This window comes from Glandiceps talaboti, chromosome 5, assembly GCF_964340395.1.
Source record: "Glandiceps talaboti chromosome 5, keGlaTala1.1, whole genome shotgun sequence".
Classification (NCBI taxonomy): Eukaryota; Metazoa; Hemichordata; class Enteropneusta; family Spengelidae; genus Glandiceps; species Glandiceps talaboti.
The window spans coordinates 4,020,789-4,161,858 of record NC_135553.1 but is presented as its reverse complement, the minus strand read 5'-3'; the positions used below and the strand labels follow the sequence as shown (position 1 = coordinate 4,161,858).

Genomic DNA, 141,070 nt, shown 5'->3' with positions numbered 1-141,070 from the left:
TAGCCGTTATTCATTTCCAGAAGTAAACATGTTTTCAGCAAAACTTGAAAACGAGAAATAGTCAACGGAATTTAAAAGACGGTGCAAGTAATACAGCGTGATTTTTATTTCTAAGTAATATATTAATAATGTTTTTATAACGATGAACACGTCCGTTGTCCAGGAGATCAAGGGATGTATTTTTAACACTATATTATATCTACAAGCGGATCTGCAAAGTTAATACTGAGAAAAATTGATTATTTTCTAATCTAGATAGCAAAATATCTTAAGTGCATAGAATTCAAACAAATAACATTGGTAGTTACAATTCATAGCGTTATATTTAAATCATTCCAGTGAGTGTTCACTAGCAAGTGGGAATGGAATTACTATATTTATTCAGTTAATACGTAGATAAGTCCTCTCATATTTTGATATCTACTATTTTTATGAGATAATTATTAAGAAAAGTAATGAGTTCCTATTGATTGTTCTTTTTGAATTTCCAGTATATAAACATTGGTGATATATGTCACTATTGTATAATGTCCGTATTATAGTTGAACGATTGTTGATGTGCAACGTAGGTGTTATCATCATGTTAATGTATATAGACATTCATGAACAAGAAATGTAATAAATCACAACTTTATGAAATGTTTGTGTTAATTATCCTCGGTATACATATTGGTTGAGAAAAGTAATGAATTCACAACTCATTTTTTGACTTTTCCCAAACTAAAAGAACGTAATATTGAAATCGACGTGGCAATAAATTCGAAAGTTATTTTTTTATGTGTTTTGTAAGTAAAAACAGGAGGATTCTTTCTTGCTTCTTTTTTCCGTCTTTGCTTCTCTCAGATGTGTGTATGTATGTATGTATGTATGTATGTATGTATGTATGTATGTATGTATGTATGTATGTATGTATGTATGTATGTATGTATGTATGTTTGTATATATGTATGTATGTATGTATGTATGTATGTATGTATGTATGTATGTATATATGTATGTATGTATGTATGTATGTATGTGTGTGTGTATGTATGTATGTATGTATGTGTGTGTGTGTATATGTGTGTATGTATGTATGTATGTATGTATGTATGTATGTATGTATGTATGTATGTATGGTGGTATCATGTCATTAGACTATCAATTTTGAGTCCGTCTCGGACGATAACACTATGACAAGTATCAAATATTTTATCTGAAAATGTTATTCCTCATAAAAGTAGGACAATCATATGAAAAGCGAAAGTTTTTATTATTTCGATGAGGTCGTCATATAACCAATATACACTATTAGTATTTTCCAGGTTGTAAACTAACGAAGCGAGATATTACTTTGGGTATATTTTGAATATCTTTTATGAGATAATCATATACAAACCATTCAGAATATAATACGTGTCTCCAATAAACTCGATACCAGTTGTGTATCTGATAATTATATATCATGGTCTAATTGAATTAGGGTACATTAATTCACAGATTGAACTCGATAGTAATGTCAAGGCCGACTGATGGAACTGAAAAGCAAGCACACTTGATAAAACTTGGCCGGAAAATTTCAGCCTGTCTGTCTGTCTGTCTGTCTGTCTGTCTGTCTGTCTGTCTGTCTGTCTGTCTGTCTGTCTGTCTGTCTGTCTGTATACCCACTTCTAGGTGTACACCATACATACACATACACAAATACAGGCGTCAACACAGATGTTTTATGTTTATTGTAAGTAAAATATGTTATTACAGTGGTTTGTTTTGTCATTATTGTTATCACATAATTCAATTCATAGACCCTCCACCAATTGAGGGTCTATGTTCAATTCTACGTCAAACATTAAAATACATAAAACAAACAAAACAACAAGTGCAAAGATGACCTTTCATACCAACATTTTAGACAAGTAAACAACAGCACTTGGCATGTAAGTCAGATTCTTGTACTAGAAAATCGGTTTTATGTATCAGGGATTTTCTATTATCATGTACTATGAGTATTTGACTAGATTGATCAGGAAAAGATGATTTTTTATACAGACTGCGAAATGAAGAGGAAATCACTGTCGGTCATAAGGACAGATAGCCCATCTGAGCTGCCGGTCCTTCCCGCAAACTGTTGGCTATATATATATATATGTTGTACAGTAGTACATTCAAGTATAAAGTATATAACGAAGTATTGTTATTGAATATCGATACAGATATACCTTCTTTAGGGAAAATCACAGGAACGAGTTGCAACATACATGGCTGCTAGCATTTTGTCCGATGATAAGCCGACTTTGAGTAAATAGGAATTCCTCATTATATGGACATCCTCATTACTTTTGTTATCGTTTGTTCCATTTCCTTTTCTTTAAAACAAGTTTCTTGTTTCTTTTACAGTAAAAATAAAGATATCAGAAATGTACGAATTGGATTATCAAAATTTTGATAAATTAATAACGAATATTATGAATTATAGATGTGACTGTTGTATTACACAAATACACTTTTGGATACCCATTTCTTGTAATACCTGAAAAGACGTTTGATAAATTACACTTCCACATAATGGTTATTCAGCTAATGAATTCAATTAGGGGAAAGCTGGATATCATGCATAGATACCAAAACCTGAATCATTTGTGTGATAACACTCATAATTCACAATATATATTCTTTACGGTTGTACATTCTGTATCAGTCACTTTTCAATGAAGGTGTTTTCTTTGGCGATTTAAGTCAAGAATTTTCATATCGAAAATTTTTTACATTACAGTTTCGTTATCTATCGCTATTTTATTAAATACACATTTGATAAGTCAATTTTATACATCTACTGCTGTCACGTGGTACAAAGCTTTCATAGAGATAGAAATGGTGTCGTTAGATAACTTTGAATATGATGTACTATTCTACATTATCAAACAGGCTACGCGATTACGGTGAGAGGTTCTATCTATAGTTTTATGTTGTGTGTGTGTGAGTGTGCGCGCGCACGCGTGTGTTTGTTTGTGTGCGTGCGCGCGCGCGCGTGTGTGTGTGTACGTGTGTGTATGTATGTAATTTTTAGTTATTCCAAGTAAAGTTTTCATAGTCCTTTAACAATGAAATATTTGAACATACCAAAACTAAAAACTTCCAACGACCACTTAGTACGTTAGTTAACGCTGTTATTAACAGTGTTAAAAATGTTATCTAAAATGAGTTATTCTATTATTATCATGAAATAAATGACAGCTCACATATGATTTCCATAGTATTTCAAAAGAGCAACGAGTATTCAGAGATTCAAAGGTTCAAACTAGGTTCAAAGTAAGGTCATTGAAAGAAGACACAGTGACATTGTACCTGATTTTGGTTTAATTATTTTCTACAATATATAAAACTATTGATTCAAGTACCAGAGGATTTTGTATAAAATGATGGTATATAGAGTTGACTCGCATTAGTCTACTTAATGTTTTAACTTACAACAAATAATTTAGTCTTGAAACTAATTGAAGCGATATTATGCAAATTAGCCTTTTGTTGACATCATCACTTAAAAGTGTTCCTCTAGTAGACATATCACTGTTATCGTTAGGAATAGATGAAATACGAACATATCCATGATATCTATATACTCTGTGATTAAAACATATAAATTACATAAATGTATACAAGATAATATTAATTAAAGGGTGACAAGCTATATCTTGTTGGGGCGTAATTTTGCTGCATATTTAAAAGATATTTGTCGTATTAATTGTAATTAATGAAGCATACTTAATTAACCATCACTCACATCTGGTTTTAAGCTTAAACTTATAAACTATCAGATGACGTAATTTGTTGTACGTATAAAAATGTAGAGGAAACCCCTACTATATAATCAGCTGTCCTAATAGTGCCGAAATACAATTGTAATGTCATAGAAGACATGCATTGACATTACTATTACACTAGAATAGTACTAGTATCAAGGTTGTATGTAAGTATTTCACTTCAAAAAGAAGAGGTTGTATAAACTAATCTGGTGACACTTTAAGAAAAAAGAAATAACAGTTCCAACATCACCCCCACGACCTTGTCAAGAAGCGGTACTTAAATGTATAGCATTGACCTAATATTAAAGCCGACTCAGAAAGGAGGGTCATCCCGAACTTTTATGTACATATGTAATTATGAAGGGGGATTTGAAAAAAATTCACAGGGTATTACCAGTTTGACAATATTAGGTACTAGGGTGGTTATTGTCTTTGGAGGTATCATATTGTTAGTGAATTGTGTAATATCATTGGAAGTGCTGGAATACATACTTTTACCACCATCAACCTTTATATTAATTATCTACTAATTCGATAACGACATGTATACCAGTACTTATCATTGATGTCATAACATATCTATGCCCTTGCTATTTCATTATAAATATGGAATATATCAACAGAATGGGAATGGCAGTAAACAGATTATGTACAAGTAGTCGTACTGCAGCTTCTCCTTGACAACGTAATAATTACCATGGTAACCGTCTACTTGTTTTATTCACCGGCCCCTTCTTTGTTACAATCAAGGCTTTCTGTAGATTTAAAGAATTCCTTCGGAATAATTTGGGCTTTAGTCACTGTTACCAAGTTGAACGTTAGAGTGTTTGTGAGTCAAAAGTCAAATTATGCATTTAGCCAACTTGCTTTACGAAGTCTTCTTTTCAGGTAACAATAAGAATAAATTATTGAGATGATAAAGTGTGTCTGTAAAAAATTTGATATTGAAGCGCAATCCTTGAAAATCAAATATTTTTTAATTATTGAAAAAAGTGAAAAACTGCCCGTGATACAGCGTTAGCCTATTACGCGTGTTAATCGGTTGGATTGGCAAACCTACGTAATAGAGAGAGGTTGATAAGGAATTGCCGAACTCGATTCTAAATTGTTTGCTGTGATATTCAATTTGCCTTTTGTACTGGCTTAAGCTATTGGAAGCTTAGATGAGTTCACTTGTTAGAGGGGGGGATTTAGAAACAGTTAACTTCAAAATACATACACAGATGATTAACATCCAAAACGACGCTACTACTGTGCCTAGCTGGAAAATTACGTGAAACATATAGACTTCAATCGAATAGTCTATAGTTTAGATGATAATAGGGCTTTGCATCGCATACGTCATAATACCACGTGACGAGGAGACATAAAAACCCTGTTTACGTTCGTACTGAAGGAAATTGGTCAAATCATTCCAATCCGTGATATCGTCAGCAGGTATTTGGAGGTTAGCAGACAGCTACTTGCAACTTTTTGGTGGCTTGCGGAGTTTTCATTTTTTTTTTTTAAATCCCGAGCACTGCAAAGATGTTGTTGCCAACCAGCTTTCAGTACATCCTTACTATATGTATCATGCTCATGGTGAGTTCGAATTCTACATGTACAAGTTCAAGTTCAAGCCAAAACCAGTGGACTATCTTAGATTCTGATTACGAGGAGGGGTTTTCACATTATTTACAAAACCACGTCATATACGAGACTTTTGTGAGCTCTGTCTTGGAATGCGCAGAAACTTGCAATCAAATCCCTGCCGTCTGCCAATCGTTCAATTTTTGGCGGCGTGCGAGTCTCTGTCAGATCAACAGCGCCACGAAAGCTGACCAGGGAGTCAGTGGAGACTACAAAACAGACAGGAATGCTGTTTATATACAAAGAAACAGCTACAAGCTGGTATCGATAGAGGTACGTAGAATGTGTGGGGGAGGCGGGGTAGTCGCTATCATCTGCCGATTGGAATGTTGTATGCTACTTGACCAAACAAGTGGGCACACATATATATACATGGCAACAAGGCAACCAACTAACAAATAGCAAGCAATAGAGAATATGTACACCTTAAATAACAAACAAACAAACAAACAAACAAACAAACAAACACACAAACACACACAGACAAGCAAACAAACAAACAAACACACACACAAACAAACAAACAAACAAACAAACAAACAAATAGCACGCAATAGAGAATAGGTACACTTTAAATTTCAAGCCTGAGTGTACACATATTTATATTTAGCAAACATGAACCGGTTGCATTTAACGGGAAATTTCTTCAACTGCACAGTGTAGAGGTACCACAATGCAATGCCCCTGACCTGACAACCGATCACTGTGATTCAGTTTGATTGTGATTACGAGTTTATATAGGAAAATAAGAGATGAGGATACATTCGTATACATCATTAAGTCATCATCACAAAAGGAGGCGTGGTATTAGTACTAAATACAACTCGCCAATAATGTATCTTGATTTATTTCCTTAACTGGTATTTTTTTTGATTGGCGATATGGAAAAGATGCTACACGATACAACGCACCGACATAATAATTCACTATATATCTAATGGGTGAAAACACACTCCTGAATATGATAAAGTCTAAACTTCAATTTCCTTGATTTGATTTCAATTGAATTAATTTTAGTTTGATTTTGTTTCATTGGGAATAGTAAAATCAAATAAATAATTACTTGTCGGTACCTAACTAGGTTGGTCCTTGTCCAGATTATTAGATAGCACCCACACTACAGCATAATGTAATGTATATGTTACATCATCCACCTCAGTCTTTGTATCAATGTGTAGTGCTCAGGTGCATTCAACGAGTCAGTTTCTGAATTCATTTGAAAAAAAGTGAAAATAATAGTTAACGAACTATGACGACATGACGACACAGGTTTTAGTAAAAGGCGAAAGTGAAATCTGTTAGTATGTGCCCTACCAGTGCTATATTTTTATTACAGGCTCCCACATGCCCACAGGTGACACTTTGCTAAGAAATATCTCTGTGATTGTCTCACTTTTCATTTCTCCTCATATTGACATACTCGTCCTCTCCCCTCCCTTTCTATCACTCTGTTTCATCTTCTCTTCCCACAAGGTATTTACATTCACCACTAGAGTCATAAAAACACTAACAAATTACTCTGGATGTTACATGTTTTGAAATTAAATTGCACTCTTCTAAATTTAATAATGCACAAATGCCTCAGCAATACCGACCAACTGAAAAAAAAATCGCGTACGAACAGCTTTTTACACGAACAACTTCGTTGGCTGCACGTGAGTGTTTTCCTTTGATTTAAATTGTAATATCGTAACGACATACACGGGTGGTAAATTGATTCTTTTTGTAATGAAATAGTAAATTCAGACTACACATCTATCGGAAATCAGTCTGATTGGAATCGTTTTTTTTTGTTTCACTGTAGTCTCATCCGTTACATCAATCCGTCACAAAGTCTACAAAGTGTCTCCTACGGCTGTATTGCCATCGATGTCAACAAAATGATTTGGAATCCATTTGTGTAAAGTGTTGAAAGCATGATGTTTTTAAGATAGGCAAAAGTCTGTTAATAGCTGTACACTTACACAAGCCGTTGATCAGTAAATGAGACAACTTTATTCATCCTATGGCACACATGTACTCTAGTCAGAGGGCACCGGTGACACTCAGATAGATAATGACAAATCACTAAAGCTAAGAGATTAGTAACACGACGCAACCCTAAAGTCAGTTGTTCTTGTAAAGAAATGTGACGAACACCTTAGTTTTAGAAGTAATTCAACTACCCCATTAGAAAAGACTTACTGCCTACCTCTATTAAGGCCTAATAAAAAATTGTGTGGTTCCGATTACGCTTACTTTTAGAATAGGTGGGGTAGGTAGATGTTTATTGTATTTTTATGATATATTTTTTCTTGTGTGAGTATCTAGTTCAGGTTTTCCATTGTTTTCCAAATGGTCTCTGTGTTGTTTATTTCTTTCTATCAGATGCACAGCCATTGCAGATTCGAAGAATAGTTTTATTTTGTCTTTTTAAGTTGATGTCAGTTTTCGCATCCACTATTCTCGTGAGACTTGCGATTTTATTTTTTTCTCGAGTACGTAAACAAAGTTTAGGATAGGCAGTGAAAAGCTAGGTGGGGTCGGGTAACCGGAACCAAACAATCATTTTTTTACTCCTAATCAGAGAGTACAAAAAATTCGAAGAAGGTAACTTTGTTTAATTATTTATTTTTCACATTTCACACCATGTTTATTATTATACTGAATATAACAGGTAATCATTTATATATAAATAAGCTAACAGCAAATAAATATCAAAATCATAAAAAATGGATGTTCTCAAAAAATCTCAGTTAAAATGTCCAGCACAATTTTTCCTAATTATGTTTTAAATATATTAACAACAGTCTCAAAATTCACACCAGTATTTTGAAAAAAAGAAAGGGTACTTCTATAACCCCGTTATTTTTTTTTTATTTGTGAACTATTTACTTTTGAATTGCTGTACCTTAGTTTACACAGTCAATCATCAGTCTATCTACCATTTAAATCTGCCATACTATGCCGTTGAATCACAGGTTGGTTTATTTGCAACACGTTCGGAATTGTGACTAACATACTAAAAGGTAGTCACAACATAGTAAACGGTTTGATACATCTCATGATAGATATTGTGCATAACTTACCATCATCTCTGTTAGCTTCTGCTGTTCTCGTCAATATTGTTAACTTCTAGTGAGCTGAGCACACATTAAAACGATTGACATGTGATGTTGTATTCACGGATTGCCTGTGGTCTCCAGGCTTTTCTTCGTATGGGGTACGTTGACAAGAACGTTTGCAAGGAAATAACGAATGTAATTGTAATGCAGTACGTTCTACGTTCCCTTATCTGTTGTCGATCTCGTTAATTTTGTCTGAAACTTTCAACTTATTTGGCATAATTAATTCTTGTTTTAAAAGTTGATTATATACCTTGGTTGTCCTACGTCACGACAATCCGTGTGTACGTCACTGGTTCTGCGGTGTTCGAAATATGAGTAAAAGCTATCCAAATCACCATTATTTTCCCAGATTTTTCATGACTTATGCTTGAGGAGGTATAATTATATTATTCTGCAATATTTTTCTTCATTCTGCAGACTCGTGACCTAAGGGTCCTTGTCACTACCCGTCTAGCTACTCGTAGTGGCAAGGCCCTTTTAGCCGCTCGTATTTTCCTTGGCTGTACGGAAAAAAAAACTATTGGGGAATCATTTCTAATTGTTACATCACTTACATTCTAATTTATGACGATTCCGATTTAATCGGAAAACTCAATTTTGTCAATTTGAACAACTTTATCATACACCACATGTACATGTAGTATGTAGTATGTACATGACGATTGATTAAGCATGGCGAAATAAAAGAGAATTTACATCAAATGCTGAATGTCAGCCTCCCCATGAATTTTGAAACACGACAAAATGAACGATTCTGATTAATTCGAGTTAGGGATTTTAGAATATAGACCCATGGCATTGGTTACTGTTGTTATGCTGGCTTATTCTGATACAAATATTAATACCACTGACTCGAGATGGCGGGGCTCAATGTCATCCACGTCCTCCTTCATTTGCGTCAAACTTGTCAACTATCTCCGCTGCATTTGAATTCTGATGATAACCGAACATCTTAGTAAAATCTCACAACGAACGTCTCATTTTAAACTGAAATTATCTTCTGTTTCTGTCATACTCTGCATACACATTAGTCTTAATCCATACTCTTGGTACGCTGCAATACATCACTGTAAGCTTGGTAAGCTTACTGGTTTGAACTTTAAGTCAACATCTGAGTTCCGAACCCATTTATTCTTACATATAGAGCTGAGAGGGAGCTAAAACCTCACTCCGATAAAGAGAGCATGGATGAACACAGATTGGTTTAATATCCCGGCAGTCTGCAAGCTATGAATGTTATTATGTTGATTCATGTTACTTTGTGATTTACAATAATCACATCGGCTCAACTCACTAGCATTTCTTAGTATGTTTCTGTAGTGTCCTGTGCAGTTGGACTTGGGAAACACATCACCTCGTGTAAATGTCTAGATTTTTTTGCAGTAGATTATAACCCATCGGACAATGCTATCAAAATGCAATGTTTGATTGAATGCGGATACTCAATACCAAACAGGACTGTTTCAATTATACTTGCAATGTATACAGAGCGACAAACATGTCCAAATAATCTGACAGTTTACCACGTATTTCCATGGGAACAGAAATTTGATGTTGTGAATCATCCATGTTTTCAAGAGGTTACCGTATTATGTTCTCACACGATTGACCATTGTTTCCCTCTCCTTCTCTCTGTATTTGTCTGTCTGTCTGTCTGTCTGTCTGTCTGTCACTCCCTCTATTCCCTCCCCCTCTCCCTCCCTCCCTCCCCCCCTCTCTCTCTCTCTTTCTCTCTCTCTCTCTCTCTCTCTCTCTCTCTCTCTCTCTCTCTCTCTCTCTCTCTCTGTCTCTCTCTGTCTCTCTCTCTCTCTCTCTCTCTCTCTCTCTCTCTCTCTCTCTCTCTCTCTCTCTCTCTCTCTCTCTCTCTCTCTCTCTCTCTCTCTCTCTCTCTCTCTCTCTCTCTCTCTCTCTCTCCCCCCAGTAATTATGATTACGTTGCACTGCATCACACAAAGCAAGAACCTCGTTAACGTTGTTTATTGATTACAGTACATGTACTTCTCGCCTCGTGCTCGATAAGATGGTATAATCATATTCATTACACGGGCAAAATTGAACTTCATCTATTTCATTCATTTTCGCCACGGCGACAAAAGCCATGCTGTGAGAGAGAAAGAACTCATCACATGTAAGAGTCTAGGGATTAGGACTCTCTTCTATTGGAAAAAAAGAGAGTCTATTTTATATATACTTCAAACAAGTAATTGTCTATTTTAAGTTGAGCCTGGTGTCACGTGATTGAAGATGTAACGCTTTTCATTTCCAACGTCAATTGTCAAGCACAATGAAACCCCAAATTAATCATATCAGATAGGTAAAGATATTAAATGAATTTTAAATTTTGTTTATGAGCCATACGCATTTTTCATGTTAGAAGTAATATACATTTATTAGTTAATTGTTACCGCTCAAAATACTCGGAAACTCGCTGATATTTTAACCATTCTGTGTATATCTGTTCCCCTCAAACAGACCCACTTACAGGATCGATTCTCCTATTAGATCTTTGCGGTACAGATTTGACTTTTAAAATATTATTTTTATCTGAATAATGACTTAAACAAAAGGTGCATAGGAAATCACGTTGGAGCAATATTCAAAATCATGATCGAGACTTCAAACTCAGCGAACAGTAGTGTTAGTGGTATCAAGTGTGGCGAATCTTCGCTATTGAGGGTAAATATTGATAAATTGGTCGGAGCATAATTATAAAGAAATGTACTATGAGCGCCGTATTTATGATTTGATACATCTGTTGATTGTACGCACCACTGAACTGGACTGGATAAACTATTGTCAGTGGGAATTGCGACAGCAATACATTCATAGGAACCGTCATGCGCACTCTTTGTTTATTTGATATTGTAAAGACCTCGTGATGACCTATATGATAACCAGGAGTTACTCTTGTTACCAACACTCTCGTTTTTACAAGGTGTGATGTAATTAGAGTGATGACGTCATGACGGGACAAAACTAAATTTGTTGGTCATCTTCAAGTTGCTATAGATAATTAATTATATTGATTTCACTCATGTGAGAACAGGGTTTCCATAATAGTAATTCTACATCATTACATAATTTATGTACATGGGAAATTTTGAAATGAACAAATAACTGTTAAAATCGCCGAGTGAACGTTTACAATGTGTTACACGTATTTCTGATCCAACCTTCATCTTACGTTACTGTAGAGTAGTGTGGGGATTTATGTGAAAGGCGAGGGCCAAAACTCGTCTAATGACTGGATTCTAGGCTAACGTTACTGGGGCTTCGCCAATGTGTGTTGAATTTTGAAATAGTTTGTCAGACTCAAGGCGATCAGAAATACTTTCTATTAAGTACAGTGGACTAGACCGTGAAATCATTTAATAAAAAAATCGGTAATTACAATATCTAAATATATGTACTTGCGAGGCACAATAGATTTTGTATTTAAAATGTAAATCGTGACTATTGTATAAACATATAGACATTTTACACTTCAATAACCTGCTCAAAGATATTTACATTTTTGAACTAAAAGTACAAATTAGATAAGGGGAAACTCCAACAGTGAAAATGTGGGTATATATAATGAAATCACAAGTAATCCTGAGTGGATATACATATAAATACACAAAGAGCCGTTCAAATTTAAACTTTCATCGTTGGAAATTTCCTGAGTATACGATATAGACTCTCTTGAAGTCCACTGATGCGTGGCTTCGCTGAATTGTTATTTTACCAATTAGTATCTGTATAGTATAACTATGTATTCATAAAATTATTTCATTCCATGTTGATTCGACCAACTACTCATTGTAACGGGCCACGATTCCACGATCTTGTAATAAGTGGTCCGAGATTGTGGAATTCCATTCCAGAAGGCTGAAATGTTTAGACGAAGTGGAGCAATTTAAAAGAGGCTTGAAGACATACTTTTAAAACTTGTAACAGTTTATTTTTCCTTCGTATGTGTTTTTAAAACCTCTTTATAGAAATTGTTTAAATTCACTAATTTTACCTGATGTTTTTTGTATGGTGTGTTTCTTTTAACTTACTGTGCAGCGCTTTTAAATATATTTAAAATAGAGGAAGCTCTTCAGAAATGAAATAAATGTTAAATGTTTAATGTGTCATGGTCTAGATGGCCTCATTACATTAGTGTGCAAATATCAGTTACATATTGTGTATATTATTATACAGTGGACCGATGTTCTGTAACATCTAAATAAACAACATTGAAATAAAGATATCAACATCATATCGATTCTTAGTTAACCAACCAACCAACCAACCAACCAACCAACCAACCAACCGACAATCATTTCATTCTTTGTTTCTAATTCATCAGAAATGTGTAATTTTAGGCATTATACAATATTTTCATTAAAGCTCATCTTGTCACTTCCTCTAGGTTTTACCTACCCACTGTTCATCACAACCTTGTCAGAACGGAGGTACTTGCCAGGAAGATTGTAATGCGGAAGGATATGTTTGTCTTTGTGCACAAGGTTACACTGGTATCAACTGTCAAGATACTTCAGGTTTGTTACATTACATACATACATACATACATACATACATACATACATACATACATACATACATACATACATACATACATACATACGTACGTACGTACATACATACGTACGTACGTACGTACGTACGTACGTACGTACATACATACATACATACATACATACATACATACATACATAATATTTTGTAGGTTGAATAAGTTACTCTTAATATTGTACATCGTTATTAACAGTATGGCAATCTTTTGGGTCCACTTAATGTTTGTAGCTGTATACACGATAAATCAAAATAAATCAAATCAAATTGATTTTTTGGTCCGCACTCAAAAAATAGCTGTTTCTGCACCACTGCTTATGGATAATACCGACCAATGGTCAACATGTACAACATTTGTCTAATTATTGGTATTTTAACAATTTCCAGTGAATATATTGTGGTTGTCTGAGCCATCGAAAAATGATACTACAGTTACAAACTAGTACAGTTTTAACATGGTGACAGATTCAAAACCAAGCTTTCACTTAAGATTTAAACTTACCACTACACCATCTACAGATAATATTGACCACTAAATAACAGATACAAAGTCTTTTTATAAGTAATTGACCCATTTTTAGTGACTGTATCTTTGGTTATTTGATGGAAACAACTTAGGACCCAGTTGCAGCTAGTGCAGGACTGGTTTAAACAATGCCAAGACACACAGTCTATAGTGAATAAAAATACATCTAATTCACTCACGTTGAGTGGTTGGTTAAATGACTAAAATCACGTTCGCAATACGAGGATGTTAACAGCTAGATTCATTTATGCCTACTGTATTGTAGTAGTTGTTCGTGCCAATGTCTGAATATGTATACTAATGATAAAGTATTATTTAAATAGACTGATTGGTGTGATACGAATAGATATCAGAATTGAAACTGGAAAGTGTAATCGTGTCATTATGCTCTAAATAACACGTACATAAACTCTGACATTTACGTACATCATATACAGGTGTTATTGAAAGTTGTGATGTGTTTCTCATTAATCACGTTTGAACATTTCTCGTTATGACAAAATAATCATATTATCATATTACCACGTACATAGCATACATTCAAGTGTATTCTAATACCATTATCGTAATCAATATTGAAATGTTCTAAACAGATTATAATGAACATTACTATTCTGTTTTAATATGTCAAACTAACAATCGGACACGAGAGAGAGAGAGAGAGAGAGAGAGAGAGAGAGAGAGAGAGAGAGAGAGAGAGAGAGAGAGAGAGAGAGAGAGAGGGGGGGGAGAGGGGGGAGGGAGAGAGAGAGGGGGGAGACAGACAGAGAGACAGACAGACAGAGAGAGAGGGAGAGAGACAGACAGAGACAGACAGACAGACAGACAGACAGACAGACATATATATATATATATATATATATATATATATATATATATATATATATATATATATCAGGGTCAACGAGTTAACAGTGTGAGGCAGATATACAGACTGAGGGACAAAGTCAAGGACAGAGACAGAGACAGAGACTGAAAGATAGGGATATAGAGAAAAACAGATAAAGGGACGAAAGAAAGAAGGCTTAGCTGAGTCCTGGAGGAGAATGGTGAAAGAGATGGCAGAATAATTGAAAATCAAAGAGTATGGAAGAGATAACGGAATCCGTAAACGGAACAGGACAATTTACTGTACTCACGATGAGTTATGTTCGTTCTTTATTCTGGATTACAACGAAATTTGTAGTTATTATGTGGCTATATTTTCATTAAAGAAACAACTGAATTCATTAAAATTTAAAATCTCGCGAATACTTTCGGTAAAACCATTATTATGGGTTTCCATAAACCAGCAAGAAGTCCCTAATATGCATTATCAGCACGTCACTCTAAATACATGTCTTTCTATTCGTGTAAAAGGGAATTGCACTGGAACTGAATTTACCTGTACCGACGGTACCTGCTCTCAGCGGTGTGATTACTTCGAAGACTGCAGTGACGGTAGCGATGAAGATGGTTGTATCTGTGACGTCACTGATTTCACATGCAATGATGGCAGATGTGTTCCTTTAAATCGTAATTGTGACGGGATTAGAGACTGTGCTGCGAACGAGGATGAAGTGGGTTGTCCCGCTGTACCAGGTTGGTCACTGATGTCGTCATGTTATTTTTGTATTTTGTGAACCCTGAGTAGTTTCTCGATTTTAGTAGTTTCTTGAGCAAAGTAACAGCAAAAGTTTCAGATTTGTAGATCATGCTTCCCCAACGATTTATATATCATCTTATTACTCCTCCGTCTTTTTTCTCGCCAGTAAATTGTGCTGATCCGGGTACTCCGCCCAATGGCATTCGAGTTGGTAGCTTAGACCATGGAGAATCGTCATATTTCTTTTGTGATGTTGGCTACACTATGGTTGGGATGAACACCCTAAGTTGTTCTGATGCTGTATGGGACAATGCAGTGCCTTCGTGTTATTGTGAGTAACGCAGACGTAATGAAATTCACATCATTAATGTGTGTGTGTGTGTGTGTGTGTGTGTGTGTGTGTGTGTGTGTGTGTGTGTGTGTATGTATGTATGTATGTATGTATGTGTGTGTATGTATGTATGTATGTATGTATGTATGTATGTATGTATGTATGTATGTGTGTGTGTACGTGTGAATGCCTGTGTGTGTGTGTGTGTGCGTATGCGTGTGAATGTATGTGGGTGAGTGAGTGAGTGAGTGAGTGAGTGAGTGAGTGAGTGAGTGAGTGAGTGAGTGAGTGAGTGAGTGAGTGAGTAATTGATTGGTTGATTGATTGATTGATTGATTAAGTGAGTGAGTGAGTGAGTGAGTGAGTGAGTGAGTGAGTGAGTGAGTAATTGAGTGTGTGTGTGTGTGTGTGTGTGTGTGTGTGTGTGTGTGTGTGTGTGTTTGCTCTGATAACATTAAGGCTTTGAGTTCCCCGTGAGAAAGACAAAATGACAATATTATATTGATACAGGTCTTCCTGTAACATTTATCAAAGTAACTGAACGGTGCAATATAATAATTTTGATTTACTTCTTGGTTTTAATCGATTTTCCCTTAGTTACAACTTGTTTACTTTATCCTGTGTCTATCATATTTTTTTAGCTGATTGTCCAGCATTAGGAATCCCAGACAACGGCGGAAGGTCTGGTACTTTCCACCATCTTGACTCAGTGACGTATACATGTGACGTGAACTACGTCATGTCAGGTGATGCCACTATGACGTGTGTGGATGGCATATGGAGCGGTACAGAGCCATTATGCTTTGGTAAGAAAATATTAAACCGTGACACTTAGACATTTCAATGTCTCGTTTCTGTGTTTGCATGATTGACAATTTGATTTTGCATTCTATGTGATATTTTTAATTATTCGTCAGACTCGACACAATGAGCTCGTAGTGATCTTGTATCGATAACAACTTACTTTTAAAGTTTAACTGCATTTCAGATTTGACACCTGATTTTCACTGGGACATGACTGGCAAATGTTCAGTCGGTGATGCTGATCCTGGAGTTAGTTGTTCTGGGAATGCTTGTGGCTCTACCATTTACGGTAACATTGGTGGAATCTCCGGGACAATCACCGGTACCTTAGATCTTGTTCCCGCGCCAACACCCCGCCAAGCAGCCCACTCATGCGTTGCACATATACCAAAGGCTGACTGGATAAACTTTGGGGATTTCGATGGAACGTGCGTAGCGGATATCAATTTGTGTTCAAACGGCTTCACCACATCTTTATGGCTATACATAGATATCAACCTTGCAAATAATGATGGCACCAACGTCTTTGTCCTGTCATCAGGAGGGCAAAGCACCAATGGTAGAGGGTTTTCCCTCTATGCTAACAGAGCTGCCAACGCACTCTACTTTATGCTCAAGTTCATCAAATCTAAATCAACATTGCATAATTACAAGTACAAGATAAGTGGCTTCCCAAACGCAAATTGGTTTCATTTGATTATATCATTCCATCCAAACACTGCAGAGTTCGCATGTTATATCAATGGGGTTGTCCTCGCCAATGAACTGACTTATAATGAAAGACCTGAGGGAGATCATACTTATACAGGTGAGGTGATCTTATGGTACCTAAATATTACAAGAAAGCTGTTTCATGGTCTAATAATCTAGATATTTCATGATGATATCAACTGGGACCCGAATGTATAACACGTTTAGTCAATTAACTTTGTGACCATTGTAATGCATGATGCATTAACCAAAAGACCCATTTATCCATCGATTTACTATAATTGTCTTCAACTTCAACTTGTGCCTAGTCTCAGTTACCAGACTCTTACCGCTGGGGCTCTTCGACGAGACCACCCAGACGAGAGTCTGGGGAAACGAGATTCCAACTACCCCCACTGGAAGAAACACAGAACATTTCCTCTGAGTCATGAAAAACGAGTTTACGAGGCCTTTGCGTTGTAGTTAAGATGTCCCAGTGCCTTGAGAAGTGATAACTTGTCGCAATGGTACCTAATCATTCGGTCTGCAATGTTGGGCGCCCAGTTGGACATAACTGAGTATTGCCTAGCATGCACGGTTCTAGGAGATAGTTCCGGAGTGGGCGAGTTGGGATTCGGTTTCCCCAGAGCCCCCAGGGGTGAGAGTCTGGGTAACCGTGACTAACTTGTGCCAGTACAACAACACAAACGTCATCTCTGGTGAAATGTGAGATTATTAATATTTTGGATACTGATTGACCTAAACATCAAAAATAAAACTGTCAAACAAATAAGCATACGGTGAGTATGACCTGTGCCAATATCCACTCCTGAAGACATGTGTGAAGGGTCACATCCTTTTCAAGTTGCTACAATATGACTTTGGTATTATCATAGTTGCAGAAGGATTGGACGCAATTAGTCACGGATTGGCTTCTACAGAATTATGTCATTGTATAATTATGACTGAATAAGTAAAATACGTGTAAATGAGATTATGCGAAATTCAATATTTAGTCGCTACATGTTTCTGTGTATCACCATGGTAACAGATTAAAGGATTAATCGCACACACGTGTTCACACCGCATATCACCTGGACTTACCTCTGTGTCTTTATCACCTTTGTACACTATATCGATTTCACACATTTTAATATAAATTTCACCCGTTTTAGATGCTTTAGGGAGTTTTAAGATATCACGTATTTAAAATACCATAAAACAGCATAGAAGTGCCAATTAGTACCATTATGATATCATATGCATAATTATGGTAATTAGCCATCCTGCATTCGTGTTCATCCGTTGCGGGCGCTGATATAACTCGTGGCACATTTTGTCTTTCAGATTTGGTATTAGGGGCAGACAGCGTAACTCCAACTAGTAGCTACGCAAGTGATGTCAGTGTCAGCGATTTGAAGATTTTCTACCGTTCTTTTTCAGCAGACGAAGTTGCTACTCTATATGAACAAGAAATACAAGGTGCATAGTCTGAACATTACACAAACAGATTTGTGTACTATTAGTCTGGGGGGAAGGGGGGATTTCACAAATTATACACAGATGTCAAAAATAAATACTTTTAACAATTAATCTACGTACATGATGACATGTATATGGGTATGAAAGTATGTTTTTGTAATAACATTCCTATAACGTGATCTACAAGCAGGAAGTCGTCAAAACATACATATAATATCGCATGTTCATAAATTCGATAATGAAAGGGGCGAGGAAGTAAGACAATATAGTAAAATGCATTGTTAAAGAATTAACTGCCCTCGTATACGAAGAAAAACGTGAACGGGTTTACATTGCGTATCATTATAGTACATGATGTATACATTGCAGTGAGTGGTGGAAAGCGATTGCTGTCGTTAGTGGCGCTGTTAATGATTAGCATTACTAAATGCTGGCTGTTATCGGAAAAGTGATTTTGTACCACCGTGGCACTCTTTAAAAAGAAAACTATTTTCTCTGTCTCTTCCAGGGAATTAATACTCCAACTAAGTTTAAACATCTTGAGAAGACCTGCAGGAAAATATTAATGAAGAGACATGCGGAGACTCCTAAAGCATACGAGTCGGCTGTTGGAATACTGAATTCAGATTTGTTTACGGTTTTAAGTATTCAGTCCTAAACCTCGCCTCGTAGTTTGCTTATACCGTAATGTGCCAATGAAATTTATTTAAATTTGAGACAAATTTGGTCAAAATCGAAATTGTGTACCGTATCAAGTGACAAAACTGTAATATAAAGTCCTGGCTCTAGTTCAATGCGAGATGTGGACTGGACACAAATTTACATGGGCACCACAACAACCATCGATGTGGAGCACAGATAGGGGACAACCAACAAACTATCTAACACGTGACAAGAAACACTTACACGTAATCACTGCTGTGATGTATTATGGTCATCGCGTATTGCTATAGGAAAGGAAACCATTAATTCCGATAATGCTCAGTTAGTACTTACTAGTGTTAATGAATAAAGAGAAACAGGTTTAGTACACGTACATTTTTTATATTATAAATACCACATTATATAAATACAATACAATACAATACAATACAATACAATACAATACAATACAATACAATACAATACCGTGCAGTGCAGTACAATACCTTACAATACAATGCAATACAATACAAAACAATGCAATACAATGCAACCCAACCCAACACAATACAATACAATACAATACAATACAATACAATACAATACAATACAATACAATACAATACAATACAATACCACACAATACAATCTACACGAGTATATTTGGCCCCTTCTGAAACCGTCCACCTTATAATTATGAATAGTGTATCATTAGATCACTCTAAATATTATATTTGTTTTCCTTTCCGGTCCGTTATGCATGCAACTTGGCAAAGATAAAAAATGTTAACTTTGAGGGAATGCTTTAAAAATCCTACGGACACAGTTAGAATAGGGCACAGGGCAACTTGAAAGTTTACCATGACAACGATGAAAATGAAAAAGATTTTGGCTTCAATTAGCTCAGAGGCTTGTTGGTTATTTGGCACGACAATTACCATGACAACCAAATAGCCAAGTCTCTGTACATGTGCTACTAACTCAAAAGTCACTACTACGAATTGATTACCAAACTGTAAACCTGACACTGGGGAATCACCATAAACATCGTCACACGATCAGAAGTACAACGGTTAAGAGTTGACATAATGAATTTTGTCAGTTTGCATTTGAGAAGATATGTTGTAAATAGATGTCATACGCATGTAGTTCTAGCATTCTCACTTTCTATTTGTGTGTACGATTTTTTGCTATTCTGTTTATCACCAAAGTGTACTTTCCAGTGTGAAATGGCTCTTCTATTAATACGACTACACCTCTTTTTTTCTTTTTTTTGGGTGGGATTGTTTAGTCTTTAATATAAAATCTATTATATATTATATATAATACATTGCATTTATTTCAATTGTTCAGTGAAGTATGCTTGTATAATTATAATAGAACTCCGTACGGATGTAACCATGACGACATTCATGATGACAAATAAATATTCTCTCATGAAAGGAAATCAGTTTGTTTTTCTGTTTCCATTTCAATTGATTTTATTTTCTATTCACGATTACATATATTGGACACAAATTCTCAATTTCAGTTGTTTTCTTATTTACACGTCACAGTCCTTGTTCCTACTCGTATGTGCTACTAATATAATGCCTTTCCCTCCTATATTCAACTGCTAAATCGTTTAAAGTTTTGAATATGAAAAAACACCGATCTCAATGATCAGCAATCGTTTTCAATAAATCGTAAATAACGCCATTATTTTGCATGGTGACAATCCTTGAATAGAATATTAGAAATATTAGCTCACAAGTGACTATTGTTAAAAGTTGACTTTTCAGTGACATTGCGGCGACAGATGAACGTGATATGAAAGTGAATCATCACATATAGAGAGGACTCGATACAGGATGAAAACGACAAAAGTTATCATATTTTAATGGTTGCATAGTTTTGTGTACACACGGCACGCAATCGTATATATACTGTAATATCTCCCGGTGTGGGAGATGTTATTTCTTTGTTCTAGTTGACCGAGAATGGTTTGCAAAGTCAATTAAAATAGTATAGAAAATTATAGTTTAATTCGTTTATTTAGGGTGGGTTTGGGGAAAGGGCGATTAGACCACACCCACAACGACTGATCTGTCAGACTAATTATAGTACCTACAGTCAAGGCCCAAGGTCAATGCTCCTTTTGGGGATGTACGTGGTGAGGGTTGGATCCTGTAACATACACCCCTCCCCCGCATATCGTTTGCCCCCTGAAGTAAACACTTTCGTGCTATCTCACTTATCCTACCAATGGCGTGGCTTTGTTTTGTATTACGATATTCATTACGTATCGCTAATGGTAAACTGGAGTTGTGACGTCGACAGATCATTTTGTCTATTTTCAGCGTCGTTCAAACAATGTTACACTTTACACAAGTATGTGACATGATAATGATATATAGTTGCCTGAAGCATGACGGGACAACAATTTCATCCAGTACCAGCTGAACGAGTGCAGTGCAGTGCAGTGCAGTGCCGCTTGTCTGACCCAAAATATCAAAGCACTACTCGGCGTACATACACCGTGAATACACCTAGATCTACCACATGGCGTACTTGAATTCTTTCAAACGTTCGTGTTTTGTCTTGGTTGGTGTTTTTATTGGCGTCGTATTCAGTTATTTCTTCGTCGGGAGGATCTCGACTACCAATTCTAATAGACGAAATTATACATCACACCGACATGCGACAGACGTGGTAGATAAAGATATATCGAATATAGGTGTTCCTGTAGGGATTACTGAGTCGCACAACGGTGACACTATTTCGGGCTTGGCATTTAATCTGTTTCATAATATAGACAAATGGCGCGACTCCACTATAGCAGAAACTCCTTGTGATAACAATCAGACTATGGCCAATACGTGTTCGAAAATGTTCGACGCGTTACGAAAATGCAGACAGGAGAAAGGGATGTACGGACATGAATCTCCTCCTCTCCCCAATTTTTTTCAAGCGATGGCGATGCCTTGGATTAACGACACAACTGGACAAAACGATCGATTAAGTGCAGATATTACCACAGTGATCGAAATATACTCGAAGGCACATATTGGATTTGTCCATCTACCAAAGAGCGGCGGAACATCTGTTGAAAACCTCCTGAAAGGAATCGGGCGTGTGGAACAGACTGCACATTGTGGTGACTTTTTTAAAGCGGTGAAAATGTTACAAGCAAATGCACACAATAAGACTCTGAGATACGTGTTTGGGTCCAAAAGAAGCTACGGCCTCCATAAATTCAACAGCGGGTCTCGTCCCTTCTTATATCTCACTTGGCTTCGCGATCCCGTGGATAAATTTGTCTCAGCGTACTACTATGTGAAGAAAACGGCACCATATTACCATAGCCTGTTTAAGAAATATGTCGAACCGGCTAAAGATCTGACAGCATTTTTGAAAATGACGAAAAATGTACGTATTCAGACATTTGACAACCATTTCACACGTCTCTTGTTATTCGACGATTTTCCAAACATTGAGGCGAGCTTCGAAGACTGTTGTGGCTCAACTTCTTCAAACGTTCCTGAACTTACAGAAAAGCATTACCTGGTTGCAAAGCGAAATTTAGAATCCAACATGACGTTTGTTGGTTTGACCGAAGAGTTCAAAACTTCCCAGGACATGGTGTGTTATATGCTAGGATTACCTATTCGTGAATCGGATGTCCATGTCAATGCGAATCCACATCGTGTGAATATAACAGCATGGGAAAGACAAGAAATCGAGAGAAGGAACATATGGGACGTTAAATTGTATGAAGATGCTCGTCTAATGTTTGAGGAGCAGAGAGAAATATACTTAAAGCTCAAAGATGTATAGATAAATGTAAATGTTAAATGTGTACATGTGAACAATTTAGCTGTCATACATCACAATCTAAATCTACATCTAAATGTAGGCAAAGTGTGAGGGAGGTAGAAATTAAAGATGTCTCGACCAGTCACTATAATCTTCTGATGATCTTTATTAAAACCGACGTTTCGGCAACGCAACGCAACAGTTGCCGAACAGGGTAAAACTCGAACGTATTCCTGGATGGTAAACTGAATATATTCATGTGTGCGCAATATTAGTCTCGCTGCCAGACTCCTGACTATCGTCCGTAAGCTCTGCATGCCAAGCGGCCCGCGAACCCGCCAGAACTGAGGGACTTTTTATAGTGAAGGACTTCAGTCCATCACTTCTCGTGGCTTCGCCGCTCTGCTTATATGTATAAAGCTTACGGACGGTAGTCCCGAGTCTGGCAGCAAGACTAGTGTGCAATGTGCACATTATCATAGACGGCTTTAGTCTAGCTGCTAGACCTCGGATGTTCTTCCGATACAAAACAACACACGAACGAACATCGCTATCGAGGATGGAACATTTAAAAGGTTTCAATTACCGGGGTAAGAAGTGAAAGTCAGTCTGACCCTTAGACAGAATTCTCTAAAGTGGTCTGAGACTGACAGAATGAGTTAGCGTGTGTGAGTGCATGTGCGTGTATTGTTTCAAAAGCATCCTCCCCAAAATACTCCCACCCTATCCTTACACCCACAATCCAAAACAAAGACACGCATGTACCTTATGAGATATTTAAATGGTATAACAGCACGCCATTCATTATGGAATACACGTAACTTGTCTTAAACAATTGTCTTAAATACAGACTCGTGGATAAAAGACATTAAAGTCAGTTGGTAGATACATGTACTCTGTTCACTGCTTTGGCATCTGTTAAAGTTTTTATTTGTACAAAATTTGTCACAATAAATCTTGCGTATGCCGTATGTATAGTTCAGTATACGTGAATATATAGAAATGGTAGAATTACCATCAAAAACTAACTTTGTATTTAAGACATGTTTGTGATTAGTAGAAAGAGAGGTGAGGTGAGGGGGGTCAAATAACAATGAAGTGTAATTCATACAAGCCAACTACCAAATTAAAAGTCGTTTGATTTGGACTATAAGTTACAGTGTCACCCTAGCATCCTTTCATTATTTCTCTCAGTTGTACATAAAGGTCATCCTATTGCATATACATTACACATTTCGTACTAAATATGCATAGTCGTAAACCACAACCTCTTTTACGGCACCGTCCCAAAACGCGCCGTCAATAGGTCGTTATTTCGCCTTGTCGCGGTAGAAATAAAAGCTCTGGTTTGCGAGAATGTAAATATGTAGTCGGATACACCGGTGGGCATATGAAATACCATTTTTGAAAGTCCTTACTTTGGAACAAATATTTAACCTCGCGTCAGTTAGAATTGGAAATTTACAATTATTATTATAATTTGATATAGAATCTGAAATCGTTCAACACTTCACAGTTTTGTAAATTACCTAGTTTGCACTGAGAAGCTGATTGGTTTTGCTACCATCGATATGTGACCGCCAGCAGGCCTGCATGTTAACTATCATTTCGCACGTACTAGTCTAGGGTGGGGTCAGAATTTAAGGTATAGGGGGACTGGGGAGAAATTATTTCGGACAATTTTTTTCCACATGCCCCCTCCCCTTCACACTCTCAAATAATTTCATGCCCCCCATATGAACCCAAGAATTTCCATTTCAAGTAAAAACTATTTTTTTCCTTCACTTTTCATGCAACTAAGTAAGACAGATTACAACATAAAATACCTGTGAAATTTTAAAATATGTTTATTACCGTTTTCAACGGTAATTCTAGTTAAAATAAAATATTCTACACTATTTTCTGCTAGAAATCATTCCACGAGACAAGATATTGAAGCCGGTGACTGGTTTCAGCATGTATGTGATACAAGTCAATCTTTGCATGGAAATCGCGTATATCATGTATATGGCCCATATGCACATTTTGCGCGTGTATGGCAATGTATATGTATTATGTATTATGTAAAAGTATTTTGTATTATTAACCAAAGTAAAAACCGTCTAAACCCAGCCTAAGCTGTACCCCTTTTTTCTTCCGTAAGGAAGAGATGTATTAGTGGGTGAAGGTTTCTGTGTGTGTGTGTGTGTGTGTGTGTGTGTGTGTCGGGCCCCCAGGGTCTTCTGTCTGTCTGTCTGTGTCATCGTTTTCTCCAAAACGGCTGGCCCTATTCACACGAAATTTAACACAACTGTTCCGTTGAGTAATGGGAAGAACTGATTAAGTTTTCGTAAAAATACCATGAATATTTATGAGCAATTTGCGTAATTAATCGATCGATCGTCTGGTCGCACACCTGCTTCGTTTCGAAAGTGCACCACCAACCATAGAGTATGTCTGAGCTGTAAAATGTGACCCTCCCCCTACTCCTTTTTCTAAAATGTGACCCTCTCCCCATTCCCAACAATAAGATTCACCAAAATTGGTAAAAAAAAAACCTTGAAAAGCTTCTAGGGGAGACCCCCTAGGACCCCCCCCCCCCCATAAGAGGTAGACATGTCCAAGCCTCAAATCAAAGTTCTCCCCTCCACCTCTTACTGTCAAGATGCTATGAAACTTTATTTCAAAAATGTTTCAACCATGTGTAGTTGCTTTTTACAATTGTTAGAGCTGTCTTGTAAAGCTTGCAAATTATTGTCTGAAAGTGTCTGTTAATAGCCTGAATATTGCCTTTAAGAGTAAAAATCCTCCAGGGCTTCTAGGGGGACACCCCCTAGAACCCACTTCCCCATAAGAGGTAGACGTGTTCCAGTTTAAAATCAAAGTCACGAGTCTTTCCTCCACCTCTTACTGTGAAGATGCTATGGAACTTTATTTCAAACATGTTTCAACCTTATGTAGTTGCTTTTTACATGTTAGAGCTGTCTTATAGAGCTTGCAAATTATTGTCTGAAAGTGTCTGAATAGCCTAAACATTGCCTTTAGAAGTAAAAATCCTCCAGGGCTTCTAGGGGGAACCCCCCCCCCCCCCATTCACACACACTTACACAAGAGGTGGACATATCCCAGTCTCACAGCTCTTCCCTCTACAGCTTACTGTCAAGATGCTATGAAACCTTATTCACGGGGGTCAGTGACTTTTTGTCGGCCCAATGGAAAAAAACACTGACACCCCCCCCCCCCCCCATGCTTGAGAAACTGACCGGTCTATCTGAATGTTTGAGCTCATCAATCAAGTTTCCGATTTGTATTTTCAGTGTGTCACCATACCATGGCATAAAAACTGTCAACGATGTTTATTTAATTGAAAATCAAACATGTATGAAATATGTAGTTTTCTAAATATAATCTGTGTGTGATAGAACAGCATCTTTTTACTCGCTGTATTACCAATGTAATACCATGTGCGAAAACCAAACAGAAAGTTGTGGCAACAAAAGTAGGTGTTCAACATTGACGTAAAAAAAATTCGGATATCTCAAAGAAGCAAAAAAAAAAAGTTGCCAGCATAGGCGAAGGAGAAAAAAAATAATTCTCAGGCAAGCAGGTGGGAAAAAAAATAATGACTCTCCTCCAATCTTCCAAGCCCTCCCCAGGATATCGAATGGTCTACCCCTTACTACTCAGACAACTAAAAATAGGTTACTACTTATCTGAGCATACACAGAACCAAACACAAGCCGTCTATGATTATGTGCACATTGCACACTAGTCTTGCTGCCAAACTCGGAACTACCGTCCGTAAGCTTTATACATGTTATAAGCCGAGTGGCGAAGCCGCGAGAAATGGGGGACTAAAGTTCCTCACTATAAAGTCGATCACTGAGTTCTAGCGGCTTCGCCGCTTGGCATGCAGAGCTTACGGACGATAGTCAAGAGTCTGGCAGCGAGACTTATATTGCACACACATGCTAAATCAAAATTAATGAAGTGTATTGTGTGTGTCCCTTTATTTTAAAGCACTGTTGCTATGGTAAACAATAGTATTCAAACATTGCCTTATATATTGTTATATGTCACTTATTTGTGTAAAGTGTAACATATTGTTCGATTGTTTGAACAAAGATTGGGATCGGTCGAAGTCACAGTTCCAGTTAGGGAGCCTTCAGTATTTACAAGGGGAAAAGGGAGGACCAGAGGAATCGGGAGGTGCGTGGGTCACATTTTACAAACCCGTTCTTAGGGGAGGGTCATATTTTGCATTACAATATTTGGGGGAGGGTCACATTTTACAATCCGTAGTTTTGTGACCAAATTGAATATTCAATTATTATCAATTTTTTTGTGTGTTTTGAGATGTAAACGTGAGATGAGCACTCAACGAGTACTCTACATCCAAAATATAAAAAATAAAAATACACATATTGTAAGAAATTGTTTAATAAAACGATGCATTTTGTTGATTGTACATCTCACCTTATCACTCACAGTGTCCATGAATTTTGTTGTTAAAATATGATGGTTACAAGTGACCAGAGTATGCACAACATTGAAAGCACGTGCACGTTTTAGATACTAACTAGATTGTGTATGATTACACAGGGGCATGTATTATTGCTTAGATTGCCGTTTTCTTTCTTGGAAAATATCGTACGAATCCTGCTGCTACAAATGTATCAATCTCTATACTACGAAGAAATATAAACTTCCCCTTTATACAGGTAGGAATATATAGTCAAAAGATTGTTATATTTAGTCTGTAGACCTGGAAAACAACGATTTATGAAATGTTACACGCCCCTATGTATGATTATAAGAGAAAGGTCACGAGCCATTTTTTTTAAATGTTAGTTACTTTACAACCATTGCAGGAGTTATATAGAAACGTCTGTGTGATCAGAACGTCGTTTTATCAGTGGTGTACAATGCCAAAATGTCTTTGAGGGTGCCGAAAAAAGTCTATTTCTTATCACTACCAAACTGACAAACACTGATACAGAAATCAACACCGGGTCCCCTAGGTTCACACGAATCTCTTATCAGTTTGTTTATGTCTGTGAAAATAGACCATCCATCAATGGTCTCAATTCACCAATTTCACAAATTGTTGTCCACACACTCTTTTCTGTAGTGGCATGGACATTTTCTACGCTACCCTTGAAAAACAACCAACACACTCCTGACCAGTTGTTTTGTCACATGCACAGACTTTCAATTCTAGACTGCCACCGCTGGGATTTGGCATGTGGAAAACAATAAATTATAACTACATGCAATTTAGTATAATATGAGCCTTACTTTGAAGGGATGTGTGTTGTTTCTCTCAGAATTGTAGATTTTGTTTGAAATAGTGCAGAGTGCATTTTAAAGAATTTTATCTCTCACTGTATGGTAACAAGTACAATCCAGGTAGGTCATAAAATGAGTCAACGTAAAATGTGACCCCCCCCCCCGCCCCGACAGGTTTCTAAAACATGACCCTCCCCTCGTAATTACTGAAGGTTCCCTTAAAAAATCATTGAGTTGCTGACTGAATGAGGATGTCCATAGTTACTGTACTCTGCATGGTACTTAGGTCACTTGGTAAATATTTAAACGCGATATTTCACTGAGATACTGTATGCTCGAGTTCACAACAAAAGATAGTATGGCATTATATAATTGGGCGTAGTCCGAGTTTCGAATTTTTCCTAGTACGCTCTGCCCACTCATGAAGTGTTTCCGAGAAACTAAGTTTACAACTGGCGTTACGAAAACGCTTATAACGAAGCTAAAACAAACCAAGCAACTTGGTTCTTTTCCATAGTGTCGCCAAGAAACTGTGCCATGGTTTGAAATACACGTATTGAATGATTGTGATGTATGAAAGCTAAATTGTTCCCATGTACACATTTAACATTTACATTTATCTATACATCTTTGAGCTTTAAGTATATTTCTCTCTGCTCCTCAAATATTAGACGAGCATCTTCATACAATTTAATGTCCCATATGTTCCTTCTCTCGATTTCTTGTCTCTCCCATGCTGTTATATTCACACGATGTGGATTCGCATTGACATGGACATCCGATTCACGAATAGGTAATCCTAGCATATAACACACCATGTCCTGGGAAGTTTTGAACTCTTCAGTCAAACCAACAAACGCCATGTTGGATTCTAAATTTCGCTTTGCAACTAGGTAATGCTTTTCTGTAAGTTCAGGAACGTTTGAAGAAGTTGAGCCACAACAGTCTTCGAAGCTCGCCTCAATGTTTGGAAAATCGTCGAATAACAAGAGACGTGTGAAATGGTTGTCAAATGTCTGAATACGTACATTTTTCGTCATCTTCAAAAATGCTGTCAGATCTTTTGCCGGTTTGACATATTTCTTAAACAGGCTATGGAAATATGGTGCCGTTTTCTTCACATAGTAGTACGCTGAGACAAATTTATCCACGGGATCGCGAAGCCAAGTGAGATATAAGAAGGGACGAGACCCGCTGTTGAATTTATGGAGGCCGTAGCTTCTTTTGGACCCAAACACGTATCTCAGAGTCTTATTGTGTGCATTTGCTTGTAACATTTTCACCCCTTTGAAAAAGTTACCACAGTGTGAAGTCTGTTCCACACGCCCGATTCCTTTCAGGAGGTTTTCAACAGATGTTCCGCCGCTCTTTGGTAGATGGACAAATCCAATATGTGCCTTCGAGTATATTTCGATCACTGTGGTAATATCTGCACTTAATCGATCGTTTTGTCCAGTTGTGTCGTTAATCCAAGGCATCGCCATCGCTTGAAAAAAATTGGGGAGAGGAGGAGATTCATGTCCGTACATCCCTTTCTCCTGTCTGCATTTTCGTAACGCGTCGAACATTTTCGAACACGTCTTGGCCATAGTCTGATTGTTATCACAAGGAGTTTCTGCTATAGTGGAGTCGCGCCATTTGTCTATATTATGAAAAAGATTAAATGCCAAGCCCGAAATAGTGTCATGGTTGTGCGACTCAGTAATCCCTACAGGAACACCTAAATTCGATATATCTTTATCTACCACGTCTGTCGCATGTCGGTGTGATGTATAATTCCGTCCATTAGAATTGGTAGTCGAGATCCTCCCGACGAAGAAATAACTGAATGCGACGCCAATAGTAACACCAACCAAGACAAAACGCGAACGTTTGAAAGAATTCAAGTACGCCATGAGATAGATCTAGCTAGGTGTATTCACAGTATATACATGTACAGGGAGGTACGCCGAGTAGTGCTACTTGTATTGAAAATATTTCCTGGTAACGGTGCCCAATACAAGCGGCCCGGCACTACACTCGTATATACATTCAGCTGGTACAGGATGAAATTATTGTCCCGTCATGTCAGTCGGTGATATGTGGATTACCGTAGCCCTTCAACGCTTCAGACAACTAGTGGGTGATTTGCCAGGCTTCAACTGATTTCCCTTATATAGTGTTATGTCACTTATTTGTGTAAAGTGTAACATATTGTTTGAACAACGATTAGGATCGGTCGACGTCACAGTTCCAGTTTTAACCATGAGTGATTTGGCTTACGTAATGAATATCGTAATATCAAACAAAGTCACGCCATTAGTTAGTCTTGCTGCTAGACGTTCGGGCTTTCTTCCGATACAATAAGCGAACGAAGTTCGCAGTGAGGGCTTGCCCGAACGTCTAGCAAATGTCATTTTCAGACTTCACATTCCATCGAGATGACATATGGCCGTGGGTTGGACCATGTATGCATATATACATGTTAATATATTCAATAACCCATGACCTCTTACTGCTAATGCTCTTTAATACTAATGTCCAATATCACGTGATGATAAAAAATTACTAACTATTATGTGTTATCAGTTTATGGTAATTGTGAGTTTGATGAGTGTGTTGATGTTGTCATTCATATAAAAAAATCAGCTATTGTCCTCTGTTTGTGCTTGTCGCTAATGCGGTTCTCTGATTGGCAGTTATTTATATCCCTGAACTGCAAGATGACATTTGCTAGACCTCGCCAATGTTCCATTCTCGATAGCGATGTTCGGTCGTGTGTCGTAAATTGTATCAGAAGAACATCTGAGGTCTAGCAGATAGACTAGCCATTAGTAGGCCTACGATGAGTGAGATAGCACGAACCTCAGACCACTCAGACCACTAGTGGTCTAACCACGAACGCATGTGCTTCAGGGGCAAAAGATCCGTGGGGAGGGGTGTATGTTACAGGACCCAACCCCCTTATATGAGTATACGTATATGTGCCGCCCTTTAGGGTGCATTTTCTAGCCCTTTTGGTCTAAAATGGGGTCTGTTTTTTCGAGTTGAAGAGTCTAAAATGGGATCCACTTTCCATTATTTTTTGTTTTGCTTGGTATAAAATGTGGTCCATTGTCCTTTTCCATTGGCGTCGTTTTCATCCTATATATGATGATTAATGACGCTGGGGGCGCTATCAAGTTCTTCTGTCGCAATACCACTGAAAAGTTAACTTTTAACCACAATCACTCGTGAGCTAATATTCTATTCAAAGATTGTCACGATGCAAAATAATGGCGTTATTAGGTATTTACGATTTATAGAAAACGATTGTTGATCATTGATGTGTTTGTTTTTTTTCAAATTCAAGTCTTTAGACGATTTAGCAGTTGAATGTACTGAGGAAAGGCATTATATTAGCACATATGAACAAGGACTATGACGTGTAAATACGAAAACAACTGAAATTGAGAATTTGTGTCAAATATGTAATCGTGAATACAAAATAAAATCAATTGAAATGGACACAGAAAAACAAACTGATTTACTTTCATGAGAGAATATTTATTAGTCATCATGAATGTCGTCATGGTTACATCCGTAGGTATTATAATTATACAAGCATACTTCACTGAACAATTAGAATAAATGCAATGTGTTATATATAATATATAATAGATTTTATATTAAAGACTAAACAATCCCACCCCCCAAAAAAGCAAAAAAAGAGGTGTAGTCGTATTAATAAAACAGCCATTTCATATTGGAAAGTACACTTTGGTGATAAACAGATATCAAAAAATCGTACACACAAATAGAAAGTGAGAATGCTAGAACTACATGCGTATGACATCTATTTACGACATATCTTCTCAAATGCAAACTGACAAAATTCATTATGTCAACTCTTAGCCGTTGCACTTATAATCGTGTGACGATCATATTTATTGTGATTCCCCAGTGTCAGGTTTACAGTTTGGTAATCAATTCGTAGTAGTGACTTTGGAGTTAATAGCACAGAGACGCTGTCATGGTAAATGTCGTGCCAAATAGCAAACAAACCTCTGAGCCAACCGAAGCAATTAAACATGTTTGAACTGTTCCAAAATCTTTTTCATTTTATAGCTGTCATGGTAAACTTTCAAGTCGCCCTTCGCCGTATTCTAACTGTGTTCGTAGGATTTTTAAATCATTCCTTCAAAGTTAGCATTTTTTATCGTTGCCAAGTTGCATGCATGACGGACCGGAGAGGAAAACAAATGTAATATTGAGAGTTGATCTAACGATACACTATTCATAATTATAACTATATGGTGGACGGTTTCAGAAGGGGCCAAATATACTCGTGTAGATTGTATTGTATTGTATTGTATTGTATTGTATTGTATTGTATTGTATTGTATTGTATTGTATTGTATTGTATTGTATTGTATTGTATTGTATTGTATTGTATTGTATTGTATTGTATTGTATTGTATTGTATTGTATTGCATTGCATTGCATTGCATTGTATTGTATTGCATTGTATTACATGGCATGGCATTGTATTGTATTGTATTGCACTGGGGGTCATCTTATTTTCAACAACTGAACGAAATTATGAACCACCCTGCTGTATTTAAATTTCCATACAACAAATGTATGTGCATACAATAAACCATAAACAATGGCTACAAATATACGTTCAAATATAGCAACTCTTTGTTTCTTAATACATCCCAAGCCTATGACATCGAGTCATAACATTGCACCTTTTAAGCACTTCTCAATATTGCAGGCCATGAGTTGCATTGTGTCATCATGTGATTTAAAACTTGCATGTGCAGCTAGCTATACACGTAACACATAAGAAATGAAATACCTTGAAATTTACTGGATGGACTGACTCTAAAATCTGTGCCTCCATTGACCTGAACATGTTGAATTGCACACAAACATAGCCAATAGAGACACACTTTCAAATAATTTAATGAATTTGTATCTCTAAATGGTAACTGACCTCCACTGTGCATGTTTTCCCCAAATTATCTAACTTTCTACTTGATCTTTTTTATTATTATTTGTGTCAATATGACTAGAAATGATTTAAACTTTTGAAACCCTAAAATTAGTGATACTTTTATGATATAACTAAGTTGCGTTTTACTTCTGAATGGTGCTCTAAAAGGCCTCCAAATGGTGTTCATTTTTCAAAAAGCCCCCCCCCCCCCGATTGTATATCAGGTGCGCACGCACCTAGCGTGCACTTCTCCCCATACTTTTTCCAGTTCTCTCCCTACTTTGAAACTTACTGAAACCCCTAGGTTTACAATTATATTAACTCCATTTCTAATATTGTACTTTATAATTAGCTGAATTAATCTATAATGGTAATAGTTCACTCAATCTAAGAGATATCCTAGAACTTTTGGTTACTAAACTATGAATATTTTGTATGTCCATGAACAGACAATCATACTTCTCATAGGGTTCCTGTCTAAAGAGCTTTATACATGTGAAGCAATGGATTTGGGATAGCAATTTACCAGATACACTTAAATTACTGTAAATGTAAGAAGTAAAATTAACTATGCAGTGTGCTGTATTGTGCTTTGAGAATCTAGAGTGCCTTTTGCAAGCACAAGAAGAATATTTCTTGTCAACAGATGTCGAGGGAGGGGGTCAGTGTTTTTTTTATTTGTCAGATTTTTTATTTGGATTGTTTTGTGGATGAATCACAGGGGGGGGGGGTTCACTATTTTTAAGTGCAACTGATCGCTCCCTTAGGGCTAGATTGACTTTGAACTTTTTATTACTTTTTATTACGTGTTTTATTTGCACATGTCAAAGTGTTTGTCAACACAGCCAACCTGCAGTGCACAGTCAGCGTAGAGAAACAGATATTCCGATGTTCCTGACCCTTTACCAAAATATACACAAGAATTGTGATTCCCGACAAATAAAAACTTATTTACTGCACAGATTTTTTGAAATTCCCGCGATGATAGGAGTGAAAAGCTATAAAATTTACGTCCTACGCTGTCGCCACGATCTGCTATACAGAGAGCTACTTCCAGTCCTAAAAGCATATGGCGCCATACTTGACCTTCATGAATATTTATTAATATACGTCATCTTCGGCTTCACTCGGAGATATTTTTCCACGTTCGGACTAATCCTTTGACACGAAAACACGTCTTAGCGGGAAGTACCCGGATGGCAATGTAGTTGTATAGTAATTGTGGGTGTGTACGCCCAAATACATTTACAAGCAACGCTCGGCGAAATTTTCCCCGATTTATTTCCAAAAATTTGACTAAATTTGACGTTTTTGTCCTGAATTTTGCTTCCACCAACCAATGATTGTTTCATACATCGATTTACAAGGTATTTTAAGTCTGTATTCGAAGTTTCATGAAAATTGAACTTTGAAGTCAACAGTGTACGCTACAGATCTACGGGCCTCGCCGGGCCAGCGATTCTTCTCCGTCTACCTTTAAACATGAAAGTACATCTCTACATTTGCGCCCTACTGCTCACTACACAAGTTAAGCAATCGGAAGGTAAGTATTGTTAAGTTAATCACCTTCTGTTGTTTAAAATCGCTGATCGTGTACATGCGCGCGCGCGAGAGAGAGAGAGAGAGAGAGAGAGAGAGAGAGAGAGAGAGAGAGAGAGAGAGAGAGAGGAGAGAGAGAGAGAGAGAGAGAGAGAGAGAGAGAGAGAGAGAGAGAGAGAGAGAGGGGGGGGGATAGGGAGGGAGAGAGAGTTTTAGCGTATTATTATATGTATAATGTCTCAAGTAAGGCTGCGACCTCTTATTTTTCAAATACCCCACTGCACACTCAACAATTTCGAATTACCCCATGCACTCTCATAACAGCTCTACTCCTGCTACGTAATCGTTGCCGGATTTGATATGGATTAAGTTCAATCTATAAAACTGCAAGATACGTCGTGTGACTTGTGTCCGGAACACCGGCCTCCTGTGAGATTGACCTTCACAGCGCCCTCACACATCGGTCAAAAGCAGCTGAGTAATTCAATATATTTTCAAGTAACCCCCTTTTTAGTCACCGCATATTTCAGGTACCCCCCCCCCCCACCCATCCCCCGACATATACATCAAAGTTTCACACACACGCTCAAATCACACTGATATTTTCAGTGTAAGATGCCTAAGGAATCGTGACAAATAGATTTGCAATAATCATTTTCATATATTATTGGTTACCTATTAACATTTGTCTCCTGTTTAAAGCGGTGAGTGTGTGTGCTTTTACCACTTGTTTAAATGGTGGAACCTGCCTGAGTATGTATGACTCGCACTACTGTGCCTGCATTGATTGTTATATGGGAACATACTGCGAAACATGTAAGTCGCGGTTGCTATCAATCTTATAAAGTTTACTTAAAGACTAATACACACTCACTTTTTATTGAAGTTACTTGATTAAATGAGGCCTTAGCTTTATCAAACATGTTTGATCATAAAACCTGAACGGTATTTTGCGAACGGCTGTACCATGTCTGTGGAATTATCAATAGGTGTGGAGATTGACATTGGTATCATCAAACGTAAAGTACACAATTAAAAAACTGCTTTGTCTATCGAATAGTGATAGTGTCATTGCAATGCGGTAAAATTTATTTATTTATTTATTTATTTATTTAAGATTTATTTATTTTTGTCATTGTGATATCTCATACTAATGCTGGACATGTTCAATGCCCAACGATGAAAATACACACATAGGTTTGTTGCGACGGTTTTTCCTTTTCCACGTTATCTGTAAGTCTTACGAGTCATACTAAATATTCGAAAAATGTCACGACATATGTAGAAATGTAAAAGTAATTTGAGCCCCCTTCCCATATAATCAATCCTAGATGAATCTAAATTCTGAGATGACGTCAGTACTATTAAATTTGAAGAGAAACAACTATATTTCATGAATGTGTTTGTTTGTTTGTTTGTTTGTTTGTTTGTTTAACCTTTGACCCATCTCTTCGCAATACAGTTTATGACCCTTGTCTACTTCGCCCATGTCAAAATGGAGGAACGTGTAACCCAGTGGAGGGCTCTTGCAAGGAATATAGTTGTACTTGTCCTGAATGTTATTCAGGTTACAACTGTGAGAGATGTAAGTATGTTCTAATTTTTCATCCAGTTGAAGAAATGTATCCTGAACATTTTGTGAGATTTTGAGATTTTCTTTTTTGTTCTCATAACTGACGTCATCACTGTGTGGCCATTGTTTCAAGACACTAACATTGTTTATTTTCATAACCCTGTTCTAGAGAGGTCGTGCGATGCAGGATCCATGAAAGATTTTGTTCCCCTTTCAAATCTCGCAGTTGATGACGAGGATGTGTATTTCGTATTTAGTGTAGCTGCCTTATCCTTTTAGTCCTATATCCATGTCAACAAAAATAGAGTGACGTCAAGGACAAAGTTTGAGGAGTGTTAAGGTTGTTATGTTAGACGAGCCTTTTTGTGTCATCATTTTGCATCGTTCACCATGACCACCACTTATGAAATGACTATAAAATTACATGGTGTCACCCGTACCCACCATCCATTTGACTTATAAGTCAATCCTGTGTGTGGTATCACGAACTTAATACAGGCTTAATCCAATTCCCACTGATAATAGGGGATTTTTTTTTATCTCAACAAAGAGATTTTTCGCTAGTTTCACGTTGATTGCTGAGATTAGTATACCCATGCTCCTGTTCGTTTTGTTTGGTGTTTCAGATCTGAACGAAAACAGTGGTATTTGTACAATGCCCGATGCGAGATGTGTTTCATATTTTCCGTAAGTCCCAGAATGCACCGAAAAAAGTGATGGCCATGACCTTGAAGAAAGAAGTTTACATTCCTAGAATCTGTATTTTTTACATAACTTATGCATACTGAATGTAATTCAATATGCTCCTCTTTTGTTTGAAGTAAATGTTCGCCTTATACACTGTGTTCAACATTCAGACCCGATATAACATTTCTGTCGTATATTACGATGTAATGTGTAAGATGTACAAATGGAAGTTGTCTGAGAAATGAGAAATGGCGTATTACGGACACACAGACAGACGCACGCACGCACGCATTTGCAAGGGTCTGTTGACCTAGTGAGCACATGTATAACTCCTAACTTATCGTTTTTTTCGAATATGGTCGTTGACGGATATCAACAATAATAGAAAAAATATATAATCGAGGGAGCGCTATTTTGTCCACAGGATACCTGACTCATAAATACTGATGTAATGAATGTCATTGAGACAACCAGTTAAATTGTTCACCTTGTTTTAAAAATCTTTATTAGTTTACAAATTCATTCAAATAATATTACATCATAATATATATATCGTAATTTTAAAAAATTGACTAGCAATCTCTCTTTATATTGACACCAAATTAACCATGTTTCTACATTATACAGTAAAAGTACAAGTACACCACATATACAAAATCGAACTTTTTTATTTAGTACTATTCCTGGATAATAATTATATTAATTTTAATCGAAGTTTCAAGGTGATTCCATATTTTAAAGCAAATCGGAAAAATAAATGAACGGTATAGTAAAAAAAAATATTTGTTTCATCAAAAGATGTTAAATGTATATTGATAATAACTGAACCGGAGTACATAGATACTGGCATAAAGGAAAATCATACATGATGACAACAGAGATGATTTGTTATGAACAAAAAGAACACTGATATTGAGGATATAGGTATACTGAAACACACATTGATACCAAAGCATCCCATGGAAGCACTAAAAAAGAACATTACTACAAAGCTGAGAAAAAAATATGCATATTTTCCGACAATGGTTTTGTTATACAGGAGTATTGGGCGAGACAGGTTGACCAATGAGTGAGGCGCCCCCCCCCTCCCCCATCACGATGTACCTTACAGACTAATGAAAATAAGAGGGTTGTGAAGACTTATGATGAACTGGTAAACAGTTGATGTCGTTTTACCATGGAATTATTCCCTAGAGAATTATTGAACCTGTGTAGTCACACATTGTGACAATCAAAACATCAATTGAAGATATAAATCATAAACGTACGGATGGTTGAGTCGGGTATTCAATCAAAAGTACTGACGGAAACATATGTCTACAAATCATATATGTAGATATTTGTATCGGTTACCATATTTTGAACAATCTCTATAAATCAAAGACAGCCTTTATGGACAGAAAAAATAACTTTGTCTAACCCTGAAGTCGTACACTACACCGTATCTGCTTTTCCAGAAAACAAATACAACATGTACTGTCAGAATTATTCTTTGCATAGTTAAAGGTTTCAAACTATAGAAAGATTCCTAGCGAATTGTAAAGTCTATTTCTGTCTTCGTCTCGATGTATACATACATATCAAAATTATACCAAACACGAGTATCAAAACTGCCAGAACAACAATAATGATGATCCAGACAGGCTCTAGTAGCACGTTAGATGGTACATCTTCTTGCACTGAAAATTAAACAAACAGTAATGTCATTTCAAGGAATAATGACGAAAGAACTTTGCACATCTAAACCATTACAGCGACCCCCCTCTCTCCCCCAACACATAAATTCGCTTAGATATGGGTACCTCACATAGATCGAACTCGAGTACAAATGAAAGCCTCTGCTTTCATTAACGTTCATAATTAATCGAATTGAAGAAATACAAATTAGCTATATATAGTCTACTGAGGGTCGCACAAAAACATTTGACCGTCACACTTACCTGCACTACAGTCGTCACCTGACGCGCCTTCAGGGCATGTACAAGTGAATTGGTTGACTAGATTATTGCATGTTCCTCCATTCCGACATGGATTAGAATTACATTCATTGATCTCTGACAAAAAGAGAAGAAAATGTATCGGAAAACATTAAAGTGTCATATGTCATTTAAAACTGTTGATGGTGGTTACATGCGTATTAGAATGGAATATATCAAAGGAATGTGACAGAGAACCAGTAACAATGATACCATGATGATGACGTCATACTTCATACCTAAAGCTCTGATCAGGAAACATAACCAAACTATATTGTACACAAACCTAAAAAAGACACAAGGGATGACGGCCTCTGATGCTACAATTGAAAAATGTACAAAAAATACAGACAAATACAACTAACCTGATTCACAGTTGGCTCCTGTATAGCCTGGTATACAATCACATCGATAACTATCTTCGAAATCTTTACAAATCCCATGTCCACAGGGGTTCTCAGTCTTTGACTCACAGTTATTAAGATCTGTTGATAGACAATCAGATTTTTAAGAATAATTATGTCCCAAACTTGAAATAACTGATATGATAGGATATCACTTCTCAAAGTGAATTTTTTGGCAAACTCCTATCCTTTTTACACCCAGCATAGTCTCCGAAACAAATACACAACTGTAAGAACGGTCTCGTCTAGAGCCTATGACATTATTGATACCATAAGTGTTAATTAACTTTCATGCTGTGCTTGAGAGAACTATTCGGATAGCGCTCGTTCAATTTGTGATTGTCATACTGAGTTGTCTCAGAGTCCGCACGCGCGCAAGCACTCGGTGTTTTTGCTAAACCAATCTTTTATATGATTAGCATTGTCAAAATTGAAACAAATGGTTGGAAAAGACCAAGGAATACCCTTTTATTAAACCTTTCCAGTACTGTAACATGTAAAGTTACAAGAACGAACTATATTCCAGTTAGCATAAATTGCAAGTGGGCAACACTTAGTTATGTAAATTGAACTTCACATACTTTATACAATAAATGCCAATGACATTATCAAACATTTTGGGAAACTAAAACCTGAATCAAAATATATCTTACATACTTAACTAAGTAAGATTACATGAGATATTTCTCAATGAGCAGTCCACGTATGGACATGTGGACTACTAACAAACACTCACCCGTTTCACAATTGTCACCAGTAAAGCCAGGCAAACAGACACATAAAGATCTGACTTGACCGTACTTATCTGTCAATCTTATACAGGAGGCACCATTGCGGCATGAATTTAATTGAGGTGGACAGTTTTCTGGAATCTCTGTAGGGAGAAAATATTACGGCAAAACATCGGGTTATACTTCCTGAAATATGCTTCTATATGAAATATGACACAAACTGACTTCAAGCACTGACAGTGAAGCAAGGTATAAGTATGTGACACATTTTAATTTAGTGAAACGTCACATATGTATAACTATTGACCTTAATTCTTTGAAAACTTGATGTTTAAACATATTACGAATACGGCTTTTTCACAATAACACATGTCAGCGAGGAAAGTTATTTTTGATGATGCCAGCCAAAGCCGGTCTTTAAAGGTCATGTGATTCTATTCTGACCAGTAGGAGCTTTTGTAAGAACGTTGAGGTGTAACAACAAATCATAATTGGCCATTCACAAATGTAGGAAACCACTGCAACATTATAGTTCTGTTGTTCTAGTAGTTGATTGGCGTATGTATATTTTCGAGTACCCATTTCTGGTAAGTCAATCATTGTTATATAGGTGACTCACAGAATACTGCTAACAAATAGAAAAAACTTCAAATATGCATTACAATGATAACAAAAACAACATATTTATGTGAGTAATAAGACTGCTTACCTTTCTCACATCTATCACCCGTATAGGCAGCAAGACAATTACACATGGCTCTGCCTTGAGTATTTAGAACACACACACCATCATTCAGACAGTTAATAGCATCGCAACCAGCTGTAAGATAATTGAAAAGGTTATATAAAAACGGATCCGGATGCCTTGACAACTACATCAATGTATTAGTATGATTGATTGTTATGTAACTTCAGAATGTTTCGGTTGCTTAGGATTATATGATGTATACATGTATTTGAATCTACATATGAGCTGACATATCACCACAAGCCAACAGTGGTGTCGCTCTTACTTCCGGGTGCGTTATAACACAATTCAGTAGTGGTGGCGCTCTTACTTCCTGTCCAGATATTCGTACAGCGCCACCACTATCTGAGTGTGGTGTACCAAAGATCAACACAAGCTTACATACTAATTGTGTGACATAAACACTTATACAGCTCTAATAAGTTTTGTTCCCAGTTAATCTCCCGATGTGTGAAAATGCACTATTTCATTTTAATACTACATGTATATAGCATTACATTTTTCACAGTTGACACCACCAATGTCTTCACCACATATGCACATATATTTGTTGGGCATATCTCGACAAAATCCGCCATTTCGGCAGGGGTTGGATGCGCATTCATTTATATCTGCAGAGGAAACAGAAAAAAAAACGTGACGAAGGGTCAGTTAAAACACGACACTGCGTTAAAATAGTACAACTGAGATTTCCTACAAAATCATGTACAGAATTGATAGGAAGGTATGACCACAACAATACTGTAAAACTAGACTACATGGGCACAAATGGGTTATTATTGGTGTACGACTCCATGATCACATCCTGTCCACGCCTCTTGATTGCAATGTTAAACTCTTCTAAAAATGCCTGTAACATTACGTCAACGTACCATTGTCACATAATGTTCCCATGTAACCAGAAGGGCATGTACACGTAAATTCACTACCACCTTGGTTTTCGCACGCTGCATTGTGGTAACAAGGATTCGAATTGCAGCCAAGTGGACCAGTGTCTTGAAAAAAAATAGAACAGGTTTTTGTTGGTATAACACAAGTCAGAAAATTGTGGACATCAAATTTTATACAGCCGTGGGACAGTCATTCCATCTTTACATATGCTATATGTCCAATATCAGGGTAAATAGGAATGAATGTGATCAAAGTAGTATGGTATCTCGTGTACAAAACAAAATAAATGCCACTGTTTCATGAAGTAGTGAACATGTTTTCAGGAAATAGTTTTGATGAAATGAATGTAATTTTGTCATAGGAATGAGGGTAAAAACACAGAAAATACATTTTATAAACTTACATGCTTCACAGTTGTCACCAAAGAAATGATCACGGCAATGACACGTGTAACGGTTTTTACCATCCACACACGTCCCGCCATTCAGACATGGACTACTGTCACATTCTCTCACATCTGTAAAAAGAAAGATTCATTAACGGGGACATTCAGTAAGTAGGCAATTTCAAACAAGTGATATTCACAATTTATATTGTACTATCATGTTTGACCAAAATCACACACAGTTACAAAGGTCATGAGTAGAATATCACAAGAGTCGTTCTATGAGTCACGGTGGTTGTATAATTCACGGAACTTGAACTTCAACTTGAACGTATCTTTATTTCTGTAACTCTTGAAAGTATACGAGCTGAAGCTATTCACTCATGTAGCCGTATTGGCCACGTCTGCACTTTTGACTAACTAGCTTGTTGCGCATACTTATATAATAAGGAAAAGATCGTGTTATGAAAGATATGCAGAAAGAGGGAGATGATTGAAAGATATTAAGAAGATGAGTCCAGGTGACTTGATAATGGAATGTGCATAGAAATCGAATCGAATATTCATGAAGCACAGCAAAGGAATAATGTACGGTAAATCACAAAACAAAAGACATGGACATATTACAAAGGAGACAGACATAAGAATAATTTGTCATGATCAAACGTTAGCAAACATTACAACTATGACATATGTACAATGTTATTTATATATCATTTTGGATCTTCTTTTCCCTTCTAACATATTAATTGGGCAAATTCAATATACTGTAAAGGTGGTCTGAATTATATTCTAAATGTAACATCACTGTCTGCCCTTTCAGCACAATGTTTTCTGATATGTGGTGGACAAATAGCATCTGAAATTATTTCATTTCATCTAGAAACCTTGTTGGAACTCCTCTTTTTTTCTCAAACTCCTCTTTTTTTCTCAAACAGATTCTGACAGGGACGAAGATGAAAGGGAATAACGTACCATAAAAACAGTTAGGTCCGGTTACACCCGGTTGGCAAGTGCAGGTATACGAGGTACCGTCCTCAGAGTCGACACATGTTCCTCCATTACCACATGGATCCAAATCACATGGTTTTGTGCCTATAACAAAGATGAACAAAAAATAAACCAAGGAAGCTAGGCAGGCCTATACAGGAAACGGATTCTTATACAACAGAACAATAAATATAGTTGTTTTCTGTGCATGGAGATATGGAGTCCGATGAATTCATTTTTTGTGGTTTGTACAAGATAGGTCTGCTATGTATGGAGGACTGCACATTACCTCAAAATGTACTGACTTAATAATCAGGTGGTATTGTTTTTATTGAAGGGCAATATAAATTCTACTAACCACGCATGCAGTAAGGCTCCTCTACACCAGGTAGACAGATGCAAGCATAGTTGTGATGAAGATCGACGCACAATGTATCAAATGGACATGGATGGCTGGCACAGTCGTTAATTTCTGCAATAAAAATGATACAAAGTATTATAGTGTTTCCCTCATCCACTTCTCTCCCTCCCTCCCCCCCCTCTCTCTCTCTCTCTCTCTCTCTCTCTCTCTCTCTCTCTCTCTCTCTCTCTCTCTCTCTCTCTCTCTCTCTCTCTCTCTCTCTCTCTCTCTCTCTCTCTCTCTCTCTCTCTCTCTCTCTCTCTCTCTCTCTCTCTCTCTCTCTCTCTCTCTCACTCCACCACTGCAGCATTAACTTTTCTTTAGAGACACAGCCCTGATTTTGGGGCCATTCCCAGAAGATCCCACATGGTCATCCCTCTATCCTTATTGCGACTGATGACAAACAATGCCGTGATACCAGACTCTCCAGATGACGTTTATATTGGACCACAATTAGATAAAATCTTACCAATTACTGTTTCACAGTTTCTTCCAGTATATTCTTCAGTACATGCACAGGCATATTGCCCTATTCCATTGATACAAGTACCACCATTGGTACAAGGATACGAAGCACACTCATCTTGGTCTATCAAATGCAAATATCAAAAACAAGTCTAAAACAGGAATTGATTTTATTACAAGTGAAATCATGAATTGGAATACCGAATTTGAGAAATGTACATCTGTGGGCGACTTTTTCTGTAGTTAAAATTGCATAAATGATTGTATTTAACATTGAAAAAATCTTCTAGATTTACTGTTAAACAAGTATATATCAAAATATGTACATGTAATCTAAAACGCTAAAAGCATTTCCTTGATTGAATATTGGACATTTTTTAAAGTTTGAGCTTTTAATATGCTACGTTGTAACATATGTAGACTTAAATTACCTTTTACAATGTTTGATATCATCGAAAGTTCTCATAACAGTATGTAAACTGTGTTAGGTAGCACTAAATGTAAAATCACTTAATATCCTACAACCATACCACTCACCATCATATATTGCATTTGACTCCAGGGCAACTGAGAAACCCTTCTCTGTCTTTTCATGATCTGAAGCGAACGTCAACCAGGCAATATTTCCAGCAGTTTTGAAGTTAATTGGCATATCCATACCGGAATATGTAAGAATTTGTGAGCCGTATCTATCAACATCATTTCCGTTGCCAACCTTCACCAGGTCGTAGCGGAATTCTGTAGCGAACTCTTCAAAACGGATATGTAGCACATATGCAGGGTCTGTTTCAATAATCCATTGGCAGTATTCGTTGTCTTGGTAATTTGAGGGAAAGTTTGGTGTGTGCAATTCTATCGTGTCTCCTGCAGACACTGTGAAGTTGGCAATACAACCGATTTCTGAAAAAGTGGTAAAAGTAGTCTTAGTGCTCAGACCATCGTTACATCTCGGATCGTCTGTCAACACACCTCAAACTATACTGATTTCAAATTTGGGATCATGTGATACTGGTTGGCAACTAACTACTTATCATGTGATACTGGTTGGCAACTAACTACTTATCATGTGATACTGGTTGGCAACTAACTACTTATCATGTGATACTGGTTGGCCACTAACTACTGATCATGTGATACTGGTTGGCCACTAACTACTGATCATGTGATACTGGTTGGCCACTAACTACTTATCATGTGATACTGGTTGGCCACTAACTACTGATCATGTGATACTGGTTGGCCACTAACTACTGATCATGTGATACTGGTTGGCAGTTAACTACTGATCATGTGATACTGGTTGGCAACTAACTACTTATCATGTGATACTGGTTGGCAGTTAACTACTGATCATGTGATACTGGTTGGCCACTAACTACTGATCATGTGATACTGGTTGGCCACTAACTACTGATCATGTGATACTGGTTGGCAGTTAACTACTTATCATGTGATACTGGTTGGCCACTAACTACTTATCATGTGATACTGGTTGGCCACTAACTACTGATCATGTGATACTGGTTGGCCACTAACTACTGATCATGTGATACTGGTTGGCAACTAACTACTTATCATGTGATACTGGTTGGCCACTAACTACTTATCATGTGATACTGGTTGGCCACTAACTACTTATCATGTGATACTGGTTGGCCACTAACTACTTATCATGTGATACTGGTTGGCCACTAACTACTTATCATGTGATACTGGTTGGCAACTAACTACTGATCATGTGATACTGGTTGGCCACTAACTACTGATCATGTGATACTGGTTGGCCACTAACTACTGATCATGTGATACTGGTTGGCAGTTAACTACTTATCATGTGATACTGGTTGGCAACTAACTACTGATCATGTGATACTGGTTGGCAGTTAACTACTTATCATGTGATACTGGTTGGCAACTAACTACTTATCATGTGATACTGGTTGGCCACTAACTACTTATCATGTGATACTGGTTGGCAACTAACTACTTATCATGTGATACTGGTTGGCAACTAACTACTTATCATGTGATACTGGTTGGCCACTAACTACTGATCATGTGATACTGGTTGGCCACTAACTACTTATCATGTGATACTGGTTGGCCACTAACTACTTATCATGTGATACTGGTTGGCCACTAACTACTGATCATGTGATACTGGTTGGCCACTAACTACTGATCATGTGATACTGGTTGGCCACTAACTACTTATCATGTGATACTGGTTGGCAACTAACTACTGATCATGTGATACTGGTTGGCCACTAACTACTGATCATGTGATACTGGTTGGCAACTAACTACTTATCATGTGATACTGGTTGGCAGTTAACTACTTATCATGTGATACTGGTTGGCAACTAACTACTTATCATGTGATACTGGTTGGCAGTTAACTACTTATCATGTGATACTGGTTGGCAACTAACTACTGATCATGTGATACTGGTTGGCCACTAACTACTGATCATGTGATACTGGTTGGCCACTAACTACTGATCATGTGATACTGGTTGGCAGTTAACTACTTATCATGTGATACTGGTTGGCAACTAACTACTTATCATGTGATACTGGTTGGCAGTTAACTACTGATCATGTGATACTGGTTGGCAACTAACTACTGATCATGTGATACTGGTTGGCAGTTAACTACTGATCATGTGATACTGGTTGGCAACTAACTACTTATCATGTGATACTGGTTGGCCACTAACTACTTATCATGTGATACTGGTTGGCAACTAACTACTGATCATGTTATACTGGTTGGCCACTAACTACTGATCATGTGATACTGGTTGGCAACTAACTACTGATCATGTGATACTGGTTGGCAGTTAACTACTGATCATGTGATACTGGTTGGCAACTAACTACTGATCATGTGATACTGGTTGGCAACTAACTACTGATCATGTGATACTGGTTGGCAACTAACTACTGATCATGTGATACTGGTTGGCAACTAACTACTTATCATGTGATACTGGTTGGCCACTAACTACTGATCATGTGATACTGGTTGGCCACTAACTACTTATCATGTGATACTGGTTGGCCACTAACTACTTATCATGTGATACTGGTTGGCCACTAACTACTTATCATGTGATACTGGTTGGCCACTAACTACTGATCATGTGATACTGGTTGGCCACTAACTACTGATCATGTGATACTGGTTGGCCACTAACTACTTATCATGTGATACTGGTTGGCAACTAACTACTTATCATGTGATACTGGTTGGCCACTAACTACTGATCATGTGATACTGGTTGGCCACTAACTACTTATCATGTGATACTGGTTGGCAACTAACTACTTATCATGTGATACTGGTTGGCAACTAACTACTTATCATGTGATACTGGTTGGCAGTTAACTACTTATCATGTGATACTGGTTGGCAGTTAACTACTTATCATGTGATACTGGTTGGCAACTAACTACTTATCATGTGATACTGGTTGGCAGTTAACTACTTATCATGTGATACTGGTTGGCAACTAACTACTTATCATGTGATACTGGTTGGCAGTTAACTACTTATCATGTGATACTGGTTGGCAACTAACTACTTATCATGTGATACTGGTTGGCAGTTAACTACTTATCATGTGATACTGGTTGGCAGTTAACTACTGATCATGTGATACTGGTTGGCAACTAACTACTGATCATGTGATACTGGTTGGCAACTAACTACTGATCATGTGATACTGGTTGGCCACTAACTACTGATCATGTGATACTGGTTGGCCACTAACTACTGATCATGTGATACTGGTTGGCCACTAACTACTGATCATGTGATACTGGTTGGCAACTAACTACTTATCATGTGATACTGGTTGGCAACTAACTACTGATCATGTGATACTGGTTGGCAACTAACTACTGATCATGTGATACTGGTTGGCAACTAACTACTGATCATGTGATACTGGTTGGCAACTAACTAGTGATCATGTGATACTGGTTGGCCACTAACTACTGATCATGTGATACTGGTTGGCCACTAACTACTGATCATGTGATACTGGTTGGCAACTAACTACTTATCATGTGATACTGGTTGGCAGTTAACTACTTATCATGTGATACTGGTTGGCAACTAACTACTTATCATGTGATACTGGTTGGCAACTAACTACTTATCATGTGATACTAATTGGCCACTAACTACTTAGTAATCGGTTTAATCATTTGTTTTCAAATATATATTCAACTCGGATTACTGGTACTCAACTGCAACTCCATCACACAGTAATGAAGACTATAAAGTTATATTAAATTGGATTGAACTGAATTGAATTGAAACATGCGTATTGGCTGTATAAATGTAAAACACTAATGTACAGAAATCATGAGTAGTAACTGTATTGAAACTTTTAAGTGACGTCTTTTACACACATCGCCAATTCCCATATCAATTAACTGATTGTTTATACTTCATGAACTTTCTTTCAAAGCTTAAATCATTTTTCTTTAAAGTATTTTTAAGCCGTACACACTATGGTTATAAAAATACGTTTTAATATTGTTATCAAAAAGGATAATTTACTACATTAAAGCAAGAAAACCAAACTTACTAATTTCGCAGTTATCTCCTCTGAAATCTGTAGGACAGTTACAGATATACCTATTCACCATATCGACACAATCACCACCATTTCTACATGGGTTTGTAGCACACTCGTTGATATCTGAAGGTAAGTGAAAGCAAGAGGAATTAACAAATATTTACAGTAATACACAATACTATACTGTGCTTTCAAAATGTAGTTTTGCAGAGATATTGCCAGAATGCAGATTTTGGTTTGTGTAAAGATGCTTGTTGAGTTTTATTAATGTATTAATTTCATTCTAACAATCACAACCGTATTCTATCTAGCAAGTTGTTCACTGCGAAGATCGCAGCCCAGAATACACACCACCATACTACTCAATGTGTCCAAAATACGGTCATATACTCGGATACAAAATTCTTACCTAGACCCCAAAACACAACACTTGGCAAAGAATGTCAAATGAAAGGAAATGTCCTACGAGACATTACCACCTTAGTACACTTGTATTGATTATTGCTATCAACTTGCATATGGTATTGGGTGATAATCACTGATGAAATCCCAAGACACCACGTCACATTTACCATTGACTGAACCTTTTCTTGTATTTTATTTACAAATCTCACCTGTTTCGCATTCTGTTCCGGTGTAACCAGGAGCACATCGGCATATATAAAACGATAAATTGTTTGTACATTCGCCACCATTTTTGCACGGGTCACTTTCACATGGATTGATAGCTGGAAGAACATACAATTGACAGTTAGTTTGATGATGGTAAATGTGACATTGTAACTATATGTTGTAGAATTTCTAATGAGTGTTTGAGGTACAAACTGAATTGCAATGGACCATAAAACACATGGATCATACAAACAAGAGTTAACGATTTGCCATTGAGTCATGTCTAACAATATAACATGTGTGCAAACATATACAATACTATGCATACAATTATCATGATTGGCAAAAATATAATTATTTTTAATTTTTATATTTGGGTGATGAAAACCGTTCGGACTTACGATTCAGACGTTCGACGATCTCCCTTCTATTGGCTATAAATATAACGGCATAAAAGAACACCTACCTGTTTGACAGTTAACGCCAGTCCATTGTTGTTGACAGGTACACACATACTGGTTTATGAGATTACGGCATTGACCGCCGTTCAAGCAAGGTGCACTAGCACACTCATCCACATCTGAAGGGTTATATAGATACATAGACACATGAATAATAGGTAGATAAGTTCAAATTCACATAATAACTAAGCAAACAGTTTATACACATACTAGGTAAATTTGGTTCGATTTTCAAAAAATTATAGCTATCACAGAAATGTCATTATCATTTTAAAGGGGGAACATTAGTTCTACCAGTGCACCACCTTAAATGTTTCTCCAAAATCAGAAAAAAGAAAGTTTTGAAAATTACACACTTTATAAATATGTCAACGTTTCGCAAAGTACTGCAAGTATTGCAATTCATTTTGAAACTATTAGAAAATCAACTATCATATGTGATTTATAACACACGTCGTCATATTTTGATGATTTTATAACGATTTTTAACTTCATTTTGACTTTAGAATTTAGAAAATAACTGGTAACATTTATATTCAGCTGCCACTTCTTCTGTAAATAATATATTTGGTAATAGTAGTTATAATCTATTTGGTAATAGTAATAATACATTCTTATCAGCGCATTATGCAACAGCCTAACTAAAAAAAAGAATAAGCATCATGAAGGGTTAACAGTAAAAATGTCCGACCTTAAAACCCGTTAAAACCTAATATCCAAGGTAAAACAAAGAAGGACTTTAACAAATTTTAAAAACTATCACAATGCCAAGTAAAATGTATGGCACAAGAATTAATTTGCAAAAACACTTTAAATTCACTAAAAATCGAATCTTATTCATTAATGTTAAATTAAACAGTAAAGCAATCATTAATCTTAAAACAAAATAAGACACACACACACACACATACATATATACATACATACACACACGCACACACACACACACATACATACATACACACACACATACACACACACACACACACACACACACACACACACACACACACACACACACACACACACACACATATATATATCAATGTAGCATTTTTTTCTAAAACGTAATGTTAGATTAAGAATAGTTGACACCCGCATAATTCTGTGTCATGTACAAACCATCTTGACGTATCGCAAGTGTTACGTTATATTTAATCATTTGGTTGGTTACAATCGTAGGTATTGCTTACCTATATTGCATGTAGTTCCTGTCCATCCAGGAGGGCAGTCGCACCTGAAGTATGTATATTCATTTACACAAAGACCACCGTTTGTACACGGGTCACTAATACATGGATTGCGTTCTGAACGGAGGTAAAGAAAATAGTATTAGTGTACCAGGCTAGTTAAATCTATGTAGAGCTAAAGACAACATGTGCCCTCTTATTTTGCTATAACGCATGTCTATGGTATATTTAAGTGGTCATATAAATGACAAGGGGGCATTTATTTTGGAATTTATATTCATAAAACAACTTTCATACTCAAAAAAGGAACGTGAAACAACATATACAAAGTCTTTGTTTGCAATTCAATAAATTGCCAAAAATAAAAGAAACAATTCGTACGTACAATAACCAAAATAAATACCCATTTGTCATCCATATGACAACTTTAACTTTTAAGCCTAGCAGGGATTTAAATTCCAAACATTTGACGATAGATGTTGCTGCTATATGACTGTATTTCATGATTAAGTTTTATCATCTTATTTTGATCTTCAATCTATAAGCTTATTAGTCGACTTGTAATAACTGTTTCATTTAAGTTCAGTAGAAACATTACCTGTGACACATTCATGAAACCACAGGGAACAGGGAGCATGAGATCGATAATTGTTTGTGATGAAATAAAAATGTTTTTTTCTGTTCTCCACTTTCTTTCCCTGGTTTATGGAATATGACAAGAATAATGTAATGGTTTTTTTTTCTGACTGAATATTCACTTTCTTTATAGACTGAATAAAGACACCTTGTCCATTCTTGTCCTTCTTCCAAATCGTCTATCTAGATGAAAAACATCTTTAACAATAGACAGTGGAGGGAGATCTCTCCAATGTCTATGTTTTGCTTCTTATACATGTAATTATCAAGGTATCAGTTATACTGATATTGTATCTTGTATCTTAACTGAGGGATTATCATATGAAATAAACATTCAATCGTATGCTGTTTAGGAATAAAGTGACCTTATCAAAATAAATGACATGCTTGTCGCTCCCTGTGATGAAACATTACAAGAAGTAGCACGTCAACGTAAAAATACTTACCTATTTGGCAGGTGGGGCCAGTCCATTTCATTGGACACGAACACAAAAACCCGTTAGTCAAGTCTGAACACGTTCCTCCATTTTGACAAGGGTAACTACTACATTCGTCACTGTTAAACTCACAATTTGGACCAGTAAATCCAAGTGTACAGCGACAATCATACCGTGTCTGATAATTGGTACAGGTGCCACCATTTTGACAAGGGTTACTGACACAAGTGTCTTGAACTGGAAATTAATAGACAATGTTTTTTTTCAGATTAATGCTGTAATTAATACAGTTGGGGTCTCAGACCATTTGCAACCAGAAAGAAACAACTTCCGATGTATACAATAACAGTCACTGTGTAAAACTTGTGAATGTATTGAATTGTTTTAAAAATACTTACTAACGTCACAGTACATGCCTCTCCATCCAGGTGGGCACTCGCATTCAAAATATGTGTATTTGTTCAAACACGTTCCACCATTCATGCATTGGTTTGGTATACAGGCATTCAATCCTTTAAAACAAGAACAGACGGTGTTATCGATTTCAAATAGTCAATTGCATTGTTTGTCTCGTTAAATACGAAAGACTACGGATCTGATGAATCAGTTGCAAGTGATTCATTTTAATAAACTGTGCCTTAACCTAACACGATGTTTGCTAGATGGTAGGTTTACTCCTCGAAAACGATGACAGAAGGATAAAAATAATTACACGTGCACATTTCTAAATGCAAAGACCTGCTGTGCTGTAGATTGATCAATTTTTGAAAAATATGTTATTTACCTATCTCACAGTTTTTGCCTGCAAAGGCAGGTGGGCATGTACATTGATAGTCATACAGGAAGTCTTGGCATGTACCCCCATTGATACATGGATTACTGTTACATGGCGTTATAGCTGTGGAGAGAGAGAAAGATATAGAAAGAGAGAGAGAGCGAGACAGACAGACAGACAGACAGACAGACAGACAGACAGACAGACAGACAGACAGACAGACAGAGGATAAATATTGGTTAATATACTTCAGCAACATATAAATGCTTTAAGGTAACATTGTACGTAGGTATCAGAATTACACGGCAATTTTATATCAATTCAAGATTCTATTATTTCCATGAATACTTTTTTCACGTGTCGAGATGTTGGACAGGGTGTTGTAAGAATTAGAATTGTAGAAAACACCATTCGCAAAACTTCGCATCATTCAAGGTCATTAAAAGGTCATATTATAGCTTTTCTCACTATACCAGTATAATAGAATTACTTACGTAGTTCACATGTAGAGCCTGTCCACTGGGGTCCACATGTACACGAAAAGTAGGTTTGATGATTTTCACAATTTCCTCCATTCTGACATGGTTGATTGACACATGAATTTATTGCTATAATAATGAAAATAATACAACTCATATTACATATTGCAGAATGTCGCATGTTGCAAATTCCATAAATGGGCGATAATAGTGCTAATCATCCCATGGTCGCAATTCATGGATTACGAATGGTAAATATATCCGATATTCTGATTTCGATAGTTTTCTAAAAGTACTTACCAATATTACAGTTAGTTCCTGTCCATCCGGGTGCACACTCACATCTATAATACGTGAATAAGTTTATACATGCGGCTGAATTCTCACAGGGGTTGGAGGTACATGGGTTGAGAGCTAAATCCATAACAAATAGAAAACAAATAATCAGCAAATTGGAAAAATGATGAGTACTCCCTTCAAGTACAGGAAAAAATCCCAATATTCCCTGCGAAAACAAACGTATTAACTTTGCCTTTAAATTTGTATTCAGTATAGCCATATACGTCATCCTTCATGTGTATGTATGTATGTATGTATGTATGTATGTATGTATGTATGTATGTATGTATGTATGTATTCAATATATATATATATATATATATATATATATATATATATATATATATATATATATATATATATATATGACTGTGTGTGTGTGTGTGTGTGTGTGTATGTGTGTGGTACCAGAAAAGATACACTTTGATATATCTATTACACCCTGAACCCTTTGTGATTATTTTGATGGATCATAGAGTGAACTTCTAATTAATGTTTTTTGATGAAAATAATAAACAAATGTTTCCAGGGAGAGTTCATCTCCCGTCATAGGTGGTTAATCTAGTAGAATTTGAATAAAGGTTAATCATGTACTACCTCTTTAAGAATGGGTCAATCAAATTACGAGTTGGAAGGTTTCAGTAGACTGTTCTTATAAACGGTTTCAGGAAAATGCATCACCGGGATAGGCAGTATAAACCCTCTGTAAATGTTTACATCAGACATCCAAGATAGAAGGATTGGATATGAACTGCTTTTACAAAGGAATGCTCAAATGCATTTACCAAACTCTATCAATCATATATGGCATCAGATGTAAACGTATTTCCCTTATTTCACAGTAACACGTTCAGAGTTGCTCTTGTCTCTTCTATATCGCTATCGCCATGACAGTGGCGCCATGCAATATAAATGACGTGATAAACGATTATACCTGTTTCACAGTTTATTCCTGTCCAGTCATTCGGACACTGGCACACATACGAAGTCTGGTAGTTATGACAGACACCATTGTTTAGACAGGGTAGACTGGCACATGTGTTAACCTCTGGAAATGAAATACAAGGGGTGTGTCAAGCTCTTTTGTTTTGCAACTGTCATATAATTTGAGCTATACTTCACAAAATGTGCTGTAATCTTGAACTTCGAGCTTATTTTATTTCAAAAAATGCATGATGATATACTGAGTGTACACATCTAAACACAATGGCATTTGGTTTATCGAATATTGGATAGGTTGATCACATCGCAACGTAGAAACTATTTGAACTAACGGACGTTTGTTTGTATGTATGTAATTTCTTTATAACACGTGTATATGAATAAGAATTTTCAAGAGTAAATACAGATATCGGATATATTCCTTTAAAGTACTCCATAATATAGCGCAAATGAGCGGATGTTGTTTACAATTTATCAAAAGCAACTTTTAATACAACCACACCAACATTTGAATAAAGATATATCTCGCGTCAAGGCGTCAAGAACTGTGTGGGTTTACTCACCTGTTTCGCAATTTGTGCCGGTCCATCCCGCAGTGCAGGAACACACGTATGATGACGATACAAATATATTTGTACATATTCCACCGTAGAAACATGGATTTGGCTGGCACAAATTAACGGCTGGTAGAAAGAGAAATGAATGTTACAGAATATCGTGAACACAGTTGCAGAGCAAATATATACACACCTTAAACATTTGCATATTATACCCTAAACCATTTTTCCATGTATTGGTGTATTTTATTTTTACAAGTAAACGAAGAATTTAGTATAAGTCCAACTACAATATTAAAGAATAACCAGCGGTTGTACTCGGAAATAGGACTTAAGGGTATTTTAGTAGGTATGAAATTAAACAAGCACAAGTTTCCGAAAATGAACCATACATGCTCTGACAAGTGCACGTCCTGTACTTTTAACAGTGCGCTGTTTTTTTTATTTATAGTCCATCCATGAAGGTCTCTTGTGTGAGACCGAAAAGTCGGTAATGTTTTAACAGACGAAAGATTTTTCGGAAACTCGTACTTGTTAATTTCATACCTAATATAGTTCAAAATAAAATTTGATTCATGGAAAATGATATTGGTAGGTTTAAATGCACGTATAACGACTCATAAATCACGACTTGAACTAATGCATTACCTACACGTTGCATTTATGCATTGTGTGTGTGTGTGTGTGTGTGTGTGTGTGTGTGTGTGTGTGTGTGTGTATGTGTGTGTGTGAACATCGATTTAATATGAGAACCACTTAACTTACCTATATCACAGTCGTATCCTGTCCATCCAGGTGCACATGAACAAGTGTAGTATGTGTATGAATTTAAACACGTCGCTCCATTCAAACATGGACGAGGAGCACAGGCATTCAATTCTGCAAAAAAAATGATAATACCATGTAGAAACAAAAAAGTTCAAATTCCTAATAATGTTGACGTATTTAAAGAAACAATACCACGGATACTGCCTTTTCATTTATTAGTTCATACTCACATAACCCCATGCCTTCCTTAAACTCAGTACATCGATGAAATTTCTCGTTTCACAACATATTTTACAAGACCTTTACTTAGGTTGTTAGGTTGCTGAAGAGGTTTGTGGAACATTATTTCAACTAATTGATTATTGTGATACTAAATACATACTTACCATCTTCGCAGTTGAATCCCGTCCAACCAGGAGGACAATAACAGAAATAAGTACTTCCGAGGTTTTGGCAGATACCATCATTTTGACAAGGATTTGGATCGCATATGTTGTCAACTTGGTAGAGGAAACAAATTTAAAGTACTTATTATTCAAGATGTATCCGGGGCTGCCTACGATGTGGTAATTTTATTAGTTCATTTTGATTTCAAATGATACTATAAAATTTGAACATCATATATTGTATTTTCATTAAACATTTGTAATTTTATTGCATTTGTAGCGATATTACTAGAGAACCAATAATATGAAAACACTTCACAGGAATTGTGATACTAATAATTTTGTACATAACTAGTTCAACTGTGAAAAGGCGAACTATCTTTCACATGAAGATTTATTGATTTTAGATTGTTGGGTTCACATACATAAATGCATGTTTCATGCTTCTAATGTTTTGCCATAAGTTTAAAATGCTAACACAGACGTCTGAAGGATGGATATATTAGGTCAGATGATCGTTCTTTCTTTCCAACGTATTTCGATAATGACTTTATGGATACCGATTTTCACAAAACTGCTATTATACTTACCAATTTGACAATTTTTTCCAGTAAAACCGTCTCGACAGACACAAGTGTAACCGTTTACTCCATCCACACACGTACCATCATTTTGACACGGTAGACTGTAGCACTCGTTAAAGTCTAATGCGAGAAAGGAAATTAGATTCTAAGTATTTAAGTTATGATTCATCCCAATTATATTGTACTACCACGTTTGTTTGTTTGTTTGTTTGTTTGTGTGTGTGTGTGTGTGTGTGTGTGTGTGTGTGTGTGTGTGTGTGTGTTTGTTTGTTTAGTATGTACATAAAAATGTCATGGTCCGGGCATGATAAAGCAAACTGTCAAAAAAATAAGTATGTTGACGCCTTAAAGTAAAGAGATTTTTAAAACAGTACTTTTGTCCTTCCCAATATTTTCTTCCAAATGTCATGTAATGGTAATTCCCTTGACTTGTTATACAATTTAATGTACAGAAATAAGACAAACAATGTATAGAAAGAAGACTCGAAAGGACACTTACTGATATCACATCGGTCGCCAGACCATCCACTGTCACAAATACACGTGAATGAAGTGAACTGATTGGAGCAGTAACCGTTGATACACGGATCAGGATCACACGCGTTGAGAGCTACAAAAGAAGCAGGATTGATAAATAAAAAAGTGAAACACTGTACGAAGTAAAGTGGAAAAGAAATAGGTGTAATGAAATGACCAATCGGACGATATGTGTAACGTCATCGATCTGAATAATTTGAATATTGTGATCCTGCATTATAATATACATGATATAAAATCGATTGTATGTTATAAACAAATCTCTAATATGTGAAAATAGAACTCAATGAATACACAAACAACGAATATATGTCAAGGTAATACATCGTTATATCATGCAAAACGAGAAATGTAACACATACAGTGTATAAAGGAACAGATGGAACATTTTATCAATAAACGTGTTGCTCTTTTTTTCAAACTCCAGACAGATGTACCAAGTCCGAAACTGATTGTTACACTTTTCCGTTGTTTATAAAAACAACAACACATTATTTCCAGAAATAATGCCATATACTTACGAATTTCACAGTTTTGACCTACGAATCCTTCAGGACAATTACAGGTGTAGTAAGTACGATAGTTGATACATGTGGCTCCATTCATACACGGATTATCAGGTTGACATAGATTAACACCTAAATTAGATAACAATAAAAACATTATTGGTTTCACATAGGCAGCAAACATCATCCCTGTTCAACTTAATATGAACTATTAAATCTCTCTTATTTACAAGTAGGAGAGTCGTAAGGAAAAACAGACAGACAGACAAACAGACAGACAGACAGACAGACAGACAGACAGACAGACAGACAGACAGACAGACAGACAGACAGACAGACAGACAGACAGACAAACAAACAGATAGACAGGCAGGCACACACCGACAGTTAAGGGCGTGGTGAAAGGATGGTCGATAAATGGACTCATAGATTGCAAGGTGGAGACGGAGAGAGAGAAGGCGGGTTGGTGGAGTGGAGGACATGGATGAACATGACACACTGGGGCAGACACAAAGAGAGAGAGAGAGAGAGAGAGAGAGAGAGAGAGAGAGAGAGAGAGAGAGAGAGAGAGAGAGAGAGAGAGAGAGAGAGAGAGAGAGAGAGAGGGGGGGCACAAAGAGACATAAGAAGAGAAGACAGAATACAAAGATTACAAAAGTGAGTGACAGACCTGTCCTCAAAAATGTACTATCTATTTGAGGATTAACAGTCAGAGCATGTACGTTAATCAGTTACAGATAAATAAGTATTCTCTATGAATGTTTTCAGTCATACGACTGGGGTATGAACGTATTGAGAAATGCCGTTCATACATTGGAGAATTTTTACTTGTACTCCAACATAAGACATGCTGGTAATCCTTACCTGCTTCACAATTCCTACCGGTCCACCCAGCTACACAGGTACATTCATAGCTGGTAATCAGATTCTGACAAGTGGCACCATTTTGACAGTAATTCGGAAAGCACGCATCCTTTACTGTGTGGCAAATAAACAACATGTGAAATTCACAACACTATTCGTTTGTATTCCCTTAAACCACTATTATAAATGTGTATGTTTAGTACGACGCACACACACACACACACACACACACACACACACACACACACACACACACATACATACATACATACATACATACATACATACATACACACACACATGTACACATACATACATACATACATACATACATACATACATACATACATACATACATACATACATACCTGACATCAGAAAAGAATCCGTCATTGACTGTCGATGTATCGTAATTAACAAATGAATGTAAAATATGCTTACATGATTCACATCTCTGTCCAACGTGAGTCGCTGGGCACATGCATCTGAAGCCAGACACTTGTTTTAAACACGTTCCTCCATTTTCACAAGGGCTTGGATCACAGCTATCTATTTCTGTGTAAATCCGAAACAAATACCATCAGTAAAATAGGGATTACACATTTTATCATGTTCATTCTTTCAGGTCAATACAAACTAACATTCCCGATAAGCAGCACTTTTCTTGGCAAGCAGGTAAAACTAGTTTGATATCATGCATTCTCTTTGTTTTCAAATTTCACAAAAATGAATCCGATCTGAAAATACCACTGATGCAAACTGCTTCCAATTGACGAGTACGATGAATGTGCACTTCTACAGACAGCAAAAGAGGCATGGACGTTACATCGAGCCAGTTGAATCGAAGAGGATCAAAGTGTAAAGTTAAAAATCTTTACAACTGTATAATAGAAGTTTAGAATACCCATTTAAAATAATATAAAGTAATGGAAGAAAGACAGGTTTTAAAAATGTCAACGTCCAGAGCAGACAATTGCGGTGCATGCAGTGCATGCCATTAAAGTGTACTACTAAGTTCGACATCGGAACTGCCGATGGCCATTCCAGAAGCGAGCAAATCAGGTTTTCATCGTCCAGTTGGACAGGGCATTGCCTACAGAATATGGTAGCATATCAGCTGAAACATAAATAATTTGGAATGTGCGAGCTAATATATGGATATTTCATGCAGGAAATTGAAATGATAGTAAATAACTGAGATATTTAGGTGTTTAAACCTTGCTCGCAATTTGTTCCTGCCCAGCCAAGGGAACATTCACAATAGTAGTAAAGTCGAAAGTTCCTGCAGTTTCCTCCATTTTGACAGGGGCTACTTATACAGGGATCGGTTTCTACATGAATATGAATGGAGATAAGATAAGAATAAGATATACATAATTATTGTTAGTAGAGAAGCTTTATATTGTTACCTCTATATTACAACAGATAGATAAGTGTGATGACATATTATCTTACAAAGCAAAAGAACTAATTGCTCTTAAATGCCACACGATGGTTAGTCGCGACAGATGTTTGCTTGTGATGAGTTCGCAAAATGAAGATTAGAATTGCAACATGACGTGTTCCAACCGGTGACTACAAAGTAAAAATGTGAATTTAAGCCAAGTAGATGTGTAGCCTCAATGAGAGAGAATGGTCATAAATAGTTGTGTTACATGAGGAATACATGGTATTATGTCATTAATATGTATCAAAGAAAGTGTCATAGCTACATAACAGTAATAGGATTGTACTGGTGCCTATATGGTTATCTGGAACAGGATTCATGGATACATGATTAAAGAGGTTAATGGATTACATGGTGTTCTTTGGTTATCTCACCTGTTAGACATATACATGTTAAATGTGGCAAAAGATGTATGATTGTCAGTACTGTGAAGAAAAAATGTCGATTCCTCTTGATGATCCAAAAGGTCAAAACTGTGACGTGGAGTTGGTCTGTGAACGAAGTTTTGAATCAGCAAAACTTTAACCTACCTATATCACAGTTAGTTCCCTGCCATCCATCAGGACAGGTACATTGGTACGAATTGAAATTATTTATACAAGTGGCGCCATTCTGACAAGGGTTTGGTATGCAAGCATTTACTTCTGTACACGAAAGACAAACATGACAACCAGTCAGTACACCACCATTAAAATTACAACAGGGCTTAGGCAGACCTGGTACAGCCATGACCGACAGAACCTACGCTGATATGTGGATTCAGGCCTTTGGTAGGTCTACTAGATCTGGAGGGTGAGACCGGTGGTAGGCATGATGCCTGTCGGAAGGCCTGTTGGGATGTACCTGTGACAAGCATGTGCCAGGACTGAAGGCTTGGGCTTAGGCATGCCCTGATCTGAGAGGACTGTGGTAGGTCATTCTTGTCACATGCATGTGCATTTTTAGCGGTGTAGTAAGTATCTTTCGTACTGTGTTTGCGCGAGAACACATGCGCATAAGTATGTGTTACAATAGTATTATGTACACTGTGTGTGTGTGGGGGGGGGGAGTGTGTGTGTGTGTGTGTGTGCGTGTGTGTGTGTGTGTGTGTGTGTGTGTGTGTGTGTGTGTGTGTGATAAAAATTGAATTTTTACCTATGGAGCATTGAGTTCCAATCCATCCAAGGGGACATTCACAAGTGAAGTAGGTTTGGTAATTTGTACAGGTACCTCCATTAAAGCATGGTTGCCCTAAGCACAGGTTTACCGCTGGAAAATAGACCAAATGATGACAGTGAAAATTCACAGAAATACAAGTTGCAATGCCTCTCTCTCTAGCTTTCATATCTGTCTGTCTCTCTCTCTCTCTAGCTCATTTTTGTTGGTAAAACGCTCTCACTCTCTCTCCCCCCTCCCTCCTCTGTCCCTCCCTCTGTCCCCCTTCCCCCTCTCTCTCTCTCTCTCTCTCTCTCTCTCTCTCTCTCTCTCTCTCTCTCTCTCTCTCTCTCTCTCTCTCTCTCTCTCTCTCTCTCTCTCTCTCTCTCTAGCTTTCATGTCTGTCTGTCTGTCTGTCTGTCTGTCTGTCTATCTGTCTGTATGTCTGTCTGTCTGTCTGTCTGTTTGTTTGTCTGTCTGTCTCTCTCTCTCTCAGTCACTGACATATACTGTTACTTCATTATTTTGTTACTTTGTATAATGAATTTCGAGTAAAAAACAAAATACATATTTACGGATTTCACAATGTTGTCCTGTCCAGCCCAGGGCACATGTACACGAGTAGGTCGTAAACAAATTGTTACAGGTTCCGCCATTAACGCAGGGATCCGGCGAGCAGGCATTCAGAACTGTAAAAAGAAGAAAATGTTGCATGATAATACATCTTGTTCAAGGACAAAAACAAATGAGGTATGTACTTGTATTAATTTGTGGAATGTTCCACCTGAATTCATATAAATTATTTGAGAATACTGTACTTTAACTTTAGAAGGATGTACTTCCGACATGAGGAAATAGTTCAGATATTTCGGAATTTTTTTATACCTAAGTTTAAAGGCCTAGTTCGGATTAGGATTAAACGTGAGGTATTATGGAAAACAGTAGAAAGTTGGTTAAGAACAAAATAATGATATGATTCAATCCTTATGGCACCATTCATAAGATAATACTGAGTGTTTTGTTCCACTAATCATGTATTGGAAACGCATACCAAAATTTAAAGTATTTGCTAAAAAAGCAATGTCTATGTCATATTTATGAGCTTTCAGTCGCCTGATATCAATTCATTAGTACATATTATCCATGCAAAATAGTAAAATAACCTTAAGTTGTCAGTTTTGATGAAAAACACAAAATCTGAATTTCTTCTCTTATAACTACTTTAAGATGGTCAGGAATATATGACTAATATTGGAATAAAAAGATAACGTCGGTTAAAAAAACAGTAAAGAAAAAATATGTATATTTATAGTTTGGCTCGGTAACTTTGGCAATGAAGTGAGGCTTTACTATTATAAGAATTACTGACAATATAATTATCTCTAACTTCAGATGCTAAAATGTGGAGGGGGTATTAAGTTTGCGTTACCTGTCTCGCAATTTGTACCGGTCCATCCAAGCTGACATTCGCATCGATAAGTTGTTATCTCATTGTAGCACAAGGCGCCATTTAAGCAAGGAATGCTGTTACATGGGTTGATTGCTGAAAAATAGACCACAATGGATCAATGTAACGTAAAAGCTGACAATGAAATACTAGTATCAAAGTATTTTACAGAGACGTGTTCTTGTTGCTTACAAGGATCAATAATATATATTGTAATAATTGATCAGTTGTGGTTTATCTCAGATATCTGGTTTACATGATTTTCAGAACAATAATTGCAAAATGGTCTCAATCATTTTAAAATATCGAGTAATATTTCATTTTCATACTTCGGTCCCTTACCCATACTTCGTTACTCAAAAGTTACTGTAACAGATAATGTTGAGTTTTACTAACCTATTTCACAGTTAGCACCAGTGAAACCAAATGCGCAAGCACAGGTATATCCGTTGATTTGGTCAGTACAAGTGGCACCGTTAAGACATGGGGTACTTTGACATTCGTTAACCTCTGTAAAAGTATAAACAACATAACACTCAGCTGGTAAAACTGTATGTAGGACTACATGACGGTATAGAGTCTCGCCACTGTTTATGATATAAGTAGCACATCAACGAAACCAATGTAATATCAAGTTGACCCTAGATCTAGGGTCCATGGAGCTCTCAAAATCTGTTATAATCTGACTGTCGTAATATCTGGGTAGAGCAACACATTTGCTGTAAAGTTCGATGTCTGTGAGCAGCAGAGAAAGTCAACCTACCGACATTACACATCAGGCCCGTCCACCCAGGCGCACATGTACATGTGTAAAACACATTGAAGTTGTTGCAGATAGCCCCATTCTGACATGGATTACTCAAACATGGGTCGGCAGCTACGGATATATGGAACTAAGTTAGTATCAAAGTTTATCAATGACTAACACTTCACTTGGAATGTTAGTCTGACATAGGACGGTGCTGCAAAGACGAATTCTCCATGAAGAACTTTCGAAAGTTTCGTTAAGTTTTCAAACAGACGCAATGCTTGGCAAGTTAATTGCCATGAACAGCAGAAAGGCAATACTTTCATCAAATAAATAGTTCCGTAGCAATTTACAAATAATCAGACAACTGCTTCACTAAAAAGTTTGGTGAAAATAATAAATGAAATTTTGTTATACAAAATACTGTTAATCAATGTAAATAGTATAAAGAGCTCTGAGTAGGAAGAATGCAACATTGGGTTAGTACACTGCGGCAAACAAGCTCGTGCTAAAACGCAAAGACAATCACAAGTGTGGTTAGTACAATGTTGACAAGCAAAATAATCCGAGTGGAAGATTAGTTGAAAATCTTCAGTGCACAGTGCAATTTTCAAACCGATGCTCTGTCTTCCATGTGCCAAAAGTTGAGACACCTAAGCACGGAACGCGAAGAAAAAAAAGACGGAGAACAGCTTACAGCTTATGCCTTCAGTTTTCTCTTAAATACCTCTTCGTATCAACTTTGTATTGAGGGTGACTTACAAAAGCTTGTTTAGCGTCTCAAAAATGTTAATTTCTTGAAATGGTAGTTGTTTTGATGGTTTGTGTACTTAGTGCAAATCTCATTTCATATATTAAACTTTAGGAAGCCATATCTGGATGTGCTTGTAGGATTTATCTCAACTTGTTGGCACTGGGACAAACATATTTGATTCAAACCTGTGCCACAATTGGGTCCTGTATGGGTAGGAGGGCATTGACACACATAACCACCAGCTTGGTTGGTACATATACCGCCATTAAGACAGGGATTGTTAGCACAAAAGTCGATCTCTGTGAAACATGCAGAATAAAGTAATACTTACAACACTTTGTACAACTACATGCATACGTATGCACAGAAATCAATATCAAAGTGAAGCTCACGAGGTTACATGCAATTAATCACGTTTCATAATAATTAGTATGTTTATCTTTAGATGCAAAATGCGTCTACTTCGTGAGTGGCCATTAGGTGCAATGTAAGCAATAATTGTTATGTTTTTGTGTATAAAATGGATGTGCGTCACATCATAATCTTTGATCCATGCATGCAAATAAAAGCAAATATACATTCTTACTGCTTACTAGAACAAAGTGAAATGTAAACATACAGAAAAAAATATATAAAAATATATAAATTTAAACATGAGTGAATGGATAGAAATCACTTGTGCGCGCCACCTCAGTAGAATATCATCCAAACATACTATTCACGGCAAACAATTTGAGCAAATATTAATGTATGTCGTATTTCCAAATGCTAAATTTGCTTTAATCACTATAAATATCGAAAATGAGTGTCTTACTAAGGTCGAAATGATATCATTATTTCCTTGTTGCATTTTTCCAACTTATGTCTATAATTCTGCATGTGTGGAAAGGGATTGTATATGTGCATTCCAACTATGAATACCTATAGATACGTGTACAGCGGCACATAAATTAAATATTGGTAGGGTAAAGGAAATAAGTGTATCAGCTTAAGAAGAAATCATTTATCACTTTAAATTCTGTTAAACAAGCATCAACTATATGACTTGCAATTAGAAAGCTGTAAATGAATAATGGTTATAAAAGCAACATATGTGAAGTTTGTTGTTAGTACTGTTAACTTGAGTCTGTGGAGAAAAGCTGTTATCGGATAAGGAAATAAGAATTACACATGTAAAGTTATTATTCTGCAAAACAGGTATGCGACATAGGTTTCTAAACGCAACTGAAGCAGAGGTATATATGAAAACACGTAAATAGCTAACATGAGTGGGTTTACGATGACGAACGAAAGAGTCGACATCCATGATGTTTTCACTTAACAAAGATACCTGTGTTTTTACTGTCCGTAAGTGTAACAGTGACCCCAGACTTTTATGATTTGAATTGACCAATACTTTTGGTATTTCCCTTAGATCATAATTAACTTTTTTGCGTGTCTTATAACGTGATTAATAGTAGTTGTTAACACTATATAAGTCATATTATATGTGATAATAAGGACATATTGAGTACAATTTGAACGATAATAAACCTGATTCGCAATTGGTTCCAGTGTATGAACTTGTACACTGACAGATGTAACCACCACCGGGTTGGTTGAAACAAATTCCACCATTCTGACAGGGACTACCGGCACAAAAGTCAATCGCTGTGGAACGTATGAAATGATACTCGTATTCAGTGTTAGTGCTGATAACGTAAAATATTCAACTACCAGAGAAGATAGACTGAAGTAGCATTCGTATTTAAGGCTGTTATATTCTTGCAGACATAAACGTTTTTCAAAACTTTTACGTCAATAACACTTAAGTAATTTATTAAAAGTCATGTACGGAGAGCTCCGATAATATTATGTTTTCTTAGCTATGTCACTGCATCAAATCTGAAAGTGTTAGAAATCAATCACCAATATCACGAAGAACAGTTTGTATAAATTAATGATTTGACTTGTTAATTTATTCATCTTAGGTTACTTTTACAAACATTAGTACAAACGGGTTAGTTTCATTAATAAAATATCACTTTGGCTATGAAAATAACTCATTGATAGTAAATAACCTGTTTGGCAATTGACTCCTGTGTATTGAAATGGACACTGGCAGACGTAGCCTCCAAACGGATTGTTGAAGCATATTCCACCATTTACACATGGTTGGCTTGCGCAGAAGTCGATTTCTATCATAGAACATGGAGAACAATTTCTCTTAAAACAACGACACGTAGCGATATGTAGCAAACAAAATACGTACATGAATGTGTACATGTATGCAACAATGCATAAAAGTGACAGAGATACAATGTCACATGTAAATGAGCAATACCTAACTTTATTACAGTATGTTGTGAATATTATCATGATGAAATCTGGCAATCATTATGTACGATATGTATTAAATTGTTCGTCGACATTAATGTTTAACAAAATTCTAACGCTTATTTCATTATTATAACTTAATATGGATACACAAAGCTCCGCTGAATGTTGATTATACTCTTTCGAGAATATAAACACGAATTCTATATATCAAAATATAAAAGTCTGTAGTTGGTTATAATAAACATAAATGACAATAAACCTGATTCACAGTTAAATCCTGTGTACGCAACTGTACACTGACAGACGTGACCTATGCCGGGTTGGTTTATACACAGTCCACCATTCATACACGGGTTGCTGGCGCAATAGTCAATCTCTGTGTAACATGCAAAACAATTTAAATATTAATAATGACACTTGTTACGTAAGCAGGTGAAATCTTTAACTAGACGAAGCTGCACAGTGTTGCTGTTTGAAGTGAACAGTCCGAATTATTCTTGGTTATCATAGGCATAAGTCACCACTTTCCAATTTATACTGCCTCCATGAGGTGTGACTTATCAATGACAGAAGAAAGGGTGTGGTTCATTGAAAAGCAGTAGATACACATCATTAAATATCTTGACTATTGCGTTATCCTGGGGTAGGATTAAATATATTAGTTAGCAATGTCACGGGCATGTAATTATGCAGGGGTGTTTAAAGCTAAGCGACATATATCCTGCAACAACAGTTACGCAATGTTAGAGTGGTAGACGTCTCCAAGATGTGTTGCTGTATAAAGCTTCAAAAGTAAAATAAGTTAATAGTTAGTATTCTTTAAAAGTGTTTCACAATCTTCTCTTAAAACTTAAGATCATTATCAATATGTTAAAATAATTATATATTACTCTAATAACTGTATATCGTACGTATAACTACTGCGAAAGAACTTCAGAGTGAAGGAAATTAGTTACTGACTAAATTATTACATAAGCAAACAAATCTTAAATAATAACCTGTTTCACAATGAAGGCCCGTGTATTGCGATGGACATTCGCAAATATAACCACCGGGGTGATTATTAAAGCATATTCCACCATTCAAACATGGTCCACTGTCACAGAAGTTGATCTCTGTTAATAAAATAAGATCAGTAATATCTTAAACAAATAGGCCTATAACACAACGCAACCTTATGCGATAAGAAGTAATGGCATCGCTGCATGGGATTAGTTTGATATTAAAACAAATGTGATTATGACATAAGATGCTTGACAAGTTTCTTTGGTTGCAATCATTAGTATCTCCTGTAGAAAAATATATGTGGATTAGAAATGATTAATTGGATTCGTGGAATTGCTCTTAGTTGTTAGGTAGAATGACGTGTTCATCTTTTAGTGTTCCTCGGTAGTTAGTATAATTTAGTTTAAATGTCAATAAATCTTAAGGCGAAACTATGTGGTTAACATTATGGTATCTGCTGAGCATATGTAGCAAACATATGTTAGATGGTATTGCTCATCCTGAAGTGACGCGAAAATAGATTGTATTGTAATATATACTATTGGACAAATTGTCTCCTTGTATTAGTAATAGTAGCTAAGGGATTTTAATTATGCTATTCCGTGATATGTAAAGATGGCTAGTACTTCTGAAATGTCCCCAACAATGAAAACACAAACTTTTAAATGTTTGTCACTTTGACGTGTGCAATTTAAGGCTTGACTTCTTTTATATCAAAAATGTGGACCATGATAACATCTTCAGAGGTTGTCTCTACGTAGCTATTATGTAAAGTTAGTAATGACTTCGACATGTCAATTTACACTGTACACATTGACATGGCTCACATGAACAACGAGCTACCACCAATGACTCATCTATTTATTCATTGACGCAATATAAATGACTATACTAATTTGCCAACCTATATCACAGTTTGCTCCTGTCCACCCAGGTGCACAATAACAGGTGTAACCATTGAAAACGCCATTACAGGTGGCGCCATTCCGACATGGATTGTTTCCACAGTAGTCATACACTGTTCAGGATATAGATATTGAAAATGGAAATAAGAAAATAGAGTTAAAGCTATGCTGCCTTCACAATCAAAAAACAATGAAGTCCTGCTTTGGTTGATATATATGTGTACGTGACAAGGTTCTCGGACTTCTGACTGTTGCCACTAGCAACATATAATTAAATTGAGTAATAAATGTATTTTAATCTGGGCTGCTTGTTTTTTTCTTTACTCGAAGAAAATACTTGTGTTGTCTTCAACTTGAAGATATCAATGATGCAATGTTCGAACATCACAAACAAACGATCTCTTGTAATATTCATCACTTGTTTCGTAATTTGGCGTACAATTGCCACTTGCCTTTAGATATGTTAACACTTTCATTGTAATTGATTCATTGCATCAAATATGTTTCGGCCTATTTACTGACATAATTATCATACGCTTTTACTAATTCTGACCTATTTCACAATTTGTTCCTGTCCATCCAGTCGAACACTGACATACGTAGCCACTTCCACTGTTTATACAGGTTGCGCCATTTAGGCAGGGAGCATTCGCACAAAAGTTCATCTCTGAGGACCAAGACAGAACAAAAAAAACAAAACAAAACAAAAAATGTTGTAATTTAAAGAAGTGTTCTGTAGTAAACACGTCAAAACTGTCCATAATCTAAATGGAAACGGTGTAACTGAAGAAGATAATTTTTTTTAACTTTTAGCATTATGGTCGCTGTAAAGAAACATGTCTGAAAACATTTGACAAACATACGAAATAACCACAATCATTACATTACATTAAAACGATAAAATTGTGATCTCATTACAACGAATGATTCTATAATGTGTAGGGGTTTTCCCAAAGATTGTATTAATGACCGTACATGTTACATGCTGACCGATAAACAGTTTCGACTGTTATCGATTTTTTAAGAACACCAACGAACCATTTCGTTCCGAGTACATGAAATTTTCATCTGCACTTTAACGGGTTGTGGGTTAATGTATAACGTGTGTAAAAAAGTGAACATTGCGTGTACACAGTAAATGACTATATGATTACAGTACACTCCAGACACTGTCGAGGTAAGTACTAACTAATATTTTAGTGTTACAATTAAGAAGTCCCCGCTGTTTCAGTGCAAATTCAATTTCATATACATGATGAAGTCTTGCCAAATTCATCACATAATATTACTTTCCCCCTCAAGTGATACTCCTCCCTATTTCCATGAATATGGTTTACCTCTTGATATGATCATTTCCAAAATATCCGTATGTCAATGGCACTTTCCAATGTGGTTTAGCATGGAAAATAGGTGATAACCAATGAAAACAGTTCCCACTTTTCCCAAACATTAGAGGAAAGAAGCAACGTACGACAACCAACATAGTAAAGATAGGAACAGGAACAGGAATCGGACAGCTCCCTCAAAGTAAGCAACCAAACACAGAGATGTGCGTTTTTTAAAACTTTTGCATGCTGATTTCATGCAAAGAAGTTATTTAGTTAAGCATATCAAGGCAATTTAAAAGCAAACCTAGCAGGGCGCAGTTTCTCCCTGTCCAGCCTGCAGCACATAGGCAAAAGTAATTGTTTCCTGTACTAATACATGTAGCTCCATTCTGGCAGGGTGTGTACACACATGGATCTATTGCTGTGGTCAGATCAAGCGTTGCGTAAAGGAGAAAATATTAAGCAAAAAGGAAAGACAGACATATAAAGCAAAGTTATAAAAACTTTTTCAAAAAATGAAAAAAGCTGAACTATTTCAATCTAGCTCTGTAGGTATTGTCGAGCAATACTCAAGCAAAGTGTATTCTTTGGTGAAATAGTTGTATACCCTTACTCAGATCTGAATGAATAAAAAACTACATGTAAGTGTTTTGAATGGTTTAACTTAACACGTGACTTTAGTTTAATGACGTCACACTGTTTTTTATGACATGACTTATGACGGGTGACCAATGAAAACTAACCACATCTGTAATGCATTAGTATATATGATTACCCTGGTCCCACTTCATGATATGTTATTACAGTTAGAGTGAGTGATAGTGTTTGATACAGTGATTTATTCGTCCAGCTATAACAAGCAGTTCATATGTTATATTTTCAAGACCAAGACCTCTCTACATACATTGAGGTGTGTTCAATACTTTTAATACTCAGGCTTGCGTGATACTTTGGAGTTTTTCAGGCGACTGCTGTCCCAATGTCATGAAGATAGTGTGAACTATGTGGAAATGCAAAATATGTCTGATAATACCATGAAATTAAGATACGAATGCCTTGCACCAATACCCCAGATGAATCATGGGATTAATGTTATAGCAATGCAAAGGGTGTCTATCTGAGACCTAAAGAGTGCCACCAACGACGATGAATCCATAAGCTTATCTTAATATATAGTCCTCGTGCAGTGCTTCTGCTTTGCCATTTTAATATCCGCCCAATGACGACACAAGATACCCTACACCCTTCCGTTCTCAATCATCGCATTAATTCAGAAAGCCCTTTTGCATTTAGCCCATTTGAAATTGTTGTCAATTTTAATTTTCGATTTGGCACATTATTTTAGCCAGGGTATTAACGTTAAACTGTATATGAACCACTCTGCTTATTTTTATCATTTGAATCACGGACATCAAAATGTACGTGTATCAAAAGCTGAAAATAAAGACCACATTGGAGCAGCAGTAGAAAAACGTTGTAATGTTTTTAAATAAATAATGTTATAATTGAGGTACTATGTATCGTAGAGTGGGTTGACTTTCAGATTTTTATGTAAGCAAATGCATTTCGCTTCTTGGGTTTATGCGATTACCTGAAACGGACATTCCAAATAACACGCGCCCTCTAGCGATAATATGGCGTCATATATCGATTGTGTTCAAACGGCACACGGTATGTTAATTGTAACATAGTGTATAATGGAAAAGAAAGTAAAGATCTCACGATGTCACGAAATTAAATTGATTTGACGCCGATAGTTTACCACTGGAGGGCGTCGTACTATTCTGAGCCAACTCCCGATAGTGGTAGGTGATGCATTGCACTCTGAGACAGTTTGTAGGGCAAACCTATTTCGCAATTTATTCCAGTCCAGTCATTGGAACAGCTGCAGTAGTAGCCATTTGTGAAACTAACACAGGTAGCACCATTTAAGCATGGCGAACTTGCACAAGGTACTGGCATTGCTGCTTAGTGAAACAGTAGAATAGAAATAAGCAGTTTATCAGAAACACTATTAAAGCATTAATTACTCATTTGCAGAATTAAAAAATAATAAAATAGCGTTTTGTACGAAAACTTTATCCCCCTACCAATCTCTACAAGTTAGGCATGTGCATCGATAAGGCAACTTTAGAAACAGTTTGACAATTGTCATAAATTTGATATTGACAAACAAGTCACGAATGGTACTGTGTCGTAAGGGGCTTAAGATAATATTCCACCAATTATGAAGGTTTCATGCCTATATAGTACATACTATGAATGTGAAATGTATACTTCCTGAAATTACAATCACATTTTTCACAATTTTCAGCCTGAGAAATGTAATATTCTATACAATGCAACGACAACAAGAGAAATTGTGTTTTGCAAAAGAACATACGATGTATCCCAACAATACCAGCTTCCACAAATAATTCATAATCTGTGAACTCTGACCTATATGACAGTTTAATCCCATCCATCCAGTCAAACACAGACAAACGTATCCATTGGTGTGACTTATACAAGTGGCGCCATTTAAACATGGACTACTTTCACAGTAGTTCCTTACTGTCAAAGAGAAAGTAGGGAAACATAAACTGTTTGCAACTGAACAATTAAATCATAGACAATTTCGAGTAGGGAAATCCTCTTAAAATGAGCGAAATACCAGAAACCGAAACATTTTGTACTGAAACTATACGACAATGACAACCCCAGTATAAACATGTAAAACAACATGAAAATGAAATGACAGCTGAAATGAAAGTATTGAGGACTGTACCTGACATGCATTAGGACATAAAATGAAATGACAGCTGAAATGAAAGTATTGAGGACTGTACCTGACATGCATTAGGACATAAATTGAAATGACAGCTGAAATGAAAGTATCGAGGACTGTGTCTGACATGCATTAGGACATAAAATGAACGACAATGACAACCCCAGTATAAACATGTAAAACAACATGAAAATGAAATGGCAGCTGAAATGAAAATATCGAGGAAAGTGCCTGACATGCATTGGGATATAAAATGAAATGACAGCTGAAATGAAAGTATCGAGGAAAGTGTCTGACATGCATTAGGACATACAATGAAATGACAGCTGAAATGAAAGTATCGAGGACTGTGCCTGACATGCATTAGGACATAAAATGAAATGACAGCTGAAATGAAAGTATCGAGGACTGTACCTGACATGCATTAGGACATAAAATGAAATGACAGCTGAAATGAAAGTTTCGAGGACTGTACCTGACATGCATTAGGACATAAAATGAAATGACAGCTGAAATGAAAGTATCGAGGACTGTGCCTGACATGCATTAGGACATACAATGAAATGACAGCTGAAATGAAAGTATCGAGGACTGTGCCTGACATGCATTGGGACATAAAATGAAATGGCAGCTGAAATGAAAGTATCGAGGACTGTGCCTGACATACATTGGGACATAAAATGAAATGAAAGCTGAAATGAAAGTATCGAGGACTGTGCCTGACATGCATTAGGACATAAAATGAAATGACAGCTGAAATGAAAGTATCGAGGACTGTGCCTGACATGCATTAGCACATAACATGATGGCCGTATGCTTAAAAACATACATCTATTTTAACTTTTAGTTTGGTGACAAGATTTAAAGACAATGATATACCTTACTGATGACACAATCGTACTGCATGTAGTGGTCTTAGGTGGTATGAAGGTTGTGTGTTCACACCGTTGAGTTTCAATGGACTTTAATGGACACCATGTACCAACGTTAATCTTTGCATTTTGCAAAGGTGATGCAAGCAACTTTGTAAATATCAGAGTATTAAGACAAAGTTTTCAAACCTAGAACTTGGCAGTTTGTCCCCGTCCATCCTGCAGGGCAAATGCAACTGTAGTCTTGGCCAGAGTTGACACAAGTAGCGCCATTCTTACACGGACTGCTAGTGCACGGATTTATCTCTGTTATCGGTGTATCAATGGATAGAAAGTGATCGTAATTGATACGTAACCGGGTAAACAATAAATAGTTAGGTAGTTATTAGAAGGTTGCCATGCATGTTACTTTCAGTAATTCGTCTTGGGTAGTTTACTTGAGACACACTGCGTCACACGTGTGAGAAGGTTATTACCATGCCAACAAATTGATATTCGTTCAAGGTAATGTATTGAAAATAAAATATTAATGTCGTTTCTAATAAAACAGACAGGGATAGTTTGTATAAGTTCGATTGAAAGGGATATTCTGTGACAGTGCAAAAAGACCTTACATCCTGACCAATACATGTATGCTAGAATACAATCAACCAATCTACACCATAGATTCCCAAAATGCAAAGGGGTGGCAATGCACTCTAAAAACATCGCCGTTATACATACACTAGCCAAACAAAATGCCCAACCTATTTCACAGTTCACTCCGGTCCATCCAGCTACACAAAGGCAGAAATAACCACTCGGAAAGCTATAGCAAGTACCGCTGTTTCGGCAAGGAGAACTGGCACATACTAAATTCGCAGCTACAAATAAAGAACGCACGAATATATGATGAAAATGTTCACCGGGAAAAGATTTCACAAGATTTACCAGAACATTCCATACAATTCATATCACACCTTTTAAGTCCATCACTCACGCCATGGTGATCTCATTATATAATATACTAGGCACACGACTATAAGTTTGATCCCTTATATAGCCTTAGGAGTCGGTGAATTGGTTATTATTGCTAAAGTGTTGTTTAGAACTAACATTCTCTCTATAAAATAGACGAGTCGTACACGCTCAATCGGCGTCATCGACTCTACCTGGCCACTTTTATACTCTGACATGCACAGTATAAAGAGTATAGCGCCTCCGGTGTTGGACATTAAATTTACTTCAATATAGAAATGTAGCGTATCACTTTCATGACTTTACTAGATTTGGTCAGCGGTAAAACCCTTCATCAAGTTAGAAATACGTGTACATATCGAAACAGCACATTCTTTGGAGAATATATTGTTCATGGTTCCAAGAATGAATAGGACAGTATAATATAGTTACTTTGGAATGGTAAATTGGAAACTAATGCGACGTTTCGATCCGTCTACTACAAACCTTGATCATGCAATGATTTAGTTAACGTTATTCGGCGTTGTAATCTTTTGCCTATTTCATGTGAATTAATATTAAGTCTCATGGATGTAGTTGACATACTATACATTTCATCTAGTCATCAAATCTCATGTACGCTTTGCTGATATGTGTGTATGTTACGAGTCACAGATCTAAAATATATTCATTCAGGACATTTTGGTAAATTTTCATTATGAACTCTAAATTGAAGTCAAATAGCATTTAAACTTTGTACAAACAGTGACATTCCGTTGCGTAACAACATAGGTCTTTGACATCTCTACATGGGGTGTTTCTGAATTGTTTGTACCAGGTACGATTGAACTGTCAACAAGTTTTATTATGACATGACTATTTTATGGTCTTTGAGATATGAACTTGTATAACTAATCTAGGGAAGGTGATTGGATATTAGATCTCAGATGATGTCTTTCATCATAGACTTAAGAATACGTCATACTCTAAGAATAGAGATTTTGTGTAAACTTTGAAATGTATTTAAGTTGGGTTTTTAGCCCATCTCGAGAGGGGAGGCGGAGACGGAGATTGGTCATGTAATAAAATCAACCAAGTGGTTAGCTTGGCGTTCGTTGAACCAGATACGTATGTTTCGTTGTGAGTTCTACTCAACACAATCCAAGTCGGTACGGTACCTCGTAGAAGAGATGGTTTGAGAAGAAACTAGTTGGTCGGCTAATTCAACGTTATAGTCTTTAATGAAATAGACTGACGATTTGGAACAGCAGTGCGAGTGAGTACTTCCCCGTTTGAACATTCAATATCGATAAACTGCAAAGTAAGCCGATCAACAGCGTTTCAATGGTGGAGTAAATCCGGGGCTTGGCCATGTATCTGGTTCTAGAACTGACATTGTATTCTCCGACACTAATGAACTCCGTAATGGACGATTGACACTTAAGTAATACACTGTAACAGTTGTATGATTGAACTTGATGGACGGCACCCAGTATGTTCATTTGCCGTAACTATATGAACACTGATGTATTAATGATTAACGCTTTTTCAACTTACAACACATAATGGGACTTGACCTGTTGCCGCCCAAATTTACAGGCGATGAAATAGTGAAGAAATGGCTTTGTAAATTCGATGCATTTATTAGTTTGAAAGGATACAACGATGACCAAAGTTTGCATACCTTCACTCTATTGCTAACTGGAGAGGCCGAACGATGGTTTGTATCATTACCAGAAAACGTTGCAGTCAACTGGGCTTACGTGCGACAGGCTTTCATAGGGCGTTTTCAAGATGGGGGTCCAAGATGGAAGGTGGACCAAGACTTGCAGAGAATCAAACAAAGTGACGATGAGAATATTGAAGAATATGCGTCTCGTGTAAGGGACATATTGTGTCGTTATGGTAGAGATGTTAATGGCGAGGAAATATTGAGTATTTTTTTGCAGGGGATGAGACGTTCGTTATTTGGACCTGTTGTTCTGAAAGAGCCAACGAGCTTCAGAGAAGCAGTGCATTTTGCACGTTTAGCAGAAATGGTACAGGATTTGGATGGTCAAGGGAAAATGGGAGTGGAAAAGTCAACATCGGATCCAGGGGCCTGCGACCGTGACATCCTTCAGCAAACATGTGACTCTCTTACTGACGCACTCAACTTGAATACCCGTCTACATGAACAGCTTATTTCGAAGATGACATCACAAGACGAGCCAAACAGGGACGATCACCATTTCACAAGTCATGCGGTAAGACAGAACACTTTCAAATCTGATCCATACTCTCGAGAACTTAAGAATAATAGAAATGGACCAACTTATGGAGGTCAACAGATCAGATCAGGTGAACCAGTATGTCGATTATGTAACAAGCCAGGACACACTAGCCCTTCATGTGTAATGCACAGTGATCGTCAGTTAAATAGTAATACATGTAATGCTAACTTGTCTATTAATTCACCTACGCTTAGCAGTATTAGTACAGATAAGATGCATAATAGCAATTTGATCAATGTTAGGATTTATGGTAAGAATGTTAATGCTTTGGTCGATACAGGTTCTTCAGTTACAGTAGTTACGAGTAAATTATTGAAGGAAATACCAGAACTTAGACGTGTACAAATAGTAAAGTCTTCTCATGATTATATAACAGTAGCTTCAGGTGGTAGGTTACCAGTTCGAGGTTTAATTAATATTCCAGCTATTATAAATAATCGTAGTGTCCTTATGCCAGCTCACCTTGTAGACAATCTTAATAAGCCACTAATCATAGGTGTCGATTTCATGAAAATGCATAGAGCGATTATAGATATGGCCAAGAATAAACTGCGTCTTCGTTCGAAGCTATTTATGCGATCAGCTGACAAATATTTAATTCCCGCGAAATCAGAATGTATTATATCTGCGCGGCTTCCATCTCACGTTGGTGATGGGATACTTGGCACCACGCCTAATATCAAATCTTTGTGTCACCTCGGCTTAGTAACAGCGCGTGTACTGGCTAAAACTGAGAATGATTTAGTTCCAATTAGAATTGCTAATGCAAGCGACAATGATGTTACTTTGAGGAGGAATACAAGGCTAGGTGTTTTTAAACCACTATCTGATGGTGATCAATTGTATAATATTGACTTGGGCGCTAATCAGACGTATCCCCCTATTGCTAATCCTTTGACACGAGAACAGAGAGAATTCTTTTCTGACTTTGACTGGACTGACCATGACTTATCTGACCAACAACTTGAACAATTACAGTCAGTTCTATGGCAGAATAGGGATGCATTCGTTGATAAATCAGGGACGTTGGGTTATTGTGATGTCATTAAGCATAGAATTGAATTAAATGAGAATGCAAAACCAGTCTCTCGGCCACCATATCGTGTCTCCCCAGACAAACGCAAAGAAATAAGGTCTCAGTTAGATAATTTACTTGACCAAGGTGTTATTACACCTTCAACTTCACAGTACAGTAGTCCACTGTTATTGGTCAAGAAACCGTCAGGTGCGTATAGACTAGTTATTGATTATAGGGAATTAAATAAACAAACAGTGCCAATCGTATTTCCCTTGCCTGGTTTGCAGGATTGTCTCGACATGATAGGAGATAAGTCTCCTAAATATTTCACTACCCTTGATATGACGTCTGGGTTTTGGCAGTTGGCAATAGATGAGAGGGATTCTCACAAAACGGCATTTGTTAGTTTAGATGGGAAATATGAATGGAATACTTTACCTCAGGGTTTACGTAATTCTAGTGCTTCGTTTCAACAGACAATGCAGCATTTATTTCGAGAATTAATTTGGAGCCACCTCGTCGTCTATCTCGATGATCTTGTTGTGTATAGTAATACTTTTGATAATCATCTGCTTCATATAAATAATGTTTTGACACGATTGCGAGAAGCAGGTTTGAAACTAGGTCCAAAGAAGTGCCACTTTGGTAGGAAGAAAATTAAGTTCTTGGGTCATATTCTGACTAAGGATGGTATCTCTGCGGATCCAGCTAAGATTTCAGCTGTTGAGGGTTTTCCAGTCCCTACAAATGTTTCTAAGGTCAAGAGCTTTCTAGGTCTGGCAGGTTTCTATCGCCGTTTTATCAGAGATTTTTCTGAGATTGCCCATCCACTTCATAATTTATTGCATAAGAATAAAGTGTTCAAATGGACGGATGAATGTCAACAGGCATTTGATACCTTGAAACAAAAACTAGTGACAGCTCCATTGTTAGGATTTCCTCAATACAATGATCCGTTCATACTGTATACAGACGCATCTGCATTTAGTGTAGGGTACGTTCTAGCACAAAAACAGGACAAACTAGAACGACCGATTGCTTATGGTGGTCGATCTCTGAGTTCGCGCGAACGGAAATATTCGACGACAGAACGAGAAGCTATTGCTTTACTACATGGGTTATCGCAGTGCGACCCTTATCTAAGAGGTAATCGTTTTACGGTGATTACTGATCATGCTAATTTACCATATTTGTTCAAAATGAAATCACCTAGTGGTAGAATAGCACGTTGGATTATGCGAGTTCAAGAGTATGATTTCGATATTCAACACAGACCGGGCAAAAATATTCCCCATGCGGATGGGTTATCGCGTAGAGAATATGAACAGGTAGGGAGCCAAAATTCTGACTTCAGTAACCCAGATACACCTGCATTTGAGCCTACAATGAGCAATGACATAAAGGTCGACGACGATGACACTAGAAGGTCAAGTACACATATGGCCAATGTTAATATGGTGGATTTGGATAAGTCACACAAATCGGATGACTCTGATATTGACATCAGTGAATTATATAACACCTTAGCAACGGTTGCCAGTACAAATAGTGTTGAGACTAGTACTGATAGTCAATCCCAGGGGTCAGTCACAGTAAATGATGATTGCGTACTCAATGATGACTTACATTCCAATACGACAGCTGATAGAATTTCGCGCTTACAGCATAGTGACAGTCATTTAGTTCCGATGATTAAGTTCTTAACAAGTGGGGATTTACCAAATGATAAAAAGTTGGCTAAACGTATCGCAAACACGCAGGCAAATTATTTGTTGCTCAATGGAATTTTGTATCATTTATGGTCACCGTCGGGAAAGTCTGCTCTAGCTAAGGATTGTGTTAAACAATTAGTTATTCCACGGTCACTTCAATTGTATGTAATAAAGCGGATTCACGATGACGTAACAGGAGGTCATCTCGGGACGTCGCGATGTTTATATGCAATTCGATCACGATATTATTGGGATGGGATGAATAAAGATATCACAGATTATGTAGCATCGTGTGCACGTTGTCATACTAGAAAGAGAGGTCGTCGGTTCAAAGGTCACTTAATTCCACTGAAAGTCACGGGAGTTATGCATAGACTTGGCATGGATTTTTTAGGGCCACTGAAAAAGACAAAAGGTGGGAATGTGCATATTTTAGTTGTGACGGAATATTTGACTAAGTTTGCGTGGGCATTCGCAGTACCTAATACGAAAGCAGAAACTGTTGCTAAAGTATTATTTCGAGAGATATTTTGCACTTTTGGCTTTCCAAATTCTATTCTCTCAGATCAAGGTTCGTCATTTATGTCACATGTTATGAAAGAAGTTTGTCGCTATTTCGATATTACAAAGAAGCGTTCATCTCCGTATATGCCATCGGTAAATGGGCTGACAGAACGTTTTAACAGAACTCTGATAGATATGATTTCTATTTACACGAATCGACTAGGTGATGATTGGGACATTTTTCTACCGTCAGTTTTATTCGCATACAGGTCTACGCCACATGACACGACGAAAATGTCACCATTCAGGGCATTGTTTGGGGTCGAGCCAAGACTACCGGTTGATACTGAATTAATACCACAACTTGGTGCGTCACACAACGCGAATTTATTCTTAGAGGAAATGGCTCGGTGCCGCAATTTGGCTGTATCATTAGCGAAAGAGAATATCGAAAAGGCACAAGCAAAGATGAAAAAGAGATATGATAAATCTGCACAAGCTGAGAATACATTTAAAGTAGGTGACATAGTATATCTTCATCATCCGGCTGTGAAGCCCGGTTACGCCAAGAAGTTTCACAAATTCTTCCGCGGACCATATCGCATTAAGGAGCAAATTTCACCGGTAAATTTCAAACTGCAACATGTTGAAGGCACAAGACCTTATGGGAAAGTTATTCATGCTAACCGACTCAAGCATGCAAAGTTGAGACCACGACGTCTATTAAGTAATGATGATCAGGAATCAATTGATGAATCTGACAGTGCAACTCAGATACAGAGCGACAATCACTTATCACACCCAGTGAATGATGATAACGGTCGTGACTATCATATGTATTCGGATACAGAAATTTATGATTTCTCAGACACGTCCAGTGAAAGTGTGTCTGAATCAACTGATCACTCTGCACAGCCAAGAAAAATAGATAAGAAAGTAGCTGTTAGAAAGAGAGCAGAAAGACGTATCGCTCGTAAAATAGCACATAGCACACGTGAAACTCGTAGTAGTTCAGGGAATCGCGACGAAGTCTCAACCCATGAAAGTGCTGATACTTCCGATTCAAACGATACAGTACGTTCAAATCGGTCCCCTGCGCGACATCCCATTGATTATGATAGTGACAGTTTGGCTGGAGAAAATGAATATGTTGGTGATGACACATATTATCGTATAGAAAAGATTTTACGCGGACGATACAAAAATGGCATTTTAGAATATCTGATAAAATGGGAGGGATACCCTAATTCAGACAATTCATGGATTCCAAGGGATTACTTGAATGAAGTTGCCCTTCAATCTTTACGCGACAATCCAGTTGTCATTACGGGTAAGTCACGCCCAACTTAATAGCAAACCAAAGGTTGTTGCTAGGAACCGCCGAGTTTAAAGATAGGGCTCATAATGTCTTAACATTGTACTGTTACGATATTTATTGTTTCAATATTGCAGCCCAAGTTGTATCTGTACTTTATGGCAATGCTTCAGGTGTGCACTGTTTACATAACATTACATTTGTCTTCATATATTAAACTAAGTGTGTTCACCGATTGTTATGCACAAAATTGTTGTCATAACTCATAATTGTAAACCTTGTATCCGACCGCATCATGTACTTACTTTTACCTTTTCCTTTCATTCTTGGAGTTGCTTTGACGAATATTCTGTTTGATAGAGTTTACTTAGTATATTTTTGTTAGGGTTCTTTACTATAGTATGTTTAGAGTGCATAGTATGATTGAGTGAGTGTTTGTACAGTCAGGCCTGACGCTGAATAATTGTGATGTTGTGATCGGGAAATATTCGTCTATTGGCAACTCACCAGACATAAAACTCTTTAAAAGTAATTTATTTATTTTCATCTGCGTGTGTATTATTTCATAATATTTCAATACATTAGTTCCAACGTCTTAATGATCAGAGGCACATGTGTTCCTTTTCATGTTTCTAGCTTCCATTTCATTTATGTGTTTGGTCATTTCATGCTTTCATGTGTCTGTTGAACTTCAAGTGAAATAGAGTTGTTCATTTGTTTTTCATTTGTGGCACTGTTAATAGTTGTGGCAATACTGTTTATTTGTTGAGCTCAATATTTTGAGTATGTTTACCCCCTCTATATGAAGAAGGTTCCCTTTGTTTGATAGTTCAATTTGGATTATTTGGTTATCTCTGTCGATAACATTCCAAGTTCGAATTACAGTTGCAAGTTGTTAGATAGCGGACTTGTTTCAATTAGGTGCTGACAGGTATATATAGTTTTGAGTTACGTTAAAGTTGGCATTTTCGACTGTTTTAGAGTACTACCGACTTACATGAACAGTCAGAAGGTTCCTTGGCAAACCATTTCAGTCCTGGACGCAGGACAATGTTATATTGTTTACCTAGGGACAAGCATGCATTCTTTCTGTAGATTGGTTAGTTTACGTTTGTTTACTCTTCTCAAGAATAATACGTATATGTGACACACAGTGAAGTGGGTTATATAATATTACGAAATACATATTGCGATAGGGCCCTCTGACACTCCATAGGTTATTTACAGAGTGTTTATGGGTTGACACAGTCCATTGACATTTGCACATTACTTAGTGTGATATAGATATGTATTTAATGACGTAGCTATTGACGTTGACTGACTATTTTCATGATAAGAATCCTCTATGGTTCATTTTACGTATTTGACGATAATAGGGTGCGTTTGATGTCGTCCTTGAACATATATACAATAACACGGCATCATCTCCCCGCTACTTGCGACATTACGTAACCTTTATGGCTTGCGAATATTACAAATTTATACTATGCTTTGATGCGATAAGAATTAGTGATAATGCGTGAGATATATTGTCTTAGACTGGCATACTGACTACCGATTATCATTAAGATACTTTTATTCTCTTTGTTACTATTTAAAATATCGATATGATAGCTCATTAGGTATGACATGTTTACATTTTATTCTTTTATTCGAATCCTTTTACATATATTATTCCATATACCGGAGCAACAATAACTCATTTTGAATTTGATCTGAGATTTATTCAAATCATTAATTTTGGCTGTTTTTCATTAGTTTAACGTAATTATTAGAATATTTTGTCAAAGTTGGAATTATTTTTGATTATGATACTTTTTACTTATCTGGTGATTTGAAGTTAGGCACTTTACTGCTTTTTGATTGTTTTGTTGTTACATGGTACTACAAGCAATTTATTTAACTTTATTTAGTTAAGTCACATGATAACTGATTCAATTTTGATTTACAACAATGTTGCATTACTACTCGTATTTTATTTCAAGTATTGCATATCAATTTTAGATTCATTTTTTCAACATTTCACTTTCTTTATATTTCTTAGTTAGGCAAGATGGTACGATATTTTTCGCGAGGAGAGATGTCAATCATTTATGTTGAAGCGAGGGCGCTTCACAGTGAAGGTGGGCGCTGTGTTACGAGTCACAGATCTAAAATATATTCATTCAGGACATTTTGGTAAATTTTCATTATGAACTCTAAATTGAAGTCAAATAGCATTTAAACTTTGTACAAACAGTGACATTCCGTTGCGTAACAACATAGGTCTTTGACATCTCTACATGGGGTGTTTCTGAATTGTTTGTACCAGGTACGATTGAACTGTCAACAAGTTTTATTATGACATGACTATTTTATGGTCTTTGAGATATGAACTTGTATAACTAATCTAGGGAAGGTGATTGGATATTAGATCTCAGATGATGTCTTTCATCATAGACTTAAGAATACGTCATACTCTAAGAATAGAGATTTTGTGTAAACTTTGAAATGTATTTAAGTTGGGTTTTTAGCCCATCTCGAGAGGGGAGGCGGAGACGGAGATTGGTCATGTAATAAAATCAACCAAGTGGTTAGCTTGGCGTTCGTTGAACCAGATACGTATGTTTCGTTGTGAGTTCTACTCAACACAATCCAAGTCGGTACGGTACCTCGTAGAAGAGATGGTTTGAGAAGAAACTAGTTGGTCGGCTAATTCAACGTTATAGTCTTTAATGAAATAGACTGACGATTTGGAACAGCAGTGCGAGTGAGTACTTCCCCGTTTGAACATTCAATATCGATAAACTGCAAAGTAAGCCGATCAACAGCGTTTCATGTATACTTTTAGCAGACACCTAAACTAAATAATTGAAAAAAAGGTTAAAACATTAATTCTGAATGTCAAATTCAAGCAACGTTAACATCAACAGAAAATGAAATATGTATGAACTTAATTCTGTACTAAACACACATGTTCCTCCGAGTACCCTTGGTTAAGTCTGCTGTACGTATCTGTGCAACGTAATGCATTTAGATACATGTCACTTTAAACTGGGTCCGACCAATGCTGAAACAATGAAAGATATGGGATCTGTACGCTGAAAGAATGCGCTGCAAAAAACAAAACCATATATGTGGAATACATGTAATGAAAAGGATAAGAGAAACGATAAATAGACTAATAAACTCTGAGAATCATAGTAAACAAGTAGATTTATAGTACTCACGTTCTTCACAGTTTAAGCCAACTCTTGAAGGTAGACAGACACACTCGTAAGCGTTAATGCGATCATAACACGTACCACCAAACTGACAAGGATTACTCAAACATTCGTTGATTTCTAGAAACAAAACAAAGACACGTAGTTCAAATTCATGGCTCTATAAACCTGCTGATGAAAATGCCATGTTGGCTAGTCAAGGAATGCGTGGTTCGTCAGTGTCAAAGCCTACCATTCGAAATAGGAGTTAGACATTGCTCTATATCTGACAAAGCCCGTCGTTATGTGGTCGGAAGATGTGAAAGTACATACCTTGGACTTTCAATTGAAAAATCATTTTTCAAGAGCTACGATTATAATAATCTTACCTTCACATTCATACCTCTGTACAAAATCCACACAACTGTAACCCACGGGGCAAGGGTTGCTGGCACATTCATTGCCATCTGAAAGTTTGAAAGAGATCGAAGAGATTAGGTGTTTTTGACACTTCTCTCAGCTATTGCAAGTAATAAACTATATAGTGGTCTGACGAATAACACTATTTGTCTAGCTACAACCTTCACAATCTTATTTGGAATTATGATATCCCTGATGTTCCTTTCTAACCGTACTGATTTTCTGAAAAAATATTGATCCCTTACCTGTACTGTACGACAATCTGAATCCAGACATTTCAATATTCCTATCCGTTGTCCATAGTACAAAGGCTTGATTCTGGTTAAGGAACTGAATATCAGCTGGTATCTCATATCCGTCAAGGGCCACTACTTCCGGTAGGCTGAAATCAGCCAAGGGACCTGGTCCTATTTCACAAGTATCCTTCCTTTCCTCCACTTCAAAGTTTGTGAATTTCAGAAATATTGAATGTGCCGTAGGAACTTTAATAACATATTGACAGACGTCCCTTGCATTGTATAAATTGGGAAAATTTGGAGTAGTAATAATACCAGATGAGGCGTAATAATTCTGTCCACAATTTGCTCCTGTAAGGAAATGAAGGAAAACAATCACGAAGACGGTAGATACCCAATTGAAAGAATCGCAATACTTCAATCATCACCACCACCACCACCACCACCACCACCACCACCACCACCACCACCTACAGACAGACAGACAGACAGACAGACAGACAGACAGACAGGCTTCCATCCATCCATCCTTACATACATACATACATACATACATACATACATACATACATACATACATACATACATACATACATACATACATACATACATACATACATGCATACATGCATACATGCATGCATACATGCATACATGCATACATGCATACATGCATAGAGAACTATAGTGGTCTGGCATTGCTTGTGTTTTCACTGTCGTGTGTTCAGAAACTGTTATTCATTCTATTTGACAAATAACAAACCTACATGTACGGTTTTCATAAAGGAGTACATTGCTGACTATTCATATACAGAAAATAATCGGCTTAGTACGCATTCAATATGTGTTATGAATTTCAATGTAAGTGCAAGCATAGACTCTACACGAAAATATGTAGGGTCTATGGTGTAACATACGAATGCAGTACGAAGGTAAATACAATCGCAGACATTATAAACAACATACAAATTCACCGATAATTGATACCTCGTTATTTAAAAAAAAAACATCTAGACATGATTCGACATAATCGTTAACGGACTAAGTGTGTCCACTTGTCTGTGGTTTGTCCTAGTCATTTGTATTCCTGTGTACAGTTTGTTGGTTTCAAGGAAAACACACTTTAAGTAAAACTGTTGGAAATAAGGAAACTATTAGGAATAAAATAATTTTAATAATTGCAAATTATCATTATGTACTAAATTCTAATGCTTATGGCTCCACAGTAGGCAAACTACTGATGCAAGAACCTGGGATTGACTACGAATCCCTGGCCTTTTAAGTCCAACACTTACCGTCTGTTCTCTCACAATTTTGGCCGTGGAAGTTTGATGTACACTGGCAAATATAGAATGGTTCAATAACAGATTCGACACACGTAGCACCATTCTGGCATAAATTTGCCGAACAGTCTGAAACAATAAAAAAAACAATAAAAATGTTTGTATGTCTGTTGTGTTCGAAATTTAGAAATATGTCGCTTTGTTGTGAATCTACATTTGTGAGCAACTTATTTATATCAAGCCGTTGACAATGACGATGTTGCATCGCAATACCAATATAAACTATACAAATGTAATGCATGCGTTCTTAAATACATCTGTTGATACAGATTCCACAGAATAAATTAAAACTTTCAGATGTGTATTCATCTTGGCATGAACATACACTTTTCTGTCTGCACAAAATAAGAAAAAATACAACGAAAAAAGGTCAAAAACTAAACTATATTGGGAATCTAGCTGAAGAGGATTTGAAAATCTTGATTATTAGGTATAAGCCAACAAATGTACATGTTATCCAATTTGCTGTTTAAGGACCCCTGTCGATAAGGTAAACACTTATTTAAGTCGCTCAAGAAAGGTGAATAGCAATGCGGTGGTAAAATACTAAAGGTAACTCAGCGACCTTCAAGCTTCATTGATCTGTCAATGTGCACTCATTGTGCCAGGACGTTTGTTATTGTCGTGGTGAATACCTGTAGATGATTTTCGTTTTATCTCAAGGGCAATGATAACATTGAATTCACTGGTGGTATTTTATAGTAATCAATGCCTTTAACTTTAAGTGAATATGGCACTCTTTGTTTGTCCTTGTCCTAATAATCCTAGTAAATTATAGCCGTTGATGTATCTTAACATTCAGACAGGCCATCAGTACGCAACAATATCATATAGCAGCTGTAGAACGGTCTGTCACTGTACGATCTTTATACAATTAGTGCATGATGTGTGACAGGTGGTTTAAGTTCTCATCAACGATCTACTTGAATGACAAAATTCGCAATGTTTTATAATGGTATTAAATATCAGTTCGTGTGTATTCAAGTTTTCACAGGCTTATGCATTAACATCGTGTAAGAGACATGCACGTGTATCAATGTTTGTTTGTTTGTTTGTGTGTATGTTTGGGAGTATGTGTGTATGCATTGTTGGTTGGTTGGTTGGTTGGTTGGTCGGTCGGTCGGTCGGTTGGTTGGTTGGTTGGTCGAGCGATCAATCGATCGATCGATTGATTGATTGATTGATTGATTGATTGATTGATTGATTGATTGATTGATTGATTGATTTGGTTTTAATTCATGAGTAAATTTCTACTATTACCACCCTTTTTAACCGATCGTTCAAATACAAAAGTTCATATCAATGTACCACGTGTAATCATTTATGTAGATCGGGGAAATGCTTTATGAACAAACGAATTTAGTTTCCTGGCTATAGTGACAATTTGAGACATCCCTTAAAAGTCCTGGCGTCAGACCGTATTCACTCATGGTACATTTGTATATTGTATACAAAGATAACCCACAAGTTTTCTGGTTTATCCCATTCTAAATACTTAAGTACCAACAACAGCGACTTTCGTAAGTAAACGAGATTAATCCAGACACTGATTTTAATACACAACCACTTCACAGGCCTCGTCCAGGCAATGACAAAATAATCTAGAAATTCGTTAGAATTCTATCTGGACACATTAAGGTTTTGACGGGAGATACATTGAGTTAGTACGACTTAATAACATAGGAGACATGCTTATTAAGTGATAAACATCGTCAAGCACTCTGTTTGTATGTAATGTGTAAAGGCGGTTTGTCGGATGGGCCTTCAAAGCTTAAATCAACATACGTAACTTTTCATCGAACAGTTAAAAAGCCCTCGACATTCAAAGATTTAGTAGTAACATTAAATTCGATGACTTTGTACTAAAAATGCCGACGTGAGCCATTAGAGTGAAGCGGGGAGTAAGGTCATAATCGTTATGTATCCTGTGACAATAATTTAAGTATCTGTGATGAGCAAAATAGTAGTTGATTTGTCGTATGAGGACATATTCAGAGGTACATCTGAACAGTGGGTTCAATAATGACGTCACTTTCTTTGGTTTGAGTTGTTCCAAACGTCAACGGTTTGATCACCGACCCAGGAGACCCTAATGTGTACTCAATGGTCAAAGGTGACGCCGTAAATGGGATGCACTGAATACATATTTAAAGAAGGGTCACTTTTTCAGTCACGCAGATAGGGCTTCAAAAAAGAATGGCAGCCAATAGGAAAATTAGGCATGTAAGAACAATATGTGAAGACATACGAAGTTACATACATTTACATGTAATGATTCGCACCACGACTGATATTATACTACAAAATGTATGTGACCAATATACCGACTGTCAACACGATAACGTATTTGCATAATATACTGTAGGCTATATACTGTAGGCTATATTTGATAAAGGTGTTAACAATCAACAGTTTGTCACTTTTACTTTCTCTCCATACATATTTGCAGTTTGATTGATTCGTGCGGTTCTCTTTTGTTTACTGTCTGTGAAAGTGTAATATTTCATTTCTAACGTCATTGTAGCTAATTACGGTCAGTGATATGAAACGAGACACGCCCTTGTTGATTTCATTTCATAACGCTATGATACATGTCTGTCCTATATAGACAACCCATCTATGACAGTATGACTAATAAAGAAAGTGACAATACCAGCTACCATTAATGTATTGGGCGTTAACATAGAAAACAACCAATGTGTTGTAATTAAGCCTACCATACCCCTCTTATGAATAGGAATCTAATGCATTCTGCCTATCGTCCACATACAATTCGAGCAGAATATATTTTTAAAAGAATATAAACAAACGAAAAGCGAACAGTTTGCAATTACTTTACAACTGAAAGTATACAATTTTGTATTAATAAATACTATGAGGTTGTGAACCGTAGTATTTGTCGATGATCTGTGTAAAAATATATATTTTGATGAGCATTAATAAAATTACACGTATAGTTAATAATGTAGTTTCCAAATGTGGAATTCGTAAATGTGGCATTATTCAACATTTGATGTAAGCTACATGTATATCAATTGTGTTTCCATAGCAACATGTTTGATGACAAAAGCCACTACAAGCATATAGTACTTACAAACCACGAATACTATTTAAAAGGGACGTTACATTGAAAATATGTTCTTTGAATGTATTACTTCTCTGGTGGCAAACTCTCACAACTGATACCAGAAATTCATATACAATAAACTCACTTAGAAATTAAAGTCTACAAAAGCAATCAATTTCTGAGCAGTTATAAATTGTTGATACAGACAATGAAAATGACATAAATAGGTTTACAACTTCATATTTATAATTCTCATATGTTTTCAATTTGTTCATCAGTCTGTACATTACGGACTTTATGCTTCGTTTTCTTGTTCATTCCTAGGCTTTGTCGGGGGTGATACAATACATCATGTATGATATATATACTAGTATATATAATTTATTTATTTGCGTTCAGAGGTAGAACAGTCCTGATCAATAAGTACAATCTGACATTTCGATATATATATACCTTGATAAACTCAATTAGTCATCTGAAGATCGCAAAAGCGTGAAACTCCGAGGTACGACTTATGACGTCCTAGTTTCTCATATAACTCGGTGAGTGTCAATCTGCTAAGACAGTGCTCTATACCGCAGTGGCAGAGCGCAATAGTTTTGGTATATATATATATATATATATATATATATATATATATATATATATATATATATATATATATATATATATATATATATATATATATATATATATATATAATTATGTCATGTATTCATATGAATGTAAGTGTCTCTCCGGAGAGAACAATGCTCGATGCAATTATATTAGTAGCAGAGCATTATAGACTTAATTCAAAAGAATAGGTCGTAACTCAGAGTCGTCTGATGATCTCTCGAAGCGTGAAACTCTGAGTAACGACTTATTACATCCTTTTTCTTTTAAAATTAAGTCTAATTATGTCATTTATGTTTACTCCAGCAAAGATATTTTCACATATACTGAGCTGTATATATGTATATATGTATATGGATATAAATAATTTATGTTTCTTTTTATCTATGTTTATTTGATATTGACAATATTAAGGATAGTGTCCTTGACTGAACATGTTCTGCGTAATCTCTCAATTACTAACCTTGTTGCCAAGGTGATAAAATGTAAAATGATCAAAATTTATTGACCCATGTACATAAAATAATATACCAATATAGTTCATTTTATTTAGTTACCATGGTAACATGGCTTGTATTAATATATTTAGAATTACAGGTCAATGCAATTGATGAAATAAAAGTGTATGATATTACACGTATATTTTGATATGATGACAGTAATATGCCTTTGTATACGCTTCGTATCATACACACTGTTTGAATTGGGAGTGATATGGAAAGTGTGTTTCGTTCGGATCATTGTAAAATATGTATGTACCGGTATTGTTGCTGTACGTATTTCCTGTTGTATTGAAAGGCCGCCATTTTGAACTCAACGTAAAAACCCAGTTTTAATGTAATTAAATGCGCGTTCGTTGCATACCGTCATATTTGCTATTGTGAGTATTAATTTTTATATTATTAGCACAATTTGTGATATAATCACATTTGACTTATGGATATTTATTCAATACATAAATTTAGTAATTTATTCTCAATATTTATTTTCCCCGAGGTGTTAGGATGAAGTAAAGTGTATAGAGGGGGTATATTCATATTTGCAAAGAAACGTTGAATTGTGTTCTAATACCAGAACAGGCTAGGTAAACAACGGGATGGGTATTATTTCTGTGTTATTTTAACAACGTTTGCTGTTACTGTAAAACGACTTAGACAAATTACTCTATCAAGTTTGAAACCGGAATTGCTGATCTCGTAAAGAGAAAATTGTTTTCATGATCATCTGGTGTAATTGCGAATAGAAAAAAGTACATCAACACACGTTTCTCTCGTTGGATCTGCGATGATATGCAGGTATGGTGAAAATGTTCTAAACGCAAGTGGAACAACGCAAAATAAAGTGGACATTCCATCCTTTCTGTTATTCAATAATATGAAGGTACACATAATCTTACAATTAGGTTGGACCCGCAGTTTATTGACAAAATCAGCCGTGAATATTATGTTAGTCTGACCCTCATTATGCCATTTAATGAGAGCACGAAGAAAGGAGAACAAAAGACCGAAGGTTGGGAACAATCAGTTAGACAGACGCTGGGGACTGCCGTTCATACACACAACAATCGAAAAAAAGCGCCTGCATGTGTATTCAGGTACTGGGCAATGAATCGACCCTTTAGCAAGACCCAAACGTAGGCAGAGAAAAGAACCATGGAAAGTGAATGTGATATGCGTAGCAACAACAGTACTGTAATTCTGACGGAATAGTGTACGAACGGCGCGATTGACGAACATTATGCATATTCCGGGATAAAACAGGAAAGTGAAAGGCTGGGATATAAAAATATGGCTATATATGATAATACTCACCGGCTGACACAAGTGTAAATAATACGGGTAGAAAGAGAAGGCACATTACGAACGATGGGATCACGGTCATCGTTGGAAGCATATTGATGAAATGACTACACAATGTCGATGCGTCAAATAACCAAGCAAGTAAAAATATGTTACAACAGGGTTATTCCCAGTTCTACTACGGTATGAATCAGGCTCTTCACTGGGTACACAACATATATAGCGTAAAATCGATCATCGGTAGCGAGTAACAGCCTCGGACATAACCCCGGAGCATCAAAGGCACAGCATAATCCTCCAGCGAGAGTTAATTCGGGACTCGCTTCCCCCTTTTCCTGTCTGTATGCACTATTCTCCTTAAATCAATATCGCATGGGTCAAGCAAATTGAAAAGATGTCTCCACCACTCGCACTCTGCTTACGATGTATGCATGTATGTATATACATGTATATATGTATAACAATCACGCTGGGTGTGCCGTCATCACAAAACAGATACTGCACTGCATTGTGGGAAACAAACAGCTTTCTGTGGCATAGGCTGACCAACTCTCGTTTCTATGTAAAAACGCCGACATTAGTTAACAACAAAAGAGCAATAAAATAGATTTAATGCATAACACACATGCGTACTGAGTAGAAACCGGTGTACAACTACATGTAATTTTTTGAGCTGCGTTGCCATTTTGATAACAGACAACGAGAGCTATTTAGCAGCCATACACAAGAAGGCTTACAATTCCACCCCTTTTTGTGAACTCCGTAAAGAATCTTCATGACATCTGAGATATGGCATACGTAGTCATCCATAGGAAAACACTTTCATTTGTTTCTATGTGGTAAAACATCCGTAAATAGTGGAAATAATTAAGACATCCATTTCCAACCTATAGTATTCTGAATCAGCTAACTTTAAGTTATATACTAGGATGGTTAGCTCTGTTGCATTGTCCTTTTCATTCATTCATTCCTTCGTTCGTTCGTTCATTGCAGTAAAAGAGTGGTATAGTTTTCACTTGCTCGACGTCCTCCATAACAATTTGGTAAAGAAACGGGTGCAATACTGCTTTATTTATCATCAAAGCGAGGGTTCTAGTTCATTGTACGTGTACAGACATTTGACTACATGGCCGTAATTTTGATATTTGCCAAAGTGATAACTGTTTAAGGCTGAATGGGGATTGGCACTCATAAATGTTTATCGTAACGACAATGTTATTAACGTTATTTGCCATGCCACTAAATGTCAACAATCTGGACCATTTGTAAACAAACAGTCGTAAATAATGGCCTGATTCACATCTCTAGTTTTCTTTGTCCCTGGACCGTTAACAATGTCTATTTGTCTGTCCGTCTCTGTCTGTCTTCGCCCCCCCCCCCCCTCTCTCTCTCTCTCTCTCTCTCTCTCTCTCTCTCTCTCTCTCTCTCTCTCTCTCTCTCTCTCTCTCTCTCTCTCTCTCTCTCTCTCTCTCTCTCTCTCTCTCTCTCTCTTCACTGTGGCTAATTGTGTTCCCTCAATACAGAGCACGCGTACTCGGTTCTCTCTCCCTCTCTTCTGAAGATGTCCATGTATTCAACAGGTGGTTGCAAGGACCAAAAGTCACAAATATGGCAGTGCATGAAATTAGTAGAAATTCATTTTACTACTGCTTATTGTAAACAGAAAGCTTGCATGTAACATGAATGTATTCAATAACTATACAAGTTACTGCTTGTTAAATATCGAGTCGACTAAATCTCAATGTGTGAACTACAGTTATGGACGGATGTAAAATACATGATATTACACGAAGAACGCACTGAGGCCAATACGTATAGAAGTAATTACAGCTATGGAAACATCACTTTCCTTACCCAGTATTTCATTATGTCAACAAATACATATATTGGTTATGGATGTGAATACTAATCCAGTACTATAAACATTGTGAATATATATTCAATAACTTTAAAGTTGCTACTCCAAAGGCATCCGTCAGACAAAGGCTTGACACAAGTACACAATTATGGCGACTACGTGACAAGTTCTTGAATTTTTTCCTTTCTCACAAACTACAAGGCTTATGAAATACGTGTTTCTAGTTTCAATTGGTCCATCTACTCTGCAGGGACATAGATGACAATGATGAGTGTGTAATGTTTATTTTATAATCTGTAGTTTACCTAATGGTGTATTCTAGACGTGTACACGGGATAAATGGCTTCATATTGCTAGTAAACACTTTATGTTTCATTTGCAAAAGAGACTATTGTAAACAGATGGCAGACCGTGAATTGAAAGCAAATAAAATTAAACAGACATGTTATTTTCTGTGTAAACTAAGAGATTAAAATTCTTAGTTGTGTACCATTGAATGTGTTCTCGCCACGTTCAACAAATATTTAGAAATTTGCCGTTCAGCTTCAGTGTTTCTTTGTGTGTGTAAGTTATATTAGCTAAGTTTAAACGGGAAAGTGGTTCACTGCAATTTGTTCTTCAAAGGGTGATGTGCAGGATATATACGACACCAAAGCAATACTGGACGTACATGTCTAAACTGAGATAGTGCCTTGTAGTACCACTTTCAATCTTGTAAGTATCTATCGGAAATGACTTGTGTTACTAATGATGGTCTTTACATAACTGACTCAAGGACGATGACACCAGATACTCATTTTATACAAATACAGGGACATTATTAAGTCAAGCGTAAGATGATACATCATCAGTATTTCTTTGGATTGAAAGAAAGACGCCAATGTTAAATATCCCTAGGTTATCCAAATCATATTCAAATCATTTCTGCTGATTTTTATGTTTTACTTTGATTACCAACAACTGTGATGGTATGTAGCGATTCAGTATGTGATGTAATCTTGACATACTAATCATCAAGCAGTAGACGATTCCAAATGAAAAGTAAATTTGAAAAGTTTACTCACACATAAATGGTCCTGTAGTCGCATTAAACGTAGACGTTGTGCTTTCAGTGGCTGTTGTGACAATACGGTTTGTTGTAGCAACAGGAGTCGTGGTAGCAACTGGAGTCATGGTAGCAACAGGAGTCGTGGTAGCAACATTAGTCGTGGTAGCAACAGGAGTCGTGGTAGCAACAGGAGTCGTGGTAGCAACTAGATGAGTGGTAGTAGCTGGATGAGTGGTAATAACACGGGTTGTGGTAACTACAGGGGTTGTGGTAGGTACAGGTGTAGTCAAAAGATCGGGTTTTGATGTCGCTTGTTGTGTGGTGGTGGATGGTATCCTAACAGTCGTCGTAATCAGTGATATTTCACAGTCAACACCTTCAAAGTCATCTTGACAACGACAGAGGTAAGCGTCGACTCCACGTAGACAAGTGCCTCCATTCTGACAAGGATTCGGAGCACAGGGGTTTACTGGTCCTGTGGATAGTTACAATGACATCAGGATTATGGTAATAATTCACATCCCTGACAGGGGGAGTGAGTATGGGTAAATATTTTGTGGACAGACAGACAGACAGACAGACAGACAGACAGACAGACAGACAGACAGACAGACAGACAGACGGACGGACGGACGGACGGACGAACGGACGGACGGACGGACGGACAGACAGACAGACAGACAGACAGACAGACAGACAGACAGACAGACAGACAGACAGAGGAATGCCTAGTACTAACACATGGATTAGAGTAGAGACACACACACATACACAGATACATACACATACATACATACATACATACATACATACACACATACATACATACATACATACATACATACATACACACACACACACATATACATACATACATACATACATACATACATACATACATACATACATACATACATACATACATACATACATACATACATACATACATACATACATACATTAAAAAGACAGACAGAAATACAGAGTAATACTGTTTACAAAAACATGAAAAGGTCGAAAACTGAAACGGACTTGCCTATCTCACAATTGTTGCCAAGGTAACCAGGGTTACAGTTACAACTGTAAGAATCGGATAACTCAATACAGGTACCACCATACTGACAGGGATCGGAGTCACAATAAAAGACTACGTAAAGTAAAAAACAAGAATTCTCTGTACAATTTATAATATAATATCATTCGGTGACAAAATATGTTCCCATTTAGCAAACAACGGTTAAACGGACACAGAATTAAACAGGCAATGAAAGAAACAATCTTTTCACGGATTATAAATCGGATGACATAACGGTCCTATTGGACTGATTTCTCTACTTTCTAAGTTTCACGAGTACTAATATTTTTAAATTCGATTATACAAATTTTCTTTGTCTTTATCGCTTCGAATAAACAATAAATAGTGTTTTGCTCTACCTAGCTGTATTTCACAGTTAGTGCCTCTGAAATCAGGATCACATTGGCAGTAGTACCCATTTACAGCATCGACACATGTACCGTCATGTTGACAAGGACTACTGGCACATTCGTCGATTTCTGCCAAGAGAAAGTGGACGATGTATATTAAGTGTAGGGAGGTGTGTCTTTGCGTTTGTCGGTTGGTTGGTGATTGGTTGGTTTGTTGGTTGGTTGGTTGGTTGGTTGGTTGGTTGGTTGGTTGGTTGGTTGGTTGGTTGAATGGTTGAATGGTTGGTTGGTTGGTTGGTTGGTTGGTTGGTTGGTTGGTTGGTTGGTTGGTTGGTTGGTTGGTTGGTTGAATGGTTGGATGGTTGGATGGTTGGTGGATTGATAAATACTATTGTCAGTTTACCAATATGATTTATGAGATTTTCCATTATTTTGTAAACTGATGTGTGCAATCATGATATTTTGGTCTACAGACTGGCTTTTTAACACAACTCTATGTAATTCAAACTATTTCAATGGTCTAACTACTTGAAAGTAACACTTGTAAATAGTTCACACATCATGAAAAGAGCATTACCTGTGTCACAGTTGTCGCCTAGGAAACCAGCCAGACATTGACATTCGTAATAATTCACCATATCGACACAGGTGGCGCCGTTAAAACATGGGTTGCTTGCACATTCATTGATTTCTGAGTAGAGACAGTATATAGTGAGTGACAATGAAAATCATTGTTTCGTCTTTTTACGCGTCCCTCAACGAGATATATATGTGTCCTCTAGTTCTGAGCATTTTATAACAAACTGTACATCTTGTGTTAATAACAAATAACATTTTCGAGAAGGGGAAATTTTCTGTAGAGTTTAGAGTTATTTAGAGAAAAAAGTCATTATTGATATGTTAAACTTAGTATATATGTCACCTTGTGACAAACATCACTTTGGCGATGGAAAATCAAGAAAAAACAATCGATTCAAATTTATTGATAATACAGTCCCTAAAAGTATTTTCATTCATTCATTCATTCATTCATTCATTCATTCATTCATTCATTCATTTTATTGCCAATTTAAAGTAAGTGGCAATTACATAATGACAGGAAATAAATAAACATATTGGCAATTTGGAGTAAAAAAATAGCTTTTCGCTAATCAAATTTGGCTCCACCTCAGAGTTCATATGCATCAACAGTGATAAGGGCTGTATTAAAGCTAATGAGGTAAAGCCTATTTATTGGTGTGTAGTATTTCACGTCGAGCGCCCAAGAAAGATAAGAAAGAGGCAGTAACATGTTCTAGAATGCCGACAGTGAACGTCAAACTTTTTGTACATGTGTGATTGCGAATAACGTGCATGACACATACTTGACATAACAACAAAAACAAACAAATAAGTTTGAAAAAAATATTGACCATTACCTGTATCACAGTAGTCTCCCGTGAAGCCAACAACACATGCACAAGTATACCCATTTAGTTCATCGACACAAGTTGCACCATTTTGGCAGACGTGGGTCACACAATTATCGATATCTGGTGGTAAACATTACAATGGCTATAACTACAATGAAATTTAAAACATTGCAACAAAACAGTACTATAATGCCAGTTTTCTTGAAAAGTTTCGACGTATAACATACTTTTATATTTGTGGTAAGACTTAATATTGATAAGGAGTCAGTTTATTACTTTATTTAGTTTTTGTTGGTTACTGCTGTTTAACAGACATTCAACTACTGAGATTATATATATGTCAAATCATGAATTATACCAGCTGGTGGAACTCGCACTACGAATGCTGATATGATACAAACACCATGCTATAATTTATTGTATACCAATAAATTGGAAAACACCATGATCTATGTTACGAAACCTCTTTGTTCATTCATAACAATTTACAATCACACCTTGTTGGATTGAATTTACTTCAAAGTATTTCAGTGTGTATGTTAGCGCGTTTTGTACACTGACTTCAGGCAAAGATGGCGTCCAGTTACAAATTATGTAGCTTTCATATCACGTGTACCACGAGTAGAGTGTTAATATTGATGTCAGAGTAACGGACATGAAAAGAGTTCATTATTACTATAAATTACACCAAATGTTAGTTCGAGAGTACCAAGTTCAAACCCGAAGCTTAGGATGTGACATTTATACTGCAGCGATTGTCACCAACAATGATTACCACCTACTAACCAATGACAGCGATGTTGCTATTTTTCAGGCATTGCAACGTATCCCAGCCATGGGATGCTCTCAACCATATACATGCAGGTATCGGTTAATATTTATATATTTTGTAGCAAACCTATTAGCATTATGTAGATAGCGTGTACACCGTTATATTCCAGAAGGATGGCTTGTCACATGGAAAGTAATGTGTACTTTATAATATATACGACGGAAAAAAAGAATCGTAGAATGTTGTAGAGGTGGAGGTGGCGGTTATGAAGATGATGATGACGACGATAATGATGATAAAAACACTTCAGCTTACTAATCTCACAAAATCGTCCTTGGTAACCTGGTAGACAGATGCAAATCATAACATCGTCACTAGACGTAAAACATGATGCACCATTTCGGCACGGTCTGTCACCACAAGTAAGTCCTTGAATAATGTAGATAAAAACCATTGACGTCACAATTATTGGCGACATTTTCTAAAAATTTCGTAGTGTTTTTACATGCATATATTGGTCTTCCTTTCCAACTGTCATAACAGAGATCTCAAGAGTCTGACCTCTGTATGACAATTTACATTCTTACAGTGATACTTGTTAACAAAATGTTGAAAGCCATGTGCAGTCACATTTCCTAAATTGATGAGAAGAAACTTGGGTACATGACGTCACACTGACTCATTGGAAAAATTGTAAAAGACCAACGTTCTATCAAACAAGAAATTTCTTAAACATATCGGTCAATTTGCATATGAAAAATAATCTTTCGTTATAGAGATTATTTTCCTTTGTTTGTTGAAATGATATGATGTGAGTTCATACCCTATAAACTCTCGGTAGAACACATGGAGAACGTAACGACTAATAATCGGTGATTTGAACAAATGACACGAGTCTCAGTATTAAACGTGATTGGTATCGAGCCAGTAAGGGACTAGCAAGTGCCAAAATATCATTTTAACTTAACAGTCGATTAAATTATTGACAGACAATTTTATCAAAAACCTGAGAACTCTCAACCGATTGCAATTACCGTTTTGAACCAACCCGGTACCTGGTGGGTTTGGTTAAACCTTAACCAGCTATGTATGTAAGGAGGTTGATGTTCAGTTTGCATGACCCTACTCCGGTTTCCACCTGTTTCAACACTGGGTACAATGGGGTCCACGTTTACAAGTGCTTGCCACCTGTTGCACATTTTCCTGACTGACATCAAAGCTTACTAAATAAGCTAATGGGGTACACACAAAACACAGCAGTTTTACAACTTTCTATTTTAGACGTAGAGACCTTCTCCATGATCTTTCTGTCTCCTTTTGACTTGCATCAGTAATTTCATGCCAAACATTAGGATGCCTTCTCCCTATCATTCTCTTCCCTTGTTAGATGCAGATACTTTCTATATACCATAATTATAAGGACATTACATGTATGTCTTCTTGCTATATAAGTTGTAGACATTTTATTTGTCTATATGCTCTGTCCTATACCCAGACATTGATTACTTAGGAACTATGGTTCTCGTTACATTGTAGTTTTGATTTTAGTTACTTTCAGCGATTATCATATTTCTTTATTTTTATTTCATTTAATTAATTAATTCAATCAATCAATCAATCAATCAATCAATCAATCAATCAATCAATCAATCAAGTAACCAATCAATCGATCGATCAATCAATCAATCAATCAATCAATCAATCAATCAATCAATCAATCAATCAATCATAACATTTAAATGTGTATCACTTCATCGAAAAATAAGATCACCACGTTACCTGGCTGTACTGTGCTCGGTGATCTCGACGTAGTAGGTATTGGTGGTGGTAAGGATGGCAGTGGTGGTGATTGTGTTCCTCTATTTTCAGAGATGACGTCAGACGTCACATTCACCCAATACACGTCATGATTCGATGCGATTGTTGATCTGTAGTAAAAGAACAGATATACGATGTAAGTGATTCTCTAAGTATAACTTGAGGCCATTCTAACGGTTCATCCAGACTGGTGAGAAAAAAATTGAAAAGTGACATGTTTCTTGTCCTAAATTGTTAAAAAAATACTTAATTTTTTTTTAAATATGAGTTTCTCAGACAATGGGCTTCCTCGAGGGATTCACATTGCGCTCGAATGTCCCCATCATTGTAATTTTGAGGAACCATTGCAAAGACTTCAATAGTATATATGTGTTTGTTACTTTGTTTGAAGGTGATGCGATAAGAGAATACTTCTTTTGACGTGATACAGGAGTCTTGGGACTTGATGTTCAATAAATTAATGCTTAAGAAGGCTAACAGTGAGTAAGAAGAGTGCTAGTGTATTATATATCTATCGATCTATCGATTTATCTATCTATCTATCTATCTATATATATATATATATATATATATATATATTGATTACCTATCTATCTATCTATCTATCTATCTATCTATCTATCTATCTGTTTATCGATTTATCTATCTATCTAGCTATCGATTTATCCATCTATCTATCTATCTATCTATCTATCTATCTATCTATCTATCTATCTATCGATTTATCTATATAGCCATCTAGCTATCTGAGCAGTTGTTTGGCTAGTTTCCTTACAATACAATGGTCAATACATCCCTTGGCTCTAATCTAATATGTACCGTGACGTAAACCGCAAAGCGATAATTTTAGTACACAATACACGATGGTCCCTAACCGACTACCGTACATGTGTGTAACCAACTGGATTATTGTGAAATACAGGAGGGGTTATGTTTTGGTTGCAGAGTGTCTTTTCATTCCTTTTGTAGCCTTCAGAATAACCCCCATTACTTGACATAACGCATTTCCTCACTGAACAGTGCACAATGCTATAGTGATTTGTTAAAGATACAAAGAGTTTGTTATGCAGTAAGGTCACGAAGGTCAAACTCTCACTGCATCGTCCTGGGAGATGATTGCACTATTATTTCGTAGAACTGACCAAGGACAAATAGCTTATTCGATTGTGTCACATGATTACCGGGATAAGTGGGTGATGCACTGTGTGGTTAAGGAGGAGACGCAAAGGGGTTACTTTAAAGGTGGTAAATAGAAAAAGTATGTTGAAGTCCAATTTTCAAATATTGCCATTTTTAAGGCAAATATTAGGAGATTTCTATCAGGAGAAATTCTCCAAGATAGTCATAAATCGCTCTTCTAAGATGTAATCCAACTCTAAAAGCAAAGTCAAGGTCAAATACTGTATGTACAAAAGAGTATTATGGCTTGACATACTCATTGCATAGCTTACGCTTAGCCAACCATAAGCTCTGCAATCGAGATTAATCGCTCGCGACCAGGTATTGTATACCGACATATGTACATTGCTGGCTCCAGGCGGAGAGGATACGGACACTATCTATTTCACAACCCCCCCCCTTTCCAACTCATCTCCACCCACCCATATCACACACACACACACACACACATACATACATACATACATACATACATACATACATACATACATACATACATACATACATACATACATACATACATACATACATACATACATACATACATACATACATACATACATACATACATACATACATACGTACATACATACATGCATACATACATACATACATACACACACACACATACACACATACACACATACATACATACATACATACATACATACATACATACATACATACACACACACATACATACACACATACACACATACATACATACATACATACATACATACATACATACATACATACACACACACATACACACATACACACATACACACATACACACATACATACATACATACATACACACACACACACACACATACATACATACATACATACATACATACATACATACATACATACATACATACATACATACATACATACATACATACATACATACATACATACATCCTATCATAGACACGTTGCATCATCATGGAATTTCAATTACATCGTGAGTCGACAAATAGAATGATATCTCTATGGTTGCTATGAGAACACCCGAGTAGGCTATGAGAACACAATCACCTTTTTCAAATAGATTTAGAAAGAATTCTTCAAAACACACGAATGGATTAAACATACAGGTAGGTAGGTAGGTGGGTAGGTAGGTAGGTAGGTAGGTAGGTAGGAGGAATTTGAAGGACCATTGTCTATGAACGCTGAGTTACACTGTCTAGTCTTAGGATAGGATAAACACACTACACACATTTGGACTGGATTCCAAACATTCATAATGTAGGAGGTGTAGATTCTTGACGAAAATGCAAGTGCTGCGTTGAAGGACTTCGTATAAGGTTATTGATGTTGGCAAGTATGGACACTATGATACGTGAAGTCCATACAGATAGAACTCTCTTTACTCTGTGTCGAATTGTTGTTATAAAATGTAATTCGATAAGCTTAAAGTTGTGAAAACACAGGATTAAGAGATCCCTTTTTACAACAGAAGACTTTTATTTAATTCAAAGAGGCTTAGTGGAGTATATCGGCTTTTTGAAATTCAATTCAAATTGGAATTAACCCAAAACTAAATCGTGATAGTATGCAAACTATCAAATGACTATTGTGTGTACTTCAACAAATAGTCGTCTTGGTTGTAAATACTAGATACATGCACATGATTCGTTGTATAACGTAAGTGAATGCCTATATGTCTTCAAATATACAAATGGCAGTTTCACAATATTTCTTTAGAGACAACAAATTCTGGTAGAAAATGTTCTAAAATAACAGCATTCTGAAACGTGTTTGTTTGGAATGGACTGTCTCAAAAAGTTATATCGTTGTCATAAACAATTGACAAGAGCGTGTGAAACTTGAAGCACTTGACTTTGTTGAACCACTGAGTAAATAGTGGTAAGTTCAATATTAGTATTTTGCTTCAGCTGTGTGGTATAATTTCAATAGTGGCTTCCAGTAGTATCTCAATGCCATGTCGATGATCAGTCCTAGTGAATCTTCTATAGGACCACACAACACATCCTATCTTACAGACTAGGTTAGAGCTGGTATGAATGGTTTACCTTGTCAACACAGCTTATAAACCATGCATACGTGCCGTGGTATTTTGTATGTTTTACTCATACTTAAAAAAGTGAGTTCGAATTCATAGAGAATTTAACAGTAAGGAATTGGTCTATCACAGGAAAACTGTTAGAACTTAGTCAAATATAGGAAGAAGATTCGAAGTGAAATAGCTTGCAATGGTATTTACAAACTGCTAATATTGAAATAAAATGTCACTCACACGAATATATATATGGGGGGGGGGGGAATACAGAAGGCGAGCCTGAGGGAGTTGCTACTGTTATTTCGATCATCACGCAACGACTCCGGCAACGATTGTCACTCAGTGTCGCTGCTCCTTAGTGCCTCGCTCATAATCTTTGTAGCTCTGCATATTGCAATGAGCAATGTCCTCAAAGGATTGTGTGTATATAATATATGTATTATATAACTGATCTGATGATGCTCAGGGCGAACGTTAGTCAGAACCCTTTGAGTTGAGTTTTACTAAGACCATACAGTGTTGGTTGAGTGCACGTGTGTTGTACATCTTATATATATATATATATATATATATATATATATATATATATATATATATATATATATATATATATATATATGTATATATATATATATATATATATATATATATATATATATATATATATATATATATATATATATATATATATGTGTGTATGTGTGTGTGTGTGTGTGTGTTATTTATTGCTTTTGACAATCCATCAATCATTATAACCCCAAAATCTACTTTTCAAATCTGCTTTCTCTTGATGCTGTCAATCCGTATTAAGGAAAAAAGAGCAATGCAGAAAAAATGTCAAAAGTGCCTGAGCTATAGCTCGACCTGATTGATAGATTGATTGATTGTATTCTATTGTATTATATTGTATTGTCAAAATGTAGTGACTCTTTGAGTTATTTTACAGATAACGTATTTATTATTTATTTAATAATATTGAGATGTCTACAGGATTATCCCATTTACAGACACCCAGAAATTGGAAAAGACTAAAATGCATTCAATATTTGCAAAACTAATAAAATATTAAAATATATAAAAGATAATATTACCGTATGTATCTATTCTACAACTTACATAAATTGTATATCACCGACCCAGTCTGACGGAGCTACCCACGTAAATAAAGGGTATCGTTTACCAATATTGGCATTAGAATGTGTAACTGAATCTCCAGGCCCGCTACAGTCGATTGTTTTAGTCGCTGTAGGCATGTCCGTCCATGTACCCACCGGTGTTGTTTGGCCAACAGGGCGAGCCTGAAGTAAGAGTCCCCCGAATACCGGTCCATCGATTTGAACTGTAACAAAATAAAAAGTACATGTCCATTCAGTGAATAAAGCATGATATATTGTGGTGTCGATAACTTCTAAAGACGAGCAGACGACCTGTGTCAGTTTTAACAATGTTGAACATGTTTTTGTATAAGAAACTGATGACAAAACGGTGTTGCGTCCTTACTCACGAACTGACACAATGTTCTTCAATCTTTTCTTCTATGCGTTAACCCATAGACGTTGGTACCTTGCCCTATACTAATGAATGGCTAAAACGTGAATGTACCAGTAATGTCATTCCGCTATGAATAACTGTGAAAACAGCAGTCCTAAAAAGAAAATAATTACTCTGAGTTCCAGTAAACCGCTTCGTTGCTTTCCATTTTGTTTGACCTGTAAATTTCAAAAGCCCATTGTTTAGTACTATGCCCATCCTAAAGTTACAAAGTTTGCTAGTGTGACCAGCATTTGAAATTACTGTCATATAATACATGTGTACTTTCAATGGAAAGTACAGTGCATGGCTAACAATTTATTGATCATTATTGTAAACGTTCTTCAACCCATTATTGGTCTGTGTATTTCTAACTAAAATGCTTCTTTGTCAATTTTATTCAAAATCAAGAAACCGTATGTTTCTTCTAGGTATTAATCATACAGCTGACCTGTATAAATCCAATTAGTGACTACGGTTACATTGGTACATGCCAGACTGTGACTCAAAAGCAGTGCTAAAAAAATCTGCTGTAAATTTAGAGTCTCCTTGAGTATTCCTGTCAGCATTGAGATAATTAGATCACGACACAAAACAAGCATAACATACCGATTCGAGTAGTAAAGTTCAGAGATGACAAGACTTAAAAGTTATTCATTTTTACTGCACTAGTTAAATGCAGTAATTTTAAATCTAAGCATTGACAAATTAAATATATCCGGCCGTATGTAAACACATCCATCCATCTATATAGCCACCCCACACCTACCTACCTACCTACCCTACCTACCTACCCTACCCTACCCTACCTACCTACCTATCTATCTACCTACCCTACCCTACATACCTACCATACCCTACCTACCTACCTATCTACCTACCTACCTACCCTACCCTACATACCTACCATACCCTACCTACCTTCCCTACCCTACCCTACCTACCTACCTATCTACCTACCCTACCCTACCTACCTACCCTACCCACCTACCTATCTACCTACCCTACATACCTACCATACCCTACCTACCTCCCCTACCCTACCCTAAGCTACCTACCTACCTACCTACCCTACCCTACCTACCTACCCTACCCTACCTACCTACCTATCTACCTACCTACCCTACCCTACATACCTACCATACCCTACCTACCTTCCCTACCCTACCCTAAGCTACCTACCTACCTACCTACCTACCTGTGATCATATTCAGATTGTTATTACTATTGTTGTTGTAAAGCTCTCCTCAATCACGATTCTTGAAACGGACAATCAATATGTGATACCCATGTTTTGTGTGTAAATTTCAAAACAATATATGATTAGGTAAGGTGAATCATTTAATGTTTTGTTTATTTATTTATTTATTTATTTAGTTTTGTTTACTTATTCATTCATTCACTAGTTTACAAATATTTTGTCTGTCGATCACAGAGAGAAAATCTTCCATGATGCAATTTATTGTATTGTGGTATACATATCTCCTCAGAAGAAGGGAACGAACTCCAAGTCGTTGATTCTTTCCTTGTCGTAGCGAAAAGGGAATAGCGGAGGGGCAGTCAGGCCATGAGATCTGAGAGATAAATAAGGAATGTCGTTGTCCTAAGGGGGGAGAGGTCATTGGGTTAGCTTCTCGCCATTGATTAGACAACATGGTTCTTCAAAGACGGAACTAACGACTAAGCAACTCCGAGATGAACATTCAACATTCCGAGATGAACATTCACACCTACAAATAAATGATGTATTTTTTTAGTGTACGAGCAGAGACTATGACGATTGTTAACGACAATTCTCACTAATATATATCTTGCAGTCGTTGATTTATTTACCCATTTACTGACCACCTGAAGGCATTCTATTGTTTATCACACACCTCTGTCCCTAGAGTACCATGGGGTGTTAAGGTTAAGCAAGGGTTGCACGTTGCTATTTTGGTTTTAACGACAAGAATCGGTATGTTTTGACCTGTCTACTAAGGAACTCACAAACCATTGCCAATCCAGTAGTTTTCTGGCTGGTAATTTGGTATTGTGTGTCCAGAATGATCACAAAAGGGTTCATTTTATTAGTACTCACTATTCTTTTATGAAGGAAACGGATAACTAGGTTACAAAAATTTCTTTAAAATATTCGCCCACATTTGTGTCTTTTATAGTCTTTAGTTTTTTCTCATTCCCAGTTAAACATATAGTGACAACAATGATATCGCTCTATACGTGATATATTTCGGAAACAGTCGTTACATTCCGTACACTCTCAAGAGACGAATAGTTATAATGGCTGAGCCAATAGTGACTAGTATAGGTGTGGTAGGTTAAGTTAAAGAATGTATCCTACTCGAGTACCAATAAAAGTGTTTCACAATCAACTATAGACATAGCCTAGCTAGATATCTATGTTTGTAGCTGATTTGGGTCATTACCTACAACTCTCTCTCTCTGAAGAGTTATGGGTACCACCCCAAATTAATGATTACATGCATATAATCTAAAAGGCTACCATACAAGTCAAATGAACCCCTCCCCACTCAAACTATTTAATCTAGACTATACTAATAGTAATACAGTAAAGAGGCTGGCTTAGTAAAGATGGCTTTTCTATATACTTTCATTTACATGTAGATAGTCCTGAAAATTATATTCGAAATATGAAGAATTTCAAACTATTTTAACTCATGCCTCCGAATTATCACCAAATTGTAGTATGCAACACTCTACAAACTACACTTTAAGAACTAGTACAGCAGAAGTCATGCACACAACAAATTATTTAATTGCAAAAATACTTTGATCGAGTCTTTAAACTTTAATAGTCTAGAATTCATGAAATGTGGCTTTTGTCGGTAGAGGACAGTAATGAATTAATAGCTAGCGTCGATTCCAGGTACTTTTAATACCCATACCGTGACAGAGAATCTGAACTTCGATAAGAAGCTGCTTTCTGGCCATGGGTGGGTCAGTTAGAACTTGGATAAGGTCAACGTTTAACGCATGGTTTCCCTTGCTGTTGTTGTAATGTATTGGGTCAACTTGGGTGTACCCGTACACGGTGAAATTCATTAGTGCTACTTGCAATTGTCGGCTAGATATTTATTATCTGACAAAAGCATTCAGAAATACCATGAGTGGGTATCCTATGAGTAAGTGAGTAAGTTGCCTTTGTGATTTGGTTGTACAATACGTTCTACTTAAATAGTTTGTGGGAGGGAGAGAGAGAGAGAGAGAGAGAGAGAGAGAGAGAGAGAGAGAGAGAGAGAGAGAGAGAGAGAGAGAGAGAGAGAGAGAGAGAGAGGGGGGGAGGGTCTAGTCTAGACTCAATACACATCTCTCTCGCTCTCTCTCTCTATATATATATATAATATATATATGTTATCTCTCTCTCTGCTACTTCTCTGCATAATTTGTCAATTTATTAATTGTCTGTGTGTATTTCCCGAATTGCCATCATTTTCTCGCCTCGTGGAAAAAGAAAACAATAAACAAGCAAATGGCTAACGTTGTGATACTGACAATTGTTCAGTAAATATAACGGGTACGTGCAGAAAGGGTGACTCAGTTAATTAGTACACCGTTTGTGATTCCCTTTACATCGTGTATTAAAACATGTAAACACAATGGTCTCTCTCTAGGTATTCCTAACCAAACAAACATTCGTTTGGTTTGTAAGAAATGTACAGAAAAGTACTCTGTGTGATCTCAATGAAGTCATCTGAGTTTGGCAAAGGAGATGACAGTAAATTGACAAGACGTGGCCGAAAGAAAAGACTTCTGTCGATGTAAATTGAAAGACAAATATAGAGTCCAGGGACACAATACACAGTCATTGAAAGCCAAGCTAAACACCGTACTGTTACAACAATACACAGGGACTACATGTATACACGAACCATAGACTTCTATGCACGAACTAAGACTGCCGTCAATTCCAAGTTGATGTTACCCTTCGAAGAGGACAGAGGCCAACATAAATGCAATATAATGGAAGCTACAGGTGGAAAATTAATGTGAATTTTCGTTCTCCTTTCCCCACTTATTGAAACAGAAAAATGTAATGCTATATGATGATGTGAACGCTAATGTTTTCAGCTCGCTTTCTAGAATGTGATTGCTACAAAATCTCCTATGAGTTTGAAATAAAATATGCGTGTATTGAAATGGTTTATTAAAAGCCGCCACCCCCACCGCCACCAACGCCCCCACCCCCACAACCAGTAACGCAAACTTGAAGTCAGACACCGGTACTTTAAATATGCATACATTTTACAATTCTTTGACATCCAATTCAAAATGTTTCAATCTGTTGATTGATTGAATAAAGCCACAATGATTTATGGACAATTTTATATCTATTGACACTTTGTATACGGGAAAAGGCCATGAAATTATACAACTGGGGCTGGGGGTTCGCATCAAAATGCTAAAGGGAAAAATCGTAAATATAATGGATTTTGTTTTTAAGCATTATGTTGATGTCATCAATCGAGTTGAAATAGGTCAATTGGTGTTTGAGTAGGCAACATAAAGTGGTTACTTAATGGATAAATGATATTGTACAGGTATGTGTTACGTAGAGTTGTGCCAACATGAAGAAGACAAGCAGAAGAATGATTAACGTTTGTGTCGCAGATTTCAAACTGAACTACTATACTTTTACATGTAAAACGTGTCACCTTCTAGTTTTTTTTGTCACCCCATATGTGGGTAGGTTTAATCTGTCATTCATTATCATGATTTGTGCATTTGTAGTGTTCTTAGAGCGATGAATCGTGGCGACCCTCCCACGACGTCGGTTTGAGCGAGGTGTGAAGTCGTCAATGGTGGAATTTCGGCTTTCTTCAAGGTCACATGACTGAATGTCAGCGGCTATTGTCGATCAAAAAGCACTTTATCATTCGTTGTGTTTGTCATGGCATATTCGTGTCAACTTAATTCATCAATAACTTTTACTATCTAAAAGCTTAGTATGGGTGCGTTTTTCAACAAGTATGTAAAACACTTGCGCTTTCTTTTTAAAAATAGGAAAAACTCCACTCTCCTTTTTTTTTCATGTCTCGAGTTATTATTGAATATAATTGCTACTGATATATACGCCTTCGGGTGATTTTTGAACGATAAGTAGGGGAAGGTTGCAGTTGTCGATTCCGAGGGTCAAAATGAACAATACTACTACAATAGAGAGTAATTTTCATGACCGTCAACACACTCTATAGTACTATGCTTAAAGGTGTTTCACATTCGGTCATGGAACAGGATCAATTGTTGATTTCCCTACCCTGAGTTGTAGCCAGGTCTAAAATAAGCAAAACTTGTGGACTTAATTTTGACAATGATGTAATGAGAGTCATATTTCCAAATGCTCAAATTGTCACTTGGAAGAATTGCCTGGATTTGGCTCAAAAGTCTTCCAAGTTGCAACTAAGCTGTTCTGGTCGGTTTCATGTGACCTTTCTCTAACAGATCCATTATTTATGTGTAGGGGTGTTGTTCTTTTCACATAGAAATTATATCTAACTTCGATATTTAGTTTGTGTACGTGGTAAAAATTGAAAGTTAATTTATTAAACTCAATACTACATGTATATATATATATAGTATAAGCGTATCTGTATATCATTATCGTAGCTATAATGCAGTAACGTCTTACTAATTAAGAAAACTAAACATGAAGTAATCAGGCAAACTAACGACACAATCATATAGACCTCTTAACCACTGGCTAATAGGATATTCAATTTATCCAGACATATTTACTTACCGAAAACTAATTGCTCAGGTAAATAATTCGAGGGGTCCACTATAAGTTCGTGATCTGGATCCGATGTCTGTGGAGAAAGGCCGACGTGTCCCGGTGTCATATCCACGCAAGCTGCTAACGGTGCACCACTGGGATAAGCAAGTACGAAGTCCTTGAGGCAGAAAAGAAGAGAAACACAAAACACGAAAAGAATATTTGTTGAGGTCGCCATTTTGGTGGCTGCAAACTTCACATGGACAATCCTGAGCGACCAACGTTAAACACCCGATACAGCTATGTACTTTCTATGTAGAGTGTGGCCTTGTGTACTCTTGGGCTTTATTCTCCGGACGCTGAGCACTCAATCATGAAACACATATAAATGTAGACGTCGCCCACTTGAATGTTAATTAGCATGACTAGGGAAAGTCATTCAGCGACGTTGCCTTGTCCTTGTTCAGGTGAAATTGACCAGTTTCGGTCAGCTAGTTAGTAATGCTTGCCTCATTAAGTGAAACACACCTGTGAACGATACACATTCTGAAGTATCCTCGCTGGTCCAACTTTACACACATCCGACTTTAGAGTACTTTTGGAATAGAATAGCCTTAAAGTGCCTGGATTATCGTAAATATTACCACAGAACGGTGAGTGTGGTTTGGAATATAAAACCAGAGTACAGCTAAGTGATATGTACACACTCAAAGTTTAAAATCAATTTACCAACGCTACTTACAATTTGGAGGGACGGGGATTCTACATGTATACGTTAACTACATGGTAACCATAACATCACGATTTTACAGCTACCTAAAAACCAAAAAGTATTACTTTAATCCAAGTAAATATCATATGGCTCATGTTCTTTCCATAAGTAGTGATACTATGTACAAACACAAGCTACTTGAGTGGCCAGATATCTATAGCTCTCTCCCATTTAATTGAGGGCGCTAACATGGCTGGTGTCATACAAACTTCTGAATCAGCAAATTTAAAGATCTCACTTAGCGTGTCTTTCTGACCGAGTGGCTGACGAACCGTGAAACAAACGATATTACACTATAAAGTTAATGCCAAACGTAAGTTACACATTCTTTGCTGTTAGAATTAATCATTTCAATAACAAACACTACCTAATATTTGAAGTAAATACATCGAAGAATATTCCCCAACAATAGTTTTACAGCATATTACCAAAATAATGAAGTACATACCTCTGCCTACAATAAGCATCTCTTGGCCGCAAGGAGGCGGGCTTCAACAAACTCTAATCACGAACATGGCCGCGGCTGGTCAGGCGTGGTGTCAAAATGTTATTCTCCTATCCTGGATGTTTCCATCCATACTTTGTTCTAAATGAATTTAAAACGCGTTGATTTAATTAAAAATACAATTTAACGAAACGACATGGGGTTCCACTCTCAACTAGTCATAATTTTGTCCCAAATAACCGTAGCTATTGCTTCAGAAGTTTAGCGGAAAGCGCGAGCGAAAAATAGTCAGCGAGACGCCGCCGATACGAGTATTTATAACTTAGGCCAAAATTTGTCTCCTAAAATTATGAAAATGCCGTCCTTATTGACGTATAAGTTACTCACCTGTATTTTTTAGACAGCGTACTGTACATCCTCGCCACGCATGCACTCTTAAGAGAAAGTCGTTTACTTTTGGCGCACATGGTGAGGGATTTTCCACGAGTGGCCAAAATTATCGCCTGAGGAAATTAATTGCAACTGTAGTGAACTTTTGCTCAACTGATTAATCTTGTGTGCGTCGCGTTAATTAAAATTGCATTTAATTACATTGGGTCTCCTTTCATTAAAAATTTGTTTTTACGAGTTCAAAGCATCGATTTCATTAAAATGCACTTTAATTAAAACGTGTTCTATCCACAAGGTATTCTCGTGAATTGAAAAGCGTTATTTTACTTAAAAATTTAATTAATGAAAGTACTGACCACTTCAATGGGTATTTTTATATCTAATAATTTCTTCTTCTATAGCCAAGTGTTATTTTGATTTCAAATAATAAAACCGTGAGTTATCATAATTCTAGACTTTTCATTTCATCATTCATGGCTTCTTTAAATCTTCACTCAAATCTATCAGAGCGCCATCAAAATCTCACAAACTGATTCTTGTCTCATGGACATTTCTTTCCACAGAGATTACCTATCCATCCACCTATAATTTATCCTGAGACTGTTAACATTCACAGATAGGGTTGAAATCCTCTATTCAACTGGGCTAATAACACAAATATATTGCACAGGTTTTGTTGCCATGTATTTTTTATTGTAAACTGTTTGTGGATATGTTCTTTTTCCTATTACACATTAGTAAAATTAATATAATCTGATGTGAATTCCCCATATATAAATCTATACCTTTTAAATTACAAAATGATGGAAAAATATCAAAAATAGAGGTACATGTTATAATATCACCAATATTCTGTAGTTGATTCTCAATGAAAAGGATTTGTAAAATTGATCTCAAACTGAATGTGAAAACTCCAACAGGAAGTGCGCACGCGCACTTCACATATAGACAGCGCCCCCTGGTGGCCATAATAGTCCATTTCTGGAGAGAGTGTCTCCAAATTAAATATTAGGAATGAGGAGTAAAGTATTACAGTATTGGAATGTAATTTTCATTCAGAATTGATACAATTGTTTGAATATCTATTTCTGTAGGCTGAACTAGAATCAGGTAATGGGATTGTTACATTGCATCAATTGAAAATTACAATATACAAATTAATTGAAATTGACTATCATTACACATCATACTTCAGAGTAGCTTTAAGCTTTATCACATGTTTCCATATTAAAGATTTACATTGTCATGATTGGGATTTTTGATCTCATAATTATTACCCATTTTGTCTCCCAACAAACGTTGGTGGAGGGTCTATGAACAGACCAAGTTTGCATTTTGATAGAAAATATAGCAAGGTCTCCTACAAAATGCTGTCACAAAAGTGCTCAAAATAATGCTGCAAAAATCTTATTAATTTCATTATTATCACTTATATAAAAATATGTCATTGAGCAAGAACAAAATAGTTTCTGCATTCACAATACAATCCATTGCTGCCTCTAATAAGCACATAGGATTAACGCACTCACATTGCAACCTCTATCCTACCAGGTCCCAAATTATACAGCTGGATGGACTGAGGCACAATCGTGGTTCAAATCTTGCCCACTGAAAGACTGAAAGTCCTTAAACTATACACTGCAAGATCATGGAAGTCATCAGAAAGGCCAGCCTACTGTGGTCAACATCAACATACCAACAGGTACATCACAACAATAGTTTTACTAAGCCCACACTTCAATTTCTGCTGTCTTGTGACCATACTTTGTGACAGCGTTTTTAATGGTTAAATCTTTCATATCAAAATAACCAAAACACTAAATATTTACTTGTAGCAATATCTCATGAACCATTCAATCAATGTGTTACAGTTCAGACTAAAAATATTTCAGTTGATAAAAAAAAATAAAGTATTGTATGACATGTGTCCAAATATATTTACTAAACTTACTATGCTTTCTCTTCATCAGCCTTTGTCTTGTCAATGAGTTAACGTTACAAAGAGTTTGCTCTAACTTTTTACCCTGTTAATAGTTGATACATTAACCAGTACCTTAGCTGTCATTCTCTACCTGAAAATCTGAATATAAAATGTATACTTCTGCAAGTATTTAATATCAGTTGAATAGGATATATAATTGATGACAATAGCTTACTACTTTGAAGTTTGAATTGAGTATAGGTTGTTTATAATCTACATTACAGTAAACATTTTTGTTTTTGTGGTTTTCTGATGATCATTTACTATTCCCAGTGTAATTCATATATCGTTTTTAGCAGAGAGTACAGTGCATGTAGGATTCAACAAACAACACACTTCACCCCATTACATTCATAGAAGATTCATCAGAGAACCAATACAATGTTTCATACATTGTTTTCTCATTTATCAAAACCTACTGTCCCAAGTTATGTTGTTCTACCATGTTCTCTGTCTCTCAGTTAAACTCTGAACAACTACTGTCCCAAGTTATGTTGTTCTACCATGTTCTCTATCTCTCAGTTCAACTCTGAAAACCTACTGTCCCAAGTTATGTTGTTCTACCATGTTCTCTGTCTCTCAGTTCAACTCTGAAAATCTACTGTCCCAAGTTATGTTGTTCTACCATGTTCTCTGTCTCTCAGTTCAACTCTGAAAACCTACTGTCCCAAGTTATGTTGTTCTACCATGTTCTCTGTCTCTCAGTTCAACACGTCGTATTTTGCCACTCACTGTTTTAGGAAGAGATTCAACAAATTCCATCTGTGTTGGATTAAGAAAAGAAAATCACAATATCAATGAAATGAAATGAAATGTAATGTACAACTATTACACATGCTGTCAAGTTTGGGATAAACTAGGATATATAAATAATGGAAAATGTACTGCCTTCCCAATTGTCATCAAGTTTATAACTTATTTTTGATAAAATAATTTTCATAGTTGTAAACTGCTCACCAAATCAACCGTAAATATGTATCACAAGTATTTACTTCAGTCATCCAAGTGTAAATCCTACCTCTCTATTTTGGAAGATTGTAAACATATAGCTTCCAATTTGGTTATCCCCTTGACAGGGAAAAAGTACAAAAGAACACAGGGGGGTATCACTATCAGTGCCCCATTATTTCTTATGATAACACATTGTTTTCATGGATTATTGACCGCAATAGACCATGCGCTAGTCACATTCTATTTTCCCTAGGTGACGTCATGTAGCATGCCAGTCTTTTCGGTGATTTGCTTGACTATGAAAGAACATGTGCTTGAGAATATGATGTGTTATATAACACTTATTGTCTGGCTGAGAGGGCACTAGAAGACATCCTATAATCCCTTGTGTTATTATATAGACATTTTCCCTCAGGTGAAACAGTTGCTGGATAACAGCCCTCATGGTAATAAATAACAACAACAATATAACACACTTACATCAATTTGTAAAAAAAAAAAAGATCTATCAGTGCAATAACTGTATATTTACAACTTCCTTACAAAGCAGTAGCAGTACTTACCTTTCTGGGATATTTATATGGAGCAGTAGTCTCCTTAACATGGTTCTGTAACTCCTTGATTAAGGCCTCTTGATCATCAAGTTTATAGTCTTTGGCAAGGACCACAAAGGCTTTCACTACCTGTATTACAGGAATGGAATGGAATGGAGAACAGTTTTACTCAACAACAAAGACTATCATAGCTTTTATTACAGGAATGGAATGGAGAACAGTTTTACTCATGACGGGTGAATGGTTAGCGTGACCGGCTTGGAATCTACAGGTTGCAGGTTCGAGCCCCGTCGCTGCCTGCTGTTTGTTTCTGAGTGGCTAAAGTCCTTGGGCAAGATTTGAACCACGACTGTGCCTCAGTCAACCCAGCTGTATAACTGGGGACCTGGTAGGATGTAGGTTGCAATGTGAAGGCTTTAATCCTATGCGCTTAAATGGCTGCAATGGATTGTATGCTCCCCGGGGAGTTGAGGAAGACTAAAGGGCCGTTGTGCTGTTCTGATCCGAGCCAGGGGTAATAATTGTAAAGCGCTTTGAGCACGGAGTGGGAAAGCGTTATATAAGAAACCAACATTATTACTCAACAACAAGTCATTGAGAATGACAGTCCCCGCTATGATTGGGTTTTAAGGAATTATCACTACTCTGATCACGCAACAACACTTGTGAACCTAAATCAAACAGACTTTAATATGTTGTGTCTGCTTGTTGCACATGGAACATGCCTACAACAATAAAGGATGGGTCGGGTATGGGGATTGTATCACAACGAAAATAGATATGCACATGTATGTCATAGAACACTGTCCTAATACCAACTTTGAATGAGATCTGTTCAAGCATGTCTGAGTTATGGCTTTGGACATAGAAAAATCGCAAACAAAATGGCTGCCAGTCGGCCATATTGGATCGTATCACAACAACAATGAATATGCACATGTATGTCATAGAACACTGTCCTAATACCAACTTTGAATGAGATCTGTTCAAGCATGTCTGCGTTATGGCTTTAGACAGGGAAAATTTGCAAACAAAATGGCTGCTAGGCGGCCATATTGGATTGTATCATGAAACAAATTGACGTGCATAATTGAAATTCTATAGTCACTCAGATATTCTTCTTGTAATAATCACTGGTATATAGACTAATCTTTTAATGATAACTGAATCTGTTTAGAACAATTTCTGTAAATGAAATACTTTCTAAAAGAATTATGCCAAATTCAAAAAAGGAACTGTCAATCATGAACTGACCACTCCTCTGATTGGATCAGGACTGCTGACAACAGCAGACTCCATCACTGCATCATGTTCAAGGAGTGCACTCTCTACTTCAAATGGACCAATACGATACCTGTATGCAAGGGACAAATAGACTCAATGATAAGAGCTCTTCTGTTATGAGACCTGTGCAAGAAATATGCACTCTACACTATGAATGAACTAATATGATAGTCGACTGACAGACCAGCCACTGTGTATGCTCTTATCAGCCCTTTCTACAAAGAGAAGGGATGACAAGGTTGCCCTCGGTGATATAGTTTACAATCTAATACGATAGCTGTATTTACATAAAAATTAAATCAATGTGACAGGCTTGTTTGTTATTAGCCAAATACAAAACATTATAACATAATTTTACCAGAGTTTTTCTCTTTTTACTTCTACCATGTAGCTTTATTTGGCATGTACTAGATGTGGTAATACAGTTTAATTACATATTTTGTTTTATTTTTCTGAGACACACAGTCATTTTAACGATATACAAGATATTGTGAGGTGGTATGATAAAGTCTTACCCTGATGAAAGTATAACATCATCAGCTCTTCCAACAAACCAGAAATATCCGTCCTCATCTCTAATACCTCTGTCACCAGCCAAATAATAATCACCAACAAATGAGGCTGCAGTTCTCTCAGGGTCATCCTTCCATTGAAAATAAAATAGAGTATGATTTTAGTATCTGTTGCAATCTAATTTCCTGAGTGTACCAAGAAAATTTCTGTTGTAATCTAATTTCCTGAGTGTACATGAACCAAGAAAATTTAAAAAAAGTAAATTCATCATTTCTGACAAAACAAGTGTTCTGATGAAAACTCCTAGCTCATTAAAATATGAGCATCCTTGCAACTACATGGCAAGCAACAACGAAAATAGACTGTGTGTGAATTTCCATTCTACAGATTGAGGCCTCAATTGCAAACACCAATACATCATTACCACATATCCTTTGAAAAGTCCAACTGGTTTGACAGGTTTGACTTTAACTGCAATATTGCCTTCCATTCCATCCTCTACTTCATTCCCTTCATCATCAACTATCCGGACATCATATCCTGGTGCTGGTTTACCAAAGGAACCTGGTCTTGGCTGAAGGCATCGGAATGATCCACATAGGAGAACCTGGAATGCATGATTCAAGATTTGTACTATGTGAACTCACAGTTGTTGTAGTTACTACCTTGCTAGGGAACTTCCTTGTATTGATGACTTGCTGAAGTTGCTGTATTGTTCTATCATTACAGTAACAACAGAAGCAGTCAACAACACCAAGATCTATACAGCAATTCTGCCTACGTTCTCATCGATACCAGCTCCATACTGATAAGTGAAAGTGAATGAAACCAATGCACTTTATCTTGTTTAGCATCTAAGTTGTTATTAATCATACTGAAATCCCAAGGTCCCTTTCCCTTTTAGTAAATTTATCATAAAAGTTCACGAAGGCAACAATTTCAGGAAAATCTGAGTTAGTCAATGAGTGTAACATACAGTGACACTGTAGTAGTCCACTTGTCCAAAAATAGACCAGGTCACATTTTTTGACTTCGTTATTTACATGCACCATCGTAGTTTGTACAGGGTAAGTGAAGTAAAATGTTACAAATCCAGACCATGAAGCAGGACAACATTTCTGCCAAAGTCAGAAGTGTACATAAGTTAGATAACATATGTAACGGTAAGAGTGTTATATATGTGTGTGCACCATCGCAGAAAGCTTCAATGTAAGTCAAATCTACACAGCCAAGCATTGCTCAAACAACTAAAAGTAATGCTTACAGTTTCTGTTTGACCGTAGCCTTCTCTGATAATCTGTCCTGTGGCAGCTCTCCATTCATCAATAACTTCAGGATTCTAGATCAAACACATGAAAGAAATAGCTAGTGTTGAGATTAGTTTAGTTGCCAAAAGAAGAAAATATTGTTTGTTCTTATTTAAAATGTACAAGAAGTGTTTGAATAGAAACTTCCAATGAAGAGTAGACTGCAATAGGATTAGTCTTATGACAGAATCACTACAGCGATTTTATTACATGCAATAACTATGGGTAAAATATACTCTACTCTTTGGGTTTGAACTGGGTTCTCCAAAACAGTTTTAGTTAGTGAAAGACTACTATAATATAACAAGTAACTGGCCAAACAAACATGTTCATCAGACTAATTTATTTCTACATAGAAGTGAACAGAATGTGCTTCATCAGCAATGACAATAATCTTGCATGTAACTTTGACTTTTCATGACAATTTCTCTGTAATGCAATGGTGTCTGTCACCTCAAAATGTTGTTTATATGATTTAAACAAGAGAGTTCAGGCTATTGTTAGTTTTCTACCTAGACTCTCTCACAGTCCTCGAAGCTTCGCATAAATAGCTAAAACTTGGGTTGTTTTGTATGTATCTACTGCATAATTGTACTTGTATACTAGTATCCCAGTATCCCTGTAATGTGCACCCTCATCGATCACATAGGGCTAACCTTTTGTTGATGGCTCGGGGCTTCGCCTAACACATCAACAAAAGGTTAGCCCTATGTGATCAATGAGGGCGCACAGTACAGGGCTAGGGATACTGGGATACTAGTATATGAGTACAATTATGCAGTAGATACATACAAAACAACCCAAGTTTTAGCTATTTATGCGAAGCTTCGAGGACTGTGAGAGAGTCTATTTCCCACCATAACTGACTCACCAATGGTTCACCTGCACTGACTGTATGACGTAATGACTGTAGATTGTACTTGGATAAATCTTCCTGTACAAACAGTCTGAAAGCAGTGGGTGGGGCACAGAAAGTAGTGATAGGATACTTGTCTAGTATCTGTAATGTCAAGATAAACATTTATATAAACAAAAAAATTAAAATTGAAAGATAAAGTGTTATGTTAATTACTTCTATCACTTATTATTTTCTCAATTATCACATAAAACATAGTACAAGAGTTTATATATATATCGATCATTCGATAATTGGTTACTAAGCCTGCTAAACCCTTCACTTTGTTGGTATTGACCATGTCCTCCAAACACTTTCTTAGACATTTGAATTCAATATTTTACTTTCTTGTAGTGTTGGTCACAAAACTGACTGCAAATTTGTACTGGGTTTTATATCTACCCGCAGTGTCAGATGATATCAGCGGTGTCTTTACTTGATGTGAACCAATGAGGAGAATGACACTGTATGAAGTCAACATAGTCATTAGACAAGATTTCATTATGGACTTGAGTGGGTTGAGATGATGTGAAAGTGTAATCTAGTTTCATGCCTGAATACAGAATCATTGAGAAGAAGTCTAAACGATTGTTGAACTGACATAGCTGAAATCACTATCAAGTGACAGTCTGTCAATGTGTCATTTCGTAGTGATTTTAGTTATGTGACAGCTGTGGCTACTCTAATCAGTAGCAATGTCCATAATATTTGAGTCTGTTGATATGTTAGACATCACCCAATTACTCATATGATATCTGACATGCATTGTCAAGCTTGTTTGCTTTTAACAGCCATTTTGATTTATTTTATGACGTTTGACCTTTTTGGTGGATGACGTCTGACCTATAGTGGCACCATAATAAATCCTTTACCTCCAATGTCTTGTTAGGGTTGAATTTGATATTTGTGGTATGATGGATGAAAACACAGGAACCCATATTCCATGTAGCAAACAGATTACTCCATGCAGCCTTTGCCCAACCAGTATCAGATGTACTCCACATCAGGTCTGTAGGTGTCAAATCTAACCAGAATCTGTAATAAACAATAAACAGTCCCTTTAGATTTTGTCATCCAAATATATTGAACAAAACCACTAATTTCATTTGTGTTTCATATATTGCTAATGTAGTAACAAAGGTTTACAACAGTAATACATTAAAGTGAAAAAAAAAGAAAATTTAAGTTAACAGTCAATCATGTAAGCTGAAATTCTGTCATCCCTTAAGATATTTATTGACCCACTCTCATATGACATGGACTAGTCCATACCTAGCATGGGTATGTTCATTTACTTTCCTGATGACATGGGCCGGCCAGTCCATAACTGGGTATGTTCACTTACTTTCCTGTGATGACATGGACTAGTCCATACCTAGCATGGGTATGTTCATTTACTTTCCTGATGACATGGGCCGGCCAGTCCATAACTGGGTATGTTCACTTACTTTCCTGTTATGACATGGGCCAGTCCATAACTAGCATGGGTATGTGCACTTACTTTCCTGTAAAGGCATGGGCTAGTCCATAACTGGCATGGGTATGTTCACTTACTTTCCTGATGACATGGGCCGGCCAGTCCATAACTGGGTATGTTCACTTACTTTCCTGTTATGACATGGGCCAGTCCATAACTAGCATGGGTATGTGCACTTACTTTCCTGTAAAGGCATGGGCTAGTCCATAACTGGCATGGGTATGTTCACTTACTTTCCTGTGATGACATGGGCCAGTCCATAACTGGCATGGGTGTGTTCCGCCATCTTTGGCTGCTGTGTAGTACCACTAGTAAAGAACACTGTCATAGTTTCATCTGCACGTGTCTGTACACACTGTCAAAAATACAACAAATGCTTCCCTTGTCAAGTTGATGAATAAAACATTCATCATGATCCATAAAAGTCACGCACAAATGTGAATAGTAAACATTTTTTATGTTCTGGCTTTATTTAAAGATTATGGGCAAAACAAGGCTTATGCTGTCATGTTTAAAAATCATTACCTGCATTAATTACTCAAATTTTAGCTATCAATTTTAGTGATCAGTATGGAGTGATCTAAAAGGCCAAATCAGCTTAAATGAGAAACAGAATTTCCTAAAAAATATGTCAAAAGAAATATTGAAATAAAATATGATGATTAAAACAGTACCTCGTGTTCTTCTGATGCCTTACTATACAGTGAATTAAAATCAAACCATCCAGGTCTATCAGAAATATGCAAAATAAAACAAGATACAGTAATCGTCTCTCTAATATGTATGATATTAGGCATTATATTATTACTTATTGAGTAAGTTAAATAATTTGTAATTGTCAGTTGAATTATTACCTGATTTCATTACAGTAGAGTCAAGTAAATGTTAAGCATTGTAATCATAGTGTCTCATACATTTTGCATAATATTATGTATGTACCACTGCAGTGATTACTTGCAGGGGTGTGGCAGATAGCTAGTGGTATCTGCGAGGCAAGGCAATCCTGACAAAATTATGGCATACCTGTATGCAAATGAGTGCACAATTGTTCCTTTACACAGTGCAATTGTTACAAAAAATTTCTGTTTCAGATAAATGTGTAATAATAACAGAACCCCATGCCATGTGAATACCAGTGTGGGTATTATGGGGTACTTGCATGCATGCATACTGTGCTTTCTGATGCACATCACTTGCTAGTTCATGAAAGTACGGCTCCTGAGAACACCATCAGCATTTGTGCAAATACCCCAGAGTATGCAACACTTGCACTCACACATCATAGAGTTCTGTTATATACTGGTATAGTGCACGGTATTAATGGTTGGCCCTTATCTCACTAACTATTCATTTAGCCATGGGTTCAATAGTGGAATTGATTGATAAAAATGGTCACCTTTCTTTGCCATCTTGAGATACAAACAATTTAGTTGTCAATTGTGGACACTCAGCTGCCACCTAGTTTAAGACATGAAGGAAAAAGAGATGTACATCATATTAAATAATAGTTGAAATGCTGGGAATGACTGTTTACTTTTTGTGATGTTCATCTAAAAATAAACATCAGTGAAAACAAGTGAAATGCCTTGCAATAAACTCCCTATTTATCTCTTTGTCAAGTTTTCCAATATTGATGCATTCATGGGTTTGCAATTCTGTTCTAGCATCTAAAAGCTGTTGTTAATTTGTTAAAAACACCATGTATACCTTATCTGGCTACTCTTGAATAGTCCATCATCCAGCCATGTGGAGATTTTCGGCTTTTGCCTTACCCTATCACGCCTGGCATTTCACTAGTGGTCGTCTACTTTAATGACTCTTTGACCAGAAAGAAGGAACAAATTCTTATTGGGTTTTAAATTTTTATTGCTGTTTCACCACATGATTAGAACCAACTCAGAGGGTTGAGCTATATGATGTAATTATCCTATCTAATTGGGGTTGAACATCTCTGCAGGAAATCATAAATCTAATTTTAGCTTTGAATAAATGGCTGCTAGTGAAATGTCAGGTGTGGTAGTGGAAAGGCAATAGCCAAAACTCCCCACATAGCTGGATTCTAGGCTAGCTAGCTCTCAACACAAAACATATACACTGAGTATAATTTGCCGCATCAGTGCAGTAGGGTCGTATCTGCTATGCAGTTGTATAGGCATATACGACCTTACTGAACTGACGCAACAAATTGTAAACTTCAGCTAATTGGAATGCTAAACACCTTTCCTAATAACAATGAGTTTCACTATTGGTATTACTACACTTTATTACCTTCCTAGTGATTGTGAATCTAACATCAAATCATAGACAGACAAAATATTCTAAAAACAGCTCCTCTGCAAGAAACGAGAAGATAGGGTACAACACATCAACTGACCTGGTCCACAGCATCAGCACAACTAGAATCAGTAATAATACAGGATGCATGGGAGTTTTGTATTCTAGACCTGATATCATTCTTTGTCAGCTGGGTTGTACCAGGACTAAGAACAATACCTGCAATAATTGTGAGAACGATGGAGAAAACAGGCATGACTTAGAATATTCTATTCAGTAATGATGATGAATTCAGCAAAATGTCATCTCAATCAAATTACTATTTACTACCTTTAGTGATGTTTAGAAAAGAAAAGACTATAATAAGTGTTGATTGTTCAAAACAAATGCAGTTAGTGTAACATGCCTCTTCCATAGCATTATGATATTATGATCCCCCTGCCCCTCCATCCCTGATAATTTACCCCCCCCCCTCCTCCCCATAGTCCAACATGAAAGTTTGCCATGAGCCTAATAACATGGCCCATCCTACAGTGAAATTATGAAAGAGATGAATGAACTTTTATAATCCTAATAGATGTATGTATTCTGTAAGATATGATGTGTTATCATCTGTTATGCTATCAGGTACCGGTGACTACTCACAGTATGACAAAGATGTAATGAAACAATTTCAAATAACTGTACCTGCCCTGACACATGCAACGTTTATCAACCACCACTCTGGAATTCTGGGTAACACTACAATCAACTTGTCAAGCCTTTTAACACCGCAATCCTTTGTCAGTAGATTGGCAACTCTGAAATAGTATACAAAGCAATTTATCATTTCTGGTGGTTTGGATTAATGAAATGCTTTTGCAAACTTCTGAAACAAATATTATTAGTTGCGTTAAAACAAATGTATAGTGAATAGTTATGTTATATTATGTTATGTTATGTTATGTTGTGTTGTTATGTTGTGTTATGTGTTATGTTATGTTGTGTTATGTTATGTTTGTTATGTTATGCTATGTTATGTTGTTATGTTATGTTATGTTATGTTATGTTGTTATGTTATGTTGTTATGCTATGCTATGCTATGTTATGTTATGTTATGTTATATAATGTTATGTTATGTTATGTTATGTTATGTTATATTATGTGGAATAAGAGGAATTCATCAAGTGTTAGATACTAGGTTATGGAAATAACGGAAAGACATCTGTCAAGTTTTGTGGCTTGTACTTACTTTTTGGACTTAGCACTGAGATCTTGAAATGTCCACTTTAATTCATTCCCATTATCATCTATCCACCAGAACGCTGGCAATTTTCCTCTTCTTTTACCTGTCTATAAATATCACATGAACACACAATATTATGTTCACGACATTAAAAAGTATATTTTATCTGTTTTATGAAATAAAATATGCAAAAAAAAATTCTTATTTATAGTCATGAAAACTGTGTTATTAATAGTCAATGCTTGTTGTTGTTGTTGTTGTTGTTGTTGTTGTTGTTGTTTTAAATAAATGCTGATACTATATCTACAAACAAAATAATACATGGAGGTTTGTACATTATCTATATTTTTCAAATTCAGGTTGAAGATAACATTTAGCAAAAAAAAAGATCCCAAGTGATAAGTCTGAAACATGAAGGACATTTTACATGTGGGACAACACCCACCCAACCACGCATCCATCCATCAATGCATACATACACATGTACAGACACTATCATTATACACTACTCAATTCATTATATTTCACACATTAAGCTTTGCTTTCTTGCATATTGCTCTATTAAAATAGTAAAGTTTTTCTTTACCTGCTCTTTTTCTGCCCATGCATCTATAACATCATGGGCAAAGTTGTAATATTCTGGGACTTCAAGTTTGAAGTTTTTCCTCCCAAGTTCATAGTCATTAAATCCATTAGACGAAATAGCAGACAGGAATGTTCTACAGGGTTGAAATGGCAGTGTGTGCTGTGTTGATAATAGTTGATGCTCAGAAATTGGATGATGTTTGTTTCCATGGAGATGTGATGATGCTGTGGTTACTGATCTCTTACTCATAGAGATAATTCTTTGGTGGTATTTTATACATCCATACAATTCATATGTTCTGAGCCTTGTACGTAGAACATGTGGTAGTAAGCTCTTCACCAAGTGAGCCATATTAAAACATTCCAGCCTCAGCTGACTATTCAGGAAGAATAATCTTGATTATATCGCTTGTTTCATTTGTGTCTGAAGAGAGAAGAAGCAACAAGTGTATGGTATGAGTCGGGGGTTGTTGCAAACTCCTACGCAGTGCTATTACTAATCAAACTTCAATTGTTCTCAGTAGTATAGTCCAGTGTATTTGAACCATGCACAGTGACCTAGTCCTGCTTGCAGACGGAGTAAGTAGGGACTTGATTCTGAAAATGTCAGAATCGGTCGAGTTCTGTATAGTGTAACGTTTGCAAGCAGGACTAACACTAACATTGACCATACATGTATGGTTTATGATAGTCTAGCTCTAAACTGGTACAGTGTATAACTTGAAAAGTGTAATGAAGTTTTTAATACGTAATACACTGTACCAGTTTAGAGCTAGACTCTAGGTTTATGATTGAACATACGTACGTTTGAGCATGGATGTATTAGGGGTTTGAGGTATTCCCCCAGGTATTTCACCCATCTGCTTGGCAAATAGACTTTGCTTTGACACACATATTTTAGAGGCAACAATGCAGTGCAGTATTCATGACTACATTAATTTATATAAGTGTTACAACTTCCATGTTGTTGTGACCTGTCCTGTTTTCAGCATATCACTGATAAGAATATCACAGCACATATATGCATGATACAGTTCGTTATATCAGTTGTATGAATGCTGTAGGTCTACCTTCATAAGTAGGTGTAAATATGTCCTTTAATATAGTTTTAGTACTAGTACTAGTGATGAGCTGTAGTAGTTGACCTTTCGACAGATCAAGTAGAGAGTCATCGACAAGGATAGGTCGAAAGTAATTTAAAGTGTAACTCCACATAAGAAACTTAAGCTTACCGGGGTAACTGATGACGTGGGACAACAATCTAGCATATGATTATGTCGTTAGCTCTACTAAATAAACGGTAGAATACACAGCTAGCTGGGTGCCTTTTCTTGCACTGAATTGTAGGTGCAGCGAGTCACTGTGTCATGTGACAGGCAGAGGTCAGGTCAGGTCAAAGACCCACAGACCAGACAGCCCCTTGACTGGCGAGACTGTTGTGGACTGAAAGACACGGCTGTCGTCACTCCGCCCTCACCGGCCTCATCTCTCCATCACTTTTTTGCCGGTCTGATTATAATAAAAACGAACAAGCCCTGGATTAGCTGCAATAATTGTAGCGTCTTGCTGCGGTTTTGAGGGTTTTTTTCGTCTGTTCTCTCCTAACTCTTCACAAGTCAACTCCAAAATCGAATATATTTTATTTATACAGGAGAATATTGTATTTGGTTACTTTTGTCTATTGAATACAATTGTAACATTATTTCGTTGTGCTCAGCAAAACTTTGAGAAGAGGCAGTTTGTTCATGTACAAAAATTTACCATTGCCAGAACGTATCTATCTGGTATATGAAAAGAGTAACCTGAACTTATCTCTGAGGATTCCACGACATCTTAGCAGGAGTGTATGAATGGCGTGGAAACGTAGATCATCTTAATCTCTATATATGCAAAATGCGAATCTGAACTGTAAAGATGAGGTGGACAAATTTAATGCACGACAAAAGTATTATCTCAGTGAACGTCTTACATGTAATACTAAAACTATCTCAGTATATCTGACTTTACCTTGTTCATGTTCACACACGCACGCACGCACACGCACACGCACACGCACACGCACGCACACACGCATACACACATACATACATACATACATACATACATACATACATACATACATACATACATACATACATACATACATACATACATACATACATACATACATACATACATACATACATACATACATACATACATACATACATACATACATACATACATACATACATACATACATACATACACACAACAAATAAACAAACAAACAAACAATTGTACTTGTGACCATTTCGCACATAGGAAAACGTATAGTAATTCTTGAAGTTGATAATGATTTGTGTTACTCTCTTGTTGATGCTTGTCAGTATTTATTTATGTATTGTTTGCGGGTTTATTTATTTATTTATTTATTTAGTTTGTGTTTGTTTGTTTGTGTTTATTTATTTGTTTGTTTGTTTGCTTGTTTGTTTGTCTGTCTGTTTGTTTGTTTGTTTGTTTGTTTGTTTGGTTTCGTAAACATAACTAAGCCTTAGTGGTTCAAAGTCTAATAACTAAGAAAAGTGATGTTCAGAGTATATTGTTGAAGTAATAGGTTAATTACTCTTAAATATGTAAAATATTTGTCTTTTATGGATATCAGTTTCATTTTATACGTCTAATAGACTTTATTTAATTTTTAATTATTTGTATAAAGCTTACAGCATAGTTGATTTGCCGTTCATTACTGATCACTATTATGACATATGGTGTGTTTGTCAAGTTCCCCCGCCTCTCTCCATTATCATTTTAAGATTCGTGCAAATCTGTATAATACAATCCTCGATAGGGGTGTCATATTCATAAAGTATAGGTTACTATGCAACCTATTAGGTGTTGATACTCAGACTCCGAGAACCAGACTCAAAAATCTGGAGTCAAAGACAAAGAAGTTAAGTCTATATATATATATGTAAAACAACAGTATTAGAGGAGACTAACCTTTTAGGTCGCTATACTGTGATTAAAGTCTTTCATTTCATATATGCGACTGGTAGCAAACACAATTCTAGTTTCTATATTGGCGGCATTATGGGAAAGTCTAGACTGAATATTCCGGACACCGCTGTGCACTCACTGCATTAAGATAAACGACAAATGCCGAGACACAACGAACGGTTCCAGCCTGTATCTAGCGGAGATTGCCGAAGTCTAATGAGGTTGTTGATTTGGTGTGCACGATGTGTGATGAATAGAACGCAGTAGTTTTTATAGGAGTTACGACATACATTTATAAAATCAATAATATTTATGATTTAAAACCGTTCTTAGAATCGTAGTCATGACGACCACAGGCAGTCTGTATTCTTTGCGAACAAATTTACACCCATTTTGCCCCTCTGTATACTATTACAAAAGGAGGATTTTCTCATATTTTCCACTCGTGACCCAATGGCGACTTTTCTACCTTCACGACCTGGGTGTTGCATCTCGTGTTCTGATTGGTTGCGCTACTGATTACCATCTCTAAGGGGTGGTTCAACACTCTGCTCACTAGTGTGCCTACATTCCCACGGTTTCTTTCCGACAAGTGTGTGAAACTATACAATTAGAGTAATTAGCATTTAGCAGTGTGGTGCTGAGGATCTGTTTTGTTTTGAATAAAGTATGTGGCAATATATATTTTACAACAATAAAGGCTTTGATCATAAAATGTATAATACACTACTACATCTCAGACCACTACAATTAACTTTTTAGTGGTCTGCGATTACATACAAGTTCCTGGTGAACGCTCCCATTGTGCGATGCGATATCCAATGGTAAAGCGTTGTGTTGTGTTGTGTTGTGTTGCGTTGTGTTGCGTTGTGTTGTGTTGTATTGTATTGTATTGTATTGTGTTGTGTTGTGTTGTGTTGTATTGTGTTGTGTTGTGTTGTGTTGTGTTGTGTTGTGTTGTGTTGTGTTGTGTTGTGTTGTGTTGTGTTGTGTTGTGTTGTGTTGTATTGTATTGTATTGTATTGTGTTGTGTTGTTTGTTTTGTTTAGTTGGTTGTCAGCTTTTATTTGCCATGTACAATGTCCACATACTCTACACATAGTTGACGATGCAATTGTGGCTTCTGATGCAGGGTGGTAATTTTATGCTTGCTGTAGTAGTCTATAAATGTCAACTGATGACGTCATGAGCCCTGCAAACATTTGAAGGGAAAATAGCCCAGAAATATTGTGTGGTTCCGATTACTTTCAATTTTAGAATAGGTGGGGTACAAGATTTTTTATTTTAAGTTTTAAGGGGTTTTTTTCATATGTGAGTGTCTAGCTCAGTTAGTTATGTTTTCCGTTGTTTTCCATATGGTCTCTGTGTAATTGGTTTCTTCTCATCAGATGTACATCCATTACAGATTGGACGAACAGTGTTATATTGTCTTTTTAAGTTGATTTCAATTTCCGCATCCATTATTTCTTGAGAGACTTCACGATTTTCGCGATTTTATTTTTTTTTCTCGAATACGTAAAAAAAAAGTTTAGGGTCGGCGTGAAAAACTAGGTGGGGTCGGGTAACCGGAACCAAACAACTTTTTTTATTAGGCCTTACCTCAGTGCTGTAATACTGAAACACGCATTCTAAAATTTTACTTGCTCACCACTTAAATCCTTCGGAATAGCTGAATTACTCCTACTTATGCTAATGATATCGTTGGTGATGTGCACTGGCTTGACGTCCATTGGTACACAGTGCAGTCGTGAGTCCAGGACGAGACCGGGTTACATGTTTGGTAACAAATTTATGGGATGTTGATAACGTGTGATCACTGGGTGATCATAAAATCTTCAGCAAAGAAAACAACGTAAGACATTTCGAATATATGTCAATGTTAAATTCGACTTAAGTTTATACTGAGGTTTGAATGAGTTTTTTTTTTTTTTTGCTTTTCCAGGGTATAGCGCCGTGACATGTATATTCTTAGAAGATAACATGTATATACGAATCCAGTCCCGGCTATATTAAATTTCAATGTATTTCCGAATGACATACATACTTACGCGATCGATAAACAGTCATTTTATTTCATGCTCCGGTAATTTATTGTAAAAATAACCATTCAAGTAGATTAACGTGTCGAGATGGGGTCGTTGCTTCAATCATGGTAACGACCGCTGTTTTTTAGCCCTCGCCGTGCCATCAAGTGGTTGATCCCTACTTTTCTAGGCTCGTCTTCCCCAACAACAAACGACACGACATCGACAAAGAAGTAAGCTATATTTCACATTTCAATCATGTCTGGAAGAGGTAGTAAATCGAAATCAAGGAGATCTCGCTCCAATCGGGCGGGTTTGCAGTTCCCGGTTTCTCGAATGCACCGATTCCTTCGCAAGGGTAACTACGCAAAGAGGATTAGTGTGGGTGCACCCGTCTACATGGCTGCTGTGATCGAATATCTGACGGCTGAAATCCTCGAGCTCTCTGGTAACGCAGCTCATGACAACAAGAGGAGTAGGATCATACCCCGTCACTTGCAGTTGGCTATCCGCAATGATGAAGAGCTGAGCAAGCTAATGTTTGGTGTAACGATCTCCCAGGGTGGTGTAATACCACACATTCATCCGGTGCTGCTGCCAAAAAGTCGTCGCAGTAAGACCAATTGAAATCACTCTACCAACTACAACGGCTCTTTTCAGAGCCACCAAATCCTCCAGAAAGAGAACTACCCAAACTACTGTCTAGTCTCGTATGTCATTTATTTGAACGCATGTGTGTGTGTGTGTGTGTGTGTGTGTGTGTGTGTCTGTGTCTGTGCCTGTGTGTGTGTGTGCGCGCGCGCGTGTGTGTAGGTAGGTAAGTATAGTATGTATGTATGTATGTATGTATGTATGTATGTGTGTGTCTGTATACGTATGTATGTATGTATATATGTATGTATGTATGTATGAATGTATGTATGTATGTATGCATGCATGCATGCACGCACGTACGTACGTACGTACGTACGTACGTATGAATGTGTGTGTGTGTGTGTGTATGTATGTATGTATGTATGTATGTATGTATGTATGTATGTATGTATGTATGTCAATACTGAACATCAATGCTACATCTTTTGCCAATGTCACTTCTTGTTGTGTACACGGCTAATTTAAAGTATCCAGTAAGTAAAATAGGTAGGTAGGTAGGTAGGACGGACTAAGGTAGGTAACTGGTATGTACTAGGTACAAAGGCATATTATAGCACAGTACAGTAGCAGAGTGCAGTACAGTATAGAGTGGCACCATGTATATTCACACGTCATCAGGGACCTTTTATCGTCATTAAAACCTCATCAGGTGAACATTGCAGACCGATACACTTTTTCGATCTCACTTGAATATATCATAGTGGAGCAATATTTTTGTTTGTGTTTCATTCTATTATCTATAATATTTGAGTTTTCAGGAAATTTTCCAGTAGATATTACGGCAACATTTATTGTTCTTCTATTCTGTAGCCTTTCAGATTTGGATGAGGATAGTATTTATCACGATTTTTAGTATACAATTTTATCATGGCTTCCTACTTGAAAAAGTCAATTTAAAACAACATTGACGAAGTCTGTGAAGTCTCTAACTCGATACATTGTAAAAAAGCTATTTTTAAAAATGTGTTATTGTACGTAAAATAACAAAGATTTTACACATGTAATTAATCTTTTTCAAGGTATTGAGTTGCAAACAAGAACTTGGCATAAGCTTATGTTGTTTCAGTTTCACATTGATTTTTCAAGTAGGAAGACATGATAAAATTGTATTTATAAATTTAAAATCCAAAATAAATCTGCAAGCAGTTCAAAATGTTGGGTCCTCGTATATTGATAACCTATACATGTATGCGCCGCCAAAACGGGCATCACATTAGAGTCTAAAATTATTTGTATTTTTTGCATTTGCTTATCAATATCATGATGTCCCTCCATACTACGCATTTGCCACTTCAGTGATATCCATTATTGATGTTCTGCCTGCGTACGTACGTAATCCTAAATTGTAAGTAAGTGTAATTTTTTGCGAAAGATACTAAACATTCATTTCATTAGCTTTATCTTGGGTGAATTTGAAACTAGGAGGATACGCTACATACCAATCCCGAGGCTCATGGGAACATTATCTGACCCCTCACCTTTGTTAATTTACTTCCGGTTGTGTCATTGATGGGTAAGTGCTAGACATTCCGGCCAAAGATACCAGAAATTCTCCGTTATTCTACGCAACGGCTGTGGCGTATTGTGATTCCGATATGTTTTTGAAACCTGCTGCAATTTAAAGTGGTCAATCTACCTATTTCATAGCCCGTATACTCCATAGAAGAATATTTGGAAGACAGGTTGGTGTTACAATCACAGTCCAGTCTAGTTCCGTTACGATTTATACGATTTATACCTTCAATCACAGTCTAGTCAAAGCTGTTAAACTAGAAGTCCTGAGATGCAATTTAAAATTCATCTACAGCCACCAACACAGTCATTAACACAATGTCTTTGTTAATCAATCACAAAATTCTAACCAATAACACAGTCCCTCACAAAGTGAGTGTTTATTGGGACAGTTATGTAATGTCCAAATATGGTATATTGTCAGCTCAGGATGCCACTTATACACTGTTTACGTCACTATAGCAGCTGGGGGTCACTACTTAGATGAACAACTTTCTGTGCTGATCGAAGGGACTTTGACCAGACTGTGGTTAGACCACAGTTGGCATCCAGACTAAGTCCAGAGGGACTGCATGGGTTAACCTAGTCGTGCTTGCAGACGGTGCATGCGTTTCGCTCAACAAGGGGCGACTTACTCTGTTTGCAAGCAGGACTAGGGTTGACTATGGTTTAACATATTATAACGTTATGTACAGTCCAACTCACAGACAAAGTAAATTGGGAGTTGGTGTTGAAAGTGTCACTGTCAACGTTTCAGACCTATCCCATCTGCAATCAGGACTAGGTGTTACATAGGCTGTAAGGTACGCCATGACAAGGCACCCTCACACATCGGCCAACCCCTACCACCCGGTGAGGGCGAAACGTCACAACATATCTTATATCCCTACCAACCAGGCAAACTATCAAGTCAAATATTACATATAGTCTGGTTCAAAGAAATACAAATTTGATACTCAGAAAAAACATCTGAAAAATAAAATTCTTGAGCAAAACTATATTTTTTTTCTTATTAATCAATGCACTTCCTTCATTTGTCAGGTGTGAAAATGGAAGCAGAACTGCATCAACAGTTCATTGAAGACTTTCGTGGTCATATGAGACGGTCTATAGAAATGTGGTATACCATGCCTGTGGACTTGAAAATAAGAACCTTGAAAATGATCTTCCACATAGTACAAGGAGATATTAGTGATCTACTGAAGGTGCTTATTGAGCTTGGCTACACTTCAAAGATTGAATTAAGTTTTCCTATAAACAAGATGTCAGAGCAGTTTATTAATGACCCAACAAATCTCCCTAATCTCTGGGAAAACCTTTCTTTACTTCAAGTTGCTGTTCACCATAATAGCTACGACTGCTTGAAGTTACTGTTAGAGAATGAAGCTGATATTTCTCCTGCTGAGCACATTCTCACTAAGACATATTACCATCACTGCGATATTGAGTTACTGAAGTTGCTACTTGAATATGGTGCTGATCCCAACGAATTGGATGAGGATGGGATACCACTGTTGTGTGATTGTGCCCAAGATGGGTCTGTTGATGAATTACAACTTCTGCTCGCTAATGGTGCCTCAGTACATGTCGCAGACATAGGCTCACTTAGTACACCACTTCATTTTGTAGCGATGAAAGGCTCATCAAATCATTATAAATGTGCTTGTATTCTTTTAGAGCATGGTGCAAATCCAAATGCCTGCAACCGACGCAATGAGACCCCAGCCTTTGTAGCTGGTGTGTTTGGAAGAAAAGTCTTCCAACTGTTAATAGACCATCGAGGTACAGTCAATGCTGTTAACAGTTCTAATTCTACAGCTGTACACCAAACATTCATGCGTGGTGACCTGACAAATACAATGCAACTGATAGAATTTACACCAGACTTGAATATTGTTAACCAGCATGGTTACACCATACTTGACCTTGCTTTCCGCTATCATGATTCATTTTATATAAAAGATAGCTTTGATGATAGCATCCCAGTAGAGCCAGCACCTTACATCAAACAACTCATAAACGGCAATGCAAAACTGAAGAGTTTCAATCAACATGATATAGTCAACCTCTTTGACCAGTCTCCTCACAAAATAGAGATGATCGGATTGTTGATTAACTCAATCGTAAATAATAATGTGTCTACTCATTTTGTCAGTGCTGTTGCTACCTTTAACAGACAAGAAGTGTTGAGCTTGATGTCTGAAAATGGCAGTGATGAGCGATATTTAGAGTTTTATGACAGATTCTATAACGTTGCTTATCGACCTCGATCTTTGAAACATCATTGTCGATGTGTCATCAGAGATTGCATTGGAAGGCAGTTTACAAATGTTGTACCTCTGCTGGACATCCCTGTAACCACCAAGTCATACCTGCTGCTTGATGACCCTTGTGATCTCAACTGACATGTTAGTCTCGGTTACCCAGACTCTCACCGCTGGGGGTTCTTCTACAAGACCAACCAGTAAATTTCTTCCAAGTCACAAAAATGGGTTTACAAGGCCAGTTTGTTGTAATTTCGCTTGAGAAGTGATAACTTGTCGCGAAAGTACCTAAATCATTTAGCCTACAATGTTAGACATGAAGGATTCCCCAGCATGCTCTGCTCTACTGAGGAGCTACTTCCTGCGTGAGCAAGTTAGACTCTCATTTCCCCAGACTCTCGCTTGGGGAGGGCTCGTAGGCAGAGCCCCCAATGACGAGAGTCTGGGTAAACAAGACTACTGACATGTATGATGTGACACACCAGTGACAGACATGTGATATATCAATTATGGTCATGTGACATACCAGTGGCTTGCATGATCAATGATGAACATGTGACACATCAGTAACAGACATGTGATATATCAGTGATGGACATTCGACACACCAGTGTGACAGACGTAATATATCAGTGATGGACATATGTACACCAGTGAGTGATGTATCAATGATTGGTGTGTGATACACCCATGAATGACATTTGATACAGCTGGACACTTAACACATGTACCAGTACTGAGTGAAAAATCATCAGTGACTGAAATATGATTTTGCAAAGTTTTTAGAAGCAATATACTTCAAAATCTCACCTGCTGACAATACATATGAAAACTGTAGCTGGAGGCAATGTAAGTACTGAATGGACAAAACAGTGTTGTAAGAAAATCACTGAACACTCACTTGACAGTCATAGTTTGTACAAATAAATGAGCTTAGAATGATGTGTGCAATCAAAATTTATTCCATCATCATTTCTATGATACTAACTGAACTGGCAACCATTTTTGATATGCACATTTAGACACTTGGGCAATAATTACATTCTCGCAAGGTATACCGGTAGAGTATAATTTTTTTCTTTGATGTCTGTGCATATGCCGCCATAAAGACGCTAGTGGTTTTATGAAGAATAATTAGAATACACGGGAACACAAAGTTGTAGCTGATATAACATTTACACTCAGTCAACATAAAGTTTTTATTTGTAAACATTATGAAAGAAAGTGCCAATAGCTCTGAAGCACCATAGACGTAAAATAATAACCTTCATTTATACTGGATAGTTCTGCAAGTATTTAAATGCTTGTCTCTAAACAAGACCTGTGAGAGCTGTTCCTCACAGGTTCAGTCTAAGCAGGGCACTGGAGTACCTGCAGAAAACCTATGTTGTTTGGTTACATCAAACTGAATGTATGGAATAATAGCGTCTAATTGTAATCATTAAATAACATGCATACATCAAGTTTATGCAGAATTTGTTACACTAAACTATTGGATAGTAAAATAACACAACCCATGATGCATGACTCCATGTGGCAATACTGGTATATACAAGATATGGTATTTACATACACTGCAAGCACAGGTGTAAATACCCTTGAGTACCCCACACTGGCACTCAGTGGAATGGGGTTCTGTTATTATTACACATGTTTATCTGAACTGGCAAACTTTTGTAAAAATGATACTGAGTGATTACAACACAATGTCATGTACAAGGAATGAACACATACTCATTTGCATATAATTTGCATACATACTAATTAGAGAGACATTATCATACCATTAATTCACAACAGCATGATATCAGTAGTTTTCAGTTGATGTTATAAAATCTTTATTTCCATACAGTAATTTCATGAATGAACATTTACAAAATATTTCTAATTTTACATAATGAGACAGTTCTTTATCTGTGTCAATGTCTTTAAAATGATGAGGTGTGTTTACAGTGATGGTGAAACACACTTCCCCAAGAGAACCATCTTGACTTGTCAAAAGAAAATTGCTGGGAAGAATTACCAGCATGAAATTAAAAAAAAGGCTGGCAATATTATCAGAGAAATTTATATGCTGGTGTAATCATGCAGGTGGTTTATTAAAATAAGAATGTAGCCACCACAGATTTAGCAATTACTCGTATTATAAAATATCGAAGTTGACTGTGTGCTTAGTTTACACGCACACACACACACAATGTAAACTATCATATCCCATTTTAGACTCATTAGCTCTCAAAAGACAGTACCCATGTTAGACCAAAGAGCGAAAAACCCTACCCAAAAGGGCGGCACATATACGTATACCCAATAGGTGGGAGTACCCCCCCGACCCCCAGGGGAAAGGGGTTGGAGAGGAACGGGTTAGTTAGGAAAAAGGAATACATTTACATAAAACAGCTAGGCAGAGAGTGGGACAACCTAGCTCTGGAAATATACACTACGGGGTTTCGACAGGTAGGGGAGAAGACTGTCGAAACCCCGTAGCGTAAATTTCCAGAACTAGGGACAACCCATTATGTTACTGTGTAAACGAAATCATTGCAACTAGGGAAGCAAGTAACGTAAGAAGGTTGAGGGTGTGGTACTGCGGCGCTGTGGACACTCCTTCCATACATGCATCATACTCGTCTATCTTGACATTGGTGATAGCACACATGTGAAGTTTCTTACACATTTCATCACATGGCGATGTATCATAGCTGACTGAATTATACAGGTTATATTTATAGAACTGTTCACTGCTGTCGGGCTGCAAAAGTTCAACCAAGTTGTGAAGTGACTCAGTAGTAACGTCCTCAATTCCATACGCTTCGGTTGCAGTATATTCTTCCACCCATTCAGTGTTTCCACTCTGGTTAGCTTCAGTCAAGTTCGTCATGTATTGGATTATATCGAGTAATTTTCCTGTAGAACGTTCATATTTGATCAATCTGACTCCTGGATTATTTGCACCGAATTCAGGTCTTAAGACGTATTTATTTCTCCAGGGCACGACGGCTGGAGCCAGAAGCATTGAGTTTATAGGTTCTCCTACATAAAAAAATAAATTAATGTTATGATGTGATCAGTATTATCAAAGTCATTATTCTCATTGTCACCATCACCATATGCAACTCTCATCGCCATCGCCATCATCATCATCATCATCATCATCATCATCATCATCATCATCATCACCACCACCACCACCATCATTTCATCATATAATATATCAGTGTGTGTGTGTGTGTGTGTGTGTGTGCTTGCGTGCATGCATGTGCATGTGTACGCAGCAATGAAATAATCCAAGAATGAATCCAATAAAACATTCTGTAAATTGCCATTTGATGATCTTACCGTTTTCATTGTAAAAGACTTTGAAATGATCAGTGTGGTGATGTGCGTAGAACTGTCCTATGATGATATCATGGTACTTCTCAATCAATGCAATGTACTTGGCGTTGTGTTCAGGATAGAACCATGGCATTGAATGTGATCTTTCCGGATGACCTGGCGAAATATGGGCAACAATCCACACCTAGACGAAATGAAGACAATACACTGTACGTGACAGTCTGTAACTGACTCCTCATACATTTTTCCATTAGAGTCAGCGTGCAAAACAACAAACACGTACGTTTAATCTCAGACTACTAAAATAAAGTAGGGTCTGAGGTTTAATACACGCTAACTAGTTTAGATACAACTTACTATATAGTTGTTGAAATTACTGCTTACAAATGGTGGAGTAAGAGAAACTAACATTTAAAGGCAAAATACTGCACGATTCGTGTACCAATTCCTCTGTAAGAGCATAGGGCAAAGGACAAACAGTGAGAGGAAACAATATTTAAAACTTTTATTTGAAATGTACAGAAAATAATATTAGAAATCTGGTAAATCGTGAGAACAAAATTGATTATTCGTTCTTTTCCCTGTGGTGAGAGCACAATATGACGTTTGAAATTAACATTTTTTATGACAAAGGAATGTGTTTATGAATATTTATGCATATGCTTGCAACCAACAACTCTGAAATTGTGTCACTTGTAGAGAACTTTGAATACTAAAACCATGGGGCCATTGTTATACCTTTTCGTTGGCACTCTTTGCTGTTTCCAATGTTTGTTCCATCCACACGAACTGTTGTGCCGGATCGGTCATTCCCTTTGTAACTTCATTTGGAGTGTAGTACAAATTGTTGTTCGGTACGATCAGACGAATTCCGTTATCCATTTTCAAGGTATAACGGCCAGCTATCAAGATAGAAGATAAAACATGTCATGAGATGCCAGCTTTGACGTGTATACATGGAAGTATTCCATGATGTTAATATATCACACAGTGACGTGATCCATTCAGCCAAAACTGCGCCCTCGTTTTAATTTTCCGACTATCATTTATGACGGCTGTCTGCCTGCCCACCTGTCTGTCTGTCTGTCTGTCTGTCTGTCTGCCTGTCTGTTTATCTCTGTCAATCTATCTATCTAATCCATCTATCTATCTATCTATCTACCTAGCTCACTGTGTCTGCCTGCCTTTACTATGTATGTATGTATGTATGTATGTATGTATGTATGTATGTATGTATGTATGTATGTGCGTGTATGAGAGAGATATAAAGAAGGAGAGAGAGAGAGAGAGAGAAAGAGAGAGAGGGGGGTACTGTAAAGTCTACACCATCCATGCATGATAGAATATGGTGACGATGTAGTGACTGACCTTCCTTCAAAGAATCGACAGCGCCAGTATCGTCCATCAACCAAGAACTCCAAGCCTCTCCAATAGCATCATATTGAGGAGTATTGTACGGAGGCAGTTGATTGCCAGGGTGATAATCATGATTGGCAATGGCTGGATAGACTTTAGTATTTGGGAATTCATCTTTGAGTACTTGAGTTAGATTTTGTATGATTTCAGTCATGAGATCTTCACCAATCATTGAGTCTGGAACGTGTGCCGCATCATCCCTTGATTAAAAGAAGCATATATAGAAAGCTGTGCATTAAAATTGTAAGTTGACAATGGAAGGATCCTTTAATTACACTAGATTGTTGTCCACGGCGGCGATCTGTAACTACGCTAACTCTCTGAACTAGCATAGTCGCACATTTCCAGAGCCATGGAAAGTCTATAGCGAGTGGATAGCAAACGATTTTTATCATGAACGCGTCCACTGTGTAGAACTTGTGACGTAGGAGTTGGAAAGCGTGTCATACTTTTTACAAGCGGGTGGACTTCTTCCATCAAAATGCAAACGGATAATGCCATGTAAATCTTAGATGTCAAGAACATCTTCTTTTTTATAGGTTCGATTTGTGACTAAATTTGACACAAATATGTATATCAAATGACACATTTACTTACATTTATGAATTCTTCTCGCACTACCTTGGATTTTCAATATAACTTATAACGCATTAAATCTACACGAGACAGAATTACGACACTTTGCAGAATGCCGATTCGGAGTTAGATAGATTATTTTGTCTAAAGACTTACAATGAAACAGCGTTCTCGTTTCGGGCAAGCGCCTTTCAAACGATATTTTATACAAAAGATACGTCTATGATAAAGCTGTGCAAACTAAGATATGACTGCAAATTCTACGTGAAAGGGGGGTGGGGCTGAAAAGGAAAGCGTTAAACACAGGCCCAACGTTTTCAACAAAAATTAATGTGTAACAAAGCGTTAGGAAACAAAAAAGAGACGACAACTTTCCACATATTTCAATTAACGTGTGTGGTGACAGTAACTTACCCAGTCCAGATGATGAAATCTACATCAGGTTTATGTTGTTTCATCCCCTGCACTGCTGCTACAATAAGGCTCATAGGTGAGTCGCACTCATAGTCACCGAAGTAACCAAGTTGATGGGCTGAACTCTCGTTCCAGTAATGGCAATAGTAGGATGGAACACCTTCAGTTGAATACTGGTTGTCATAGTGAAAATCAGCTACATGCCAGAAATAACCTAACAGGAGAAGTGTTTGAAAATGAAACACAAAAAGTTGATGTTGAATTTTGATACTACTTTTACTTTCTTGTCTTCGCACACAGCTGACAGATCAAGTAATAACACTCGAATCACTCTTATATCTCATATCCGACTCAACTTCTGTATGTACGTACCAGGATCACACTTGAACTTTAAAGGGAATTAGCTCAGACTATACACAGTTTGTGTTTAAAGATCTACACTGGAAACCAAGGCAAGCACCCAGCATAGTGCCTCGTTCCGACTTCCCGCGAAGCCAAGTGCCTCCTGCCAAGTACTTGAGTGCCTCATCCGTCCCAAGTGCTCTTTATTGCGACGTTATTATTTCGGAAATACCCGAAAACTCTCGAAGTAAATCCGAAGGGAAGTGACTGAAAAAAGGTCATTTTAAGGTGTTTGCAGACGCTTTTGAAAAGTTTTAAAACCAGAATGCATTTC

General features: G+C 36.8%; 7 protein-coding genes across 11 annotated transcripts in view; 3 read left to right on the top strand and 4 right to left on the bottom strand.

Moving 5' to 3' along the window:
• The first annotated feature begins 22,090 nt into the window (after nucleotides 1-22,090).
• Nucleotides 22,091-22,954, top strand: LOC144434875 (heparan-sulfate 6-O-sulfotransferase 3-like). Its single transcript, XM_078123390.1, has one exon. The coding sequence runs from the start codon at nucleotides 22,091-22,093 to the stop codon at nucleotides 22,952-22,954; it is 864 nt and encodes a 287-aa protein (XP_077979516.1).
• A 5,867-nt stretch (nucleotides 22,955-28,821) lies between these two features.
• LOC144434873 (heparan-sulfate 6-O-sulfotransferase 3-like) lies at nucleotides 28,822-29,685 on the bottom strand. Its single transcript, XM_078123387.1, has one exon. It carries the CDS (start codon nucleotides 29,683-29,685, stop codon nucleotides 28,822-28,824), a length of 864 nt encoding a protein of 287 aa, XP_077979513.1.
• A 7,761-nt stretch (nucleotides 29,686-37,446) lies between these two features.
• On the bottom strand, nucleotides 37,447-111,134 carry LOC144435083 (uncharacterized). Of its 5 annotated transcripts, XM_078123631.1 has the most exons (57): nucleotides 110,594-111,134; nucleotides 104,422-104,644; nucleotides 100,056-100,204; nucleotides 98,592-98,705; nucleotides 97,511-97,624; nucleotides 96,670-96,783; nucleotides 96,102-96,221; nucleotides 95,704-95,814; nucleotides 94,684-95,142; nucleotides 86,233-86,349; nucleotides 84,947-85,288; nucleotides 84,671-84,748; nucleotides 84,309-84,422; nucleotides 68,928-69,041; nucleotides 68,374-68,487; nucleotides 67,463-67,579; nucleotides 66,724-66,840; nucleotides 66,206-66,322; nucleotides 65,679-65,795; nucleotides 64,331-64,444; nucleotides 63,407-63,520; nucleotides 63,040-63,153; nucleotides 62,626-62,739; nucleotides 61,772-61,885; nucleotides 61,197-61,310; nucleotides 60,593-60,706; nucleotides 59,833-59,946; nucleotides 59,057-59,170; nucleotides 58,616-58,729; nucleotides 57,767-57,883; nucleotides 57,208-57,318; nucleotides 56,715-56,828; nucleotides 56,125-56,238; nucleotides 55,736-55,849; nucleotides 54,977-55,096; nucleotides 54,406-54,519; nucleotides 53,433-53,546; nucleotides 53,148-53,261; nucleotides 52,663-52,776; nucleotides 52,277-52,390; nucleotides 51,888-52,115; nucleotides 50,809-50,922; nucleotides 49,621-49,734; nucleotides 49,157-49,270; nucleotides 48,552-48,665; nucleotides 44,488-44,850; nucleotides 43,955-44,074; nucleotides 43,444-43,557; nucleotides 43,071-43,190; nucleotides 42,114-42,227; nucleotides 41,692-41,814; nucleotides 41,317-41,430; nucleotides 40,781-40,891; nucleotides 40,077-40,214; nucleotides 39,302-39,421; nucleotides 38,901-39,014; nucleotides 37,447-38,639 (listed from the first exon to the last, which is right to left on the bottom strand). In XM_078123631.1, exons 1-57 carry the CDS (start codon nucleotides 110,802-110,804, stop codon nucleotides 38,506-38,508), a joined length of 7,731 nt encoding a protein of 2,576 aa, XP_077979757.1. In that variant the 5' UTR covers nucleotides 110,805-111,134; the 3' UTR covers nucleotides 37,447-38,505. The 5 variants fall into 5 exon arrangements, with proteins under 5 accessions (XP_077979757.1, XP_077979758.1, XP_077979759.1 ...); XM_078123632.1 differs by lacking the exon at nucleotides 59,833-59,946; XM_078123633.1 differs by lacking the exon at nucleotides 98,592-98,705.
• Nucleotides 111,135-114,427: 3,293 nt separating this feature from the next.
• On the bottom strand, nucleotides 114,428-126,584 carry LOC144435266 (acyl-coenzyme A synthetase ACSM3, mitochondrial-like). The gene is made up of 16 exons (XM_078123853.1): nucleotides 126,452-126,584; nucleotides 125,221-125,643; nucleotides 124,641-124,741; nucleotides 124,097-124,209; nucleotides 123,510-123,628; nucleotides 122,532-122,593; nucleotides 121,810-121,864; nucleotides 121,369-121,490; nucleotides 120,531-120,693; nucleotides 119,635-119,763; nucleotides 118,721-118,795; nucleotides 117,881-118,063; nucleotides 117,459-117,586; nucleotides 116,914-117,013; nucleotides 115,669-115,788; nucleotides 114,428-114,916 (listed from the first exon to the last, which is right to left on the bottom strand). The coding sequence occupies exons 2-16, from the start codon at nucleotides 125,569-125,571 to the stop codon at nucleotides 114,827-114,829; spliced, it is 1,911 nt and encodes a 636-aa protein (XP_077979979.1). The 5' UTR covers nucleotides 125,572-125,643; nucleotides 126,452-126,584; the 3' UTR covers nucleotides 114,428-114,826.
• Nucleotides 126,585-130,480: 3,896 nt separating this feature from the next.
• Nucleotides 130,481-130,849, top strand: LOC144434872 (histone H2A-like). The gene has a single exon (XM_078123386.1). The coding sequence runs from the start codon at nucleotides 130,481-130,483 to the stop codon at nucleotides 130,847-130,849; it is 369 nt and encodes a 122-aa protein (XP_077979512.1).
• Nucleotides 130,850-133,437: 2,588 nt separating this feature from the next.
• LOC144434871 (ankyrin repeat and SOCS box protein 18-like) lies at nucleotides 133,438-134,793 on the top strand. The gene has a single exon (XM_078123385.1). The coding sequence runs from the start codon at nucleotides 133,438-133,440 to the stop codon at nucleotides 134,791-134,793; it is 1,356 nt and encodes a 451-aa protein (XP_077979511.1).
• Nucleotides 134,794-136,630: 1,837 nt separating this feature from the next.
• The window catches only part of LOC144434867 (acid sphingomyelinase-like phosphodiesterase 3b), a 7,639-nt gene continuing 3,199 nt past the window's right edge, over nucleotides 136,631-141,070 (bottom strand). The window contains exons 2-6 of the mRNA XM_078123381.1: nucleotides 140,395-140,608; nucleotides 139,357-139,604; nucleotides 138,727-138,890; nucleotides 137,992-138,172; nucleotides 136,631-137,685 (exon numbers count right to left, since the gene is read on the bottom strand). Coding sequence (XP_077979507.1) covers nucleotides 137,174-137,685; nucleotides 137,992-138,172; nucleotides 138,727-138,890; nucleotides 139,357-139,604; nucleotides 140,395-140,608 — 1,319 coding nt within the window. The 3' untranslated portion in view covers nucleotides 136,631-137,173. The remainder of the gene's footprint in view (nucleotides 137,686-137,991; nucleotides 138,173-138,726; nucleotides 138,891-139,356; nucleotides 139,605-140,394; nucleotides 140,609-141,070) is intronic.

Bases quoted from the DNA above. Each gene is read 5' to 3' on its own strand.
- LOC144434873 (XM_078123387.1), bottom strand. From the start codon at position 29,685: ATGGCGATGCCTTGGATTAACGACACAACTGGACAAAACGATCGATTA.
- LOC144435083 (XM_078123631.1), bottom strand. From the start codon at position 110,804: ATGGCGACCTCAACAAATATTCTTTTCGTGTTTTGTGTTTCTCTTCTT. The intron at 64,445-65,678 runs GTTTATTATCGT...CATGTTTCACAG, and splicing joins TGGAACCAATTGCGAATCAG to AGATCGACTTTTGTGCTAAC. The intron at 43,191-43,443 runs GTTAGTAGAATT...TCTTTGTTATAG, and splicing joins GGAGCCTTACTGCATGCGTG to GCACAAAACCATGTGATTTG.
- LOC144434875 (XM_078123390.1), top strand. From the start codon at position 22,091: ATGGCGATGCCTTGGATTAACGACACAACTGGACAAAACGATCGATTA.
- LOC144434872 (XM_078123386.1), top strand. From the start codon at position 130,481: ATGTCTGGAAGAGGTAGTAAATCGAAATCAAGGAGATCTCGCTCCAAT.
- LOC144435266 (XM_078123853.1), bottom strand. From the start codon at position 125,571: ATGGCTCACTTGGTGAAGAGCTTACTACCACATGTTCTACGTACAAGG. The intron at 124,742-125,220 runs GTAAAGAAAAAC...TGATATTTATAG, and splicing joins CATGGGCAGAAAAAGAGCAG to ACAGGTAAAAGAAGAGGAAA. The intron at 121,491-121,809 runs GTACTGTTTTAA...TATTTTTGACAG, and splicing joins AGGCATCAGAAGAACACGAG to TGTGTACAGACACGTGCAGA.
- LOC144434871 (XM_078123385.1), top strand. From the start codon at position 133,438: ATGGAAGCAGAACTGCATCAACAGTTCATTGAAGACTTTCGTGGTCAT.